Source organism: Indicator indicator, chromosome 17, assembly GCF_027791375.1.
Source record: "Indicator indicator isolate 239-I01 chromosome 17, UM_Iind_1.1, whole genome shotgun sequence".
NCBI lineage: Eukaryota > Metazoa > Chordata > Aves > Piciformes > Indicatoridae > Indicator > Indicator indicator.
Window position 1 is genome coordinate 12,768,195 of NC_072026.1, and position 137,981 is coordinate 12,906,175.

Genomic DNA, 137,981 nt, shown 5'->3' on the forward strand with positions numbered 1-137,981 from the left:
CTGTCTGTTCCACCTCTAAATTACAAAGGAAAAAAAAAAAAAAAACCAAAACCCGCAACATGACTATTGGAAGCAAAAGGTTCCTACGCTATCAGAGGAAATCACTGTTGTCCACTTTTTTTACTCATGTAAAAGTCCTCTAGGTCAGAAGTACCTACCTGGCCTTTCTAGAGAAAAGCAGAACCAAACAGATGCCAAAAAATTTCCTGACATTTGAAACTAGCAGTGTAAAATAGACTCCAATAGTCCTCCTACATTTGACTATTGTGTTTACATCTGAGACAAACAGGATTAGTCTCAGTGACAGATTAATTTGCTTTTTGTTACAGAAGTGCTCTGCAGGATGAGCACAAACACTCCTCAGGCTCCAGAGCATTGCAACAGTGCATTTCACTTCCAAGTCACTGGTTCAACTTCCATCTAGGGGTAGAGATTGAAAATTGTTTAATGTCTAATGGTTGTTCAATGGTCCATGTGAAATGAGTTGGGTGGTTGTACCTTCACTCCAAGTAACACTACTAAGCCTTGAGGCCAAGGACTGGGCAACTATAGCAAGCAGCAAACTCCTATGCTTCTGAGAGCTTCCTTTCCATAAAGGAAAGTCTGCTCTTGAGCCATCTGTAACACAGTTGTTCAGTAACAAAATAGAGGATTTCATGGCAGTAGGGCTTCTCAGCCCACTATTGTCACCAGAATTGTTTTCTGAGCGTTCAAGGCAGTGTTTATAACCACACAGCTCTTGTTACAAACCAAGATCTGACTTGGTGGTGAATAGCCTGTTCTTCTCTGGAAGTTTCTCCTTTTTTCCCGTTTGCAGACATTTGGGTTTCTCTACAGAAATACCTGTGGTCCCAAAGCTCTGGAAATAGAAGTTCTGGAGCATTTCCAGGTGTACCAGATGAAGCACATTGCACCTGGAAAGGTCAGCTCTGGGCAGATGGAAATAAGCAATAAGCCATTCTTCCTTTATGCAGGCCCACACCACCAGTAACGCTGCCCAGAGGCTTCCTCTGATACCCGGTATGCATATTAAGTTACTTTTCCTCCTGTGAGATAATACAGGAGAAATCCTGTGTTTTAAAGGCAGAAGGCTACTTGAGAGTTTCCAGACTGGAAAACTGTTCTTAAGGCCAAGGCTTCAGACACTTTGTCTTAGGGAGAAGGCTACCGGTCTCACAAAGGCTGCTCTGAGAAGCTCAGCAGGATCCCAGCATTATAAAAACATTGCAGCAGCCACCCAGAAGAGCTGTGCTGAGCGTGGTGCTCTGAGGGGAAGGTAAGGTGCTGGACAGCGAGTGCAGGGGCTGCAGCTCAGTGCAGTGCCCAGCTTCAAGATCTCCTAAACACAAGCTGCAGATACCAACATGATCTTCAAAGAGCTAAGAGCTGCTCTGAGGTTGTCCTGATCATTGTCTCCTACCAAGTGCTTCCTTTCAGGATAGCTCCAGCCATACCTCTTCCCTGAATCTATGCACATATAAGAAAGCAAGAGAAAGGCAATATTTTGCCTGCAATGAGAAAGAAAAAAAATCAACTCAGATGTTTGCCAGATCTTGCCATAATGCCATGTAAAACTGACAGCAGGTGGTGGAAAGGTTCTTGCCCCAGCAACCTACCCATAACAATTTATAGCACCTGATTTGAGGGCATTAACCTGCACACACAAAATGTATCAGTTCTTATTATTCACTGTAAACATGCCACAAGCATGGAAATACGCCCTGCAAGGCTCCTGAGGCTGGTACTGAAATTATAAATAGCCCATTAAACAAGAAACAATAAGTACTCCAGAGCACTGTAGATCTTGGTCAGTTAAAAAGCACTGGACAGATTTTAAACCTGACAAGAATACCTGGCTTCATCTAAATCCCCTTCTTGCAATCCAACCTAACTCTGCAATGCCAGAAATTGAGGGGAAAAACAACCAAGTAAAATCCACACAAGGGCAGCAAATACACCAGTACTGCAATATCTGCTGGCTTCCAGAGGAAACATTGAGTCAGCATGAAAAACAGGCTCTAATAAAAGACTAGAGAGGGATGGCACACAGGCAGGAGACACGAGCACACATCCTTGTTCAGAACAAAGGTGTATCCAAGTCAGCTAAGGGAGCTGAAACACTGAACAGAAGGCTCCACTGGTGGTAACTGGTGATTTTGCACTGGAACACAGCCCTACGTAGGAGGCAGAAACAAAAACATGCCAGTGAGATAGTGAGAAAGGAAGGGCAAAAGCCCAACAGATATAGAAATAGCATCAGATGATCCTGAGTAAAGAACCAGAAACAGAGCAAGAACTTTTAGAGAGCTTCTGGGCTGCCAGAAGGAGGCTCAGCACAGCAACTACAAAACTCTGCATTGTTTGTTCCAACACATACTTCCCATTTGAATGGATATAAACACATGAAACACTGATTTCTTTTGTTATCAAAAGGAGTAAGAACATTGCTTGTGTCTCATAGGTATTGTGCTCAGAAGAGGTGCAAACCAGAGCTGCAAACCTACTATAAATGCAAAGAGCACATCTGATCCCTCCCGTGCGTATCCAGAGCACTAACAAGGAGCTGATGGACCTCTATACAGACATAGCTGCCACAAAAAGCCCCAGAAAAAGTATAAATGGGACTCTTTAATTAGGTCATGTCTGTGCCCCTACATTATGCCAAGTGCTTCAGACCTATGTTTAGCTGTAAATGACTTCCTTTAAGGGCAGGTACACTCAAGCCCTTTCCCTCTTCATTCACTGCTTGTATTTTGCAGCCACAGAAAAGCTACCTCGACTTACAATTTATTTCCTTAGAATAATTCTTTTACTATCACAGAAGTAATAATGGAAAGAGTCCACATGGAAAGAGTCCAATGGAAAGAGTCCAGTGGAAAGCCTTGATAGCACACCAAGCCTAGTAGATCAGGAAAACTACTCTGCAGCCTCTTCAGTACCAGTGCACAGCTGGCACTACCACAATAGTCCTGGGGCATTTGCTGGTGCAAGGATCAGTATGGCCAGTCCAAAACCAACCCATTTTCATTTTAACAGCAACACTACAGAATCTAAGACTTCATAGATGTGTGCACTGTTTTTAACTCCTGTATAACTAGTGAAAAGATAGTTCACTTGAATTTTGAGTAATAGGCTTCAATTCCAGCCTATAAGAATGACCTCAAGTGGAGTAACTGAGATACAACACCACTTTGGGCTGCTTCAGCCTGACTTAAGCACACCTTTGATTTTGTGAGATTGGGATGTATGCTGAATCTGCCATACAGACCTGAGAAATTCATGTTCCCTCTCTCAAGACTCCCCATCTGACAGAAACAGCTTCTAAGGATTTGCCATCTAGTTCACAGCAATATTTTTACTGATAAGAGAAGGTACAAACATGCAATGCAGCTGCCCCTGTGTAAACAGTCCATGAACCAGTGCAGATGCTGGGATGGGGTTGGGACAGGATTATGCCTTACTACCACAGAGGAAATACCTGAACTGATTTTTGCAGGGCCGAAACTCAGCTGTGTCCTCACGGTAATTTACGCTGCTATCACAGACAGCAACCACATGCTTCTTTGTCTACCAAAGACCACAAAAGCTTATTTACTCCCCTGATTGCATTAGCCAATATGAAACAAAGCAATTTTTAATAAAGTGTGCCATGGCAGAGAAAAATTGATACAATCACAGAGCCGGTATAATAGGATTTAATTCTGCTTCAGATGTGCTAGTTTTAATAAAAAAGGATTGAGCAAATCTAAAATAAATTACACTGAAAGGTCAGGCTTATTGCTTGTACAGTTATGTTAACTCTTCCACAGACATTTTTACAGACTGTATTTATGAGACCTTTTGATTTTCAGAAGAGGTATAAAGTACATCTGCAATTTTCCCATTATTTGCAGCAGTGTTTCCTCTATGAGTGTCATTTCTCAGCACTTCAGTACAAATTTCTTTAACGGACATTTATAAAAAGTGATGACTTATTTATGTGGCAGTTTGTGTTAAATTAGTGAAACTGTAATTCCCAATGGAAAGTTAAACCCAACCAGGAAAAAATTTGTTGAAGGAATGATGATTCCCATTTGTGTGCCAGTGACTCTCATGATTTCTTATTCATTAATCATTCCACCAGCATATCATTTATTCAATAAGAAGCAAACCAATTACTTATTTTATATCTAGCTGAGACACAGATACCATGAACTCCTCAGAATGGACACAAATTGGGAAGAACTGTAAGCACTGAATCTTATTGCAAGGCTCTTACTAATGCTACAGCAGCACCCAGAGACCCTACCCAAAATTGTAGCCCACCTCAGTGCTACCGTATTGAGATAAATATCCCCCCTAGCCCTAAGGGAAATACACAGCATCAACAGACCTTGGCAGAGGAGAGAAAAGGCAGAGTCTGCAGTGGCAGGAGCTTGTTGCGATAAAAGAGAGACAGAAATGTACAGCAGTGTCCCACTCTGCTGTTCAAAGGACCATACTACTGCCCTCCAGCCTTGCCTGGTCATAAAGGCCACACTAATCCTGCAGGAACAACCAGGGACCTTGCTAGCACTCCAACAAGTTGCAATTACAATGATTTCTACCTTCCCTTTTGTGCCATGACTGCACAAGTCTACCACATCTGAACACAAATTGTCTCTTTGTGTGTACTTACCCAGCTCAGGTGTATGTGAGACCTCACACCTGGAAAAGGGAACTAACAGCTCTACATCAATCTTAAGATTATATCTAGGCAACACAAGCTCAGTTCTCCATAACCACCACCAGAGAAATTCTGCTGAATTTGATTAAAGGAACTACTGGAAAGAACAGAAAATCCAATGTACTGTTGGTATCTGTACCTACACTTTCAAGGAATCTAGGTACAAGTTCATCAGCACTGAGTGTCAGCAAAGCAGGCTGGAGTGTGCCATCATATCTAAAAGTAAGATTAAGTTCTGGGTGCACTGTGGAGTTCTGCTCAGTGCTCGAGTCAGTTACGTGTAGCTCCAGTGGCAGAAGACCACATGCAAGCACCAGCAGCAGCCAGAGGATAATAAAGACCTGCCACAGTGTCTAAGGACTTCCCCGAAGGATTTTAATAATCACTTTAATTCCAAAACAATGATATTTTTGTTTCATTCTGATGACATAAACAAGAAAAGATTGCCAGCCACAACTCTCAAGGGACAGAGGCGATACCCACATAGCACAGAATTCAACCAGCAATCGGAATTCAACCAGCCCCATAACTAGGAGCATAAGCAGCTCTTGTTTGACATTAAAAAGGGCACAGCTTTATGCCCTGGGCTACAACAATTCTGTTTCTGTGGGCTGGCAAAGGAGATTCTTCAAAAACACACATGTCGAAGAGCTGCACAGGCATAAACATCAGCTTCTTTGCATAGTTTTAATCCTATGAATATGCAAAATGAAGACATCCTGGGAACACCTGTGAAGGCCCTTGACAAACTCTAATTTTATCAACATTTCTGCTTCTGACAGCCTAAAAAGTGTTGAAGTAGAGTGGTATCCAGAGTACAAAATTCTGTGTTCAACAAATACAAACGAACAGAACATATCCATTAAAAGAGCAGTGTCTGTATACAGAAGAACTGTTTAGCTTTTGGGGCTTTCTAAAATACAGTGAAGTAACAAGACCAGATCCTGGCCAAGGACAATAGACACTGCACAGAAGGAGCAAAAGACACCCCCAGCCACAAAACAGCAGAGTGAAGGAGATGAAGTGGATCAAGTAGTACCAAAAGCCTTCAAGAGAAGGCCGACAGTTCCTTCAGAAAGGCCAACCAAGTAAACAGACAAAGGTCATAGTTCCAGCACAAACTCATACAAGGAAAAAATATTCCATTTTTCCAAACATGTATAGCAAATTCCTCAACTTTGCTTCAAAAGTAAAACATCCACCAAACTTTTATACATCCAATTCATACACTTTTACTTCTGATACCACTGACTCTTTGACAACCTATCTGTATCTATTTCTAGCCATGTAAGACAGATACAAACTACCCTTCACATGGGTCCTACCAAGTACAACCTGCAGTTACTGCTGCTGTGATTCATGTGACTCCTTTCATCTCCAAGAGGAATATGGTCCCTATCTGACAAAACTGACTCTCTTGTCTTTTATTTTAATAGGTTTCCTGCCAGCTGGACTCTGCCTTCATTTGAGCAAGAGTATCATGTCCTCAATCAGCTCTCCTCCTTGGTTATTTCTTTTTCACCCTCTATTCTTAAAAGTGGCCCAAATCCATGAAAGCAGTAAGAACACTGTATTTTCTCATCATTAATTACAATAGCTAATTCCCAATGAGAACAATAATTTCTATAGCAACCTTCAAATGAAGGTCTTGAAGCTCTGTAAATCAAAGATAAATTACGTGTGTGGAGCTTGGCAAATCTGCTGATTTCAGGTTGTAGGCACCTTCCTACACCCAAAACCAACTTAAGAAACACAGGTACATAATCCACTAAGCCTTAGCAAAGCTGGACTTTAACACAAACTCATCCTGCTGCATTAACTGCTAAGCAGCCTCTCTTCTCATCTCACCTACACTCTGTCACACACAGGCAGGCTCTGAACAACAAGTCATTCATGTTGCTTTGTCTAGGCCAGACCATGAACATCTGCATTAGAGTAGTGTAATAACATGCATATTTTATATATTTTATAATTAATATTTCCTGGCAGTGGTATCTTCAAACACCAAGGTAACTTTTTTACGAAGTGTATTTACAGGTTCAATTATTCAGTTATGGATATTACATTCCACGTATAAAGACAGTTAAATGATTCAAGCACAGATCTAACATTTCCAATAAAGCAATTCAAATTGGAAATACAGGTGCTGTGACCTGTGGTTTTCCCACAAATGGAATGCTGTGGCAGATTAGCTGGGTACTCAAGATTTGCTCCTCTCTCCAGTATCTTCCTGGATGCTGTGGCTATAATTCGAGCAGTCCTTGGCTTAGAGAAGGATAGGGGACCTCTCTCTTGTGTGCTCCATTGTTGGGCTGGAACCTCTTTTGGTATTTAGTTCTCTTGGAGCTTTTCCCCTTTCCGCCTTGACCCAGGTGCAAGGCATGGGTGTAATCGTTGCCTGTTAGTGCAGGCCCTTCACCTGCTCTTCACCATTTGGCTCTTGTCTCTTTGTAGTAAGAACAAGGCCCAGGTGTAGTTGATCTGCTAGTGTAAGCCCTTCAGCTGCTACTAGGTCAGCATTTGGCTCTTATTGCTGTCTGGGTGAGAACAAGGCAAGTTGCCTAACTTCTTGGCTGGTTTAAATACTGGCCCAAGATCATTAATGCCCTTTGGTAACACAGAACCCTGATAACTGGACCTATGGGATGGGGCATATCCAAACATGACCGGGGCACACACAGTTCACAGCTGTGTCACAAAGTTAATTACACATGGTACATGTTTATCTGGACCCCAGGAACTGTCCAGGTTAGCACATTTGCAGGTGCTTAGCCCATTGTCTGGGCTATGGCATGTGTTGGGGTTTGACCCTTCAGGACAAATACTGAATACAACACGTACTCAGAACTCCTGGAATAACTTTGAGTGCAGTAGTTCAATTCCAATCCAGGAGAAATATAGGACTAATATCTATGTGGTGTGTAAATCGATGTTATTAGATTCATATTACTTTGTTTCCTCTACTGATGAAAACTTTGACCACGATTGAACCCTGCATTGTGCCATTTGTTCAGAAAAGATGTTTCTCTCTGAAGAGTAATGCAGTCAATCTAGGCATAAAATTCACAAAGCAGATATAGGAAGCAAGCTAAAGGTAAGCATGAAGTAGATCAGGTGGACTTCAGGCCATTTGAACACTACACATAATCTTCTGAAGAGCTTTGTATGTCAGAAAACAGATCAGGTGGACCTTGGGCTACTTGAATATCACCATATGCAATTTCCTGAAGAGCTCTGTACCTCAGAAAACAGCTATGCAGAAGATGCTATTTACTAATTCATTTTTTTCCACCTATAACTCAGTAGGACTGTGCTCCTGTTCCCAGGGAATTATTGCCCAGAACCCCTGTCTTTTGATTCTGCTCCTAGGATTAAGGCCAGCTTCAAACACTTTGCACACAAAGGCTCATAAGGCTCTGGAAATGGTAAAAATGAAATGGTGGGCAACATGCAGCAAAGCATCTGATGAAGAACTACAGGAATCAGCATTAAAATAGAGCCAGCAACACCCTGCTTTGGGGTAACATGTGACTCCAGAGAGTCCTTAGTAGACATTTAGTAGAAACATTATCAGAGAAGTAGAGCCAGCACTGTTAAACACAAAGCAACTAGCACTGTTAAACACAAAGCAACTGTGGCAATTGGTCAGTACAGAAGGACCATTACAGATGGACACAGATCTGCAGTAGGAAAAAAAAAAAAAAAAAAAAAAAAACCCACAACACACAACCACTGCACAGAATACCACAAACCACTTCACAGCAATCAAATCAATGTCTGTGTTCTACCTCCTGCCAGAGATTTAGTCTCGTCATAAAACCAACATACCTGTCTCCTCAGTTCAAATCAGCTTTGGTACTTAAATTAACCATTATCAAAGGAAAACAAGCTCTGCCACAATGTACAGAACTTGGTGCTTTGCATCAGAAAAAAGGAAAAAAAAGATTATACAGTCATGTTCTGGGTTTTGTTGGTTTTGTCTGATTTCTTACACAACTACCAAGCCATTCTTTGCAAGGATCCATTGAAAAAAATAGCTATGCTTATCCTTTAGGCATATAAGGATCATCCCTTCTACCTGGAAGGAGCCCCAGGTGATGGTAGGATACCCTTTACAATTCTGATGGGCATTTAGTTGCTCTCCAACATGATCAGCAAAATGCAGTGATGTCACAGATGTCACAGATCACAGTGGTGAGAGCTGGATGTGATCTCCAGAGATGATCTAGTCTAATCCCCCACTAGAGCAGGGGCACCCAGAGCAGGTTGCCCAGGATCATAATGTGACAGGTTTGGAAAGTCTCCAGAGAAGGAGACTCCACAAACTCTTTGGGCAGCCTGATCCAGTGCTCCAGCACCCTCACAGAAAAGTTTTCCCTTACCTTTAAGTGAAACCTTCTTTGAAACCTCAATGGCTTACCTTCAACAGTCTCTGCTGCTACTTGACTTTCCTAGTCTTAATGCTATGGCATTTCAAGGAATTGTGGGAATAAGACATCCCCTTCAGCCAGTATGAAGTTGAGATATCATTGTCCATGTCATCCAGGCTTAGTGAGAGCCTGAAACCAGCTCTGAACTACTGAATTGGCACAGCATGGTCATGGCTCTACCAGCATCTGTAACTGAGCAAATTTACACAACCAAAAGGACTGGAGACCAGCTAAGTTCCCATTTTCCAATCAGAAGACCAGATGGCCATCAGGACCTGTAACCAGATAGCAAACACTTATGCTTCAGATTTCTAGATAAATTTCTAAAACGGAACACTTGTCAACATTTTAAGAAAATCCCACCAGCATCATAAAAAAAAAGACTAACATAATATTCTTGTGTTTGAGTTTGTGCCCCAGGTTCACTACAAACTATCTTGCAGCTCAATAAACTTTGACATGTTTTCATGTTATAAAAACAAAGACAAAACTTACTCACTTTTTTACCTCATACATCCCAAATCAATAATTGCACCTATTGATCGATGACATAAATTCAAAACATTAATTTCCATGCAGTACTGTAACCTAATAAGAAGGCAACAACTGAATTTGTTGAAATTGATTTTCCTCTTGTTTCCAACAGAAAATCTTTGGGCCCATAGAATAATAAGATGCAGTACATGGGGCAGTTAATTATCAATGAGTACCACAAAAAAGCAAAAATTACATTTCTTTTTGAATATAGAAAGAAAAATGTTGAATTGCCAGGACTGATGTTTAAGCAAAAGAGATTTCTGTTGCCTCTATGTGTGCATTCAAGCAACATGAATCATGGAAAAGTGAATTTCAGCCTGTAAAAATCACTTTATAATGTAAAGAAGTAAAATTATTTCAGAGATCTGTACCTACAGAAGCTATAAAGTGACACTGAAACATTTTGTTTTGAAAGGGCATCATTGATATACTTATTTCAAATTCCAGCAATAGAATTTTAATAGTAAGTCGCAGAAGGAGAATGATATGACACAATTGCCATCACAGAAATGTGGTGGGAAGACTGTCATGACTGGAGTACTTCACGGAATGGCCATAAGCTCTTCATAACAGATAGGCAAGGAAGGAGAGGTGGTGAAGTGGCACTGTATGTTATTGAGTTTCGAATGTATAGAACTCAACAAATGTGATGGTAAGAATTAGGGGCCAGCCTGTTGGGACACCCAACCAGGATGAGGAGGCTGATGAGGTATTCTACAGGTGATTAGCAGAAGTTCCCAAACTGTCAGTCCTTGTTCTCATGGGGACTTCACTTTACTGGGTATCTGCTGGAAACAGAACACAGCAGAGATTGGAAATTAGGTAAAACTTCTTTACTGAAGGGTGAGGCACTGCAACAGGCTGACTAGGGAGGTGGTGGAGTTGCCATCGCTGGAGATGTTCAAGAGCATGTAGATGTGCAGTTCAGGATATGGTGATTGGGTTATGATTGGACTCAATGATCTTTTCCAACCTTAATGATTCTATGCGTCCCAGATTTAGCTCCAAAATACACACCATATGCATGCAACAACAGAAAAACTGTAATATACTCTAACACAGGAGGAACATACTTTGTATCATGCTGTATTAAGACACAACGCAGGCAAGGCTGTCACAAAAACACAGGTTCTACAAGTATTTTATTTTAGATACAAGAAATTATGAAGTTTGAAAGCAGATATGGAACCAGCACACCCACAGCCTTCATGTTGTGAGCACAGAAGAGCAATAAAACATACCAAAATCTTCTAAACAGTATTCAAGTGCATGGGACCACCTGTGCCAGAAACAGAATTACCAACAGACATCAGGTTTGTATTAATTTTTATTTTCATGTATGTACAACTTAAGAAACAAATCTCAGTCTGAAAAAGTTCAGAAGTAATCTTTTAACAACACAATGTAGACATACCTTTGAGGCAGCAAATAATTACTGCAATTAAGGCTCCTATGAAAGGATGGCTATCATGCAAATGCAATTAAAGAGTACAATACATTTCAAAATATGCAAACCAAGTTCAACTCTTTCAGAAAAAGAGCATAACAAACATTGTAACTATGACCCACCAAAGCATTTACATACATGCTTGAAGCTAAGTACACAGACTAGATAAACATTAACTGTCAACCTGTCTTAACCAGATCAGAACTACAGTCAGTGACCAGTCCCTTCCCACAAGCACCAAGTGCCAGCATCTGCACCAAACATGTCACTGTACATTCATATAAACTGCTGCTGACTGCAAAAAAAAAAAAAAAAAAGAAAAAAATCTGTGATTTCTGACCTGTAAGGCCCATATTTTTTAGCTTTGGCATTAATTTGTGATCACTGAAAGTACTTAAACCCTCCACTGACCCTGGGAAAAAGGTACACAGAGACTGCCTGTATCTTTGCAGTGCACAGCAGATGCTGCATGAGCTACATACCCAAAGTTACTTCCATCAGACACTTAAAGATTCTGATTCATTTCCACATACTGTACTTCTTGCTTATGATCTCAGGGTAAAAGCTGAATTATTATTTTTTAAACCATAATCAGCACTTGCACTAAATCAAACAAGCAATGCTCATCTGCAAGAAGAATTTCTTAATATTTAGTGTAGTAATGCTACTTGTGCACAACAGCAGGGAGAAAGCTTCTTTCCTTCTGTCATTATAATAAATTGAAATAAAACATAATGAAGATAGTCAGCTGTGTGACTTTTTTCTACTGTCATATAACTCAAAAAGTAAAATGACTGATAAATTCAAAACAATGACTATAAGAAAAGGAAAAAACACAACCATTGTGACCTCTCCCAGGATGTTAGATGCACTGCCTGATGTGTGTAAGCTGCTAGATGGCTTTTTCTTTCTTCAAGCCTAAAGCTAACACAATCAAATTTTAGTTGTCTACTTAAAAGGAAACAAGTCACTTCAAAATTTTATATAATGCATCTTTTTTGGCAACTATCAAATCACCTGAAGGCCCTAACTTCTCAGAAGTTTTAGAATCCCTCATGGTGAAGAGCTTCTTCCATCCAATCTGAATCTACCCACTTCTAGTTTTGCTCCATTCCCCCTATCACAGAATTGTTAGGGTTGGAAGGGACCTCAAGGATCATCTAGTTCCAGACCCCGTGCCACGCAGTCCCTCACCACATTACATTCGGTGTTTACAAACTTCTTGCTAAGAATATTCCTCACCTAAGAAAGTAGTTCCAGGAACATTCCTTTGTTTCTCTCCATCTAGTTCTGAGTCACAGCAGCATATCAATTACATACTGCTAGGCATATACTATATGCAACTAGAACTAAAAAGGAAAAGAAAGATCCATTTTACTTTAATCCTGACCAGCAGCTGTTAGCAATTTTCTTTAGTTATCACTGTGGGATGTGATGGATGGAAAAACTCAATATGCTGAGGAGTATAGAGTGTACAAGCGTTGTGCTCTCAAGGACTGTTGTTCAACAGCACATTCAGTTTGGCTAGGAACTACAAACTCTAAGAGATAACAGATAGTTCCTGGGAGTATTTATTACCCTTCAGAAAAGCTACCTGATCAAGAGGACAGTATCTGAAAGAACAATTGCATGATTTTTTGCTATATAGCTGGTATACTATGTCATTGAAGGAGGAGAAAATTGAGCATTAACTCAAGTGGTAATTGAAACCAAGAAATCTGCATAGAAGAACAAGCTGAGATATTACCATTTTAAGACTTTCCATACACTTTGCAACACAGTGAAGCTGAATACACAAAAACATGCAAGTCAAACAAAGCTAATCTACAATAAACAAAACCAGGATACACTTAATCCAAGACTTAAAACATTAAGTATTCACCTGATGCTAAACAGGAGCAATGGAAAAAGGTCTAGATCTAGCTACGTAATTCAATACAGATGTGATTGACTCTTCCATACTTTATTCTCTCTTCTTTTTACATGTTTTTATAATTTCATAAACTGATTGACACAGGAGCCAAAAAGCAAATGTAAATAAGGCATTTTCCTCTCTATTAATAGCAATGCTCCAGGGATTTGTGATTATATATGTATGTAGCTGCACAGCCTTTTTCCAGCCCATAATTACACAGGATGTCCTTCTCCCAAGGACAAAGCAGAATGTCAGCTACTCCAATACCAAAAATAGTGCTTGAAAAGTCATCTCCTTTCTTCTGAGCAGACCTATCCCACAGGGGTTGAATACTCATTTAAAAGCATGTTTTGACACCCATCACTAACCTCCTGTCTGAAAGTTGTGCCCCATCATTATCAGCTGTAGCTCTCATCAGATGAATATTTTTTTTCTCCAAACACAAATCTTACAAATAAAAGGCCAGCTCAATAATTAACAACTTGGTCCCCAAACAAAAGCTCCATTCCAAAATACAAAATCAAATCTTTCATCTTTCGAAATGCTCAACCAAGCCACAAACTCATTTTGTCTCAAACCTTAAACACAGACTATCAAAAAAGGCTGGAAATTACTCATCAAGGTTACAGAGATTAGTCCTAGAAAGCTTCAAAGACATTCCAATATAAATTACATAAAAGATTATGGACAAAACTCTGTCCTAAGACTCAAGAACTTTAAGAAGTCCTGAATTTTACAAGTACAGAAGAAAGCAGCCAATGCAAAGCATGAAATACAAAGTTTAAAGAGGTTTTTTTTCATCTCCAAACACCTCTAAACACAGAAGGAAGCAAACTGCACTAGAAGAAATTTACAAGTAGTCTTCAAGGGAAGTACCATGTAAAGCACACTGCATTAATCTAGACTTGACATTATGAGGGCATGTCTCACTGTAACAAGGTCCATACTAAACACTAGATCAGAGACTGAAGATTAAAGTAAAACATGAGATGTCACAGTCACTGTTCTACTGAGCCAGGAAAAAGGCAGAGACTCCAAGGTGAGCAGAAACTATGAACCTGCTTAATAAAGGCCATTCTTGCAAAGTCAAAAAAGTCATACATCCAACACTTTCATCCCTTCATTAAAATAAAAATACTAAAAAAGGAGCACTCCATAATATATCCCCATTGCTTCTGACTGACATGTTGAATCAAAGGTACAAGCAGAAAGTTTGCAGAGAATTAGAGCAACAAAGCTCTTTTAGCACAAAGCAGCACAGCTGAGCAGCCTACCAACAAGAAGATTAATTATTGTTTGTTACTTGAAAAAGAAGCTGTTAGTTGACTACTTCAGTTTATTAGGCATAGAAAAGTTTTCACCTAGAGGTCATTCTGATAAACACCCTGTGTTTAAGCATATATGAAACCTAGCAGAAACCAGTAATAAAGAAAAAAAACAGTGTATTTGCTGGCTTGCTTTCTGAACCTTTCAGAGAAAAACATCAATTTAACACTGACAGCAAACAAGGATGTCAGTCTCAGATTTTTTTTGTTGTTGTTCTGTCATGCTCCTGATCCTGTCTAAGTACTCCTCTGAAAAAAAAAAAAAAAAGAAACTGATCGATGATGAAGGCACAATTATACAAACCTTAACATTCACTCTAAATGTATCTATGCAAAAAAGGGAGAGAGGACAGGGAAAATAAAAGTAAGTATATTTCTCTTCAAATAATTAAGTCAGTTTATTTTCCAACAGCCATATAAATTTAAAATATGAAACAACAATAATACAGCTATAGAATCTAGGTTTTCTTTCAAAGCAGCAGCATATAAAACATATAAAAGCTAAAACCTCAGCACAAGCTTCAAAAAAAACAAGGACTGAGTGAATTTTGCCAAAGACATGAAACTCACAAAATACAGTACACAAAAATACTGGAATGCGTAAGAAAACTACACATTTTAGGTAGAGAAAAACATCATAATGTATACAAAATTTGCAAAATTAAACCATAGGATCTAGGGGAGAGTACCATGAATACAAACACGTTGGCAATTAATACTTGTAGATGGAGAGAAGAAAGTGGCAGTTTTACATTTAACATTCAGTTTTCAGATTCATGACTTCACTTTCTTAGCATCTTTTTTTCCAGAGTTGTCTGCAGCCAAATCTGCTTTTCTCTTCTGTGACTGAAAAAGGGGAAAATAATTATAAATTCAATGAAATAGTGGCATTACAAAAAAATAAAAATATTAAAGTATATCTTCAAAAATGAGTTGCCCTAACATATTATATATTTCAATTCAACTTTGGAAGCTATAGTGGAAGGGCAAAAAATATACAAAATCTTCATATTAGATACTTAATTCTGCTTTTTATCTTTTGGAGACCATTACATGTTTTCAATGGTACAGGAACCACACATACCATGAATTGGATGGGGAAAAAAAAAAATCATGATCTTGACTTATAAACAATTCTGTTTAAAAGATGACATGAAAATAAAAGAACCACTTTTCTTCTTCCAGAAAATACTAAGCAGGGAAAGAATAACAATCTGAAATTAAAGCAGACATGTGGTGTAAATATGCAGGTAGGAGGGCAGTCCTACATCTTCTTAAAGACTCTTCCCCTGCTACTTAAAAGACTCTTCTCAAAAAAAGTCTCAAAATCCTATGAATTAGGAATAACTACATAAAAATCTAAGAGCTGTGAACAGACAAATATTTCAAAAGTTAATCTCTCAACTAATGTTTTATTCTAAAACGATCAGTGGCTACAATTATCTTTTTCATTTTCTCTGAAAATGTAATTGAATTCTGCCCCATTACAAGTACAGTAAATACTGCTAAACATACTGTTGTAGCTTTTGCTCCTCTTTTCTTCTTTTCAGCTCTTTCTTTTTCCTCAATTTCCATATTTTCTTTTTCTATTAAGGATATGAGCGTATTGCAGCGTCTCTGGAACTCCTAAGGAAGCAGAAAACATTAGATTCTCTAAATGACACAAATCCTCTCATTTACATAAATGTTCAAAATTCATGTCCTAATTATACTAGCTCAGTTATTGTTCATCAATGTCTACCTTATTGTACCCTTCTGTATAAACACAGACAGATTTACTGAAATGCTCGACTTCCCAGCATGGATTTTTCCAGGATTGGCTGTATCTTCCAAACTGACACCCCTCAAAAGACTGATCTGATCTTTCATCTTGTTTAGATGAGGCAAATTAGAGCCTGCCAACACACTATGTCAGATGTTAGAAAAAGAGAGATCATCAAGTGTGTCTTTTAAAGCAGAGGGAAAAGATAACAAAGCCATCTTAAGCAATACTTTTCTGTGGCAAAACGTTTGTGGTGAGATGCTCTGGAGCTCCAAATTGGCAAAAGCTATGCCATCTTAAATCATGAACTCTCAGTTGTATTTTTAGCCAAACAGCACCCTAAAGGTAGCAGGCCTTAAATGCTTTTAGCATCCAGCCTTCCAAGTCTGAAAGTGATCAAGATTAAATGCTGTACAATCATTTATGCACGGAAAAAAAATATTTCCAATGAAACTCTACAAGTATCTGCATTGCAGTTAACCATTGGCTTGGTTAAGACAACTTACTGACTTGTACAGTTTCTTGTATCTTATCTCAAAAAGTTTTCTTACTAAACACTTAACAGTACTTGTTTTAATTAGAATTATTCAGTATCTTCTGCATATGAGAACAGCAATTGCATAGGTTTTTCTGTCCAACTCACCTCCTAATAAGGGGGAAAAAAAGCCAGAAAAACGTGTCTTATCTCTACTAAATTCAACGAAGCAATTTTTGAACCACAAGATATCCTAGAATTACCTAGTAGCATAAATCTTAACCTACAACCAATCTACTTGCAATGAAGAGAACGAGTGACCTTTTTGCCCAGGAATTAGTTTGTTTTGTCAGAATCTGTAACCTGTGTATTGCCTCAGCCATCATGTTACACAATGGAAAATGACACAGCCTGAACACTTTTTTGATTCTCAGTGTTTTGAAGCAGTCAAGGAGATGACTCATCTTTGAGTCATTAATACCCTAAAGTTTAACCATATTCCCTAAGTTCTCTAGTTTCCACAGATTCTTCTATGAAGGGTGCTCCACAGCCTTGGGTGAAAGCTCTGTAATTCTGAATGGACACAATGGATCCTGCCACCAAGTGAATTTTTTTTAGCAACAACAACAAAAAGTTGTCAGGCATTTTCCTTCACAACTCCATAGTAGAAATGTTCCAGGCTCACATAAGCAGGTTTCCACACAGAGTATTAAAGTGAGCCATTTCTACCAAAATCATGTAAAGGTTAACTCCGCACTCCCCAGTGCAAGCTCAACCGCAAATCAGGGTTCCACAGAATGCAACAGTCCTGCTAGAGTTAGAATACTCTCTCTTCATCCAATAAAAATTCCAACCACAGTTTTTAGATAAAAAGGCAACCAGTCTGAGAAAACTTCAGTGCAAGCCATCCCAACATACATTGCAACCCCAAAGAAAGAGCAAAACAGAGCCTCTGTCTCAAAAACCTGTATTCTGCAGATGAATACAGATGATAAAAAGACAGAAGTAGAAAGATGATTGTCAATATGCCAGAAGCATTTTACATTTAAGTCTGTGTATACTGCACTCAGATTTAGGAGCTGTAGGTAAACAATGATGACAATGTGCTCCTTAGTAACAATCAGCTAGATCATGTCTAGTATATGACACACTGGTTTGTGTTAAATTCAAGACAAGCAATTCATCAGAAAGAACTTAAAAAAATAACCTTCACCTATTTGCTTAAGGCACAAAGAAAAGTTCTCCTCTTTCCTGAGGAAAAATGCTTGCATAAATATACATCTTAAAGTGTACAGGTTCATGGTTACTTTCCAGAGGAACCACTAGTTCAGAACAACATGATATGGACAGAAGATGGATTCAAAACCAATTTTCTCTGGAAAATCTCAGAAGCAGTTGACAGATGTGACATGTACACAAGTTTTTCAATATCTACCATCAGAAAGAATCTACATGATAAATTCTGCACTGACATACTGAAATTTCAATATGGACTGATCCTAAAAATGCACTTAAGAGTTTAAAATGGCTGGCACCTTTAGAGGTGAGACTTTATTCAGTGTGGCCTCACCTTCCTCTTTAGGACAGTAAGAGGCAAGACATAATTTGCTTACCCCTTCATTGCTATGAAGACTAATATTGCAATAAATAACATGGGAGCACTGAACCATCACCTTCCACGAGTGAAGGCAGAGAAGCTGACTTGGGAGTAAAAGTAGTCCTAAACTGTGTCAACAGGTCCATGTATTCCTGTATTCACAGAAGAGTCATTTGTCTTGTGCTGAGCAGGGTTTGAAGAGAAGTAAAAGAAAGCATGCATAATTTATGGTTTCAGAAAACAGATACATGATTCACTAATTTCATGATATTTTACATTCTTCCTGCATGGACAGAAAAAAAAAAAAGTAATAACAACTATAATTAATAATTTAAACCTCTGTGCTCAGTTGAAAAAAAACAAACACAACCAATTTTAGGCACTCTCAGTCTTTTTAAAACTTACATTTTGGGTAAACTATTTGGTTTTGGAATAAATGAAGCAGAATTTTTGTTTTCCAAAGAGAAATCTTCAGAGGGAGAAGAAACAGAAACAAGAAGATGGAAAATAAATTAGCTATTTATGTGGAATTCAAGAGACATCTAGTGGTTAGCAGAACAAAGTTTTCCCAAAGAGCCTGTTAAGTCCTTTTCAGACTCGTACTGCCCTTTCTCATCTTGTTTCTGAGCAGTTTGAATGTAACAAACGGCAATTTTAAGATCACATGTGAATTTTGGTATTCCAAGAGGTTTTACCCACTACCAGCACTGTTCTTCCTAAAAATTACCTAGCTAGTACAAAAGGGACTCACGGAAGTATTCAGATATCCTGACCTTTTTGGATGTCTTATCAGTGATGGGCAGTTATAAACTATCAATCCACATGTATCCATTAAACATTAAAGAAAATTAAATGTACAGTGAAAGTGAAAGATTATGTTATCTTTGTATTTTCATAATACGCTTTTTAAACGGTGTAAAAGCAGAAACCCTAACATTATTATTGTTAATGGGTAGAGTTTTAAAGAGAAAACAGAAAACAAAATATTTACTATATTCCCAGAGCCTCAGTTTCAGCATTAGACATCACAGAAGGTATTTCCATACTTCAGCAAATGATTCCTATCCACTTCAAAAAGAAAATTATATGGGACATAAGGATCTGCAAGATGATTTAAATGGAATATTGAACTCTACTCCTGACTTAACTACGTATGAAATAATATTAAATGTCAAGCTACATTTTTAATTTCTAGTACCCATTTCTATGATTTACTTAAATGGATTCCTCCACAGACATCTTAGAAGTAACTTCATAACTAAATACTGGAGGTTTCTCTCCTTATGGACTTCATTTTAAAATTCGGTATTTCTTCAAACAGTCATTTTAGCAAGTAAGGCCTGTAATTCTTTTTAATTAGGGGCTAACGGCTGCACTATCCAGACACTTTAATTGCTGAAATATCACGCAGAAAATGTACTGCATAATTATAAGACACTGGGAAAAGCAAATATTCCCACCTATTCAAATACACATTTTAAATATTTTATTTTATGTTCTATTTGTTCTTAGCACAGTACCCACAACTCTGAAAGAACATTTTATAAACAAATCCTGAGGCCAGGAAACAAAGACAGTAAATAATAATGCACAAGTGGTTCTGCAATTGCTAAACTGAACTACTAAAAAAAGCCACATTTGTATACAAAATGACATTTAAGGTACATGACTGCAGCATAGTATTTAACTAGGAATTTTCTTACAAAACAATGGGGAGAATTCTGTGACAGCTGTGTAAGGGACAGTGTGCTCCACTCTTACCAGCCATGACAAATCAAGTACACAATAAAAATGTTCTGTTTCTCACTCATTGCAAATGAGTAAAGTTATTTAAAAAAAATTGTAGAAGTACATTTTTTCCCACATAAATATGTTCACATGAAAATACACCTGTGTTTCTTACATAAGGTGCATGGACTTACAAATTTTAGTCGTAAGAAAAACAGTCAGTCAGGGGATATCTGAGCAAAATCTTCAGGGCAAAGCCAAAGGCTTTTTTATCATTACAACACCCATATTCCGAAGCTGGTACCTACATAACTGACTTTTTGAAATCAAAGCTTCTCTTAGTGTTATCACTTCCCACTTAATCACTGAATTAAAAAAGAATGGCTCTGCTCTTCAGATAGAGGGACAAATATATAGCTAAAATTCAGAATATTAGACTACTTGCTATCAAACTTGTATTATATTCTCTTAGTATGAAACAAATCTTCAGGAAAAAAAAATAAGCACTTGCACGTGATAATCCTTCTTGACAACTGAAGCGCATTTTAAGCCTTGATTCTTATATCAACAACTATATTTCCTCCTGGTTTTACAAGTAAAGTACAAATATTAGAAAAGCTGTTCTCCCAGTATATAATCAGATGTTTTCAATATTGTCCAATGGCTGTGAAAAGCAGTCATATTTTAAGAGACATTGCTTAGTAATACTTTCGGTTTGTGATAGAAGTAACAAGGATATTTGTAAAGATAGTCTACTTCTGCATTAATCCCTCAGGGTAACATGGGATTTCACATTGGCAGGTTTTCTAATCTCTTTCAGCTCTACTGTGTTGTTTTCAGTACTAAGGAAAAACGTTAATTTATTAAAAACTAGAAGTGAGAATAAAAATCTAAGTTATTTGTTCAGCACTTCTCTCCTAGACATCAACATTCTGGCAAAAAATCAAGTTTTCTTTTAAGCACCATCACATAAAAAGATACTTCACAGAGTGACTTAAGTCCACATAACTGATACCTACCATTGCAGTTCTAGATTTGATAAACCAGTCAAATCTGAACTGAGGAGCATTGCGCACACACTGCCTCAGTTCCTCATACACATTTTCCTTGTCAAAACCCATCTTGTGTAACATGCATATCAAAAATCTGTCTTCCTCTTCTGTGTAATTTTTCCCTTTGTTTGTTCCATACTGAATACGCAGCTGATGAAAAGGTGCTTTATACCTTGCAATCTGAATGCAAAACAAAAATAAGTACCAATAAGCATAGACAATTGATTATACATTTTTGTAGATTGATACATGGTATAGTATATATGCTATATAAAAAGGCAGAAACTCCCAGCCCCAATTATTCCTTTTCTGAAGGAATTTGAGAGAAGTCAGCTGCAGAAAACAAAAAACCTGCACTGATTACTTTAGCATCGAGGGCCTTCTTGATACTGATCCTCCGCTGAATTCTTGCCTCTCCTCGTTCAATCTGAGCCATGATCCTCTCAATGTCCTGTAGTTCATTACAGCGTTCCCAGAAAACAGCTAAAAACACAAAATATAAATTGTAAAATTAAGTATTTTCCTATACTCTTACTACTTTACTCAGCTGAGGCACTCCAGCAAAGAGTAACACAGTTTGTGGTTCCATTAAATCCAGAAAGATGTACTAAAACTCTCCCTTTTACTATACAGGCAAGAAAAAAAACCTACATAGACCCTTTATTTTTAAGTATAAGTATTTTTTTAAGTATTTTTAAGTATAAGCAAAGGCTTAGTAACAACTGTAACAAAGTTTACATTCAACATAGTTACTTGTTGTCATATAAAACTCAGAGAAAGTTACTTTTAAGGATACTTTTTGTAATAATGGTGAACCAGGTAAGGGCTGCTCTAATAGTGAAATGTTGCTATTTCAGTGCTCTCTACCGTCAGAGCCTATTTGTTTTATCAGTCATATAAGACAGCAATTTGTGACTCCTCCATAACATCATCTAGCCAACCCAAAATAAATTCAACACTCTGAAGGGAACCATTGCAGAGCTCTTCCTTTTTAAGCCATAGGAAGAACACTACAGTTAAAATTTTATGAAGGCACTTAGTGAAATTAAATCCAAAGATGAAAGAGGAAAAATTCTGTACAGAGGTAAAAGCACAGCGTAAAGAGCAGTGTGCTAGCTGCAACAGCACATGTACTCACAGCATAAAGAGCCACAGTGCCACTGTAATGCAACCTTGTGATTCCACAAGACCATGCTGTCAACATGAATTAATCATCCCAGGTTTTCAATTTTCAAAGAGGGATAAAGGAAAGCCGAAGACTTACCTATGCTGCAAATTCAACCTTTTTAACAGAGTTAGGTCTTCTACAATAACCATCATGTACTTTCAAAAATACAACATTATTCTTCTACGCATCCAAATTCCACACCTTGGAATTTTAAAAGAATGTAAAGCAAAAATGATGGTGATACCATGAGATTGAGAAATATATTTCAAAATGTCACAAACCTGAATACTCAATGACCTCCTCAGGTGACTTTCCCTCCACCTCACGGGCAATGTTGTCTATATCATCACGACCGTATTTCTCATTAGCTTTAATAAACTGATTGAAATCCCTTTTATTCCAGTTTGTAAAACCCTGTAAGCAGCAAGAGAGCAAGAAGGCCTTACTAGGCAGAAGGGAAACATTTGGCATTTTGTCTTAGGTATGTATCATTTGCTCCAATGGGCAGTGCCTCTGTGCTATCACATAATTACAGTGGTTAATGATCTTTCAGGATTTCCATAAACTTGTATTTCCCAGGGTTTACTACTGAATCATTAAAAGTCTAACGAGTTATTTTTGTGCATGACTCCACAGGCATTAGTAGGAGCTTTTTACTCTTCTTTCTTTTGAAACTTTTTATGTGGTATTTCTCCAACGAAACAAATTCAATGACAGGTTGCTGTCATTTTAAGTCATCCTTTAGCAGGTAAAACATTTGTCACTTTTAGGAGTACAGAGTGTACCAATGCCAGTGTCATTACAAGTTCTAGAGGAGTGCAGACAAGAGCTTCAGCTTTGGACATGTACCAACCTTGAACCAGACAAATCAGACTAGAGACCATTTAATGTCAAGAAATGATCTCTAGTCCAAGAAGATGTAATTAAATGGAAACTCCATAGCACTAACTGAAAATTTGTTGTGTTCCAAAGAAATGGATCCAAAACTGAACAGTTAAGTGAGATGCAATGCACAAACATCATCCAAGAATGAGACATTACAGTTTAAAGACAGGGAAAGGAGAAAACATTAAGAAGAAACAAACAAGAAAATCACACCTGAAGAGCAATCTGTAGTACACTGACTTTCTTTCATCACAGAAATACATTTACAAGGAACCCTGTCAGTTCTCCAGCTGAATAAACTCACTCCACAATTAGAGAGCATCTTTACAAGAAGTCTATTATACACAATACAAACACTTATTTTGAATCATTAACAGCAGTACTGACATGCATAGCAACACCAGCTAAAGTAATTTCACCTCTTCATAGCAGAGAAAATAACAGTCAAATTGTGCCCTTGTAAATTTCTTCTTGGGGTACACTATGCCCACTTCCTTCACTGAAAATTTTCCTAATCAAAATATCCTGTTGCTTTTTGACACATACCTTCCTCCTTAACAGGTAGCTTTTAGCAAGCCTACTTAGCAGGGTAACAGTGCAAAAAGTCAAAAAACTTGCCAGCAACAGGGATTCAGTCCCAGTATAAAAGGAACATGCCTAACAACCCAACTGGGACAAAATTAATGGATGTGGCATGTCTTATACAGTATTTACACAGATGTATATGTTGATAGAGGCTTGTCCTCTCTGATTCGAACCCTTTTGGATTAAAAAACAAACAAGCAAGCAAGGTAGATGCATACACAAACTCACCAACTGGATTTTTGCATGTATTGCTACTATTCTTGCCTCAACAATCTTGCAGACATTGAAGGACATAGTGACTAAGACACAAACTTGTCACAGGACAAGAAAGGTCCCTCAACGCAAAGCCACGCAAAACCACTGCATTTTGCATGCTTTCCTGTGCACGTTTTATCATTTTAGTATTTATATTCCACACTTGTAAAAAAAAATTAAATACTTCACCTGTTTTTATTTTACCTGTGTTAGAAGCTTTTCCTTCTCTTCAGTTTCCTCAGTATTCAGAGGCATAGATTCATCTATTTTCTTTTGCTCCTCTTTTTGTACTTGAGCTGCGTTTGGGAGCTCAGGATTCCTAGGGACCTAAAAACAGGGGTATCAATAAGTAGTAATGCAGCCATGTTTTTAAAGAGACTGCTCACTTCTCCATCAATCTTGGCTTGCAATTTATGTAAGTTCTGCCAGGTTTACTATGAAGCTACGCGCACTGTCAAAATAAGGACTAGACAGACATGACGTATACAAGGTCTAGCAACGTTTTACCTGTTCCTCTCCATACCAACACCAATTTAATGTTTGTGACCTTTAAACTGTGTATTGCAATTCCCTATCACACAACAGCAAACAAGTCATAATACAGCATCCAGTAAAGACTTTGTAGACTTTAAAGGTTTCTGCAGCAAAAGGCAAAGAAGTTAAGAGATAATTTCAACATCTTTGCTTTGGTGGTTTAAGACTGGCACATAAAGCATGGTCTTTAGCTATTTGATTCCTTCTGATACTGCTTCTGACAGTCTTCAGTTTCAATAACAAACTCCAGATAGTTACACTTCCATTACAAAGCAGAACAAAATCTTATCATAATCACTTTCACCCCTAGCAAAGAGTCATACTAAGTCTTTAAGATAAGAAGCGTTCCTGTTTGACCTATCCAGTGTGACAAATTTCATTAGGACTGAAACACCTCTCTTTCTACATGAATATTGTCAACATCAGTAATTCTCTCATCCTTACTTGTTGGAGCATTAACTGAATAGTTTCTTTCCCTAAGCTAACTATACTTTCATGAATTATTACCTTAATTCTATCTCACCATAAACAAAATTCTTTTTGCTTCAAACTAGGTCCTAAGACGCCTTCCTGCTTTTTCTTAAAAACACTTTGTTACTATGAATTCTACTCTTGCAACACCAATTTCCTATCCATTGCTTTGTATGACAAGTTTATGTTCTCCAACACATTTTATATGTTATTTCTTCTTGCTGCAATCTGCCATGGAAACATGGGGCTTTTTAAAATAAGGTACATGTCTGAAAGTAGGGGATCTATTTGATTTACTCAGTCAATATTGGCACAAGTAATGAAAATCAGCATCAAAATAGAATCTGTGTTTCCTGCTCAGCCTGTAATGTCGTCAGGGAGAGGGAGAAATTCAACTAAGGCATCGCAGAGAAAAAAAAAAAAAAAAAAAAAACAGTCTGTTGTCTGGTTTTCTTTCTGTAGTAGTAATACAGTCAGACTTCTCCACAGCTTTAAACACTTTATATCCTGCAAAGTGTGAGGAAAATTGATGTCACTTTATTTACCCTACATATTAACACAAAGTCAAATTACATATTACCCTAAGTTACTTTCTGCACAGGATACACAAAAAGCTATAATGAAAAAATCCTACCCTGGCAGGTGTTTGTTTTCTCACCTTAGAGCACATATCACGCTTCTGGTTTTGAGAAATATATATGAAGCATCTGTACCGTACCCACCACAAAACACAGCTACAGATATGAAATTTTTAATGAAGGAAGGAATTACAGATTACTTCTCTGTTCTGCAATGGAATAGAAACAAGGAAATAGAGGATCTAAGACGTTTCCTTCACAATGAGAAGCATTTTGCCGAAAACAAGACTAGAATGATATTTCCAGTTGCTGTCTCATTTAATTCATTTAGCTACTGTCAGGGCTGCCATACATCTGCAAACAGGAATACAAACACATTTTACTAAATCAAGGAGGAAAACCTCATTACCTTATATCCTATAGTCTTACGATAATACAGAATTTCTTTTTCCAGAAGTTCAAACAACCGTGGTGGGAAAAACTGGAAATCTTGAATATTGGGTTGTTTTGGAGGTCGTGGAGCCTTCAAAAATACACAGATACATTATATAAGATCACTTTCTGTGCAACTAACCTGCCATAATTCAGCAGCCGTGGCAACCTATCACTCTGTAAATGCATTCATTTTATTACCAGTATAGAGTGAGAGCAGGGGATGCAATATGGGAGAGAAGAGCAAAAGAAAAACCTAAACTCCCCTACATACTTCCCAGCATATTACCTTTGGGACTTTTGGTTCGCTAACACGTAGTGCTTCTCTGAAGTAAGCATCAACTGCATAATTAGCTTTGCGTTCTCGTTTTGGAGGCTCTATCCATTCCATCATGCTCAGCTACACACAGAACAGAAAAGATATTGAAGTAACTGCATGCTTCCTAAAGTCACACAAATAATGACTAATGCAGTACTGCAAAATTCCAATGTATTTTTGCATAGCAAATCTGATGGTTCTGCTCAACAATTTGGATTGTACAACAGAGCTCAAAAATAAGCTAGAAATGCTAACTGATTATAGCACTTAAAAACATAAAAGACAATTCACAGGTAGGGCAGTGCAGTGACACAGATAGATTCTTTTAGACACCTAAGTATGGTTATGAGTCCATCTACTAAAACACAGTAGAAGGAATGGGGACTTGGGGTCTAGATTCTATAGCATTTTATGATATAAATGAATTGCTTCTGCTGTAAGTAACAAAACAAATAACCTCTACAAAGGCTATAATATTGGCAAAAAAAAAACAACATTAGATTAGAAACTAATCTTAACAAAGTTACCTGAAGTAAAGTTACTAAAGCATGTTACAAGCCTGTGCCATATCTTGCCAGCTTCTTATAATTCGATTATCAACATAAAAAAAGGATCTTGAGTATACACACACGCCCTACACTCTATTCTCATTAACTGTTGTGTTTTCCTAAATGCATTTTCAAAATCTGTAAAAAACCTGAGTTAGAAGGGCATTCTGTAGTTACCAGAATCACCTGATTCCAGGTGTCCCATGCAAAATAGATTCAGTGATAACATTGTAGGACCCCAAGTAATACTTCTTTGTTTGGATGATCCTTCTGTAATTGGGTAAACAATTGACATTAATGCTTTTGAGTAAAAACTCCACTGCAAAAAAAAAAAAAAAAAAAGGCATAAATCCCAGTTCTACACATCCTTATCAGGTCTGGTTTTCCTTCTCAGTTGGCAGTAAAATAATACTGACTGCAGCACTATAGTAGGATGCTACATCATACTTTGCTGCAGAAATTATAAAATTTGAGCAGTATTATTAGATTTTTAGAGTGGGGCTGAAAGTTAACGTAAAAAAAATAAAATCAGAATATTGATGTTTCTGTGGAGCTAAGTGAATTTTTCAGTAGATCTTTACTTCTCCAGAATAACCTTTATAGCTGTAACATTTCTAGTATGGCCTTTATGCTTGTATCCATAAACTAAAGTCTTAAAAGTCTAAGAAAAATTACCTTTTGTTTTTCTCTGTAATCTTCACCTTCAAAGTTGTATAAGCTCATCTCTGTGTCCATAGTGAAATTTCGTAAGGAGCTCTCCCCCATTTTCTGCAATCTTTCATTCATTTCAGCTGTCTGAAAATACAGAAAGATACTTTTAGGCTCACTCAAGATGCCTTATCTTTACTGAAATAAAACCAGCTTTCATCATCATTAGAACATCGTCTTTTTCCGCTTTAAGCTTTTACTTGCATTTCTCTGGTAAGGAGCAACACCCACACTGCTTTTCAATTTCAAACAGAATGACATGAGCTTTTCCATTAAAATAAATGTATTATGCTGGGATGTAGCCCTACAACTGTATGATTGAACTTTTAAATTTAACTGAAATTTATACCAAACTCTTTGGAGCTGAAATGGTAGTTCATTTTTCCACAAAGCTACCTATTTCCTAAAAAAGTTCCATAAAGGTTTTGTGTCTATTACAAAAGTGAACATGAAGTTTACATCCTTCTATATGTCCACAAAATAAACAGTGCTTAAGATCTGCTGCACAATGTCTAAATTTTGAAGATTTTAACTCACAATTTCAACTTCTTCAAATCTTTCCTTAGCTTTAAAATGCTTATGAAGAGTAAAGTAATAATCGGGGATAGATTCACACAATGAGACTTCATTCTATTTTGAGCATACACATTTAATATTGGACACATTTCAAATACCATACAAAAAAAACTATTCTCTAACCTTCTTTTCACCTCTTTCTAAAATCGTGGTTATATCTTCTTCTGTTAGCTCACTATCTTTGGAAGCAAAAACATGCGTAGCTCCATGTCGGATCATCTGCAGCATTTCATCTTTTGCCAGTTTGTTAGACTGCTGGTCTATGAGCCTTCCTAAAATTAGCAGAAACACGTTGGAATTTAAAACACAATAGTTCTAGCAGGACCATGCAAACAGGTGTTTTTAGTTCACGTCAGAACAAGAAAAGAAAAACAGAAGAACCATATAGAATAAATTTCATTTTACTTGAGCTGAAAATAAAGAGAAATTGGGAAGCAATACAACAACTTTGGACCAAGCCATAACAAAAAATGTTTCAAAATTTGGATTATCCAAGTGTATGTTAAAAACTGAACTGATCAAAATCTTATTTCAAGATGAAAAACAAAGTATTCTGTAATAGCTCTTAAGAAGTACTTAAGATTTTTGACACTCACTTGACTAATTTCAACCTACATCTCTGAATACTCTTCCCAAAATCCTAAGTTCTGTCTCATCTCTTCAGAGTCCATCACAATTGTGACCACGGTCCTTTCAGTAGCCCATCCTTTTGAAAATACAACCAACCTTCAAAACTTAGCTGGAGAACCTTACTTTTTGACAAACTATTCCAGACAAAGCCACACAAAGCAGTTTCAGTATTCAGTATATTCATGTGGTAAGAAGCACACCTATATAATTACTTTTATCTGTCATTGAATATTTCACTTTTTTCTTCTTTTCAACATATGACAACAACAGGTAGCATCTAGTCAGCTACAGTTTGCTTTCCTGACTTAGAGTCTTAGTATAAGCCTTTGCCCACATTTTTTAGGAATATAGATTTTAATATTTTAAGTTTCAGCTGAAAAAGTGAGCAACTTAGACTTTCTTAGGTCGATTTAGTGTACTGCTATTATACACAAGGCCTGCTTTCTCTCATACTGTTCATCTGTAGTTATTAAACCTATACTGTAAGGGACTGAACAATTCTGTTGCAGACAAAAGTATAACAGTCGATACCTTGTTGTATAACTATAGAGTCCAGTCTCAGTTTTATTTCAGCTCTTTCTACAATCCTCTCTTCAACAGTATTATCAGTGATTAGTCGAAACACCCGTACTGGTTTCTTTTGACCAATACGATGCGCACGATCCTAACAAACATAAATCAGTAAGCGTTCAGCCACAAAAACTCACAAGCAATAGACAGCTTGCAAAAACAGCAGACAAACTAGCTTATATTTCTTGGTTCTTTGTTTATTCAAGGGTATACAAAAAAATAAACCAAATGGAGTCACATTTACTCATACCTGGCTATTACACCTTTTAATACTGGGTCACTATATAGTAAATGCATCTATGTTAATGTAACGAAGATAACTGAATGCCTGTCTAGGCTGCAGTTGCGAAATGGAGATACAGCAGTATATGCATGTACACACCCACCTATACTGCTTTCAAATTAACTCTCTCACTTAACAGAAGTATTGAAACTTTGGCATCCCTGGACTGAGCACATTAATTTCATGGCCAAAATACATGCAGCCAGAGCTTCAATACTGTAGTTGTCCCAAGCTAGATAAATTAAAGTATCAATATGTAGCCCACAAGCTGTGCAGGTGCAATACACAGTAAATGAGGTTATATAACTAACATTTTGCACTTATTTGTAACAAAACTTGAGTTTATTCCTTCTGAATAAAAAAGTTGTCTTAAATAAAAACAATGAAACAACTGGCCTTTAAGTTGTTAGAACCAGGATTTTCTCACTGTCCTTTAAGAGTCATTAAAGCTTTTGCTCTCCTGCATACTAATTACTTCCTGAAAATACTATAAAAATTCACAAAATCACTCATCTTCCAGTTATTAGCATGCACATCACTGTAAATATTTCATGTGTTTAAGTGTAAACCCCCAAAACAAAAAAATACAAACCACAGAACAAATGAGTGTGTATAAGAGAAGTAACTCACCATGGCTTGCAGATCTACTTGAGGGTTCCAATCTGAATCATAGAGAATAACCACATCAGCAGTTGCTAAATTAATTCCAAGACCTCCAGCTCTGGTACTCAACATGAAAATGAATTTACTGCTGTTGGGAGCATTAAATGTGTCTATTGCTTCCTAAAATGAAAAAAAAAAAAAAAAAAAAAAAAAAAGAGATTTCAAACAAGCTCCCAGTATATTGGTGGCTTTTTAATGAAATTTGAAATTCCCAGCATGCAAAAAACTCAATTTCTTTAAACAAATTAGAAACTGTAGGTTTGCACAGGTAGAAAAATCCACTCTAAGTCCACAAAAGACTGTATTTTTCATTCAGCTGACAAACAAATGAAACCTACTTTGCTGTGGACTTTGGTTAGGAAAAACCATATACTCTTAGCTATCCTACCCTTTTCAGTTGCAGTGTTTTTCCTTTACTTCAAACAATGAAGCAGCTACGTATAATAACTCCTTAATAATCTAGTATGTAAACCAAAGACATTTCTCACTTATATACAACTTTCTGACCTCTCTTTCTTCATGTGGTGTCTGTCCATCAAGTCGGCAGTACTCATACCCACGCCACATGCAATAGTCTTCCAAAATATCCAGCAAGCGAGTCATCTGACTGAAAAGTAGGACTCTGGAACCTGAGAGAACACAGGAGGTTTTGGTGGTGGTTTTGTTTTCATGTTGATTTTATCACAGAGCCTGTTATAGAGCATGAGTAGAATTCATGTAAAATATTCTGTAGTGTGTCTAACTTACTATATTAAATAATCCTTTCTTCTGAAGTTATTTTTCCTGTACTTATTTAGCTACTCCTAAAGACAGTTTATGTGATAATCTATACAGGAGAAACACAGCTATAGAAACAGAACACCTAAAACCATAAGAGAATTGGCTGACAAATGATGTGCATAAAGAAACTAATCTCAAATTTTCTTAGCAAAAGGGAGGCTCTGCTCTTCCTTTCCTTCTACTTTGCCACATTATTAGTCTTCCTCATCACCTGTCAGACTTTCTTCCCTCTGCGTTAAGATTTAGAAAAACAATGTCAAAACCCTCACTGAACATAATGAATACATTCACTGGAGGCAAGACAAGAAGCAATCTATTCAATTTGTGAAAAGCAGTTTTACTTACTAACTGTTCATGAACTGTACTCACCTTGCTCTCTGAGTTTTGCCAGCAGTTTATCTAGAACTAACATTTTACCACTGTTGGTGATGAGATGAGTGTCAGTGGTGTAAGGAGGGCCAGGCTCAGCACCATCAAACAGGTATGGATGGTTACAGCATTTCCGCAGCTGCATCAGAATATTCAGCAGACGCATCTTATCCATTTTCCCAGCTGAATTCAGGATATCAATATCTTTCATCAAGATCCTTGTATACCTGAAGTTTTACAGGAAATTTTGAACAACTCTGTTTTCATTTGGTATTTTGAAAACATAAACGAAACCCTGAAATATGCAGTTATTTATTTCTGGATGCAGGAGTTTACTGTTTACATAATAATGAGCTATGTTATTATGAAAACATGGTGAAGACATCTGGCTGATAATAAGGAGTTATAAATTCATACCTAAACATGAAATGCAATTTGTCTGTGAGTGACAGTGATCTGTCATTTACTGGGTTATCTTACACTTTCATTTTAGGACTATGAAGTGGATTAAATGTATTTATTTGACTGAAGCTGCTATACTGCCTCAGCTCTTCTTGTCACATCTCCTCTGGGGATGTGACTCCTCAGTTTTATTTTAATTTCAGCCCAGATTTTTACTGTGCATGCATACTTGAATCAAAGGAATAAACTTAAAGAATAAAATTAAGGAAGGGAAAGAAATATCTGTGTTTTCCTCCCAACCCATTTCATTAGCCTTCCTGAGAAATTTAACTTGGACACCTTTAAAAAAAAAAGCCTCAAAGACAGCTATAAATAGGCTTCTCCGTCTGACTCTTAACATGCAGCTAGAAGAAATAAAATGTGAAGAGCTCTATTGCTCTTTATCAGAAAAGAATCTTACTTTGACGTAAAACACTCACCATTCCCTCTGCATTTTGCTGAGCCCAAGATAAATTTTTACTTCCTTCTTCGGAGGCAAACTCTTTTCTACTTCAGCTTTTATGCGACGTAATAAAAATGGCTTCAAAACCTACATAAATTAAGATGTTTTCCACAGATAAATTTATAGCACTGGTTACCTCAAATGCAAAATTAAGTTTTATTCAGAATTAATCAATATGTTGCTACCATGATGATTCCTTCAGAAAAACTTTGCTGAAGTCTGCAAAATGAAGTTATCCACTAATAGGCTAAGTTCAAACATAAATAGGAAACACTACATAAAGACTGCCATACTCATCCCCATTGTTATACTAAGCAAGGGCCAAACTTACAATCTTATAAACTATTTATTACTTTAACATAAGCTCTGTTTCATTTTAACTAGTAGCATATACAAAAGATACTAACAGCTCAAAGATAAGCAATTTATGTTGTACTTCCTTCTGATTTGTTTTGTTACTGTATGATGAAAAATGTCTTCTCATGCACAGCAAAACAAAGGTAAAGGTATGCGCAGACTAGCGCAACATATGTACACTCTTCACAGTAACAAGTGGTTTCCAAAAATCTCAAAATTCTTCATTTTCACGTTTTATGCACAGATGCTTCAAACACAAAAAGCAGTATCTCTAATAGTAAGTTCCAACATTTCATTAATGAAAATTCTGCTGCGTATTTCTGTAAATACCTTCATGTTCATCTCAGTTTCAAGATGAAGAGTAATCTTGGGTTTGGGTTTTGTTTTGTTTTTTTTTCCACACTGTATGCTAGCAACAACACATGATTACTTTACTTACAGCATGAAGTCTTTCTACAAGTTTCTGATCACCAAGACAATTTTTAGTGTCAAACCATGAGTCAAAATCCTGTAGTGAAAAAACAGCACCATCAGTATGAACAGTTTATCATCTCCAGTTTTAACAGACACATATTGACTCTCTTTCACTCCAGCTGAGAGCTGCATAAATCTTGAGACAGATTACTTCTCTAAGTGAAAGGAGAAAAACAAAACAAAACAAAAAATCAGTTGCAACTCTGTGCCAGCTCCCCAGCACATTGTAGCACTCAAGTCAACTGAGTAACTCTGCAGAGAGGATATTATTACTCTGCTTAATTTACAATTGTTTTCCATGATCATCACTGCAGTGTCCAAGTTCTTGCCCTCAGTGCTTATGTTAGGACAACAAAAAAAAAAAAAACCAGAAAAAGAAACCAAAACCTTTAAGAAAATGAGATGGGCAACAGAGCAAAAACCACAGAACGAAGCAATTCAAGTACAAGGAAACAGTAAAGTAAGAGAAAGATGACTAAAATTCTAAATTAAAAAAGGGTTTATACCTATTTGGATGCTTCGTATTCATTTTGCATGGCTCTCCAAAATTTTGTTCCACTTTACATAATTCTTGAACTATTTCAAGTATTAGATTTGCTATTACTGCCCTGAGGCCCTATCTGCACTAACAGAATGCACAGGTTTAGCAGAGCTAAAGCCACAGAGCTCCTACATCCTATGTCTCTTACTAGGCCGGTCATTCTTCTGCAGACAGCAGCTTAGGAATCAAAACAACAGGAAAAAGACTACTTTCAAACTTGAACTTACATCTGCAGAATTAAAGACATCTGGTAAAAGAAAATTGAGTAAAGCCCACAGCTCATGGAGGTTGTTCTGTAAAGGAGTTCCTGTAAGCAGCAATCGATTTGTTGTCTTGAACTCACGTACAATCTCTGACAGCTATAAACACAACAAATAGTTCGCATTAGCATATACATGCAAGCATAATGAATTTTCATCAGCTTCTGAAACCTGGAACAATGTCAACTAAATTTCAAGACAGTGAGCTGCTTATGAAATTTATATTTACCACCCAGGAGTCCACAGGTTGTATTTTAAAAAACACACATTAAATACTTAAAATCTGCTAAAATCAGATGGAATCTTTTGTCTCAAACTATGTGCAAAACAAAGAATTTTAAGTTTACCTTAGACTTCTCATTCTTTATTCTGTGAGCTTCATCAATTACCAGGTACCGCCAGTTAAACTTTTTGAAGACTGATTTCTCTTTAATTACCATTTCGTATGATGTAACACAAACATCCCACTCACCAGGCATCATGACATCACGGATAAAAGCAGCCTAAATCAGAACAACTGCATTAATAAACATTTATAAACACAAACAATTTATATGGAATTGAGTGAAATCTGTCTCTACCAACATCACTGGTGTGCTAAGCTAGCATGCATAAGAAGACTCTGAAACATCTTTTCAGTAACTGAAAGGTATTGTAACAAAAGTCTTCAATCCTTTCTGCTTTAGGCACAGACAGGTCATTGTCTGGGGTTAAGCGAAACAAGTTTTCTCCTATTCAGAATTAAATAATTACAGCATAATCTTTCTGTAATTTACATAGTCTGTACTATCAATATGAAAAAAATCAAGACACAACTCTAAGCTAACTAGTCTAAAGACAATACACAAAAAAAGGTGTTTTAAAACAACTCACATAGCCCACCCCATCTTCTCTCTTTCCTAAAGATTTCCCTCCTCTGACCCATCTCTATCTCCTAAGGGATACATATCTAGGCATATAAATCATTTCACATGAAATAAATCACGCTAAGAATAGGCCACACATGTAGGTCTCCAGTAACTTACTTAGCAGGGTACACAGCTAGTAGGATTGACAGCACTGCTTGTCAACAGCCTCAGAGAGCTACCTAATACAGGACTGCTCTGTACAATACTATGCACTGCCTTACAAATGCAAATGCAAACTCAGAAGTACATTAGACACCACAGAACAGAGATGGAGTTGAAAACAAGGAAATGAGAAGTTGTGACAATACAAACCTAAGACTCTGAAAGTAAGTAAAGGATAAAGGGAGGGTGCACATCTCCCATCAATACAATCAATTTTGCTACACAGAATTAGCAATAAACACTCTGTGGTACAAACATTATCAGACTTCAAATGAAAATCTGCACAGAGCGGTGCAGACAAATCCATGAGTATAGCAGTGGAAGGATCTGGCCAACTCACTGGTAGAGCCAGATTCCTCTTACAGAACCATTTAGGTTGAAAAAGACCCTTAAGATCATCAAATCCAACCGTTAACCTATCAAGTCCACCACTAAAACATGTCTCTAAGCACTGTCCCTACACATCTGTTAAATCCCTTCAAAGATGGCAACTCAACTACTTCACTGGGCAGCTTGTTCTGACACTCCAACAACCCTTTCATTGCCCCGGTGCAATTGAGGACACTTCCTCTTGTCCCACAGCCACTCCACATTGCACTTGTTCTCTAGACCCTCTGCCACCTTCACTGCTCTTCTTCAGACACTCTCCAGCACTTCAATGTCTTTCCCTCTAGTAAGGGGCCCAAAACTCAACACAGTATTCAAGGTGTGGTATCACTGAGTACGGGCACATAATCACTGCAGCCCACGCTACTCCTGTTACAGTCCAGGATGTTGTTGGTCTTCTCATCCATGCCACACTGCTGACCCATGTTCAGTGAGCTGTCAAACAATACTTCCAGGTCCTTTTCTGCTGGGCAGTTTCCAGCCACGCTTTCCAAGCTTTGGGTTGTTGTGACCCAAGTGCAGGGCCCAGCACTTGGTTTTGTTGAGTCTCATATAATTGGTGTTGGCCATCCTTCAGGTCTGTCCAGATCCCTCTGTAGAACCTTTCAAGCAGTAACATGCAGCCATGCAATCCATATGAGGAAACACAGAATCCACAGGAACATCCAGCTCATTGATCCCCTTCAGGTTAGAAAACAACTCTATATCTATTTTTAAGGCCTTCATTACAAAAGATGTAAAGTCCTACAATAGAATGCTAGTAACAAGGCATGGCACAGAAATAAGACAAAAGAAAACAGTGGGAGAAGTCACCTAAAAAGGTGAAGAAAGAGGTGAAAAAGTGACGTCAATAAAGAAAAAATAATACTCACAATAAAAAGAGAAGAGAAAAAAAAGGGTGCAAATACCCAAGAGGAAAACAAGAGAAAAAGCAGTAAGTCAGACACCTATACCTTGATCCCAGTCTATAGTTTCACTGAATTGCTTTTTCTTCTTAGTTACAAACACAGTATTTTATCTTCTCAGTACTAACATAGTTAAGATAACTAACAAAAATACTGTAATTAAGGAAGTAGCTTAAGGAGAATTCTGCATGTCCAATGCTAGTTTTTGACAAATGCGTAAAATGCAGAGCACTTACCCTGGCATCTTTATCCCCAATGAGGCAAACAGCACGTAAGGATGGAACCCAGCGTTTGAATTCATTCATCCAGTTGTGCAAAGTTGATTTGGGAACCAGGACCATGTGTGGCCCAGGAATGTTTCGGTAATGCTTCAGATAGCCTAATAATGCTATTGTTTGCAGTGTCTTACCAAGACCCTGCATTGACAAAGAGGGGGGAGAAAGAAACCTGCTGAGATGAAACACCATACAGAACAAGTTTTAAACAATTCTCCTACTACATAATTCTGTCATTTAAGTGTTTAAAACAAACTACACAGGAAATGTTTGCAATACAATTTCTCTCATTACAGTTCCAGTTATGAAAATTCCACCTGCTGTAGAATGATGACTACTGAATACACATTAAATACTACAGGCACTTTAACGTTGAATTTGGCTCAATAATTACCACAAAAATTCCAAAAGATTACTGCTTACCATTTCATCTGCCAGAATGCCATTAACACCATTTTCATACAATGAGATCATCCAGTTCAAACCTCTAACCTGATAATCTCTTAGTGTTCCTCCTTTCACATCTGTAAATGTAAGATTCCTCTAAGTAGAAAAATACTAATTCTAAGTAGAAAAAAATTAATTGCAGTTTGCTAAGATTTTAATGACATCAGACAACAATACTTACATGAAGGAGACTCCTCAAATCGAATACACACATTGGATGTTTTCCGACTCTCTGACAACAGCTCTTCATCTTCTTCCTGCTCCGTGCGCCTGTGACGATAACTAAAGAAAGAAGCCAAGATTCATGTTTATATGAAATAATTTCAAAACACTATCAAAGGAGACAAATTCACACAGAAACAATCATAGATCTACAATGTGTGTATTCTAGTACACTGACCAAAATCATATCCTTCTAGTAAATTATTCCATATGATCCATTCCAGCTCGAATTTGAAAGGCTGATATGACACCCTCTCCTCCAGAACCTTAACTATACTCAGACAAGTATGAGTACTGTAAGGTATTTTTTGATAAGCAACACCAAAATGCAACACACACCCCCATGATGGCCTTAGAATCGATTATTTGATAACTATATCAATAAGAAGAATCACATATTGAATTTTTTTTAAATAATTAAAAATTAGAAAATAGAAAAATGCCATTTTGCAGATGTTCTAGAAATTACTTGCTTGCTATTGTAAGAACCCTCAGAAACACTACCAGACTGATAGAGCAAGACTGGTGCCGAGGACCCAACATCACATTGTCTTGTTTTAACTTGGCCTAGCTCCACTCTGCTCCCCCTGACACATCAACTAGCAGCTAGCGCACAACACGTTCATTTCTGGAGCACATCTGGTTTGGCATCATGCAAAAGAAATTCAGTTCATGTGCTCCAAAACCACTCCACAAGATGGAGCAGAGCGTGGTAAGTGACAAGAATCGCTGAATTTACTTTAAAAGTGCATTCCTGATTCAAGGTCATACAAATGTTGATGGGTCAGTATGCATATACCAACCAGCTTTTAAAAGAAATAATAATACACCATTAACAACAAAAGCTATGGACTTACTTAAAGCACAATCTCTATGCTACTAACCAAACAGATATGTTAAAATGCAAAATTTGTTTGAAAGTGTAGTACATCAGAGATATAACATACTCCCCAGCAGAAATCAAACTCTGTTTTTCATCCTTCTTCATCCGTGGCCGTCCCAGCTTGACTTTCAATGGAGATGTTGGTGATTTTTGTGCTGCAGGCTGAATAAAATGTGCAAAAAGTTCTGTCTGCTTCAGGAGGAATTCAAATCTCTTAGCTCGATCTGCTTTCTAGTTTACAAAGTGGAGAGAGAATTGTAAAAAAGGAAAATCAGTAACTTTTCTTCAGGAAAAAAAACAAAAACAAAAAACTCTCGACATTTTAAGTAAGAAACACTATTCAGGCACTTGTGAGTACAACTTACGAGAAAAGACTGCCAAACCATCTGCCCACTATTAGCCAACTCAGCATCATGAAATAGCTCTTGAGTTGCTTCAGCTAACAGCTAAGCATGAATCACTTTAGAGCACCTGGTAGCATCTGGTAGATCAAACGATCTTTCATAAACACCACAGTAATCTGGTAGACATGGCTCATCCCAGCAAGTCATGCCCATTCAAAACCCAAAGCCTAGTAAAACCACGCAAAACCAGTTTACTTGTATAGACTGTTTGTATGGCACACCAGCAACTGTGAAAGGATGCTGTAAAGGACTGCCTACAAAAGCTGAAGACCAAGGTTCTGACTGACAATAAGAGATGAAACCCCCAATCTTGCTGACATTAGTCACAAAACTTCCACCAGCTTCAGGACTATCAGGATTTGATCCAAGACAACAACATGATAGCTCTGATTTTAGAAGGGTTTAGAAAGTAATGTATATACCAGCTCAATACTGCTTTCACTGAAGTTGGTGAATTTTGTTGCCAGATTTCAAATTCAATTGTTTCAGTTTTGTCATACCAATGAGACATGCACTCCACAATAAACACAGCAAAACATATGCCTTGCTCTTACATACCTAAGTTTTAAGACAAATACAATAAAAAAATCAAAATTCTATCTGACAGAATGCAATTTTAGCAGCTTCTATGACATTTCTAAGCATCAGGTAACACTGTACCACTTAAGAGAATTTTCATGTGATCTAATTTATATATCTTGAGATGAACTACAAAAGCAAAATAGTAGCTCTGTACCATAGCCTAAGAAATACACACAGAAAAGAATGCTTTTCTGCAGATAACTTATATGCAAGTAAAAGTGCTCTAACAGTTAAGAAAAGAGTGACAAAAATGGAGCTCATCTACAATGCACGATCTGGCCACATGAGGGCAGTGTATTTCATTTATTAGTGCAGAATTTGTCAGAAAATGAACATCTTTACAAAGACCTCCTGAAATAAACAACTATTATTTTTCCCTTGCATTCGTTATTGAACCATTTGTGTAAATAACTTGAAAACGGAATACACTAAGTATCAAGTAGAAGTCTCAAGGGAAAAAAAAATCCAAAAGAGGAAGTAAAGACATGGATATTTTTGCTCTTACAGGATAAGAACAAATCCATTCGGAGGATTTATATTAAACTAGTAGTACATGGTGGGTTTGGCCAGCTAAAAAGTTCTATACTAAATGGTACAATGTAGGTTTATCCCTGTAAGTTTTACTGGCTGAGCGTAAATAGAATGTCTTGAGTAATGATCACAGCCTAACTCATGCCAGCACAACTGATGAAAGGTAGATTTTTTGAAGACTATTACTTTTGCCTCTTACAACAGCTGAACTAACATACTCATTTAGGAAAGAAATAAACATGAGTTAAGGCGTCATCAAACAAAACTAGCAAAGACAGATTCAAAACTGAAAGGCAAGAGTTCTACATATAAAACGCAGACAAAAACACTTGCTAGAGTGGAACAGTACTTAACAGAACTACCGCTATCTGCTTCCTACATTCTTCTCTAAATACCTACTGTTAGCCACTGTGAAAAACACCACACTGAATCGGACATTTCTTTTCTAACACATCCAGCCTGTGTTGATCTAGCACAAGCAAACAAGTGTCATTAAAACTGCAGTATGTTCTGTTGTGAAAATACTCACCATCTTTTCTTCATATTCCGGGTCAACTTCTTTTTCAGGTCTAGCTGCCTTTGGAAGAAGTTTGAGTTGAAACGGGGGATCATTTTTCTGGAATTCAAATTTTAAACACTTTATAAACATGAGCTTCTTTACCTACTAAAGCAAAAAGATATCCAACTGAACTAATCTAAACACTACAAGGATTCTGCTTCTAAAAAAAATAGTTATTTCCCCAAAGCAGAACCTGATATTCAGGAGGAAACTAATGAGAATATATGACCAGATAAACATCTAAGTTGAAGATTTGTCTTAGCCTCATGTTTATCTCTACAAATCTGATGCAAGTTAAAAACAACAAAAGAAAGTACTGAAAGAAGATGAAGTTCAATTTTTCATAGAGATCTTGCTGTAAGAGTATGGTCTCCTCTTAAGACAGTTAAAGAGCTACCTTACTTGCTATAAATGAAAGAAATTTAAGAAAACAACAAAAATGGCTGACTTTTGTAGTCTATGAGATTCATTTCTGTCTTCAATTGGGAAGCTCAAAGGAGGTTTCTACAACTTCAACTCTGACATTGCTGTTTAAAAAAAAAAAAAAAAGAAAAAAAACCACACACACAGCTAGCCAAACCCACAACACTTGCAAAATATATTTTTTTAAGAGACTCATGGAAGAAACATTTGTTGGATTATTTTTCTAATTAAGTCTTTGAAGAATGTCTTTTTATGCATCTCCTGAAAATAAATTAAAAATAAGGTTTTTTTTCTTTTTGAGATGCACTGAATAATCTGAAAGGAACTGCCCAAGTGCATGTCTGTACAAAATGTAATAGAACAGAGTCTTAACCACTTCAACTATCAGCCTACTCTACTATAAATATGATAAAAGCAAATAAATAAATTATTCTGGATCAAGCAGCAAATTGGACTAAATATGCAAAACTGTCAAGCAACATTATACTTAAATTTCAGAACTCTTACTAAGAAGTAATATGCCAACTTACTGTAACTTCAAGCACAATCGTACAAATGAGAGGATTATTCTCTAAAGGCACAGATCACCTTGTCAAGTTTTGGCCCAAAGGCATAACTCTCTGCAAAGGTGAACAGTCCTGAGTGTGTAATGAAGCTGTTTGATTTGTTTGTTTGAAGCAAGTTCAGATTTGCATGGCCAAATGGTTATGTTGCCCATAGACAGATCAGAAATGTTCTATTTGCTTACAACTTCTTCAATCACATAGGTAATCAGCTCAGAAAGCAGTGTTAGGAAAGGTAGATTACACCAACATGCCAGACAGCAGGGTCACATGTATGTGTATATTCACACTTCCACTGTGTTACTATATAACATTCACTCCAGTAAAACAGACTGTCAGCACTAGTATCAGGCCCAATCCTTTTTATTATAGTGACAAAATACTCCTCCTTAGAGAAAAATAAAATTGACAGTAGACCATTTCAGATGTCTCCCTCACTTCCCCTAGAAATAAGTGACACATATACGGGCTACTGGAAAAAAGCTGTGTACCTCAGGTAAGTGAGCAAAGCAGAACTCAATATAATGAGAGTCCCTTTTAACTGCAAGTTTTCCAAGTAAAATGCAATGCATTACCTTTCTAAGCCCCAAAGCAGATGGCTCTACTGTAAGTTCTGCTGTTACTCAGATGTCCCCGAAAGAAAGCTTCAGGTATCAAATTTATTCAGAAATAAGTATTTGTGAGTAACACAAACTGAGATAAAGTAAATGAACTATGTAAAGTTACTGCAGCCATAGCACTATAAAATCACTACCTACACCTTACCTTTCAAGACAAAACAAAGCATCACACACACACTCTTCAACCTCATCCTCTGTGAAAGACTGATGACTCCAAAATATAACAAAACAAGACTGTCAAAAGCTGATGAAAGAGACAAACTTAAGACACATGTTCCAATACACTTTCTCACAACTTAGAAAAGAAGTTTCCATAGTTTCACCAAAATACTATTCTGTGCTGGAGGAGCTAGATAGGTAGTACAGACAAACATCATCCAAGCTTGCTTCTGCATATTTTTGAGCTATTAAAATCTAGACCTTGTCAACTATTAGATTTTGATGAGTAAGAACATTTTGCTCTTACTAGCACCTGGTTCATATACCTAATAAGACAGAGAACCACAAAATATCTCATGAAGTTCTGAGAGATTTACCCCAGAAACAATGCACCTTCATTACTTAGAGGGCTGACTTAACAGTAAGCAGGAGGATCAAGCAGAAGTACAATTATCAACCAGCAAAACCAGTACTTTCATTCTTAACTCACGGAGCTAGCTGGTAACAATGGCAGCTGGTTTCCTCTACCCTGGAAAAGTTTTCCATCAAAACTTAAATTCTAGATAAAACAACGCCCTGCAAACTAGTGTCATTTAAACACCTTACAAGAAACATGACCATGCAGCAGCAAAAATAACAGACCCCGAGTATTCTAAGGACCCAAAACCCTTTGAAAGCTCTACTAACTAGCCCAAACAGAGCTACTAACTTCAGGCTGACAGAGATTTCTGCCCAGTAAGAGCAACAGTTAGTTCTAAATTGGGTAGCTCACATGAACACCTAAATAAATGACTGGTAATAAGAACTGCTGCTGTTTAAGTTGGCTTTACTCTTCTGTTACGGACAAGTTCAAACAGATGCATTAACAATTAGAAGGACTCCTTTTGTGTTTAACTCATATATACAAAGTAGAATACATTCCAAATAGCCATTAAGACACTGTTTTATTACTACAACAAGAAAGGCTATTTATAGTGAAGCAAAACAATGAGAACACAACAGGTTGTATTATATACCATTACTATGCAGACCATATATCTAATTGTATAGCTATGTAACAGGCCACCCGTGGCCAAGTAAGAAGTATAATTCTAGCATGAATAAAAAAAGGAAACGGCAAAATCTTTTTTTTTTTCTTTTAAGTAATACACTGACCAGCAGCACAATGTTAATAATATTTGAAATAATTCACTGGTTTAAATCACTGTTCCAGGCAGGCACTCTCTAAACATTTAGCAACAAGTTTTTATCAGCTGACATGTACAAAATGCTGCAGATTAAGTTGTACCCAAGACCAAAACAAACCCTTAAACTCTTCCCCCTGAACAATCAGGTAATGTTTAGAATCACACTGTACTGTACCTTGTAGCTGCCTGTGTACATAAGTAATGAAATAACCCATTAAGCAATCTCTTCTGGCAAAAATGAACTTTCATCAACTGGAATTAAAATTCTAACTGCACTAGTATCACTATTTCTGCAATTTTATCAATATCATAAATATATGAAACACTGCTGTCATTCTGGCAAAGTTTTTGTAAGATTTATTCTTCAGGTTAAATCTTGTTCAGTTTCCAAGGATACCCGAATACATCACTTTTTACATTTCTTGTGCCTTAGCCAGCAGGGTTGTTCTTAAAAAAAAAAAAAAAAAACAGGAGGCTGGTATCCACACATGCTCTTTCGAGGAGTTTATTCTACTCCCTGGCAAAGCAAGAAAGCTGAAGCCCGAGGGCTGGGACTGACCGGTTCAGCTGTCAAATGTTCGAGTTGCCACCGTGACCTTTTCCACCCCAGGGCCCTCGCCCCCGCAGAGCACCCTAGCTCCCGCCGACCCCATCCCATTCCAGGACAGCTTCACCTCAGGACAGAGAAAGCGAAACAAGAGAACGGGAATTGCTGCAGGATGGGGTCCTGAAGGCTGCGGGGCTGGCGTGGGATCGATACGGGGCACGGTCGACTGCTGGCGCGGGAAAACGTGATAGATCGCCACGGTGTGCCCGGGCTGCACAGCTGGTAGGGGGGCACCATAGGGCTGCCCGGGCCCGTACAGGTGGCGGCAGCTGTCACGGTGATGCTCAAGGACAGACCAGCAAGGCTGGCCTGCACGGCGGGGCCGCGGGTGGAGGTGTGTCCGGACGGGGGTCGGCCTGCCGGGCCCGCACCGCTGCTCCAGCACAACCAGGTCCTTACGGACTTAGGTAGAGGGCCCAGCGCAATGCCAGCGACTGGGCTGACTTCAAAGCTGGAGCGGCGCGGCCCGAGGTGCGAGTGGAAGAGGGAAAAACAGGGGCAGGCGCGCCCGACCTCAGCGGCTCCACCGCCCGCAGGGCCCCCCCACGCCCGCCCCGGGTGCGGTACCTCCTCGGCGCCAGACTCCTGAGCAGAGGCCGCTGCGGCAGAGGTGGAAGGCACCTCACCGTCCACCCGAGCGGCGCCACCAGGACTGCTGCCGGTGTCCATTTTGTGCGCGGCAGGTGCCGGAGCCACCGGGAGGAGGGGGACGGCCCCACCACCCCAAACACCGTGCGGCTCCGCCCCTGCCTCGGCCCGCCCCGCGCAGAGCTCGCGATACTTCCGCGAGAGGCGGCGGGGGGCTCCTGTGTTTCCCGCCGAGCGCGGGCGGGGTGAGGCGGGCGCGGCTTTGAGCTGAGGCGGGCAGGGGCGCAAAGCCGTCCGCTGAGGGCGCTCCTGGGAGCTAATCTTGGCCTTTTCATGCTGTCCGGCGCCCGCAGAGCCTTTGGTGCTTCTGATCTTCTCTCGTGGTACCATAGCTTACGGAGTAGAAAACGGTCAGAGCGGCTGCATACATAAGCAATAGCTCTGGACATGCCCAAGGGCAGTGCTACGATGCACTGTGCTGTCTCATGCTTCTCCTGTCCACTGTATTTCAAAGACAATGCTGGTTTCTAGTGGCACGAACAGGCTCAGCCATTGCTGAGGTCCTTTCCGTGTTCCACCTGCCACCTTCGTCATCTCCACAGGGCTGCCAGGGGTGGAATGCACGGTTCTTTCCATGTCTTCCCACACAGGAGTTCCTGTGGCCTTGGAACAGGCATGCACAGCACATAGGCTGTAGACTTGTGGAAGGAAGAGTCATACTTTTGTGGAAGAAGGCGGCATGGGTGCTGACATGGCGAGCTGAAAACAAGGATAAGGTGCTACAAAAGCCAGACAGTAAACCAGAATGGTATGAGACAGAAAACTTATTACTTGCACTTCCATTTTCCTTGGTTCCAAACCCTGTTGCAAATGGCAAATGTCTTCTCCTAAATGCCCAGACCATATTTGAGAGAAAAAAATTCTCAACATCTGCAGGAGTAAGGGGTGCCAGTGTAACTCCAAAAGCATGAGTGACCTATGGAAAAATTTACTGTTTTCTTAGGCCATTTCAAATTCAGCAGTTTGTGAATTTCATATTGAAAATTGCATTCATGAGGCCACTCCATGTAGTTACTGTCAATGTAAGATGTTGAGATTCTCAGCTGCTGAGTTGTAACTTTGTTCTTGCTGCTAATACGTTCCACAACAACCCTTGAAATGACAGACTTAAAAAAACTGAGAGCTCCAAATTTGCCATTTTACCTGGTGATTATGTACAAGGGCAATATTGTGAGCGTTTTTGTCCAGAGAAATAGATTAAACCATAGCCCAGTATGCAAAAGAGCAATAAAAGCTTTTTCTTTCCAGTAAAAAGCTCAGTAGCTGTTATCAAGACCTTTTTGCATAACTCAACAATTAAGCTGAGCAAATGGGTTCTTGCAGCTCACATACACTGCATTTAGAAAGACCTCTGAGATTCTTTCCATCTGTACATTGACTTCAATAAGGTGCCATTTTATGAAACATAACTACGTCTGAACTGTTTCCATGACTGCCTGATTGTGCTGAAATTCAGTCTAAATTATGATCCAACATAGAAGATTTAGGCTCTAGACTCCCTGTATTGTGAAATAGCTACACAGCAGTAACATGTTCCAAATTATTTAGTACCTTATTGCCTTCTGCATCTGTTGCATGGTTTGCAACAAAGCAAGGCCCACAGTGTCTGCATCTTCCACGTGGTTTATTTTTAAAAGCTTTGGAAAGTACATTTTTCATAGCACAATTGAGAAGAGTGACGTGACTGGTTTTGATAATGTGTTCCAAATAGCTTTTCCAAGCAGGGCTTTCTAGAAAATGAAGGTTACCGTTAGCTATGCAGAAAGTCTCTCAGGTGGGGAAATTCCAGTCTATGACATGTTTGTTCTTAACCTTTACAGAAAATAGATCACTAACCATTTTTAATATTTGACTCTTCTACTCAAATTTCAAATGCTTGTAGCTTCTGTTTATGCAAAACACTCTCAAGTGTTTGTCACAGTTTGCTTTTTACTTGAAATTCACAGGAACATCGCATGTTGTACAAAACAAGCTGCTGCTTCCATGAAAAATCCCCTTTGGATATTTTTTGCTTGTGTTCTTAACTTTTGCATATGACTCTGCTTAAATGCTCTTAGTTGCTTCTGCTAGATCATATTAGTATCTTCAACATATTTATTTAATACCTTTATCAATGACATGGTCAGTGGGATCCAGTGCACCATCAGCAAGTTTACTGATGACACTAAGCTGTGTGGTGCAGTTGCATGCTGGAGGGAAGGGAGGTCATCCACAGGTTCCTTGACAGGCTGGAGAGGTGAACCAATGACAACCTCATGAAGTTCAGTGAAGCCAAGTTCAAAGTCCTTGTCCCTGGACTGGGACAATCCCAGGCACAGATACAGGATGGGCAGAGAATGTGTAGAGAGCAGTCCTGAGGAGAAGGACTTGGAAGTGCTGGCTGATGAGAAGTTCAGTGGGAGCCAGCAATGTGCACTTGCAGCCCAAAAAGCTAACCGTATCCTGGGTTGCATCCCAAGCAGCATGGCCAGCAGGTCAAGGGAAGTGATTCTTCCCCTGTACTCCACTCTTGTGAGCCCCCACCTGTGTCCAGCTCTGGAGCCTCCAACACAAGGACAAGAAACATTAGAGTGGGTTCAAGGCCAGGTTGGATGGGACTTTGAACAATGTGGTCTAGTGGAAGGTTTCCCTGCCCATCTCAGAGTGGTTGAAACTAGATGATCATTAAGGTCCGTAACAGCCCAAAGCATTCTGTAATTCAGTGTTTCTACAGTTTGGCCTCCCAACTGCTGCACAGACCAAGTAACTTAGTGTGTGCATGCATAATTGAGTCATGTGAATGACTGTGTGGATAGTTATCTAAAGTTATCAGTAAAAACCTGATTCTATGGATAAGAGCATCGAAAACAATAAACGATGGTTGTGATTTGTTTCTTCCCTGACTGAAGATCCAATGTACGAGTGATAGTACCGCTGTTAGGTGCCACTAGGTGGCAACACCGACCTGCGCCGCCTGAGTCCAGCTGCAGGAATCCTGACTTCAAGGTGATCCAGCAGCCTATGTACTGCTTAATATGAGTGCTGCTCAGTCTTAAGACTGATTTGATCAGGAATAGGAAAAAAATGTATCAATTAAATTCGTAAACCATCTTTCATCTGCTCTTTAATTACTCCTAGAACTGTATCGTGTATACTGAGTACCTTCCCCCAGAACAGCAAAGTGTCCTGTTAAGAAGGGCCTTGGGTAGGTAGAATCCTCGGCCTTTGGGATCTGTTCACTCCTTTGTGCACATTCAGGAAGCTCTCCATTAAATGCCACAGCCCAAAATCTGCATTCCTACTCTAGTCTTTTCTAGTGTAAATGTACTAATGATGAACTTAAACCATGTTTGTGTAAAAACGTGTTTAGCTGTTACCAGTAAACAGCTTTGCAGCTCAGAAACAAACAGGATCTGGGAGTAACAGATGTGCTATCTCTGAGGTGTTTGTGAGTTGACTTGCAGAGTTGCCGCCTTTATCTCTGTACCTACATGAGCCCAAGTGTGAGCAACCACAGTGCCACCAACCACAGTACTCTGACTGCCGTGTTATGTTCTTCCTTAAAATGCTTATATCAAGTGTTGCTATTTAAGTATCACTTATGATAAATGCTTCTCTTTTCATTTCATTTTTTACTGGTTCAGTTTTACGGTTGTCTTGGTTAAAAGGACATTGGTTACCTCATTAAGGTTTATAAATATGCGAAGGATGAGTGTCAGGAGGATGGATCCAGGCTCTTCTCAGTGATGTCCAATGATAGGACAAGGGGCAAAGGGTGCAAGCTGAAGCATAGGTGGTTCCACATAAACATAAGGAAAACCCTTTTCGCTGTGTCACAGAGCACTAGAACAGGCTGCCCAGAGAGGTTGTGGAGTCTTCTCCTCACTGGAGACATTCAAAACCCACCTGGACGTGTTCCTGTGTGACCTGCTCTAGGTGGTCCTGCTCTAGCAGAGGGTTTGGACTAGATGGTCCCTTCCAATCCCTAGCATTCTGTGATTCTGTGTTAGGGCTGAAGAATCAAGTGCTCAGGGCCCAGAGATACTAATAGACTCTAAGCCACCCTCCCTGCCTACAGGGGCCAGGAGCCCCCTTTAAGTTCAGGCCTGGGCCTCCAGAGCCTGTCTGAAGTAACTCTCAGGGCACGGCAAGGGCCAGCTTCTCCCCGAAGGACAATAAAAAAAAAGTAGGCCTTTTTCTTTAGAGCTTACACTGTAGAAACTACCTCTAAAATGACCTCTTGGTTATGTGCCTCTCATTTCTAATCATTTTGGTGAGATGTCATTTCCAAGGATGTCCATTGATGCAGAGCTTTGTGGCAGTTAAGCAGATAAGAGCAGTCCAGCTCCTGCATAATGGAGCTACAAACAACAGGTGATTACCTGATTCTGCCTTGGTTACAGGTACAAGCACATCCAAGGCTTGATCTTAAGTATTCTTATAGAAAGGAGATCTTTTTCTTTTTTTTTTTTTCTAGTGGTGCAGGCTTCATATTCACGCATCAGTCTCTGGAGTTGCCAATAGTGTTTACATATCCAAGACCTCATTCAACATTGAAAAATACAACAAAATAGCAAATGCGTCCTTTACATCTGGTTCAGAGAGCTACTAGATGTAAAAATACTCATTGTTCTTTCACATTTTATACACAATATTGCATTTTTAACTCCAGTTTTTAGCAACAAAAGCTTGACTGTGATCCTGCAAAGCTCCTAATATGGATGTATTTCCCTACCATAGTTTTTTTGCTAAATATTTTTTTCACTTGATATCCACTTTTTTTGGCTGTGTGTTCCTTTTCTCAGAGGGAGAGCCAGGAACTCTCACAGTTTGGTAAATTATGAAAGTGAGAAGACTGTCATCTCTTCATGGATGTGATGAGCCAGGTTTCTGTGATCACATTAGAATGTGTTAATTTACTGAGCCTCATCAGAAGCTTATTGCAGATACGTCAACTGCCTATGTGAATGCCTTTAGTCCTTCATATCTCTGAAATGAAACATAATGGCTCCTTCCCCCCACATCGTGTTTCTGAGTTCCTGACCCTTTGCACTGTTACTGGTATTTCTGCAGGTAAGCAGCAGTTTAGCTCAAGGATCTGAGAAGAGAAGCTGAGCCCAGCAAAGAGAGTTACTGTTTTTTCTCAGATCAGCCCAGCAAAACAACTCAACTGCCCACGCACACAAGGGCCAGTGCCAATACAGCAGGGAAACAGATACATGGCAAGATGGAGGGTGGGATTGCAGCCACACTAATTTGTATCAGTTTAATCTACCATAAACCAGACTTTAATAAACAACATTACTATTGTGTGTTCTGTCCCAAATGCCAGATTTTGCCCACCTACAAACAATGATGTCATGAAGATTTAACAATGAGCAGGGATTCCTTTGGAGGTCATACAATAATTCCTGATGTGATAAGATCTGACTTTGCCAAAACCTGGAGTGTTGTGTCAGGAAAGCCCTTGTGCAGGAGAGACTAGTTTTGTTGAAAGTGAAAGGCATTTTGAGAATGGTTTTAGATCGAAACAAAAGCTGCCAAAAGAGGTTTCTCCAACTGAAATAAATCTGAAACATATGCAATGACATCTTCTTCTTCCCTAACCTATGCAGTGGTCTTGCGGTATTGAAACCTGTAAATAATGTGTCCATAACAGAGACAGAGTCTTACAAAATTTTGAACATTCATGAGTACCCAGGAAACAAGCCAGGGCAGTAACACCTTTAATTCTCTCTAATGATGTTTGAAATTCTTTCCTCACAGATTCTCTGCCCCAAATACATTATCTCTTTCTTGAGCAAAAGCCTGTTTCTCTGGGTTTGGTTTCACGCTGTTATTCCAAAACTGCTCACAGGCTATTTGGAAATGTAGCGGTTCTTGTTCAAAGGTTTTCACATGCTCCAGGATTTCCTTTAAATACAGGAAGTGCTCAGAAGGATGCTGTAAAGAACCACCTCCATTAGCCTTGCAAACATGGCAGATGCATTGCATAAACCGAAAGTTATCACTTCAGTTGCTTTATCCTCCTCTGAAATTACTTCTAATCCTGTCCTTTTTATCCATTTTTACTTGCCAATATGTATTCACTGTGAAAAACTAGATTGCATTTGTTATGTTTTCCCAAGTACTATCCATTTCTGCTGAAGGATTTTGAACCAGAGTAGCTGTTTTTAGTTTATCCTAGTCCACATAGCATCTGTTTCTGCCTTTCTCCTCTCTTGCCTTTTTTTTTTTTTTTTTTTTTTTTTTTTTTTTTTTTTTTTTAATATATTTTGCTTCCTTGACTGCCTGGGCCTTCTTTCTTCCTGATCCTGTAATGATTCTTCCTTTTCTATAACAGTCTCAAGCACACAACTGCCATCAAAACAATTCTTCCTTTCCTGCATTTACTCTCTTCACACAGGGCAACATTTTACACACATGGTTCAGAAATTTGGTTTGCTTGCTGTAATACCCTCTACTCAACCATAATTAAATGAAGTAATACTTTGTTTTACCTTCAGCTGCCTAGAAGGGGAAGGAATCTTGTTTCATGAAAATTTTTTACAAATTACAATGTAACTCTCAGTAACATGTGTTTTTGGCAGCACAGAGGTGTAGACAGTGTCCCACATTAATTTTCCTATGTGCATTCTCACATCCCTCTGGAGTGTTCTCTGGTCTCAGAATATTTTGAGGAAGCCAAGACCCCTCCTGCACTTTATGATGAGCCTTCCACATTTGTGAGTCTGAAAAGAGCTAGATAGATTTTTTTCTTTTTCACATAAACATAAAAGTACAGACTTCTTTTTCCATTCATTTCTGCAGATTTTCCTGAGACATTTCTTTAAGCTTCACATCTAAACTTCAGGCTGCTCTGGATAGTTTGGAGTAAACTGGTCTCAGCAAATCCTTGCTTAAAAATTAATTATTTGCTATTTCTGATCTGGAAGAGGCATGTTATAATCTTGATGTCAAATAGATTATTTTAGATTTCTATATGCTACAGATTTGACTATTGTCATGTCACCAGAATCCATCAGGTGTGCACAGGTGGATTCCTTCAAATCGCCATAGGTTTACCAGTAGACTCCCTCAGATGTGGGCTGAGGAGTATTCAGCATTCTTGTATATTAAAAAGGTGGATTCTTCTTAGCTTCTAAAAGTAACTAAAACAATTAGGGAAAAAATCACTCTTTAAAGAAGCCATCTTCTCTACTTCTGTATCTCCTCTCTCAGCAGCAAGAATTATTTGCTACCCTTGAAGTGTCATTGATAAAATGACCTTTCCTTTCCCACAAGGAAACCCTGAGAAAAGGATTGATACTGAGGAGAGAGGAGCAGCAATGACTTGCTTGTGCATCCATGTAGACATCATAAGATCATTTAGTAGTCCACAAAGAGAAGGTGAATAGTAGCAAAAGCATGGTTTTTAATGTGTGTTTCCATGGATGACAGAGAAACACACACTTCTGCCAGGCCAGAGGTTTGTAACAAAGTGGGACTCCACTTGCTACCACCCCTGCTTCAAAAAAAGGCAGCTGTACATTTGCGAATAGATACACTGTTCAGAAGGACACCAGCTCTTCCACCAGTGACTTCCCTGAACAGAAGTCTTTCCAAGGAGATGCTGGATATCTGCTGCTGCTTCACAGAGGACATCAGTGCCAGAGGGCGTTGGTCTGTTTTCTGAGACAGATTGACAGAGATCTCCCTGTGTGTCATGAGAGCTTGGGGTAAAATTAGATTCTGCCCTATCTATAACAATAAAGGCCATACCCACATGCAGCTTACATAGTTCATATACTTCCTGGAGCAAAACCACAGCAACATTCAACCATCTGTTTTCTTATTTTCATAATGGCTCCTGCTTTGATAGAAGCTATCTGGTTGTTGGGTCCTGCTGCCACCAAGAGCCGAGTGTGACCAAGTAGGCAGCATGGTTTGGGTGAAATGTGTTTGTCAGTTAAGCAGCATGGTACAGACATGGGTGACATCATTCTGTGCCAGTGGTCAGGCTCCAATTTTTGTAGTTAATTGTTTAAATAGTAGCAACAAATCATGTTGCTCTGATGATCTGTGTGTGCTTTGCTGTTAGACCTGATTTGTGTGGTGAGGACAGTCTACTGAAAGAAGGGGAAGAGAAGAGAAGGGGCTGAATTATCCCTGGTGACTTTGCTGAATTTGTCCTTCTGAATGACAAGAGAGTGAAATATTTGTCTGCAGGGGGGAGCAGAATGGTAACTGTCAGGAACAGCTGGAACATATATACTGTGTCATGTCTTTTGTGGTACTGGGCTTTTCTGCTTGCTGTGAGAATGCTGCAGAGGCATGTTAGAATTTTGCTGAGTAAGTGTGGTGTGAGCTCCATATGTAAACAGGGATCAGTCACTAGATGAGAGAAAAGGGCTGTTCTCCCAGGGTTATGGCTGCCTCTTGCATGAATCTCAACCTTCACAACCTTTGCAGGGTTTTGTAAATTAAATATGGGGCTAGATTATGGGGAAAATATATATGCTTGTGGGAATGTCAGTCTGGATAACTCGAGTGTCTCTTCATGCTTTGATACACATAAATTTGTGAATTAAATAAGTCCTCATTCTTCCCATCCTCTCCATCCTGATTATTCTTCTGTGCACAGGGGACCAAGGTCTTTGCCTGTTCTTAATAACACCACCAGTTGCTCTGTAACATGGAAATGGACAAGCTTAAGTAGCACACTTACTTCTTTAAATCAGTTGCCTGTTGGGTCAGGAAGGAACTTCCCATCAAATGCAACTAGCCAATTTACTCTCTTTTGGTTTATTAGTAACAAGGGTTGTTTTTCTTTGAAGCATCACTAGCCTGAGCTAGGAAAGGAGAGGAGTAGACCAGTATTTTCATGACAAGCAGAGAATTCTTCTTAGGTATCTGGCTAATGTGAATTGCTCGTGCATCAGGGTTGAACTGATCATGCTTACTCTGATCTTTGCTAGTGGAACATCAAGTTAGTCAGGTGAGAATGAACACTCTGATATGATCCAAGCAAAGACAGATTGTTGACATTTGATTGAGACATCAGAACACAAGTGACCTGTACAGTTTGTGTAGAATAAGGAATGATTTTATCTTCTGGGCTTTCAGGTTTGGTTTACATTTTATTTACTTTGACTTACTCTGTAATCACATCTACAGTTCATATCTATGAAGGCTTCTCAGCTTATGACTATTCTAGGAAATGTTGTAGCAAGAAAAAACATCTCTCTTGTCAGACTTTGAAGATTTGCTACATCTGGCTCTGATCTCATATAGAAAGAAAGAAAGAGAATTTTATCCTAACTGCAAGTCATTTTGGTTTGATTTTTTTCAATGGTCAGTCATTTTTGAGAACATTCCTGTAGCTCTGCCTATAGGACATTTGGAGAGGCAGGTACCACTGGCTGGTGTTGTTGCTGGGCAAAACCTCATCTCCTTCAAGGTAACTGTGCGATATGTATAAAATAAAAGCTTTAAAAAGCAAGAAAAATAAGCCTAATCAAGAATATGTTGTGCTACACTTTCAAACCTTTTGCCACTGCAATATTTTAATTTTTTTTAATTGGGTTTTGCCAGCAGTTCCAGCATATATATTGAAAACATACTTGAAGTCCAAAACTAAATGCTAATGGGTAAATTGCAAAAGCTGGAACTAAAATAGAACACCCCAAAGGTTTTGCAGAAATGCTCCACCAAAATCAGTTTTTCGTTGCTCTTCTTTCCCTTTATTTTCTGTTCTGTTTCCAGCCTCAGGTCAGTCTCTACATCTGTCTTCAACTTTTGAAACAAAGACCCTGTCATTCACCATCATGATGAAAAATATAAGTAAATTTTGTAATTTTAAAATAGTTGAAAAATGTATACATGGAGCAGGACAAAAGTTCAGTCCCACTTCTTCCATCAGGGATAGATATTGTTCATTTTTAAGCCTGCTATGCTGAAACACATACACATTATCAGCACAATGAAAATCATTAGGGTAAAAAAATAACTTCATTTGCTCTTTTAGTGTTTGGAGCACAAATACCAAAACGGCACAGCAGCTTTCATAACAAACATGTTAACCCCCACATGCTCTGCTTAATTATGATTTCTGGCTTCCTGTATTTCCCCTCAGGGTACTGGCACCATAAGTAAACTGGCACAGATTTTATTTGTTCTGAATATGCTGAGCTGCAACGTGCAAGTAGTTTGGCAGGTGCTTCACAAGCAGCTGAGCCATTCCAGCAGTGAGGTCAGGAGCCGTCTGACAGAAGAGAGACACATCTAGCTGGGAACAGAATCCCAGTACCACTCCCTGTCACTATGGCTACCAGTCAGCACACAGTTTTGGGGCAGAAATTACAATTTAAGAAACTGCTCATTTCTTATTACTGCCCCTGCGTCACCCCCTCCATTGGTCAGGTGTGTGTAGTAGGCCACAGCATTTATCGGGTCAGGAAACGAGCCCAGATCCATCTGGAAATTAATCTTTTTTTCTTTGACTCATTCTTTTGCAGTCAGTTTTCTGATTAGTTCATCATGTAGACAAACAAATACCATGTGCCTGGGTAATGGAGGAGATGGCAGAAGGACAGAGAGAAGTGGCTTAAGTGATGAGGACTGCTAGTGATTTAAGCAGCATTATCACTGAGCGCAAGCAGAGCTCTCTTCAAGCCTGTGGTTTTCTGTTCTGTGTTTAGATCTCTCTGGCTGTCCAGGTTCCTCACCTCCCTGTCCTGCCCCCTCCCCACCTCCTCTGCTGCCTTGTTGCAAGCGGTTATGTAGCTGCACAAGGAACCTGACAGAGGAACACATCTATCTGAAGAATGATTCAGTGAAACATGGGTATTGTTATGACACTGTGGGGATAACACATGAAATATATCATAATTTATTTTATTTTGGCAGGCTAATGTTTCAAAGGCTTCAGGTTTGAGGCTATCATATCCATCCTATCAGAGTGTCACAGTCAAGTCACATGTGGAAGGAAAGTCACACTTTCCTTCCCTAAATAAGTTCCATGGCTGGATGTGTCTCATTACAAAGCTTTTGTTCACAAGCCTGCTATTAAACATGTGAAGTTGTTAAATCATCACTGTGGATGAAGGACAAATGGAGCTGAGTGAAGGCGGTAGTAGAATATGAGGTTGGGAATATTGCAAGGCAGTATGAAAGTCACTCTCAAGCAAAAACCTATCTAGAGAAGTCAGAGCACATGTGAAATAAAGTGGTCACAGTTTATCCACGACAGTATTCATTTATGGTAAGATTGCTTAACAGCAGAGATAAAGTATCATCAACAGGGATGCTATGAGTTTATACAGATTTATTTATATAAATGTACATAGGGCATATATTTATATATTAAATTCATTTAGAGTACATATTACATAAAATAAACAGATATTGCCACAACACTTTTACCTACAATCTTCAAAAAAACCAAGCATGGGTTACAGTTTGTCAGATTCCAGCAGAGACACTGCAAGCCTTGCCAGCCTGCCCTGCCAAAGAACGCCAGCACAGCTGGGGAAAAAAAAAAAAGAAAATCTGGGAAATAATCTGTGCAAATGTTAAACTCTGAGCCAGGCCCGATGCCTCTAACCGCACCTTGCAGAGTCTGGTTCCACTGTCTCTATGCCTGAGCAGGGGTGTATGAGACTCCTCAGAAATTACAGCCTAGTGAAAACCAGGGAAGAATCACTGCGTCCATTTTAATTCAAAGCCAGAAGTAACTTCTTGAAAGTGAACACAAGCTGCCCTGTCCTTGAAAAGCTGAGAGTTTGCCATCCTGGAGAGAGGCACTAATTCCAAGGATATCAGCAATGTTATGCACTCTTGGGTCGTCTTTTTAGTAGAGACAGTGGAATGGCAACCTGCCTCCCTGGAGTAATTTCTGAAAAAATCTATTTCTAAATAATCCACAATTATGTGACCAGAAAACTCGATTTTTTTCATAGTAAATTCATACACCAAACCAAATGCCACTGAAAAACCTTTAAATCTACAAACCAAGGAAGTTTGGAAATAGGGGACTAGGCAGGTGGTGGAAGCTGAAGTGGACATTTTGGTGCAGACAGAGCACAGCAGATGTGCAGGCTGTCACCACAACCGCGCCACTGGTGCCAGTCCTGCCTTCATCGCCAGGCCAAAGCCCTAACCCTGCCTGAGGCAACCACGCCTAGGACACCAGTACTTCTCTGGGGCCACCGCTCTTCCCGCAGCTCCCAGAGCTCAACTGGGACGTTCGTTCACCCTGCTTCTGCGGGCAGAGGGCTGGCAGCATCCGCGGAACACCGGCTTCCTCCTGGGGCTGCTCCCGGGACCTGGAGCCGGGGTGTTCCCGGGTCTCTAAGCCGAGCAGCTCCCGGGGCGCGGAGCCGGGCTCACGGAGTGATGTGGCGGGCGAGGGTCCGGTGGTGAGGGCCGGCCGGTGGCGGTGCCGGTGACCGTGGCGGTGGGTGTCGCAGTCGCTGGCTGCGTGGCGGCGAGCCCCGGGCGCCCATCACGTGCTCGGTGTGTTACATTGTGTTTGCGGCGGAGGGAGGGCTGGCTGTGTCAGTGATCAATGTCATGACTTCCTCCTCGGGCTGGAGCAGTATCAGAACACAGCTGAAGGAAGCTGATTACTGCTGGTTTCAAATTGGCTGGGAACAATACACGCAGAGACGCACACGCGTACACACACGCACAGACACACACAGCACACACAACACAGCACACAATACACACGCAACACACACACAATACACACACCCCACACACACGCACACGCAGCCCGCACCCTGGCTCCCGCGTCGCCGCTCCGCGCCGGGGGGGAAGATGAGCTCAGGGGACGTCGTTTGCACTGGATGGCTCATTAAATCACCCCCCGAGAAGAAACTCAAGAGATACGTAAGTGCAGAGGATCTGCTGATATATTTTTTTCTCGCTAAGCGGGTTTCGGCATGTGCTCGGTGCCGTACTCTTCCTTTGAAATGTCTCTCGCCCGTTTCAGCTTCTCCTTGGACCAAAACAAAAAGATTTCCAAGTCCATGCGCTGAGGGAGTATTTTAGTTTTCACCGATATTCTTGTGCCCTTTGGAATTAACCTTTCCCGTCTGTTAAGATTATAATACTTCAGTTGTTATGCAACATATCTTAGGTTAAAAACCACATTTCGGTTTCAGTTAATGTTGCTGTAACAGAATTGTAACAGAATTTCAGATGTTACTTTTCCAGGGAAGGGCAAGAATCTCCTTTAAAAAAAAACCAAAAGCCGGATACTTTAAATTGTGAGGCTCTGCTTTGTTAAGATGCTCTGTAATGTCTATGACACTTGCTAAAGGCAACATCTGCAATAGTTCTATTTGCCAGTTTATTATGCCAGACGAAGCTGCTAGCAGAAAGCTTTACTTTTTGTCTGTGATAAAGAGGTGCTGGAAGATGCCGAGCTGCAAAGTTGCCGGTAGCTGAAAGGTGCAGGGGCTGGTGAGAAGCTGCGAACGCTGCCTGCATGGAGACTGCAACTGCATTATGTGCAAAGGGGGCCCCTTGGTTCGTTCTGTATCTGCCTGCCTGGTCTTCGGGGGGGGGGGGAGGGCGGGGGGGAGGTGAGGGGGAAGGGGGGGTGTTGCAAACATAGGGAACTACCATTGCGGGGCTGCAAGGAAGGCGCTCCGGGTAGGAATAAATGACCCTTTAGAAAATTGCTTGGGACACCATTAAAAATGTAAAGCCCCTTGTGGGCCATTTTGCATCTTCATGTGTGATGATTCTTTATCAGGCGCGTTGTTACTGTTGTTACACTTTTGGAATCGGTAACGATGATTTGAGTCATGCACTTCTAACCTAACTCAGTCCAGAGCACTGCGCTGTACTCGAAAGATGCCACCATATGTGTCTGTCGCGTTCCCGAGCCATACACGTAGCTTGCATCATTTGTCGTATTCACTTTTGTTTATCAGCATTTTTTCTGGACTGCTTATGTTAGCTTTTTTTGTAGTAATATGAGGAATAACTGTCTGGTGGAGAATGTGGCAGGTATTTGGTAGTGTGTTCCCTCTTTTCTCTAAAAACTAGGAGAAAGGATAATTTGCTGATGTTAGAAATTACTTTTAATTTAATTCTAATCCAGAATTTCTTCTTTTATATCACAGTATTGCATTGAAATGGCTGAATATTTGCTTTGTTCAGTTAGCATTTTCCAGATCTAAAATAACCACTATGATGTGTCTCAAGGGAGCTGCAGATAAAATATGAATATGTAATTTTTGTTGTATTTTGTAAGGGGTGCACTAATAGCACTGTGTAGCAGGCACTAGACAATGTAAGAGCCACTGATTCACCCAGCTGGTATCATTAGTAACTCTGCCAATGGAGCTGTTTTTGATGACTCAATATTCATAAAAGGGCAAAGTAGAGAAAACAGAATGTGATAAAGATGGGATTTGAAAGCCCCCATTATACAGTTCAGATAGTAGTCACAACAGGAGCTCTGATCAGCTCACAAGACTAGTTGTAGCCTGCTCTGTTCAGATTTTGCACTACAAAAGCTAGGAAAATTTGGTCTATGTTATCCTTCAAACATCAACTGCTAGATTAGCCAGATCTCTGCAGATTAGGCTTTGTTTTCTGGTTAGGAGGATAAACTACTTCTTTGTCCATAATGAAGCAGAAAGAAATCTGCTGCAAGTACAGCAAAGATTAATGTCCTTTCTCATATGACTGGTTGCACAGTTGATACTACAAACCAAATGGAAATTGTCAGTTACTCACTGTAAACTACTTTTTTCCCCACTTTTCATACAGTTTCATCAGCATGGAAGCTTGTGGTAGATAGCTCTGGCTGAACCACAGCAACTGCTTAAAAACAACACAAGTTTTAAAACAATGACTGTTAGTTAACTGACTTCAGTAGGTGTCAAGTGTCAGCCGCTTACAGGAGAATGGTGTTGGCTCTGGTTCTGAACTGACAACATACATAAATCCCCAAGCTTTACACCACCCTTTGTGTTCAGCTGGCAAAACCCATGGTCTGAGCTGAAGCTTCCAGGGAGCTTCAAATGCAGGCTTGGTCTGCTGCCCACTGGGATCTCTCTTACACTGGAGTTGCTCTCACAGGGTTGTCTCCCAGTTTACATTTTCCTGAGTTCAGCATCCGGCCTTTGTAAGGTCTGGCCTGAGGGTCTCTTGTTTTACACACAGATAAATTCTTAATCCTCAGTCTGTTACAATTACTAAGAAAATGCAAATAATTTCAGTGGAATCTGTAGTTAAGAGACCAGACAAAGTGATGAGTTCAGGTTTTGAGACTAGGAACTGCAATAGTCCCACTGAGGGCAGTGGGAACATTTACAGTATTTATAAAATTAAATACATCTCTGTGAGCGTGGAGCCTAAAGACCAAAGTATACCTTCATATATGCTTTTTCTCTGATGAAAGCAATTAGGCTTTTTACACCTAAACAAGTCAGAATTTGGCTCTAGGTAAGCAGAATGTTACTTCCCAAGCTTTGAAAAGCAAAATGCAGGTGTCGAGAGTCTCTGTTTTCCCTGTAATGTCTTACAAAGCTGATGCTCTTAGTAGCACTATTCTTAGAAGTGTCTTATCATTCCCTAACAAAAGCTGCTCTCTTACATGTGCAGGAAACGAACATGAGATTAATTGCCCAAGTGTAACTTTCTGTAAAAACAGAGAGCTTAATGCTAAATGCAAAGAATTCATTAGAAAGCATGGGGAGCTTCACTTCAGCTAGCAAATACTCTAATAGCAGTTTAATAGCACATGCAGTGCTTTTTCCTCTGTCTGGTACTCGAACCATGAGTCCACCACGTCAGCCTATCTAAAGAGGCAATAGTGCAAGGAACCTCCTGGGAGAGCATTTGGTCTGTGTTGCAGTTTTTTGTCCCCTAAGTGTGACCTGAAAGCTGTGCTGCTCTCATTTTCCCACTTGGTTCAAGTTTTCCTCACCAGCTGGGGCTATGCAGACCTGAGAGGTGCTAAGGCTTCAGGGTAGCAAGAGATCTGGGAGAACTGTGTATGGGGCAAGGGCAAGAGAGGAATAAGCTGCTATGACAAATTAGACAGTAGAGTTGAAATCCCTCATGCTCCAGACACAAAATGCTAATTTCAACCCATCCCCAACTGGCTGTCTGGTAGTTTGTCACATCAGTGGGGAGGAGCAACAGCCTGCCCACCAGCTCCAGTGAATGTCATGCCACCATGTGCTTACCAACAGTTATGTGGCTTGCTATAGTAAAGGGCTATGTACAGATGCTTGCTGCTTGTGAGTCAGTGCAGCTCCATTTAAGTCAATGCTGCACAGCTGTACCCCAGCTGAAGAGCTATTTTTAATCTTCAGTACTATACAAATTGATGAGGGAAGACCACTTGATCAAAAAAAGGCAAGTTTCCCACTTTACTTGAGTGACTGGTTTCTTCAAACACTGTTGAGAATCAAAATTCCTTGTCAGGGTCACTAGAACAAGAGTCCAAAATGGACTCCCTGTTAGGAAAGTTAGCCTTGCATTTCTTACTGGAGTGTCTGGTCTGGGAAGACAAATGGAGGTGTAATGTACCAGATGCAAAAAAAAAAAAAAAGTTAAGCAGGTTTGTTCCTGCTGTCTCTGCATGAAGGGCAGTAGGTGCTGTCAGAAGTGCCACAGCATCCAGTAGCTGCAGACACACCTCTCTGACTGCTGCGGAGATCTCCTAGAACTTGACCACAGCACTCCATTGCTAGGGTTTTACAAGATAGAAGAATCTAGACACTTCTCCATTTGTAGCTGAACTTCTGGTATTTATCAGGAGAACAAACGGGAAGTTACTGGCCACTCTGAAGAAAAAGTAAAGTAGAATTATGGAAGAATTTGCTCAAGTAATAGGAACAGGATTCCCACAGCACTGCTGAGGGTGTGTGGGATACGGAGAGTCTGCTCTCTGATCTAGTGTTGGGCCGGTGTCAGCAGAGGACATTGCCACCTTTGCCTAAAAGAAATCCCCAAGTACTATGTGAGGTCAAGTACTTCTGATGGTTTGGGATTTGGGCAAAGTTTCCAAAAAATAACTATCAAAGAGAAATCTGAATTGAATTTTTGCCCATAAACTTTTTTTATTTCCAAATGCTTCCTACAGAGCCTTACCTCTTGAGTTCTCTCCCCCTTGAACAGAGAGTTACGGCCATCTTTCATACCCTGCAGGACCCAACATCATTGAGTTTATTTAGCCAATGTGTGCAGGTTTTGTAACTCTAATTTACAGTCTGAGTGGGAAAGAGGAATCCCATATGTTGAAGAAGGCTGACAGAGCCTTTTAGCTGGTTCTAGTTGTAAGTTTTATACATGTGCTTTTCATGTTGTTACTTCATTTTAAAATCCGGTGTATATTCTGTCTGGTTTGAACTCAATTTTGAGAAAACGAAGACTTTCATACAGAAGTTCCTGTGCTGCAGGCTACATGCTTCTTTCTCTGTGAAATCCTGAATAAGTTGATCTCACAGGTAAAATAACAGCAGAAAATTTATGTTAGGGAGGAGTTTCCATCAATGGAATTAAGCATTTGTAATTAGCTAAGTGCCAATCAGACCATTTTCCACCACTTACCCTTGTTTTGGGTGGTTAAGTGCAATGTTTATTCTAGAGGATTTTCATCTATTTTAACCATGTTTTGGTGGTTTAAATGCAGTGTTTAATGAGATAGGCTGACTTCTAAGAAAAAAGGAATTTCTAACAAACACTGCTGTTGTTGGCACTCTGTATATCAGAATGTTAAGCAGAATAATTTCCCTTGAACTATTTGCTTGGGTGGAGCCGTAATAGCCCCGAAGCCCCAGTTTAATCTTTGACTACATGTTTTCAGTGCACAGGAATGTCCAGCTATTGGTTTCTATTCCAAACAGAAATACACAAGTTATCAGGTGCTGGCATTCAAAATTAGAGACTTACAAAAAAAAAAAAAAAAAAAAAGGCTAGTTTGAAATACCGAAGGAAATGTTAACTTGAGTGGATTAAAATAGTGATGCAATCAAACATGTCTTAGAGGAAAAAGCATTGCAAGTAGTGTTTTGGTGAACTCTTTGTTGTTACATGAAAAACATATTATGGATAAATATGTTGCTTCTACCAGTAATGAATTAAAATGCTAAGAGGTTTTTAGGGGAAGGGGCAAGTTTATTCCTATACCATGACTCAGTAGAAAAAGACATGTTTTGTTTGTTTTCTTGTCCTTCTCGTTCAAATTGGAAATTAATTAGTATTGTGATAAGACAAGGAAAAAAATGCCATCTTTGAAATGAAATTTGCATGTCAAAACATTCCATCCAGCCAGATAAAATAGATTGTCCTCTCTCTCATGTCATTGTTGAATAAAATGCAGTGCTTCAACTTTTTTTTTACCTTGACTTGTTTCAGTTTGTGTTGCATCCGAAAAAAAGAAACAAACACAACGACAACCATATAGCAATGCAAAATTCAGTTTTAAAATCTGCTGCAACTTGGTATTTGTTAAAAATAACCCAAAACTGATGCTTAATCTTCACGGCAGAAGAATACTTCCTGAGGCTAACTCATTTGTGGGTTTGTAATTGTTAGAATGAGACAACTGTTCATGGAGATTTTGTTGTTCTTTTTCCTTAGGATGACAGAAACCCCTCCTGACCCCAGCAGTCAAAATTGGCTTGTAGTTTTCCTCAAAAGCCTTGAACAGAGTCTTTCCCTCATTCAATATCCTTTCTCATAGAACATTTTACAGAAAAGCAGTAAAATGTCATTATTACTACAAATTTTAAATTACTTTATTGAAGGTGTTAATATATACCGAACTTAGATGGTCATCTGGAAGTTTTTGACTCATTTTTGACAATGCTTTTCACAAGACAGTTGTTTCTGTGAGCCCTGTAATATTCTTCATCCTGTGACTTCCCAGTCTTAGGGACCACGGGTTATATGTTTGTATTTCTGTTGGACAGAATAATGGCCATAACGGCACCCTATCCAAATCTGCAACTGTGTAATCCCAGCAGAGTGCATAGTTTGTGAACAATCTGTTTTTACATACCAGACTTGCAAACTGTAGAAGTTCAAGGATTTTACAATTGTGGAGCCATTTTTTTCAAGCTGACATGAACTGGTCGTGCCAAGGAGAAGCCAATAGTTTGGAGCAAGCATGAACTATGTTTTGCTTGCAGACTTTACGAACTGTGCAATAAAGCCACTAAGTTTACAGAAGTATTGAGTTTATAAACACTGGGAAAGCTGAACGGGTATGCCTGCTGTAAAGCTGTGCTTCCAAGATCTGCTGCCAATTCTACAGAAAAGCCACCAGCATTCAGAGGTGACTGTGTACTGATAAAATCACTACGAGATGAGAAAGCATCTGAAGAGCTGCCAGCTGAGTTTATAGTAGCAAAGAAAAAAGAGTTTCATGAGAAGTCATACCCTGCTTCATGCTCACTGCTGTTCCAGCTATTGCATCTATGTTGTTTACTAACATTTATAGTGGAAGCTTTGCAAGCTTAATAAGTTTTATTTTTAATAAGTTCAACATTTTGAACCCATCCTAAGAAAATTATTGAGTTTTCACTAAGACTTTAAGTTTGAAATTAAGAAGGGCTTAAGTAGCTCAGGGAATTGCTTTATTAATATATTTAGGTGCTTTGCTCCCACTGAAACAGGACTCCTCTGACTCCAGGACTGTTTTTCCAGGTCTTCACTGGCTAACTTCCCATCTAAAACAGTGACATTTGGACTGTTAGCTGAAAAAGGCTGCTGCTCCAACTTCCTTTTGTGCTTTTTAAATATTCCTTTTTGACAGAAAACTCTGAATGTCATATCAGCCTTGAGCTATGGGTTATAAATAAGGGTGCACTGTTTTTGAAAAATGAGAGAAAAACACCAGATACTATTTCAGTATCCACCCCAAACTCCTGCTTTTGTCCATGCAGAGCCTGAGAAATACTCAAGCTTAGACATCATTAAGAGAAACAAACAAAAAGGTTAGGGGACAGTTTGATTGGCATAGGAAGAACAAACTCTGCCACAATGACACTGCTTTGGTTCCCCCATGCATCCCTCTACACTGGATTTGCAGACTGGAATCCTAATAATACTTTGCAAAAGCATTTATTGAAGTGTTACTAGACTGCAATGCTTTAACAGTTTTCTTATGAAAAATATGTTCTTTTTTTCTTTTATTTTTTTTTCTTATTCCAAATTCACAACTGAAAGTACTGTTGCTATGTTACTGTAATGGTGTGTAGGCTGCTAAATAAATACAGGGAGTTTAGTCCATGCCAGAAATAGAAAGCCAGGTCAGAGGTGACATTTGGGACATGTTGAGAAAAAAGAGAATATATAATTATTTCTTTCCTTCCTATCATTCTCTTTGGTCTCATTAACCTCAGACTACTTAGATGGAAATTACAATAGAATTTCTGGACATGTGAGAGTACTAAAAACTGACACCTCTGGAGTTCTCCTAAGTCTTTTGGCTTTGTTTTTCGCAAGAAACATTTTGCAAGGGAAACTGGAAAACCATGGCATCACACACACTTGTGAATTAAACAGCTACTCTGAGGTATCCTAGGGCATGGGGAACTGTTGAAAATTCAGTATGTAAAAGTGTGCTCAGAAGGGAAAGTCTGAGAGAGGGAAGAAGCTTTGAGAAATTATGCTCCTGTGTAGCTAGAAACAGGAAATTTGAATTCATTGTCCTTTTTCGGGTAGTCTGGCAGGTTACCAAGGACCAGATACATAAAAACATGCTTATGCTTTTGTGGGAGCAGCCCTAGGTACATGCTTGCACCTTCAGCTGCCTAAGCATCTTTATAAGCCTGGCTTGTCCACGTGCAGAAGAGTCTTCTTCATACAGAGGGTCATTTTTATCCCTCTTCTGCTGCCTGGATGTGCTCCTCATGCACAGACCTTAGCACAATGAGCTCTCCTTTAAGCTACAGTGACTGATTCAGTAAATGTTGGAAACTGCAAGCCACTGAAGTGAAAACTAGAGTCTAGTCCTCCCTCCATGCATGTCAGTCAGAGCAGAAGCAGCCCTTATCCTAGGAACAATCACCACAAGCTTGATAATTGCAGACACCAACCTCTGATTTGATTTTCAAAATGTTGTCACAGATGTACGATGCTCTGGGCTGTGTTTCAGAGACCACAAAGCTCCTCAGCTCCAAACCAGCTCCTTGCAGTCACCTCTTTGGGTGTGCACAGCTCAGTCTTGCATTGCCCTTGGCCCAGCTGCTCTCACATGAGCATTGACAGCCCTGGGCCCACAGCAGAGCAAGAGCAGCTGGGAGCTGTCAGACCTTTCTGCTAGCAGGAGGTGGGACACAGAAACAGACTGAGCTCACTCATGCGTGAGTTAGTTTAGAAGATTTGTACTTAATCTGGAAGATCATCTCTTTAAATTTTGTGTTTACTTCTAAACAAATTAACATCACATGATATGATATAATATGATATGAGGCATCTCATTTCTTTGTGAATAAGGGACGATGCTCACAGCTGTAACTTAAACCAGTTCAGTGCATGCAATCCCATCAGAGATGTCTGTGGTATTTTTTCAGTTCCATGAATCTGTTTCTTTCCTACAAAGAAACCGAATCTGTTTCTTTCCTACAAAGAAACAATGTAAATATGCCCCATATCCAAGGGACCCTTCGATGTGAGACATTCCAGAAAATCCCTCTTTTACCATAAAACTTATAGTGGAGGGTTAAATTAGAGCGTATAACAAGAGACAATGATGCTAAGTACAATTATTCTTGTTCCTAAATTGCAGAGGGTTTTAAATTTTCTTTTTATTTGTTAACACTCTGTGAATGGAGGACTGGAATTTGAATGGCTAGCAGTTATTTCCTAACACAATGGATGCCAATAGCTGGTTTAATATGAAACTTTCCTAATTTTTGGCCACAAGCGAACCCATAATGCCTTAGACATTGAGACACGTGCATAGAATTCACAGAATGTCTGAGGTTCTGTGTCAGAAAATGAGCGAGTAGTTTAGGATCCATCATGGTTCTTTATTTACTTACATTAGGAGTTTGCTGCTGTTGCAATTGGAGACATTTCTTGTTTTTTAGCACAGCCAGTTTTCAGCCTCAGACTGAAGGAGAGGGTGTTAGAGGCTTTCTTGTCTCCCTTGGAGTTCAAACCCTCATTTGGGCTCTTGTCAAATCTTTTACCCTTGCCAAAAACTGCATTTATTTCAGACCCTAAAGAGCAATTATTATGATTTATCTGCCTAGATTTTACTGGGCATTTTCTACACAGAAATCTCCAGCCAGGAGAAGTGCACCCCATAGCCTGTCCTTCCCAGGGCTTTGTTGGCCATGATCATCAAATTGCTCAGTTTTAATTGCAATTTAGCAGCAGCAGCAGCATTGCTAAATGGGGAGAAGGATGAATTATACCCTCTGCAGTTCTGTTATCTTCCTAAAGGACCTATTTGTCTTTCATTATATTTCTAGGTCCTTTGTGCTTGAAATGATCTTCTAAAGTTTATAAGTAAACTTGGTTTGATGGCTGATAAATTAAAGCTGATTACCCAAGTGGGCTGCAATGATGTTTGCCTCTGCTCTTTGTTGGGGTGAGCAGCTTATTTGTTGGAATTGAATGAAATTATGACAAGGCAGAAGATGGCAGATATAGCCAGGTTTCAAAAAAGCTATTGTTAGCTAGGTGGAGATTAAATATCTTTACACTGCTGCACTAAATCCCTAAGGACTCCCCTCACCATGGCACTTACCTTGTCGTGAGTTCGGAGATGCTTTAGTGAAACTTGACATTCAAGAATAGGCAGCACAGGTTTGGGAGGTGAAGAGCCAGAGTGAGCTTGCAAGAAGCAGTAGCTGTGCAGTCCTTTCCAGAACACAGTGATGGAGGGGAATAGTCACAGAGATGCACCCTCGTGATTGTCTCAGGCACATTTCCAAGCAAATAGTTTGTGTGTAGTTGAGCAACCTGAGCTTTGTGAAGATTTCAGCAGCAGCAGCAACTCTGATTCTCATATGTTCAGAGCTTACCGTGCAGCCACAGGAAGGTGTTTCAGTTTGACTTGTTCCTCAAGTTGACTAGATTTGGAAATGGAACTGGGATCTCTATGAGTGTATCATTATAGGTTTTACTTAAGAGATCAGTATTTTTAAAGAAAGCAGAAGTTTTATGTGCCATTTATGTGTAGGAGGAAAGGATAAGGAGCAGAAGAATGCACTCAAATGTCAGACCTTGTACTCTTAATGGTCATAGGATTCATCCCAGAATCTTTGCTGCAGGGCAGCTGATCACCTCTGAGTTGTGCTTGGGGTTGCAGTGTCAAGGTACCAGCTCTAAGTGGAAACATGGTCATGCAGAATCACTCATGATCTAGTTCATGGTGCCAGTTTAGGGCAGGATCTTTATGGTTCCTTGCTGGGACTGATGAGAAAAGGCATATGACTGCACAGCAAGAGCAGCAATTAAGTATGGTGGTGGAGCAACAAATGAGTCTATACCACTAAGCAGGAAACTTTTTTCTTCCAAAAGTAAATGCTCCTATAATGGACAGAAAGGCCAAGTAAACATAGGCTTTAATAAAATGCTGGAATTGGGCAGGTGTGCATTCAAACTGGAAGGTCAAATCTGAAGCTTTCACTTGCATTTATCAGTTTGCACAAATCCTCTTGGAATACCTTCTTGTCCTCTCTGAAAGGATTTCAGAAATAAAGTGCTTAGATTCATCAGGAAAAAAATGTCTATCCTGAAATAGAAATGGCATCTCATGTTCTCTAGCAATATAGGATCTTAAGGAGAAATCAAAAGCAAAGGGTTAAAAAAAGGCAATCTCCAATTCTAACACATTATGACCATATTTATGGGCAACATTTAAATAATCCTAGCAGTTTCCCCTCCATATTCTTTACTAACAACAGTACCTTATGACTGGTGATGTCTTTTCTTAAACACTGAACCTGAATATTAGCATTGAGATTCAGGCTTTTCTTTTCAATGTTTGCATCAATTAGCTGGATACAGATCAAGCACAGAACATGGTGGAAGAGGTGATATGTGGTACAGGAAATGCATTTACCAGCTTGTAACTGGAAACTGAAGACAATGAATGGATAAAAATATGTTAGAATATACAATTTCACATTATTTTGTGTTGCATCTTTCATACAAAACTTTCCACTCAAAGAGATTATAGCCAAATAGAATTATGGTGAAAAATAAAAGCAGAGTTGCAGAGAAATTGGTAACTTCTTAAAAAGAGTTAACTGTCACTGAAAAATCTCACTTTCTAGTTGAGAGATAAAATCTATACATGGTGCAGCCATTTTTGCATTGCCTGGCATAAGATCTGCATGATTCAGAGCCAGCAGCGTGCTGAGGACCTGCAAATACGTAATACAAAAGCAGATGCTGACTGCTAGCCACTGGCTGGGGAATTCCTGTACCATCTTTGAAATGGTGATCCTGTTTGATGGGGCAACACACTAGAGTGTGAGTCAAGTGCATATGATGTTCCTCCCTTAGGTGAGGTTATTAATCTGAAGGGTGAGAGACAGTGTGAAGGCTGCTAAACACCTACTATCATAGCAGTCAGTCCTAGCTGGTGGGAATGGGTGATGTAATGGAGCAAGCAGGAGGAGAAAGTTTTCAAATGGGAGGGTGTAAAATTTGAAGGGCTGCGTGTAGGAATGAAGAGTTGCAGTCCTAATTTGAGTGTGCTGGCAGCTCAGCAGATGGCCCAGCAGATGAGTTGCTATGCACCACATTATGTGTGAGAACATGAGAGTAATGGAGAGGCTCCACACAGAAACATAGCCCTGTCCTCTGCATGGTGTGGGGTAGCATTAGGTGCCATGTTCCTTGGCCCAACAAGTCCTTTCATCTTCCATCAGGGTACTTTGTTGGCTTGCACACCGAGCTTTCCACAACTGCATTTTGTATTGTAGTCCCATGTTACAGCAATTTTCTCCCCCATGCTTTGCCTTCCCTCTCCAGATGGAGCAAGCGCCATCCCAAGAAGCACAGGCCCTCACCAGCGACACTTAACACCAACCACTAACTTCACCTGCCTCAGGCTACAGCTCTCAGGCTGAGCTGGCACACCTCTCAGGGTAGAAAACGTCCTGCTTTGGGCCACAGAACAGCTTCATTATGATGTTTTAAGTTTATTTCCTACAATTGCAGTTCCTCCAGCAGTGAAGTCCAGCAGCCAGAGAGGTCTCGTATGCATCCTGTGTGATTTCCACCTTCTCTAATAGCTGCAGTTCTTTATGAATTTTAGGAAAAAGTTTCAGAAAATCTTTAAAAATCCATTCTTAAGAACAAACCAATTTGCATCTGACTTTCTCCAGGGGACCTGTTTTGCTGCTTACAGTTTGTGAGAGTTTTGGGTTCCACTTGCAAACCACCTATGCATTTACAGCTGGAAAAGGCATCTTTACCACTACTAGCTTAGAGCAACCATTGCCACCTCAGAGTCACATTGTGCTGGAGCTCAGCAAAATGGTGTTAGAAGCTTTGTGGTTTTCCACTCATTTTCTGACAAACCAGAGTAATGTATTCATGTGGGAAATTCCAGTAACCCATATTTTCTGATACAGGATAACCAGTTTACATGTAACATTGATGAAATGACTCCTGATAAGCTGTTTCAAGAAGCTCTATTTGTAATGCAATCTACAGGAAATTCAATAGTAGAATAATGATGCATGAGTTCAAACCACTATAATTACGCTGCTAAGCATCTCAGATGTTCTGAGGATGAGTTACATATTTTTTCCTTTGTCTTAAACCACTTCTTAAGTGATATAAACTAAACTGGAAACACTGTTCTTTTTTTTTCCAGTATCAGAGTGTTCCCATGGCATAGTTATGCCAGCAGATCCATGGCAGCTCAGCCATGCTAGTAAATCTGCAGGCAAGCGCTTCAATTCAAGCAGCAACAACACAATCAGTGATAACCACTGCTTTCCCACATGCCATCCTGTCAGATGCCTTTTATCATCTTGCAAGTCTTAAGAACACAGTTAAGGTTTTGTATCTCTTTTGTCCTTGGTATATTTACTTGAAATGCAAACAAAGAGATTTCTTTAATCTCTCCTATTTTTGTTATGGTCTCCTGGAGCTGACACTAAGACCAAACACACTGAACTTGTCCAAGGGTAGACTGTCACTTCCAGCATAGGTTGGCCAGTCATCAGGACAATGGTAATTTTGTGAGCTCCCCATGAAGGCTGTTCAGACAATGTGGTGGGCTAGGATATGTGGTTGAGGAAATTTCATTATTGGACCTTAAAGTGTGTTTAAGAAGGAGTATGTTCTGATTCTCCGTAATGAAATTCTGTATGTAGAGCAGCCAGACAACAACAAAACCTCCAGGTCTGTATTCACTATTTGTAAAATCAAACTCTCTGAAATGTGTCTCAGTGTAAAGACTGTGAGTCAAAGTGGAAGATTTCATGTTAGTCAAGGAAAAATTAAACATCATCATCTGTCTTATTGTAAAGAAGCAGAAGGATGTTAAAAACTCTGGCTCACGTTTTTTCTACATAAATGATTTTTTAAGACATTGTACATACTTACAGTAAAACAGTTAAATAGGAAATAGTGAAATCCACTATGATTTTTACATAACTCTTTCTTTCATAATATACTTGTGCAACAGAGTAGTCAGAATGTAATAACCAAGTTGTGTTTTTTCCACGCTTAAACATGAGTGGCCTTCTGGAAAATTGCATGCTACCAATATTTAGTGAATTGGCTGAACATGGAAATCACCTCCAAGGAAACTAAAATCAGTTTTGTGTGTTTCAGTTAGTTGACTTCTGCCAGGAAGAAACAAAGAGGACCAAAACATTCTTGTTTGCCCATTCCTCCTTGGATATGGTGTCAGCATCAGAGCACTAACACTGCTCACAGATACAAGTCCACAGCATCCTGACTTGTCCAGGGACCATCCTCACGTAGGAATGGGGGTAACGGGCCTGCCGTGTTTCTGGTAAAAGCACTGAAGAACCTCCAGAGCAGCAAAGAGAAATGCACAACTGCTGGAAAAAACCTTAACCTTTCGTAGGAAGATCTGGTAGGAACCACTGACCGCTTCTGACACAGGTTCTGCCATTGTCCTTTTTGCCTGTAGCACTTATAATTGTAGTGTGGCATCTGCTTTGAAAAATTTTGGCTGAAACAGCCAGTTATCACTCTGCTAGGGCAGGGTGTTGCCTCTTCTCTTCACTGTAAAAACACTGAGCCACAGACAGGGTCTGTTCTGGGAGTGAGCTACAAACACCAGGGCCCCAGGGCAGGGGTTCTACAACAAGGAGCAGGGGCAAGTCCAATGCCTGTTGGAATCCAGTTATTAAAAATAAATGTTGACTTGATGAACTCTGATGAAAAACTTGTTACATCAGAAGGGGACTCTTCTAATGCAGAAGTATAACTCTAATGAGGCTGGGGATATGTGAGCTGGGTGGAAAGAAGTGTTGAGTTATTCAGATGGTTATCTAACTGCATGAGGCCTTGGCAGCTTTGACCCTTGTTCTTTTGAAACCCATGTCTGACTATGCCATATATCTAGCTTACTATTATTCCCGGATTTGCTCAACTTTTTGATGACAATGTTATTAATTACTAATTTAGTTCAGTGGAAGAAGCAGAAGTCCAACTATGTATGTGTAGCACATTTAGTTGTTTTGATCTTTGCCTTTAATTGCTCTTTCCTGAGTGTGATGCAGTTTCATTTTCAAGCCATTAATTAGTCAAGGACCAAACCAGAAACAGAGTGCTCTGGAGAAGATTCTTAGCTATCAAAAGTCACTGATAGTAGGCATCTGTGTAAATGGTGGCTGGCTGCAGCTGAGGAACTTGCCTTCCAGTTACTCATTGCCCTGGCTGCAACTGCAGTGCTGCTATATGCCCTGCACAAAGACAAGGCTTTGTCTGGCACATCAGACTCTGGAGTGGGACAGAGGCAGCAGCTCCATGGTGTGAGAATGCAAGACACACACACACAAAATAATCATATGCTCAGTGCAGCCCAAGACTTTCAGGTTTCTTTACAGGCCTTTAGTTTTTCTGCATTTGACTACATCCATCTAGACCCAACTCTCCTGCATTCTTCCCTCTGGTGGTTTTCATGGCTAACCCTCAACATCCATACAAGCATCTTCCTGGCCTCCTTGGGTGTCTGTGTCAGATGCTAGCCCACAGAAAAGCAAAGCAACAAACAGAAAGATCTCTCATTGCTGTTTCACTCCCACGAACAGCAGCTTCTTTAATCAGTTGCAAAACAGATTATGGAGGGAGGTCATTTTACTACAGTCCTGGAGCTCTGGGGCAGCAGAGCTGCTTCTCTCAGAAGGTGTTTCTGATGCAAAGCATGTGACAGATGTCACATAAAGCCATGACAAAATGGTATTTCTAACACAGAGCTGAAGCAGTTTGTGAAGTGAAATTAATCATAGGTATATGTCATGAGTTTTGATTTAAATGTGAATTAACAAATTGAAAGACCTAATCCAGACCTCTTTCAACACATTTGGATTATTTTCTTGATTTTAGAAGGAATTTAAATAAACTGTAAGAAAGAGGAGAATCAGATTACAGGAGCAAAATTAGGATTCAAAGAGTTGGACACAGCTATGCTATAGCATTTTGAAAATGCTAACAGGATAGCCTTCTACTGGATTTATTGAAAGATGAGTACCCAAATATCCCCAAATTCCTAGATAGTCTTAAAATTCTGTCTTGATTTTATTTTCAGTAAATCATCATGCAAATTATATATATTGTAACTTCATGACAGTAGTAGTGCAATAAAATTATTAAGTATTGTAATTCTCAACTTTTAAGTAATAAGAAAGTTGCAGAATAAAATATGAACATATGTGATGGGTTGAAAAAAATTAAGTCAAACAATCAGTAAGACCAGAAGCTCTGTAAGTGCCAAATGATTGTTGCAGAAGTATTCTTTTTATCTATGGGTCATGATTTCCAAGAAATGAGTGAAAAATGTAAACAATTCCAAGCATTTGTCCCTCTGGCCACAGTGGTGTTAAATAACAACAACAAAAACAACTTCATGGTCAGAAAAGAATTGTTGGCCAGGGAATTTCAGACAGAAGTCAATAGTGCCTAACTTGGTGAACAAAAAAGAAAAAACTTGAAAATGGTTTTATCACCTGAAGTTCTTCATTCACCTGAGTTTAAAAATCAAGTCTCCTTTAAATTTAAAGAAACAAACTGGAAGGCTTTTTCTTTTGTAGAACTCAAAGCAGGAGATAGTTGTGGTAATTACTGGCAAGAAAATAGTAAATACTCTTAGAGGTGAAAACCACAAAGCTGGAAATCATGCTGCTGCTGAGCTGGATCAGATTCTGTGCTTGATTACACTGCATGAATAAATTATTGAACAACAGATTTCAAGCTCTTTTTTCAGAAGTGAAAAAATAATCCAAATTCTTTTGCAACCATTAGTTTGCTGCATTATTGGTTTAGAGGTACCCTTTTAAGCAATATTGGTACAAATATCCCATTGCTCCCAGGCTAGATTGTTAGATTTCTAAGATTGTGTAAGTTATTTAATCATCTAAATCCATTTTATGTTAGCAATTTGATCTTGGTTTGATCCCACAATAAAAAGTTAATCGTTACATCAAATATAAGCTGAGAGTGTGCTGATAGGGTGAATGAAATTTGGCAGCACTCAGTATTTTGTTGATATGAATGTTAAATAATGGCACTAGGACTGTTCCATCTAAACAAGAAGCACACTGGAATGCCATATAAATCAGTAAGATTATTTTGTCTTTAAAATCTTCTGGAACCCAGCAGAGCAAATACAGTAACTTTTGGAGCTTCTGGCAGGCAATAGTAATGCTTCATGTTTCACCTCGTCTTCGTATGTCCAACTTCTTCTCTGGCTGCACACAAAAATAGCTATGGCAATGCCACAGGAAGGATCAAAGTCAGAACAAAATTCTTTGAGTTGTACCTGGAATAGACCAATACATCAGAAACTACAAATTTCAGGCAGTGTTAAGTGCAAAATCAGCAACTGTGTGAGGCTTTTCTGTCTGTTGCCATTGTTGAAATTCCCCCCCCCCTAAAATACACTTTGCTGGGCAAGGAGTTGTTTTGTAAATTCTCCCTTGCTTTCTTTGGAAGCTTGTTCAGTTTCCCTCTACATCTAACAGTCAATCAGTCAGCTTTCTGGAAAGACTATTTTTCAGCATACTTAAGTAGTTTGAGACATTACATTGTATCACTTACCACACACAGTACGCATGGGTTTTGTACATGTCTGGTTATCCTTGTAACCTGCTGAAAACAGAAATGGAATTTTCACCCTTGTTTCACTAGGGCCCAGTATGCCATTCATTAGCTTCCACTGGGATACAGTTTTCTCCCTCTATGGTCTTCCCTCTAAATCAGCCTTTGGGACCTGAAAAGGCATACCCTTGGGAAGCAGCTCCCTGGTATTTTGCAATAATTCCTAACACAAACATCAAGACTTATGATTCTTCCTGGACTTTGTAACCTATTAAAAATATATATTTTCTACTTACAAAAAGCTTTTCTGTCCTTCAACTTTCTCTCAAGTTCACATGTATGCTTGTCTTCTACTGTCTTTCTACGCCTGTCTTTTAAAAGCCTCCTAAAGCACTCTGCTAATGTCCTCTGAAGGGCCTGCATCTATGCCACAGCCACACTTTGGCTAAAAAACATCCAAATCCTTATGTTTTAGAATCCCTCTGGCTGATTTAGCAGCATATGCTTTTTATAACACAAATTTTAGTCCTGACCAGGGAATATTTTACCTCCCAGTTGGCTTTATTTGAATCTAGCAGTTAAATCCAACATTTTAGTAACCAGAGCAGCAATACTCAACCTGGTTGGGTTCCTGACTGTGGCATACATGTTACATTTTACACTGCATCCTGACAAGTCACATTTACAAACTGTTTCTCTGGAAAACAAGGCAAGCAAAGAGTCATAAGTGAAGGAGAAGAGTAGGAGTAATTCCGCATTCAGATCTAAATTTGTTTCAAGTGTGGGATGAAGTTTAAAATAAGAAAAGATAATAGTTGGGGTTCTGTTGTTTCTTTCCACTTCTTTGAAAAGTCATTTTTTATTGTACTCTTCACCTCTTCAAAATTGCTATTTTAAGTGAAGGACCTTTGCTGAAGTGTTTCATGAGTTAAAATTAACCTTGAAAGTTAGCAGGAGGTGTTCCTTGCTCTGCATTTATTTCTACTTTTTTTTTTTTCTTTTTTTTTTTCTTTTTTGGTATCTGACCAGAAGTGGGTAGCATGCAAATGTCTCTTTGTGGTTTAAACAAATAAGCCATGGAGTCTAAAAAAGGAAAGCAGTTACTGGTCTCTGTGTGCAACCATTGCTTACGGATATCACTGTTGTATCTGCTAGTGCTTGTCACTATGGCTCCATTTTTATTCAAAACTGTTCTGTGTTGTTAGGGTAGGAGGAATCAGGAAGGGATTTGACTAGTTTCGTTTTCTCCTTGAAGGACACTCCTGCAGTATCCTTCCCCTGAAAATCGGAAAGGACGTCTGGAATGGTGTGAGGACTAACCTTGTGTTTCCATACAGAATGCAAAAGATTTGTAATTAAAAATGTCAGTGAATGCACAGAGGAAATGTTCCAAACATAGTGCCTATCCCCAAACGCCATGGTTTTACAGGCATCCTTTCTATGTCCTGTTCTCTGCACTGTTGCTGTGTGCAACACCCAAACAGAAAGGGTAACATCTTAATAGAAAATCTCTCTTCTCATTCAGGACCACCCTTCTGGGATATCATGTGCAAGAATTATCTCAGCCTTTGTAGGACAGAATTCTCTTCTCTGTGCAACTCTGGCTTCAAGTCTTTAGACAGCACTTTGCATCGGTATATTTTAATGCAAGCCAAAAGAAAACAATAACTTCGTTATATTTTTCCTTTTCCTCTTTAGTGTATTAGTATATTTTTGCCCACTTTGAGCTTTTGGATTTAGTTTAGCTTAGATAATTTTCAGTTAAGATTAAGCTCATGGCTTTAACAAACTGTGAGCTCTCGCCACATTAGCTTTGGTGCTCCTGTTAGACATTTTCTTGGTCCTTACTCTGCTGGAAGGTTTGATGCTTCCAGGCTGATAGTTTTCTCTCATGATTTATCAGTAAATCACAAAGGTGCATTCTGATCTAATGTATTTACTGGTGGTATATACTTCATGGCCCTCTAGTTTTGCAAAATGTGTTTTATCAGGAATAAATAAAATAGAAACACAAGTAAAGGAGCAATGGCCCTTGTCTTGTTTAAAATATATATTACTCTCTATATTCAGAGCTGTTAGGCATTCTTCGCACTTTTACAGGTCACCTGAGATTGGGTCAGACATATCATTAAAACTTACACATGAAGTTCAAAACACTTTGTTCTACTTTTGTGATTAATCTGGCTTCTCACATTGCACTTTAGGCTTTGGTTTACATGCTTTAAAATTGTTTGGCTACTGAGCTGCCTTTCTTTATACCATAGGAAATCAAAATATATGGTAAATTTTGACCTTTTTTTAGAGAACAGTTGAAGGAAACCATTGTGCTGAAGCAGCAACACATTGCAGTCTTGCTTAAGCAAATATATTTTGATTAAAAATAAAATAGAATATTTTTGAGACACAAAGTAATTAATTTGTCTGCATACTGGCTTCTTGCAGAAAGCCTCCCCCTTCTTGACTTGAAGTTTCTAATTACTGGCACAGCTGATAGTGCAGTAACCACTACTGAAGTCATAGGAAGACTGAAAGTGCAAAAGAGGTCTTGAATAAATTCTTTCTCATAACCTGCTCTGTGAAATATGGTTTATGAATACATAGAAGAAGATCAGCTCACAGTATTCATACAGTCCATTAGCCTGAAGTGGATTTACAAAGCATGTCTGATGATCTTCTGGTTGGGGGCTGCCTGCTGCTCAAGGGAGCTGTGGAAAATCCACCCCTCAGATGGCATCTCCTGTGGAAGGGTTGAGCATCTGACCACATCTTCACTGGGTTTGTCTGGCTGAGCATCTTCTAGGTAGCTGGGAGATGTACTGCTGTGTTGTCCAGACTTAAATTCCTTTTCATGACTATAGGTAAAAAATAAGTGTGATTCAGAGTTTGGCTTCAGCTGACCCATGGGTCGAGCTGCTATTGTTTGTTGTTGTAATTTCTATAGTTACATTGGAAGCACTCTGGGCATTTAAGTATTTTGACTGCTGAAATCCAGAAATAACTAGTTGGAATAAAAGTGTTAATAGTCTGATGGCTGTGTGTGAGTCATAGCCACAGTGGCTTTTGAGACAAAAGAGAGATTGCTCTGAGTACAGCAGTGAGGAAAGCCCTTCCTCTGTGCAGCCTTGCACACTCATTGCAGGTCAAGTTTAAATCTCCCTACTCAGAGCACAAACAACTATTCTATTTATGCAATCCACGCTCCTATATACCGAGAGTTAGAAAAGAGCTTTAAGATCACCAAGTCCAACCATTAACCTAGCACTGCCAAGTCCACCACTAAACCATGTCACTGAGCACTGTGTCTGTTAAATAATTCTGGGGATGATGACTCAGCTGATTCCAAGGAGCTACCTAGGGGATCATTGCAAAGCCTGTAGAAGGAAAACTTGCTTCTCTCTTGCTGCTGATCCTTCTTCCCTGCAGCTCTTGTATAAGGAGAGGTTAATTGTGTCCACTAGTTTTGCATGGCCCACTTGCAAATCACAATTAGTGGATATGCAAAGTCCAATACCCAGGAAGATTTCTGTGTACTCCTTACACACACATTCATGTATGATGCTTACTTGCCTCTCTACAGTGCATGCATGGCTTTGGCATTAGAAGAGGAGCTGTCCTCTCAGTGAATGTTTCAAATGTATAGTATGAAAATAGCATTTTTCAGAAAGAAAAACTTCACTGTCTTTGAGGTGAGAAGATGGTTAAATAGGAGCACATCATTTATTTGGAGTCAAGTTTCTTGCTTCATCTTGCCAGGCACTGCTCAGACTTTGGGCAGCGAAAACAGCAGGAAAAACTTGGACTATAGCCCAAAAATCTGCAGGCTCAATTCCTTAAAATATTTTAGTTTAAATGAGGTCAAAGACTATTCCTGATCTTCTTGTGAAGCATAGGCTCAATTACTTTCAGGAACTGGGATCTAAACTTGAAGGGTAAATGATTTGGTTATAAATTATTTGGCTTTTTTAGGTACTCTCATGAAACAATCTAAAACAGAAGAGTTTCTGTCAGGTTGAATTTGGGTGTTTGAATACTGCACTTACCCTTTTGGACTTTAGAGAAAGTCTTTTCTAATGGTGCTAACCATGCTGAAGTTTCAGGATCAAAATGCTCTAGGGTGTTTGCTCTTACCTCACATCACTTTTTGTGGGATCCACTTAGCAAAACCATCGACTATGAACTTCACGCTTCTGCTTATAGCTCCTGGCATGATCACTGCTCTATAAGACAGAGCAGATTGTGTTGAGTTTCATTGTCAATGTGAAGACACAGTACCAAGGACTGTGGCATTACAGCAGTTCAGCTTCCTGCTCTGTGGGCAAACCTGGAAATAGGTTAAAGAAGAAAAGCAAGTAATTGTTGGAACTATGAGAAAATGTGTGTCTTCAGGAATAGTGCAGGCGACTTTCAGCTCTGTAGCCAACCTGCAGACCAATTTTTTTGCAAAGAATTCTGGGAACTTCATGAGAATGAATATAGAAATTCAGGATAATCTGACATTTTTGCTGACATGAAATTTCTCTGTTAGCATGAGAAAGCGTCTCGATGGAGATAGAATGCACAGGGATATGGTGTGGGATGCCTACCGAGGTGTCAGAGGCCTAAAAGCTCTGGAAGGAAAATAAACAAACGCTGGGATGCTTCATGATGAGGAGTGAAACTGAACAGGAAAAGTGATGAAATCTGAAGCAAGTCTAAAGAAAAAGCTCTTTCTTCTGGAGCTTTGTTTGTCTGGTATAGTAGAAAAACAACCTAGAGAAACAGCCTAGAGCTGAGATGCAGTGTTTTGCATCTTTTTTTGTGTTGTTTATTCTGGGGATTTGTTGTTGGTTTTGGTGTGGTGAGATTGCTTTAACACCTACATACTTACTGATGTTATGCCTGGGTACACACCGTTGTCACTGGCCTACTTTACACTTGCTCACCAAGGTGTGAACTATCACATACAGACCACAACCTGGCCTTTTTTGTGATAAAGTGATATCAGTGGGAAAACCCACGCATGTGAGCATGTGAGAAGCTCAGGAGAATCTGTTAACATGCATTATTCTTATAGGCCTTGCGAAGATGTATTTTGGCTTATTATGTAGAGCAAGCAAAATTACTGCGTTGAGTTATTGAAACTAGGGTGTGGTGAGAAAGACTTAGCCCTCAGACATCTTTGAAGCAGTGGGTGAATAGATGCCCCATGCTGTGAGGATCTGTCACTGCATTTTTGACATATGTGATTGAGGGTGGAAAAAGTATCAAATGCAATATGTTAATCACAGGCTACAAGTTTTTTCAGTCTGGAAGTACTGTAGTTTTATTTCGAATTTCAGCAGCCTCCCTCATGATACTTCTTCAAATCAGTCCAGTCACATTGAGGAAGTTTTCCAATATAGAACATCAATTCACAAAGAGCAGTGATAGCACTGATTTTTGTAATAATTTAAATCATAAGGTAGAAATATTTGAATTACGTTATAATTTCTTGACCTTTTTTTTCTCACTGGTACTTTTTAATTTATTTCCTTGAAATACATTTCCATTAGTTGTTGTATAATGGAACTTTTAGATTAAATGGAATTCAGTATAAATACACAAACTAATTAAAAACATTTTTAAAGGTTTTTGAATTAATTAGTGATGTGAAATTACATACAAATAAGATATGTGGGTTTTTTTCTGTGAAATCTTTTACCCTGTTTTGGTTGCAGTTGTTTGGGTTTTTTTGCATGGAAAATATATTCAAATGCAAAATTCCCGTGTGTTTGACGCTACGTATTTAGAAAGCAGTGAGGGAAATAGAGGTGGGACTCAGAACTCCAATGCAGCCTGATAAACTGCACAGTCCAGTATCACATTCTTTTGCTCTTTAAGAGAACTGCTGTGCAGTGAAGCTCAAAGGCATGACATCACCCTTCTTACCATATCATACAGTTCTATTATAAATCATATGTGATGTATGTTGATAACAGACCTGAATTCTCTTGAAGCTGAAAACAGTCACCAGTCAATGGTGACTGTGCGTAAAAGTATTAAATATGTTGAACTTGGGTATTAGTGCTTATTAACAATAGAAATGTGCCTTGGCTTTGGGACAGTTCTGCCTTTGCTGGGAAGGAAGAGAAAATTGTGTACTTCTTACCTGCTACAAAAGACACTGATGATCAGAAACAGCACAGATGAAACCATCAACTGCAGAGGTGGGGAGACCCATTGTCCCAATCCTGTCCAAGCAGTGCCAAGGAGAGAGATCTTATGCCAGCAGTAAATATCCTCCCAGCCCAGAAGGAGACAGGGCTTATAGCTGGGGCTAGCCTGGATACGGCCTCAGTATTCCCCAGTGTCAGGGGTTCTCCAGCTGGCACTACTTGGAGTTTGTGACCAGGCCAATATAAAATTGCCTTTTCCAGACAAGGATCCTGCCCACCTGGTAGATTATGTATGTTCAGTTGTTCAAAGAAATATCAATAAAGGGCCAAAGTCATTCCTACTCCAAATTTTAAGAAAACAGAGCCAGAAGCAGCCAGTCAGGTGAGTCACAGAGAAAAACAGTAGCACATATGACTTGTATGTAGTGATTTTGGTTACGGAACTGATGAGTTAAATACAAGAAACAACTAAAAGCTTACTTTGAAAAGCCTTTGTTTGAAGTACACTTGTCCTTAATTCTTTGGGAGCTCCAAACAGATCTGCCCAACAACAGGTTGGTCCAATCTTGCCTTCAGCAGCAGTGGCACCATGTGTCAGAGCTGGTGTGTGAAAGATGTTAATAGCAGCTCAAGTTATGTGAAAGCTTTATATAGGGCATGTCCTGGTTGTGCAGGCTGGCTTTTATTTACCTGGGAGCAGCTGGAGCTCTGGCAAGTGCCAATACAAATTCTAGTGTACTGGTTGTGATTGTGAATTCCTTGAATCAAACCTCATCTTTTTTGGTTTTAATATTTTTGTCTGTTACATTAGGGTCATGGATGCAGACCGTCAGGGAGTATTTCAATACCATGTCTGCATTTAGCCCTTTATTGTATTTCCAGGGATGCACAACTTTGTCAGACTGCAGGTATTAGCTTCTTTCATGGTCAGCAAGAGAGTGGTCCAGTGCCTTTCTCCAGGTGTCCCCATACACCAGCCAGTGCCAAAGCCATCAGCCTAGCAAAGGTTACTGATGCACCTCCTCTTCCTCTTCAGCCAAACAGTTGGCTGAAAACACCAGACCTGGCAATGTCACTTTTAAAGGTTGCTAAAAGTAGCTAAAGATGTAACAACAAAGATGCAGGAGACTGTTAAAAGACAACGAGAGCAGAGCACCTTATTTCAGCCTCGGTGTCTGCCCAGAGTCACTGACTATGCTGGCTAGGAGACAGAGGAAAGCAGGAGGAGGTGGGCGGGGGGGAAGCTTGGACAACTATTACTTGCTCTTATTATCCCAAAGGATCAATTTTCAGGCCATTACCTACTTTCCCACATATGCAGACTCACATACTTCACTGTCCTGGAGAGGATTTATAAGTTTGCATTGGAGGAATAAGTATCAATATACAGACACCATTTGCTTTAGGGGTTTTTAGTGGGTCTCCAGTAATGGCTACTGCCAAAACCCAGAAGCAGCTCAGGCTCCGTTTGTCCTACTGCAAACAATGTACAGTGCTATCAGCTTATTTTTCTCTAAGGCACATGTGGTGTCTTTGAGATCTTTTAAATCTGTCTTCAGCTTAGTCACAGAGCGGAGGCTTTCTCCATTCCTAAGCCAGCCCGACAGACACAGCTATCTAGCAAGCCAGACTAGCCCTCTCCAGCACAATCACAGGAAGTTATTCCAAGCCTCAGACAAATCCCATTTCTATCTCTGGAAGAGTAAAAGGTCAAAAAACACCAGGCTGTAGCTGTGCCAGCAATAGCAGCCCTGGCTGTCGCAGCGGAGGGAGTGCGAGCCCAGTGCCTGTGTCCTGCCGAGGCTCTGCCCTCCTGGCAGGCCTAGAGACTCCTGCCCACATGTCTCCAGGAGGAGGTGAAGGTCTGTGGGGCTCTGAAAGGGCTTCACAGGCTGTATCCATCCACAAGCAACCCCAGGAGGGGAAAGAAAGAAAACGTAGCTAGCAGGTTAGCAAATCAGACTTCTCTGGGAGTTAGCAAAGCCCTCTGACCCCGCCTACCATATTACTGTTGGCATTCAGCCACATCCCTATCCTCTCCCAGCAATAGACAGCCTAATTAGCACAAGCCCTGATTAGCTCTTGCCCTCTGCTTGTGGTGTGCTAGCAAAACAGGAGATTTCTAGGACTCCCTGCAGTGCTTTAGTGGCAGCCAGGTGCTCCAGAGCCAGCTCTGTGAGCTGCTCTGGCCTGACCAGGCCTGCCGTGCCGTGGCTTGGACGCTTAGCTGTGGCAGTGGCTGCTGCTGCAATCAGAGCAGGGACGTGAGGAACAGTCCTTTGTCATCCCTAACCGTTCTCATACCGTCTCAGTAACAGCCTCTTCCCTCCTGTTGCTTTGCTGGCTTTTCTGCTTGGCACTAGGAGAGAAGATACCTCATAACAATGCACACAATCGCCAGCCCGCAGCCTGATGATTCAGAGAGCAATGGGGCTACTCCACCCATAGTAAAAACTGGCGTGTGATTTTGAGAAACCCTTGCCCGAGAAGCTGGGAGCACTGTCATGCTGGCCCTGCCTCCCTCATCCCCAAGGCAGGGGTTTGCTGTCAGTGCCCTGTGGGTTCTGGTGATGAGAACCTCTGGGGATGGAGCTGTGCCTCACTGAGGTTCTTGCTAATGAGCTGAAGAGCCCAGGCCTTTCTCTGCATCATCCCCACAATTCGTTTTTTATTTGTCCTTTTTCCTTTAGCTTTCCTGCTCCTCCCATTCCTGTCCTTCCAATTTTCATGTCCATTTGGGGCTCCTCTGCTCTCCCTTTAGTAGCTTCAGTTTAACTTTCTCTTTGAAAAGGCTTGTTATTGCTCTGCTTTTGCTTTGCTCCTAGGACAGAAACACACTTGAAATGACCCATGTTTAAACACAGCCCTCATCCCTTCTCCTGTCATTTCCTGCAAGCATCAATAGCCTGTGATACCCACACACTGTCACTCCTAAATGCACCAGACAGGAGTTTAAAAAGCAGAACCAGGCGGCAAAACATTGCCTGCCAAAACAGAAGTGGATTTGAGATCTTTTAAAAAAAAAGATCTGTAACAACCTATAACTCCTGTGCAGAGCTACAGAGAACAATATTTAAACCCAGTGGTGGCTAAGGCTTGCACTGGTGCCAACAGAGCTATGGGCTGCTCTGTCCTTGCTGCTGGGACACACACACTGGCACCTCCTGACACCCAGGTACCTCATTTGGCATGGAAATGTGTTTTAGCCACTTACTGAAAAGCCTTTCTAAGCTCTAGCCTCAGCAGTGCCAGACAGCATACCCTCCTCCAGGATACTGTATTCCTTATGAATGGGGCCGAACTGATCCACACAGCTCCAAACACCACATTTCAAGTGAGGGCAGCAACAGGGAAAGGCTTATTTATTTTTGTCTAATAGACTGAACGTTGTGTTCAGCACAGAGCCAAGGATGTTTCATACAGTTTCTTTGTTGTAAATTTGTCTGTCTCCACACCCTCCCTAAGACAAATGCTTTGAGCAGTGTTTTTTCTCCAGTGCAGGCACAGTGCAGTAAGGGATCAGCAGTCTCTGAAGCAAGCTGAAAGCAAATTTTTGGGCATGAAGCTTCAGTTATTTAACCATTCTGTGGCTGGGGCATCGGTGGTGAGAGGAGGAGCTGAATTCAGTGTTGCCTGGGAAAGGAGTGCAGTGCCCTCCACACAAACAGGAGAGCCCTGTGGATTAATTCTGGTTGCACATGCAGCTGATCAGGAAATGGTTATATCTGTGGAGATTTTTCAAGTTTTTATGTGTCTGCTTTGTGGTTTGAACGGATCTTGGTCTATAAGGTCTTCATGGACCTCTCCCATCAGGTTATAAGCAATAAATTCCACTTAAAAACTGAAAAAGAGGTTGTACGATTTCAAAAATCATCAGAGGAACTCCAAGCAAGCCTGAATTTCACTTCAGATCCTGTTTTGCAGTTTAAGTTGATAGCATCATGTTCACATTAGCATCAGCCACACTTATATTCGCTTCCCTCTGAAGCATATACAAGTGCTGCAGACTGTGCAGACAACTGTACACTTTTGGTTTTGAAGATTTTAGGGATGGGTGAGTTATGGTTTTAAGACTAACTGACGAACTCTTCCCATCAGAGGAAAGCAGAACACAGACTTCATGGTCATTACCAAGGTCAAGAGGAGGCCTTTCACCTCAGCACAGCGTGTGGTCTCACCAGCTGGTTGCATTGCCCTGGGGAGCTCTGCAGACTCATCAGGACTGGAGCCAGATGTGCTTCAGATGCTCCCTCCATTTCAGGGCACAGAGGAAGCAAATGTACAGTTATATACACCAAGACAGAAGGTGTGTAGGTGACCACAGCACAGAGATGGTGGCACTGACCAGCTACAAGGTGCTGCCCAAGATGCAGGGGACTGTGAAGGCATCGTCAGTCACAGTCACTCAGGTGAGGCAGGGCAATGGTGAGGAGAGGGGATGGCCAAGGAGCTCTTTGTATTCCTGACTTTCTTGCAGTTTTGACATAGGAGAGGGTGGCCAGGTGGAGACATGACAGACCCTTCCAGCCTCATTCTTGTAGGACACAGCAGCCTGAAGGTCCCTCATTTTTTTAGCTGCAGACACTAAGAAGGTGTGGAAATGCTCTCTGCAGCAGTATCATGTTTACCACTGAGGAACACCATGCCATGTGTCTCTCCAGTGCTGGTTCATCAAGCAGCAGAAAGGATGGGACATCTCCACACAACAGCAGTCTGGTCATGACACCTTTTCTCCTCCCCGGTCCTTTCTCTTACTACTTCCAGAGGGCCCTGGTGCTCCTGCATGCAGATGGGAGGCAGGCAGCAGCGCAGGCACAGAAAATGATGCAGTCACAAATTGCATCCATGTCCTCGCTGCTCCTTGGTGACTTCATTTTCTGGGTGTAGCTCAGAGCACAAAAAGAAACCACACAAAAAAAAACCCAAACAAAAAACCATAACCAAACAGGGATAGGGAAGGGAGGAGAAGAGATTGAGAAGAAGTTGCAGAAAAGCAGAAATAAATGCTGTAGTTTTGAAAATGACTGTGGAAAAACCCAGCTGGCTCATTATCCTCACTTTTGTAACAGTAACATTGATCCCATTTCACCATCACACAAGCACACGCTGCTGAGAGCCGTATGGTTTAAAAAAGATGAAGATCCGGATAAACTGCACAACAGCACTGCCTTCAACTGCATTTACCAATTTACATTTACTAAGAATCTGGCTTTTGGAGTTTTCACAGATTAGTGTGCTGACAGGTTGAAAAATGATGGAAAGGGAGCTATTACCCTTCTCCCACATTGCTCACATTTAAGATATTGCTGAGCACATTAATTGCACGTTGTTCCCAATAGATCAAGCTGAACTTTCATTTTTTAAATCTGTTTCTACTCCCAAACTGTTCCACTATTTGTGGAGTTTGGCAGAGAGTTTTACTCCTGCTGTACTCGCAAAAAATCTGCATTACAAAATACTGGCAAGTGGCCGAATGTAACCCCAAAGAGAAGGCACCTGCTCAGGAAAGCCAGCCCATCCCTTTTCCAAGCTGCAGCTTCAGAGAGGAACCGGTGCATTTTGGCTGTGCCTGAGGAGCCAGGCAGCATTTGAGGGCAGGCTTGCCAGATCCCTCTTGCCTGGGCTACTTTGGGGCAAGCCACACCACTCCATTCTGTCATAATAGTGATATTATAGAAGTGTCATCGTGCCATCAGTCATGTCACAGCAATGAACCACTCTGGATGTGAAATCCATGGGATTCTGCAGAAAAAAGTGCTTTTTTCTTTCTCTATTGCCCTACATGGTACCCAGCAGCCTTCCCAAGATTTTATGAGTGTGGGACCTGGCTGTCACAGCACAGGGGGGACTGTGGCCAACTGGTGAGAAGGGCTCTTGCCTTGTCCCTTTCTCCCCAGCCAGAGTGAGAACATTCAGACACTGGCACTGGCACAGAGTTGGGGTGGACAGTGAAGTGGAAGTGGCAGACGCACAGCCAGGCAGGTAGGAAGCTGGTTTGAGGCATTCTGAACTTGCTGCTTGGATTATACAGTGCAGTGGCCACCTGAAACCCAAGATGCCTAGGCAAAGCTGGTGTTTGGCAAATCACTCTGGGATCAGAGTGCAAACCTGTAAGTATGAAGGGATACCAGAATTTGGACTATTAAGCATAAAGTGTGCAATGTGCCAAATGTAAATGTTTTCCTTTTCAGCCCATTATATTCAGATGCTGAGGAAATGATTTAATATTTCTGAACATGTTGTGATTTCATCATTTAGTTCAGCAAGGGAAGTTTGAGAAGTCATGCAAATTAAGATAAACGTTAAACATGCTGATAGTACTTTATTTGCCATGCTGAGTTTTCCATAGTAGTGCTATAAGGGTATGCCAGCCCAGGGCACACAGATGGCTTCACATCAAGAAAAAAGTTGCAGGAGTAACAAAGGACTGAAAAAGCTTAACCTGTATGTGACTCTCAATTGAAAGGACCAGTCTCAGGAGGTGAAAAGAGAAAGGACTTAGGAAGTTCTTTATAACGAGGGTACTGAAATAGTGGCCCGGGTTGCCCAGAGAGCTGATGAAGGCCCCATCCCTGGGACATTTAAAGTCAAACCTGATGGGACCCCAAGCAGCCTGATCTAGTTAAAGACATCCATGCTCACTGCAGGGGGGTTGGACAAGACGATCTTCCAGGGTTCCTTCCAAGCCAATCCGTTCTGTTGAGTGATACAGCTCAGAACTTGGGCACACAGTCCTGAGCCTGTGCCAGAGACCACTTGTTTTGTGCCCTGGTGCTTGTTCCTAGCTCCATCAGACCATTGCACTCCATGAGCCAGCGTGAAGCAGGCAGAGCATGAAAGGATATACTGACAAAACAAGCGCAGGTCTGCAGAGTTTCATGGGCAGCACTGCCTTCCCACAGCAGAGTTAGCTCCTAAGCATGGGAAGTTTACATGATGAATGTTTGGATACTCAAGCTGACTTTAACCAGCTGACTTTGTGAAATGCACCTAAAACATAAAGGACAGCGGAGCTCACAGGGTGTTGTTTCCTCAAACCCTTATCCCTGAACCCCCTGTTTTCTTGGATGATATGCAGGGTGCAACAGCATTAAAAAAAAATCAACAACTCAGAGAGAATTCTTGAACAAGAGAAAACTTGGCACAGGGAACATTGTTTATATTTTTCCTAACGTTTATGTATTTTAAAATAAAAAATGGGAAGCAGTGGATGCTGTGTATTATAAGCCATATGAGTGATGACCACTTTTCCACAAACTAAGGAGAATGAAAAAAAAACTCTAAACATGTTTTAAAAATCAACTCAGTCTCCTGTAAAGTGTAAAGCAGAGGTTAATATAAGACAGCTTTTAAGGAAGATGAAAACCCAGTTCTGGAAATGTAACATTGCCTAGCAGAATTCTTAAGGGCGAAACAACACAATTAATTGATAAGAAGACAGCTGAAAACAGCAGAACTGCAATCAAAACAGATTTTTAAATTCCTTATCGTAGCTGCTTTTTCAATATTGTACTTTTAAATGAGCAGATGGGTGTAAAACCAGCTATTGAGCACTTCCAGCCCCCTACACTGTTGTTGAAGTTCTGCTCAACCCTCTCTAGCCCTAGTAGTGTGGGCCACCTAATATACTCACCAGTAATATGCATTCATACTTACATGTAGTATAGGAACAGGCGTCATCCAATGCATTTCACCATGTGTTTTGCACTCTGTCTTACCCACACTCTTACTGCACTCTTTAATGCAGTTATGGTATTTACTGAACAGGTCTGACAAATAACTCTTACTTTATAATCTGGTTTGTTTTCTGTAAATATTCAATGAGGGAATCTGGCCAGTGATGACTGGCTTCGTCTTAACATCTGAATCACACAGCACTGTTTCCAGTTTGAGACTGGGAAGGCCCAATTTTTTGAATTCTGTTTCTGTGACAAATACAAACCTTTACAAATTCCATCTTATTTCATTATCATTCCTTTGTTTTCTGGTCAAGTTCTGACAGCCATCACAACATGCCAGACACTTTCTGCTCCTTCAGGAGACCTGGCGGCCTGCCTGTAGCACCCAGCCTCATGGGGTGCATGTCTGCTGAAGATGAAGTCTCCCACCGGCTCTGTCCCATGTTGACGGAAGAGCCGGTTGCTGTTTGTGCTGTGTGCTGCATGCTGCATACGCTGGCCAGGCATGGCCTGGTTAACAGCTATGGGAGCAGCCTGCCTTCCCCCAACACAGGGTTTTTTACCATGCCTGAAGACACCAGTAGAAGATTGCCCTCCGGCTGTAGAACATTCAGTGTTGGAGGCAGCCTATGTGTAACACAAAAATCAGGCTAGACCCATGAAGGGAGTTCATCCTCTGATATGGTTGATAGAAAGGTTCCTTGTCAATCCAGGGCCAGATTTTCTTTATTCTGACAATTCCTCAGCATTTCTGAGCTTCCTGTCAAGAGGAGGACCTGGCCCCCTCAGAGCAAATGGGAACTTTGCCATTTGTATCAGTGGAGTTTAAATGTCACCGCAAAGGCCGAGTGGTTCCCGTGGGACTGATTTCAAGCCAATATATAAATCCCAGTAGAGATCTTTAGAGTCTGTACAGCTAAGAACATGCAGTGAAATCTGTGCACCCCTCCACATGCCTAAATCCAGAGCTCATCTGGATACTAGATAGTTACTGTTGTGCTATTGGACCTGTTTCTATTTTTCCTTCTATCTTTGTACATATGTCCAGAAAGATTGGTTCTTATTTTCAACACACGTGACCTGCTCTCCGAGACAAGTCCTCCCACATGTGTTCCTCCTCTCTGTTTTTCTGCTTGCCTCCTGCACACTTCCTTTCTCCAGGCAGTTTTAGGAGTGAAATGAAGTGCAAAGGTCAAAGCCTTTGCATCATGTAGCTGTGAATTCAATAGGGTGTACAAAAGAGCAGTCCGGATTTGGCCCAACATGGATGTGAAGGATAGAGTTCTTTACTGCCATAGGCATCAAGCCGGTCCATCAGCTGAGCAAAACCCTGCACAGTGCTTGGTTTCCCTGCGTGGACCCACATTGTTATGATCAGGCAGAAGTGTTACAGCATAAACATTTGTGGCTTTTATTCTGATCCTGCTGGCTACTCTGGTTTTCTTCACTGGGTCTGACAGTGTGTTGTTGGAGGGTTTAGTTTTAAAACAAAACAAAACAAAAGAGCGGTGTTGTGGTCCCCTACTAAAAGAGTCACTTTGCCCAATTTCCTGTTTATGTTCCTTCTCTTCAGAGCTGTCGCATCATGTGAGCACAGACAGTTATAGATAGGCTGTGTGACTGTTGCTGACCTCACACCACATGTTCAGTTAACAAGGTGAAACAGCAAAATTTGCTCTGTTTGTGTAAAGAATACTGAGAAAACTGCCAGTTCCAAGTAAAATAGAGGGAGAGGGACTCCCGATAGCCCGAGGCAGGGTGCAATCTCCAGGCAGCTCTTTCTGGTCTTTAACTGCTTTGCACATCTGTATTTACATTGTGTTTGTGACTTACAAGAAAGGGGATTAGCCCCAACTCTTTCTTTCCTTAGTGGAGCAGGTTTGGAGTCCTTCCATAAAAGCTATTAGTTTAGCAAATTTGCTCAAAATTTGTCCAGACTTTAGTCCCATTGGTGTATATTTTTTTTCTATACTGGCTTCCAAAAATGACTGAAAACTCCTGTGACTTAGCTCAGTTATCCAACAGATGACTATACCCAGCATTTTTGTTTCAGAACTATTGTTTCTTAAACAACCTAAAGCCGCCTAAAAATCCTTTTAGAACATGCAAGACTTTTGGATTAAAGCCTTCCTAGGAAATCAAAATCTACCTAAGTTTGTACTTTATTACTCTGTTAGTATTAAAGAATTTATTGTGAACAAGTCAAAGAGATATTAAGGGTTTCCAGGCCATTTTACATAGGGAGTTTTCATGTGATATTATGAATTCCTACTGTGTGGCATGAGGTTTTAGCAGCACTTTTCCCACTAATGAAGTTATGTTGTTAAATCCAGGAAGAACTCTGTCAGTGCGTTAGTTTCTACTTTCTCCCTGTTTTCAACTTGTTTCTGTAAAAAGCCCAATCCTACATCCTAAGAAATCAAAGTTGTGTTTCCTAAATGACCAGAGGAGTGACACTAAGCCAGACCAGTAGTTTTCTGTCCCATCAACTTCTGCCACCTTAAACAGAAAACAAGAATTTCAGATGGAAAAGTCACAACATAGATTGGTTGAAGCCAAACCCACAGATGTAAGAGCCTACCTTTGGGTACATGGAGAAACCTCCTGATTATCAGGAATACAGGATCACTTCAGAGGCAGGTGTATTCCCATGACAGGTGACCAAACCACAACATATGCAGCGTGTAATGATCACGTACCAGCTGTCAAGTGCTTTAGGATTTAAAGGTGAAAAAACATGCTCCAGAAATTTAAGCTGCATTCAGGATGATAATAATATCATTTTAGATACTACATGTAAACGTACTGTGAGGGAATATGGAAGTAAAACTCTTGGCTAGCTGGTGCAGGTGTAAACATCCTCATGTAAAGAGTCCTGCCTGTAAGTCTTCACTGTCAGGGAGCCTAAATGCCTGAAAAACTGTAGCAGCAGTCTGAAAGTGTCATTTAGGGGGCAGCTTAGAGAAATTAATGTTTCACTGTGCCTGCCCTCAGGAAGGAAAAAATGTGTCAGAGGAGAGGAAGGCTCTGGGTGGGAGTAGAAACTTGAATGGCTTTAATCACTTTAGTGCTGTCTTCTTCTGCTGAAACCTCTGCTCTGAGCTGTGACCTATTTCACATCCCTATTAAAAGTGAAAAAGACAGACAAAATGAAACAGAGAGCATGAGGATGCTCAGGGTGTGAGTGGATGTTCGCCCTTGGCTGCTCCAGCAGTTTGATTCCTCACAGCTGGGTGTCACAGCTTCTTGGGCTGCAGCATGCAGGATTCCAGGTGAGATGGGATCCACTTGCCTGTCCCAGGCAGGGGAAAGTCCAGCTGGCCAAAATCAGCTTCCCTCCACCTGGGGCTTTTGCTTGCCCATTGAACCATCATTGTGATGAGAGCTGGTGGCCCAGTGACAGCACAGGCAGCCCAGGTGGTGGGTGGCTGTACTAAGAGTCTTGTGGCTTCCCAGACTTGTGTGGATCTCACACCACAGCTGGCTTGCTTTGCCTTAGCTTCGTTTTCCATTGCTTCTCCAGATCCTTTTGGGCACTGCTTTATAATGATGCCGAGCCATAAACATTTCAGCTCCTTCCTGAAAGCCTGTGGGAATGTCTTTGCTGTCCTGTTAGTCCCAGTAAAACACAGCCAAGCACACTGGGGAGTTACATTATGTATTAATACCAACTGTGTCTTTTTACTGGCACCATGCAGATGCTGTCAAGCTCACTGGCCAGCGCTGGTCACTTGGTGCTCCTGACAAATCCCACTCAGCCACAAGCCTCTCCTTGGGAGGTGCAGCCCTCCAGGGCACAGCTGGGTTTCTGCCCTGTGGTGGAAATTCACTGTAATTTCATGTTGACTGATCCTTATGCTTTCGATAAAGGAGCTCAAAGGGCCCTGCACATATTTGCAGGGCAGCTATTGGAAAGAAAAGCTCCAAGCTTTCAGCACCAGCACTCTCAAAATAGAAGAAATAATAGAGAAGTCATGCCCTGGGCTGACAGTGGGAAGCATAGCTTATTAACTTCACACCTAGAGTTCACTGTTAAATGAATCCATTGCAACAGGATTGCCATCCTGCTGTCTCTTCTTTGGTATTTTGTTGCAGTGGATTTCACAGGTAAGGCTTTACTGGCTGGAGGGATTTTGGTAGGCATGGGACACTAGGAACCAGTGAGTTCTGTGGAGATTGGTGGGGACAGTCAGGTCCTGCTTGCACCATGTTCGTTGGGGTAGGCAGTGCTGTGAAGCCATTTGACACATTGCAATCCTCAGAGGTGACAGGGAGCCTTGGTCTTTTCCTGGTGTGGTAGACTTTGTTGTAGTCAGGGAATTTTTCCCTGCAGCAAGATCTTGTGGCATGAGATGCCCTGTCAGCATCTTCCCCTGCAAAGCTCAGGGACCTATCCAGGGCCCATTACCACAGCATCAGCATTTCTTTTGTGTAGAAGAGCCCCTTGAGACCCACCTGCTGGGACCCATGGGGAAAGGAGGAGAGGACACAGTTCTGCACCCCTTCAGCCAGCAGCAGCTTGTGCAGCAGTTTCTACTCACATGAGAAGGAAGGGGATGCTCTGTCAGCTTGCCAGTATCCTCAGAAGAAACCTCTAACCAAAATGTTTGTGAGAAGCACAGTTCTTGTTTCTTTACAGCTCTTACTAAATGACAGAGGACATGAGTGAAATGCCATTTCTTCATCCAAGTATCTACCTCCTTCCTCCCTCCCCAAAATGCAGTGGTGGTGTTATTAGTTTTACTTTCAGAATTTGTTTAAGTTTTTTAAGAATGTAGAACTCCCAAGTTTTTGGTCACTATGGCTTTGACCCTTCATGCCCAAATGAACCCAGTAGCTTTACAAAGAGTCTGCATATTTATTAAATAGCAGTGACTCATTCTGTTGCAGATGTTTGTATATGCAAAGCACCATAAATATTATGGATTAGGATGTAGACCAGGCAATGGGAATGTGTGGAGATTAGCAGGCAATATATGACTCTGGGACTTTTTATCCTATTTTGTAGTATGCATCATTTTTTCTTCACAAACCGCAGGTTTCTTTTTGTAAGAAACAGAAACAAAGGAAACCTCGCTGCTTCTACAGGACGTCATCTTAGATGCTTTATGACAAAGCTTTCATTACACTTACAGGGCAGGAATTTTTTTGGTTAGTGTTTTTAGTCATTTAATGTGTCTGTGTCACCTTGAAAAGAAGGTGTTTCCCCTTCCACTACACACCCATTTTATCTCCTCTTGAGGAAGACTCATGCTGACTTTCTTGAAACAAGATTCATCTAGAGTCATACTGAAACTACCACAATCAGAAAGACAAATGACTCAATAAAGTATTCATGTCTTATCAGATGGAAATACAGTGTTAGACTGTAGTCTGTCTGGAACTCATTGTGTGTTGGTCCTTTGCATTGGATGAGCCAGACCATTTCATAGAATCATAGAATGTTTTGGCTTGGAAGGGACCTTCCAAGGTCATCTAGTTCAACCCCCACTGCGGTGAGCAGGGATATCTTTGACTAGATAAGTGTTAATCTCTACTGAAAGCTGCTCTATATGGAAACGTTGGTTAGCTCAGAACTTTGCTCACAATAGCTGAGCCCTAACCTTCAGAAAACAGCTGTAGTGAGCATGAACAGGTACAAGAAAGGAGAGCTGATGCCTTTCCAACACCCATGGGAATTCAGCTCAGCTTCCAGGCACCCAAGCAAAGGGAGAAAAGCTGCTGCAGAAAATGTATCCTTCTATTTTCTTGGTTAAACAGAATTACATGCCTGTGGAGGCAGAGGAAGGCCCTCAGGGAGGAGTATTCCTCTCTGAAATCGAATATTTATTGATTTTTCTTTCCCATCCATAAACCATGAGTTTCAGCCTCTCACTGCTGAAGAAGTTTGTCTGAGTAAACAATAAAGGAAACCAAACAGTAAAGGAGACAAAATCTTAGAGAAGCATTAAACCAGTGGGTGATGGGCAATGAGCTCAACAGCTCCCAGAGTGCTGCACGGGGACACACTGGAAGGGACAAGCAGGCAGCCTCATTAGGGACAGATTTATTACTCAGAGCTGACAGGAGCTGCAGACTAACAGCCACAACCGAAATAGCAAAACCGTAACTCCAGCTGGGGGACGGGCTGGGTGGTTTAAGAGGTCTTTTTCATCTCAGATTTCTGCAAGTGAGTTAATTGAGTGCTATTACTGAGCAATGCAGGCTACTGAGCAGAAGGTGTGAGCCCTTCAGCAAGGGTCTTGCAGTCTGAGGAGTGCAATCTGAATGGGGCTGGCCCTTTTCTCTTGAAAGAGTGACATAAAGAACTCCCAACAATGTCCTCAGCTCTTTGAACATGTGGATGCTTGTTGGGAGCACTGCTTTACTCCTTCCCAATGCACATGTCTCTCTTGCAGGGACCATATTATGCAGTCCCAACGCCTCCTGCTTTGTGCAGACAGAGAAAACTTTCTTAACTTACATGGTCTTAATGGATTTAGACATCAGCTGCTTACAAACCTGTCTACATATGAATTTTAACTTCCTCTTCTAAGTCATTTACAGGAAATGCTATAAAGTTCCACCTAATGTTTAAAAATTATTCCTTGAAAAGAAGACAGGCTTTGAACACTGGTGCCTCAAGCGCAGGCACTCCTGCATGACTATTACCCTGCAGCTCTGCTAGTTCTCTTGCCTCAAGTATACCTTGTGGCTCAAGGCAGCAGAGCCACAGCAAGAAGCAGGAGAAGCATTGTGCACACAGGTACTCCCAATCCTCAGCCATCAACAGGAGGGTATCTGGGCCAGACGGTTTTTTGGTGAGATTTGTTGCTTTCGCTTTCTAAGGGAGTTTGAGGGATGAAAGCAATCCCAAATGTTCAAACCTTCACAGTCCCCCCTGTCACTGAGTTCTCGAACTCTTCTGTGAGCGTTAGACTTCCCCATGGCAGGCCTGGGGGTGAGCATATGTCCTCTGCCCAGAAGCATGGCTTCAAGGCCACCAGGCAGGCAAGGAATCAACACAGCCACACTTCCTTCTGCTTTCCACTACAATCCCCCTTACTGCATTCTGTAAACTGAAGATTATCCTCAGACGGGAGTTGTGAGCATTACTTTGGCAGGTGAAGCATTTCAGATTTGTTGGGTATTCCGTGTTTTGTTATTAAATCCAGAAATTAAAAAAAAAAATCAAAATCCCACATATTCAGGCCAATTTACCTCACTTGGTTTGTATGTGCTCTAATTAATTATTTAGATCTCAGATACTGGGTATTTTGTACATAGAAATGAAAACATGGTCCTCAGACAGAAGGTAAGCAATGAAGGTCCTTAGCTAAATCTTTCCCACACAGGTACTCAGCTCCATTCTGGCCTTGTATAACACCTAGCTTCTTTTCCAGCACAGTCTGGTTTTATTGGACGTGCTGGGGTGGAGTAAATGTTCACATGTAGTATCATTCCTCTTTAAACTTCACTTATTCAGCAGAAGCAGAGATGTCAGATTGTGGAAGTAGTGATCGCTTTCTTAGAAACCCTACTGAAATGAAAACAGAGCTATTCCTCTTCCCTTCAGAAGTGGCTCTGAGATTCCCGAAGTAAAAAATTCAGGAGCAAGACGAAAACACTGATAGCTTGTGTTGCACAAAGCAATGTGCTGGCATCTGACCAATGCTGCTGCAAATTCTTTCTTCCTTTTGGCACCAAACTATTCTACTTACCAAGGACAGATGAAAATTGTTCTGAATTTATGTTGTCTCTTGTCTGATCTTTCTGATAAAGCCTTCTCTCTAATGTAAGCAAAGCTTTGCAGGACGTGTAAACGTATCATCATTGTATCATTTCTTCATCAAGAAGGAACTAATTTAAAGAGGCCCCTAAGTAAATGCAGTATTTCCTATAAAAGTGCATATTCTTTCCATAGTGTCAGTGAGTAGTTTATATTGAATCCCAGGAATCAGTTCCTATTTAAATCTGTAGGTTACTCCATCTCAGCCATGGGAGCACAATCTTTCACGCTTAAATTGATCCAGATTCTTTTGTAAACTTGGCAGCATGTGCAGCTCCAGACTAAATCCTGTCAGATATTGTTGGCTCTACTCAGCTGCAATAAATCCCTCCTTGCCACAGCCCCACCACTCCAGTACTGCTGGCTCCTCAGATGTCCCCACCAGCCTTGAGGCTTACAGCCCACGAGGAGGAAGGTATTGAAGCAGCACAAACCTGCAGGTTGATAGTGCACACTGTGCTGTCTGGGACTGGAGGGAGCAGGGAGTGGCTTCTTGCTGTATCACAAGGTTTTGGCACTGCACATCCTTCCCCAGCAAGGCTTCTGCAAGCTGTGGAGAGCCCCTGCTGGCCCCATGATCAGCACTTTGTTTCATGGTGCTGGCTCAGGCACAGCTTCTGCTTTGGGTGAGTGATGAGGAAAGGGAGGAAGGCACACACTGTGTCCTGGTCTGTGGGTGAAGGTCATGCTGCAAAGACAGAATACCAGGGATGGTAACAGGGGAAGGAGGAGGCAGCCTCAGGACTGGTAAATGGTAAAAAGTACTGTAAGCATACAACTGTAAAACCCCACCATGCTCTGCTGATGGACTGGAGAGGAGTTGCCGTGGTGCATGACTGCCTGCCTTGCAAGACAGGGGTTGGGAGGTGCCAGACAGATTCTGCACTCTGACCCAGGGCTGAGGAGCACCAGCTCCTGTTCCAGCAAAGTAGACTGCACAGTCCATGAGCTGCCTGGGTCTCTGTGAGCTAAAAGCTGCTGCCAACATCTTGTCTGGCCAAGGTCTGCCACAGCTGGACTCCCAGTGACTCCAGGGTGCAGCAACCCCTTCCCCTGAGGAAAGGAGACAAGTAGCTCATTACAGGCAAATGCCAGGAAAATGAGAGAGGATATTTGACTCTTGGGGACAAAAAAACATCATGCCGAAAGGTGTGCCAAACCCCTGCTTTGCCTATGCCGTGGAGCAGGGCGAGTCCTGTCTATTTGCAATGACAATTCGTGTCCAGTTGCAGGCAAGCTGTGACTGTCTCAAAAACTCGGTGCATTGTACACTCAGCATTGTAGGATAAGGAAAAATGTTTTGGAGTACAACGTTTTGCAAGTACAGGCACACATCTGTTAAAGTTTCCGTTCAGAATGGAAATGAGCCACTGGGATGGAACAATGATAAGTCTGGATATGAGAGGTATCCAGAGAAAAGGTGCAAAAAATGGTCTTTCAACCCCACCTACACAGGTAGCTTTTTCAATAGCTGGTGCCTTTCCTCCTAGAGAGTGGAGGGAATTAAAAGGAGCCCAAAGAGGAAAGGTGCAAGTGCACTCTGTGTGTGTGTATGCAGTTTGATGGTGCAATGAAGCTGAGATTAAGAGCAAACACCCAGGAGAGATCTGTTCCTGTCCCTTCCCACTCTCTTTCCCTGTTTCTGGTGCTGGCCGGCCTGTGCTCAGGCAAGGCTAGGTCCTGGGGCAGTGGACTGGCTGCGCTCCCCATTTCCCAAAGTGGGATGAGGCTGTTTCCTCTGATGTTGCTCCCTGAGACATCTCCCTTTGGCAGGAGGCAAGGAGCAGCCCTGTCTTGGGGCAGCAGGCGAGATCTCTGGACAGTGCCAGCAAGCTGCCCATCTGCCAGGCTGCACCACCACTCTGGATGGCTGCCATGCTGCTGTGGCACTTGCACTGATTTCAAGGGATGTTGAGTGCTCAAACATCTTTGAAGGTCTGAGCCTGGGAGTGCTGATTCACTCATGCTGCTGACTAAGGCTGTGCATATTTATAAGCTGCTGTCCCTCAGTGCCTCTCCCTCCCCTTGTGTCCAGGTCCAGTGGCCTGTCAGCAGCATGGGCAGGGTATTTGCTCTGGTCCCTGCAGCTCACATCGAAACACCACCATGGGTTTCAGAGCACATTAATCTTTGGGGCAATCAACGGCTGCAGTCAAGGGCTGTTAGTTTTGTCCAAGCTTGCGGTATCACCAAAGGGTGATTTCTCAGTCCCTCTCCACCCCCCACCTTCCTGCATGTTTCTTACAGCTCATGTGTTACTCCCACAAGGAAAAGCTTCTCTGTTGTTGGCCAGATGGGTGCTGGCTGGCTGCACAAGCCCTGCTGCAGAGGCTGCGAGGGTAGCCATGAGGGGAGTGAAGAAGGGAAGCCCACCCTTCCAAGAGCAGTGCAGATCTGGGCAGCTGGCTGGCATTATTTCCTCTTAGCCCTGTTTTCATGGCCAGTCGGCTGACAGCCGCTGTTTTCTCACACAGCCTTAGCCCTGCTCTTCTCATCCATCACATACTGCACTGCTCAGGCACCTCTCCATCTTCAGCCACACAGCACCAGCCAGACGATAAGCCTGATCACATTGTGTGTCTGCAGGGAAACAGGTTATCAGGCAGCTTCTCGGCCAGTACAAAACAAAAGCCAGCAGAGCTACAGCCACCCCACACCACTCCAAAGCCAGCCTTCACCTCTCCATGGAGGGATTATCACCCTCTCTGCAAAGCACAGCAGCGTTTTTTTTTTCTCATAAGTGGCCCAGGTTGTGCTGAAACTACAAATCCATTTAGCTTCGTGTAAATTAACACAATAAGGAAATGTGGACAGGTACTGGACCATTCTGACTAACATGGTTGTACTGACCACTGGTAGGTAGCCCTAAGCTGGTCCCAGGGGATTGCAGGGGGCAGAGATGTGGACTTTTTCTGCAGTCATACATATGAGATACTGGCTGGGCTGTATTCCAATGCTGAGGCTTGTTAGCCAGGAAAGTGTCTTCTTCATTAAAACATTTTTCCTTTGTTCCTATTTACTTTGAGGGGTATATATATTTTTTTCCTGGATCCCACAAAATCAGAATTGTATGTGATATGTCAGTAATCTGTTATCTCTAGCTACTTTCAGCAAAGACCAAATCACTTTCAAACTTCAAGAGATCATGAGGGCAAGACTTAATTTTCTTTGTGCAATGCACTTTGCACCTCACCTCTGGTTCTTGATGTGACACCCCACCCTGAAAACCCCTCTTTTACAGAGGCTGTTATGTGCTTATTTGTCCTTGCAAGAGTTCCCTCTATGATATTTCAGTCTCTGGTCCTTGTCATGGGTTGTTTTTGAAGAATCTTTTTTTTTTTTTTTTTAATAGGTTTAGGTGCTGCCAGGATGAACAGACTTACTTCTAGATAAATTTTTGGATTAGTATTGATAGACTGTGAAAAACTTGCTTCACTGAAAGGAAACCTCTTGAGAAGAAGAAAGAAAAAATAAAAGAAAAAAAAGCTTTTTCTTAATAACTGATTGCTATAATTTTTTGTTGACTGTTTTGACAGTCACCATGCCTATGGGAACTCAGTGTCAGCAAAATCTGTAGTGCCTGTATTGATCCTCAGCTCTGTCAGTAAGGACTCTCAGATCTTAGTGGAAATATCCTTAGCTTGGTTATTTTGCCTTAAGCCTGTCTTTAAACAGATCCATTCTTTACGAAATAAGATTTGGATAGGGAGTTTGTTGTTGTTCAGATGTTTCATTAATGACCTTTAACTCTAATGAAAGTAATTAAAACAGCCAGTGGCTGTATAGCTATTGCAGGTACCTGGGCAGTGTGTGACCCCTGGCACCTTTCCCAACTTCAGCCTCAGATTTATTTGCTCCCTGGTAGCCACCCAGGCCTTGCTGGTTTAGGCATAATTTTATCCAACACAGTTTTTGTGGACATTGGTAAGGGGAAACTCCTAATGTTCTATTTCAGCTTTTCTCTGTGAAACAGGGCTCAGGATGGCTTTCTTCTGGCTCTCAAAGTAATTGTGCTGATGACAGCTGTAATCAACAGTCACTTATACTGTTGATGAAGTAAAACAACTGCTGGAAAAATGGGAAAATATGTTATTTGGTTACTAGAAACTTGCCTATACCTTTATAAAGTATTGCTGTATCTTAGCTCTGCCAGGACTTGATTTAAGCCAGTATGGGACCCATACCTTCTGTTAATAGGTTCTAAAACACATCAGTGTTTACCAGATTGGTTTGGGTTGACAGTCACTGGAAGCAGGGTGTGTGTGTAAATAGACATTCTTCTGTAAGGTTTGTAAGTTTCCTGTTTAATTTCTTAGCACTGCACTTCCCTTAAGATGTGTTCTGGTCTTCCAGAAGTAACTGGTGGCATATTAACAGCTTCTTATTAGCACTGGAAACCATGGAAGGGTGACTGCACAGGTCATCTGGAGGCCTTGTCTTTTCTGGGTAAGAGGTGTTTGTTGACAGTAACTTGTGTACTGCAACACAGAGTGCAGCTTTTGGTGTTTTCATCTCACAAGGAAAACTGTAGTATAACCTCTTCTAAAGGTGAGTTGGTGAAGCGTCAGAACAATTTGATTGCACCATGCTGGCAGGGTGAGGGGGAGAGGAGGGGAGAAGCTTGCTCCCCTTGACCTGCACAGGGACAACCCTTCACGTTTTTTCCTATCAAACTTCAAGCTGATAGCAAGCACTTCAAACCAAAGCCACAATTTGGCCATCTTATGAAAAAAACCTATAAAACCTTAAGGAAAATATGGGTTTGTGGGCTGATTGATAAATTCTGTGGCTGGCACTAAAAGGGTCCTGTTTGTACCATTTGCAGGCATGGCGGAAGCGCTGGTTCGTGCTGCGCAGGGGCCGCATGAGCGGCAACCCAGATGTGCTGGAGTACTACAGGAACAACCACTCCAAAAAGCCTATTCGGATCATCGACCTCAACGAGTGTGAAGTGCTGAAGCACTCAGGGCCCAACTTCATCAAGAAGGAGTTTCAGAACAACTTCGTCTTTATTGTGAGAACCACCTACCGCACCTTCTACCTGGTAGCCAAAACTGAGGAGGAGATGCAGATCTGGGTGCACAACATCAGCCAGATCTGTAATTTTGGACATCTAGAAGATGGTACAGGTAGGATCATTCTCATGTTTGTCCTGGGGGTTGGGAGGATGGGCTTCTCCATAGCCTTGGGATGAGGGGACTCATGGACTTTGCTGGCTGGCTGGCTGAGCTGAGCAGGTGCTGTGGAACTCTATTTCCTATAGCTCCACACAGCACTGAGATGCTGCCAAATCCCAATTTGAAAGTGATCTCACTTTTGTTGGATAGAAGTAATAGCTGGCTGCTTGGTCTCACTTTGATGAAGTAACTCCTGCTAGAATAAACAGCAAGTCCTTAGTAAGAAAGGTACAGTTCATGTGGGAAGCTGACTGACTGTTATCTTCTGGGGCCATTTATTTCATTACGTGTTTCATATTTATTTAGTTATTTTAGACACCTGTTCTAGGAAAGTGCCTGCAAAACTTGAATTTTTCTCAGGCTGTGCTGGATGTGGAATGTGCACAGACCTGGCTATATGTGTGCATACATAAATCAATGTAAAAACACTGAGCTGTCTTAGTCTACTAATGAGAAGAAAAATAAAGAAAAGGCAGAGGACAGGAGAGTTAAAATTGTGTGTCTAGACTTGAGAGATGGCCCTGCCAGTGAAGCAGAAAGTCATCCTGTTTCGCCAGGACCTACACCTGTATACTCAGTAGGGTGAATGTCTTGGAAATCCTCCAAGAAATAACCACTCCAAGATGGATGTAGCCAGTAATTAAAGTTGGGACCTGTATCATCATTAACTTACCTTTCAAATGAGACACTGGGGCTCAGATAACAGCAATCTGTCTTTCCCTTGACATTTCCAAGGGGCAGATACAGCAGCAATTTGAGAGCTTCGTAGGAAGTGAGTCAGAACAAAATCCTTCCCCTGATAAAAGGTAGTGCAAGAGCAGATGGGAGTGGTGATGGAGGGGCTTGATCCCAAGGGCAGTAATATGTTTGGGGGTATCAAGGTATGGCTAAGCAGATTATCTTGAGATGGTCTATGTGCTGTTGTGCTCAGACTGCTACTGGTGTCTTCAACAGCCTCATAGATGTACGATTGCCTTCTAAATGAAAGGAAACAAAAGGCCATGGTGAGATGCTTTATTTTAATCTTTAATCTTCTCTTCAGTATTTTTTTTCTGAGGGGAAATGGGCATGGAGAGAGCACTGGAATGGTCCTGTTATAAAGCAGACGTCTACTCTCTTCTCATTCACTTTAGACATCACCAGGAAAACGCTGACATATTTTAATGTGCCAGTACAAGTTTCCCATGTATGCAACTTGCAAACTAGAGCTGGTAGGTTTGACGGATTGGAGTCAATATCCCTTTGGAATTTGGATGTAATTAGGGGTATTTAGTAACCACCACTGATCTGCCCTTGTTGGTACTGAGATGTTGGTCTTGCATTACTTCTGCTTGTGAAGTATTTGTTTAGTTTTACTGGTAACTCTGAAATGAAGGTACATTTTTCCATGCAAAGCAGAAAAGAGAAAAATGGTTTTTCTCTCTCAAATATTTATGCAGACTTCTGCTGGCACTGTGAGGATGTGCACAGGGAGGTGTGATCTGTGCCAGAGGAGCTAAGGCAGCAGCTGTCCCTGGGATGGATGCATTTATGCTGGGAGATGTCTGTTCAGCATTGCTTGTGAGACTGACACATGGGCAGTACTTAATATTACACAGTGGTATTTCTCTCCCAGCAAAGACTGCTAGCATAGAGGCTGATGGATGAGACATGACTACTCTTGGTGTGGCAGTTGGCAAAGCTGACATTCCAGCTTTCCGCTCCATGCAAGGCAGATTATTATCCCCCAAGAGGTTCAGCAGTGCAGAGCATTTGCCTTGGTTCAATATAAAGTCTGGCACCTGAACTTAGTCATCATTACAGACCACGTAAGCTAAGCTTCCAGACGTGCACTTAACCATATCTGTGATGGCAAATAGCTCCTAAGATCTTCTATTTATCCTGCAGCTTATGCCAGTGAGGTCAGATCTGGAGTGTGTTTCAGACAGGCTGCAGGTCATGTTCAAATCCTCTGATGTAAATCTCCACAGTTCCACAGGTTGCACATCACATTTCAAGAAGCTGCTTATTGCTTCAGCTTCTTGAAAGCACCTAAATCCCCCAAACGCCCGTAGGTTGAAACAAATTAGCCTTAAAAATTAACATAAGAAGGGGAAAGCTCTATTAAATGCCATATGCTTTTTTAACTTGAATGCTACAATGTTGAAAAAAAATAATAGTCCCCAAAATGAATCATCAAAAGAAAGACACATCAGTTGCAGGAGATTTTAGTAAGCTGTTCTTTGTATTAAAATTAATCTCAGTGCTGATAGAATGTTGAGAAATCACTCACTCTTAATCTTCACATCTCTGAAACCTTGCTGTGATTTTGAGGCCTGAACCCAATCTGCTGATTTCTCTGCTTAACACACAGAAAGTCAGCTACAGGTTTGTGCAGTGACTCAGCTGTAAACACCATCCCATCATTCCCAGTTAGTCCCTTCCAGTAGCAAATAAGCTGGACAAACAACCAGGTCCCAGTCATCAGAGGCCTCTGGTCACCCATGTGAGCAGCCAGATGCAGACGAAAGTTAGCAAAGTGGCAGCTGGCCCTTCAAGGACAGCTTTGGAGTCAACAAGAGAGAGGATGGCTGAGAGATGGAGGCAAAATGCAAGCTGCAGGCAGATGTCAGGAAGCACCTGGTAGGGTGGCTGTGGGAAAGGACTTGCCAGCAGCAATCATCATGCTGCAGCTCTCGGCTGCCACAAGAAACTGTGTTGCTGTCTGTGCAGAAAATGGCAGGGGAGCTGGCACCTTCAGGGGAGTCAGCTGGAGCAGAAAGGAAGAAGCCTGCCTCCCTTTTCTCCTACCCTTTTGATGTAAATTCTTACTTTCAGCTCTGGTGAAGGCTCCCACTAGACCATGTTTTTCCCAACACCACGGGGACCCTTGGCCATGTAGAGGTCTGAGAAGACATTCAGACCAAGTGGCTGGGGAGGGGATGAATGAGGTGGCTACAGGACACTGTGGGCACACTCGCTCCCACATGCAATCCAAAACAATGTCATATAGCAGCTGCTCATTGGAGAAACTGCTGTGAAGGTTGTTTAGCCTTTTTCATTAGGAAGCCTTAGTTCTAAAGATTGTGGCTGTGCATCAAATGTTCCCCAGGCTGTGCCTTGGCAGGCAACTTCTCAGCCTTGGGTTTTCCCTTCACTGCTTTGACAGGATGCCAGCATTGTTCCACAGCTCAGGTAAATGCCTGAAGGTCAGTGCTGGTCTCCATTACTCCCATTTCTCTGCTTTCTCTCATAGCACCCAGGGCCACAGTGGAGCCCAATATCCCTGGGGAAGCCCCTTACTGACGCCCTCCCTGCACTCTGGACCAGGATGTTGGCAGGGTCACCCTAAATGGGAAGTTAGCTTTGAGCCTCTCTTGGATGCTGGCAGTTGGATTAGATCATTACTACTCATCCACCTCTCCTTCACCACTGGTTGCTCTGTTGTGCACACCCGTCCTTGCCATCTGCTGGGACCCTCTCCCTTTCTGCCTCCTCCTCTGGTGGCTTCTTTGCCTCCTTAAATGTCTCTTTCTTTATGTTTTTTTTTCCTTTCCCTTTAGCTAATGTGCACAGGTCCTGCCTCTTGTGGCATGAGGATGATTTGATGCCCCAGGACTTTCCTGCAGCCACAATAGGGAGCAGCTCTGCCAGCCAGGGCAGCATGTTGGGAGCAAGGGGATCCAGGACATTTGCATTGAGGGGCTGTCTGGAGGGACTGTGCTCTCCTTGCAGAGATGCTTTCTCCTGAGTGTCTTCCTTTGTTTCCCCACTCTATTCCCTTACACAGTGGGGCAGGCAGCATCCCAGAAGGCTTGCTCGCAACAGCACTTGGCCCACACACAGGGGTTCAGGGAAGGTGTGACAGTTCTTCCCAGCCCATGCTGGAGGACAGGCACTCAGGATACTCCTTCCACACTCAGCTCTCAGTAGGAGGAAATCCCTTCTTGCTGCACTGACTCAAGGCTGCTTCTTAGTGTCAGCCTCTGGCCCCTGGCCAGGAACCGCGGGTGGCATTTCCAACTCCTCAGTGCGGCCATGCAGCCTGGTGGTGGATTGCTGTGAGCAGGACCTTCCAGTGTCCAGTTTCACTATGTCTCTGCACCTCTGCTACACCATAACAATTTCTGTGGAGTGGGGTAGGGTCTGTAGTAGGAGAGAGAAGCGCTGTTTCTCCAAGGAGTGGCCTTATATAGATGGGGAAACTCACTGCAGAAGACATGAAGCATCCTCAGATCAGCAGATGTGACTTTCCCCAGATCTTTTGTGTTAGTACCCTTCAGAGCAGTTATTTTGGCTGCCAAAGCCTCCCACTGTCTCTGACAAAGGGGAGGACAGGCACCAAACCTTTTCTCTGCCTTCTCACTGTTGCAAGTGGCCATGCATAATTTATTCCACCCAGCTGCTGTTGTGGTACAACTTTAATGCACACCATTTCAGTTACCACCAGAGCTGGCAGGGACAGGACAGTCTTTTAGAAGCTGGCTACAGGTCCCTGAGCACCTGAAGATTAGAAGGCGGCAGGTCTGCTGTGCCTCATCCCTCCCTCCTCCTGCTCACAATGGTTGCCATGTGGTCTGCAGCTCACAGCCTTTCCTGATGGGATAATCCATGGCTAAACCTTGTGAGTACCAGATGGAGTTCAGGCCTGTTCATTCTCTGTGTTAATAATCCAGAATGTCATTAATTTCTCTCTTATGCATTGTGGCAGCTTTTAGTTGATTTATTTTTTAAAAAATGTGGTGAGATGGTGATGTGAACAGGCTTTTCTGAGATCCCTATGGAGTTAGCCCGGAGCATATTTGATCATCTTAAGCTTGCAAGACAGCTTTCCAAGTCCAAGATCCAAAAGCAGAGTTACTGTCTGAGCCAGCATAATGAGAAAGAGCAGAGTTATTTTTCAGATGGGAAGGCTGCAGCCCTCAGGTCTGCTTCGCAAATGTGAAAACCCATAAAAGCCCTTCCTACCAGATGCTCACTGCTGAAATCCCACTGCTATAAGCACCTGCCCAACATTAAGCAAATGCTTTGCTTAAGCTCAGATTTAAGCACGTGCTTATGTGCTTTGCTGCCCTGGGGTCCATCACTGCCCCAGACCTGCAGAGCTAACAGGAGGAACCAGCCCTGAGTCAATATTGGTAGACAGGAGGGAAAGAGGCAGCTGCCTCACCAGTTTAAAGAGATGAGGTGCGGGGAAGTGCAGGGAGAGACCATCATCTGGTTTGCTTCTGACTGAGATCAGAAAGATGATGGGGCGTGGAAGACTGGGTCACTAAAGGGTTTCGTTTGTGTTCAGTGAGGTTGCTGTCTAACCACCCAAGTTTGGCAGCCTTCTCCATCCCACCTGACCTGGCTGCATATCAACCTAGCACATCCAGGGCTGAGAAATTACTACAGTGATCCAGTCAAGTGCCAAGGCTTTTTGCTATGTGCAGCTGAGGACTAGGTAGACTCTAAGGACCTCAACACACAATGCAGGATCTGGCCTGCAGAATACATGCAGATGGTCAGGGCTAGTTCCCAGCATTTCAAGCAAATTCTGGATATCATCATTAAAGAAGTGTGTCATCTTGCTACACTTTGAAGGCATGTCTATGCTTGGTTTGGCTTCATCAACAGTAGCTGGTTTCTTGTGTTTGTTTTTGCGGCAGTGTTTTTCATTTTGAAGAATAGTTTTGCAGTTTTGGCTCAGGTGGTGTCTGTGCTTTAGCCAGAGATATGGGTACCCACTGCTGAGCCCCACAGGTGCTGGGAGCAGCTCGGGCACCTAGCAACCCCACTGCCTGGTCCCCACACAGCCCTGGTGACAGAACTTGCATGCAGCAACTTCAAGCTTCATTAGAAAAATCATATTTTTTAACTGAGGGTTTGTGCTCCTGGTGCTGCTGTCTGAGCTTGCTACTGGGAGCAGGTGCCTTGGGGGAGCTGCTCTGCAAAGACTGCTCAGACCCTTCCCACTCCACAGCTGTCCAGGACAGAAGGTCCAGCTTGCACTAAGGAGTCAATTTTTGAGTTGAAATGCCCCAAAAGCAGGGCTAAAGGCTGTACTTAGCCTTAACCCTGTGTGGCTCAATCATCACTCCTTCATCCCTCCTGCCTACATCTGCCAGGTCTCTAGCAGGGATGGAGGCTGGGAGAGCAACAGAGCCAGCCTTGTGCCTGCTGTCTGGCAGATAGTTACAAGTGTTAGGCCATATGCTAACAATGAAGAGTGGCTTTGGTGGTTAAGGTGAACATGGACCTGAGCAAGTGGCCAGCCCTGCACAACATGGGCGAGCCCTGCTGCCTGCAGCCCAAGCCTGCTTCTCTCCCCATTCTCTGTGCTACAAGGGACTGGACTGTTATGCCTAAGGGAGGAGGGGCCAGGGAAGGTGTCACTGAGCCTCTGTGCCTTGTGGCCTTCAGCATCCCTTTCCTCAGTAGAGTCAACATACTTCTAGCTGGGCAATAACAACTCTCGTGGCTTTGATGTCCATCCCAGAGTCCAGCATAAGGAATATGAAGATAAAGTCTGAGGTGCAACAAATCTGGCTACTCCATGAGCAGCAAAGCTCAGTTTTATCCACTGAGATCTAGAAAGTGGGAAGAAATCAATCCCTTTGCATGTCACCATTCATTTGAAGTGCTGGAGATTAATAATTAATTATTTGCCTCAGGTCCTAAAAAAATATGTGATAAAACAGACAGCTCTGCCTCAGCACTTTCCTTAGCAGAGGCTGTCTTCCTGCCTGCCTGCAGGAGGGAGGCTACAGCCCTGCAGGAGTTGGGGACCCCAGAGCAAATGAGTTCTGCACCCTCAGTTTGGCTGCTGGCTTATCCAGCCTGGGATAGGAAGCAGGTCCAAAATCAGGCTCCCCTCTCCCCAAAATCCCACTGCTGCTCTGGGCTAAAACATCCCTTGTGCAAAAGCAACATATTGATGGCCAGGAGAGGCAGTGAGCTATGGTGAATCAAAGCCGTCCTTCAGCCAGGGCCATACTTTCCCTTTGCAGGTTCAGTGGAGAGCCTGTCCCACACGACCTCATCCCCGCAGCCATCACCAGCCGCCTCCACCCACGCCTCGCACATCGCCGATCCCTCCTTCTCTGTAGACCACGCTGCTGCTGATGCTTCTGCTGCAGAGGAGACCCCCAGCGAGTCGGAGTCAGTCTTCCTCCCTGACTACCTCTTCCTCTCCAACTGCGAGTCGGGCAAGCTCAGCCACAACAGGTACGTCTGGGGTCTGTCAGATGGATTGGCCTGGAACCACCCTCTGCCAGCCCAGTGGTACCCTGGGAAGCTGGGGCAAACTGGTCCTAGAGCCCTGCTGCTCAGGGTAGCATTCTGAGCAGACCAGGGGACCGTCAGCCTAATCCAATTTACAGGGGGCTTTTCATAGCACAGATAGCAGTTGATCATCATATGTTGGTCCTGTCCCTTTCCATGGTGGGGACCACACATATGGTCTCACTCCAGACACTGTTTCTGCCTGTTGCTGCCCGAGGTGGTCTAAAAAGTGCCCCATCCCACAGCCCAGCTTAGTGGGGAGCTCCCACAGCAATAGGGAAGGGACAGATTTTGTCCTGAACTGTTTATTTTCTTTGCTGTACACTTGCTCAACTGCAACCAGGAGAAAAGGAAAGCACAATTCTTGACCTCTGTCTCTATGCAGGTGTGACAGCTGGTCGAATTCAGACAGATCTCTGGAGCAAACCTCTTCAGATGATGTTTTTGTCGACTCCTTGCAGTCCCAGCCCTCCTTGCACCTTGTACAGCCATCCAGCACTAGCACTGTGCACCAGGATGGGGCCCCGTTGGCAACTCCTAACACTGTGTCCAGGAATGTAGATATTAGTGGGCCACCCAGTGACTTTTCCTCCTCTTCTTCACTGCTGGGGACACCACTGACACCAACCTTACAGATTGACAAGAGCCAAAATGCACTGCCCTATGGTGTAACCCAGCTGGATGTCCTGTCCAACACACCCCCACCGCGGCCACCCAAGCCAACCCACTTCTCAGACAGAAGAGGTGATGAGGTGGGTGGTGGCACCTTCCAGAACGGGCACACGATCTGCCGGGCTCAGGTTGCTCTGGTGCCCAGGAGGATCTCCTTATCCAGCTTAGACAACATGAGGAACTGGAAAGGTGAGTGCACTTCCAAAGCAAGACTGGTATGAGGGAGGGGGCTGCCCATGAGCACAGTGGCTGCCCACCTCCAGTTGTTCCTCCCTTCCCTACCCCCTGCAAACTCACACACTGCTCAGAGCAACTTGAAATGCTTGTTTCAAATTAGTTAACAAGCAGGGTTCAGACCTGTTGCTCACATTCAGCTCCTGCTCTGTAAAAGCCCCTCAATGCATACACATGGGCAGCTCTTTGGCTGTGTCCCTTCAGGGTGCTTCATGACTTGATAATTTAACATGCCTCCTCCCTCCTCAAAGCAAAAAGTAGTAGAAAAAAAAAGAAGAGTCAGCCACTGAACCAGGCAGTGTCACGCTCTCTATTTATGCAGGTCAAAATGTGGGCTTGCACATGGGAAATGCCTCTGTAGCTGCTTTGCTACATCCAGTCCTTTTCCTAACAACAGCTGGTCTCTTCACAGCTTATGGTAATGGATGGGAAGCCAGGGAGACACTGGGGATGGGATGTAATCCTGGTTAAACTGGAGACTCTGTGTCCTTGAGCAAATCCTGCTCTGTCTTTACACTTCAGTCAGGGAAGCCTGAAAACCTGATGAAGAGAAATGTTCTGCTGCAAAGCAAGTTCTGCTGTAAGCTGAGGTGACTTTTCCACTTCTTGAAACACCATCCTTGCAAACAGGAATAGCAGTCAAAAGCCCAGAACATCAAGGTATCAAAAACCAGCATATTCAGTATAAGAAAGTTTAATTTCACAGAGCCATAGAACAGAGGGAGGCAGCTGGAATACCTGGCTGGAAATCATCAAGGATTTTGCAGTAGTGTCATTTTTTGTTTAGAAGAAAATGTAGGGGGTTTAGGAAAAGTGTCCTTTAGACCCCTGTAGTTTGAATGAACAACCAGTGTTTGGGGCCATTAGATCTTGCTCTGAAAGCTCAGAAGCTAAAGCAAGGAGACCTCTGTCCAGCTTGTTTATCAGTGTGCAAACAAGTCTTGGAAGGTTTCTAGAGAAACGCTCATCAGTGGAATTGGTTTCCTTAATTATCAGGTACATTTGGGTGCTCCCTGACAGGTGCAGCTCCTGTTTCTGTATGTGTGCCACTCCAGCACCACCAGTGTGCTTGAAAAAGTGTTCCTCCAACCTAATTCATGCCAAAGTGTTTTCTAAGAGGATTAAGTGGCCAAATGTCATGTTCTGCTGCTGTGCTGCAAGGTTATCCCTGCCTGACAGGGGGCAGCAATGAATTAATAAGTGCTGCTATTTTTTCTTACCCTAAGTGCAGCTGAAACTATTTGAAAGGTTAAACTCTGAATTAAAATGTGTTTAACAAAAAAATATCAGGAAAAGAAGCAAGGGGGAAAGCAGCTGTTCCTCACCAACTCACAGAGTGAGCCCACTCAAGTTATTCATTTTTTTTTGTCCTTGGCAACCTGTAAAAGCTAAACAGATGCAATTAACCCAGTGCAAAGGCAGGGTATGCTGACTGCAGTGCCAGGAAGGGGAACAAGCTGTACACATGTAAGGCACCTGTACCCTGGCATCTGCCAGAGCTTGTGCCTGAATGTCTTGATGCCAAAAAATAAATGTAGATGTCCCAGGACAGTGACTGCATCAATCTGAACATATATCTACACTTAACATTATTGCTTTGCTCTTGTTCAGCACTTTAACCTTTTATGCCAATACTGCCACGAAGACTCCCATTTGCAGTGCAGTACTGGCATCTCCATCATTAAGTGCAGGGACTGGATTAACAAGGTAGAATAGTTTTAAGGCATTCCCATACAAAAGCCATTTTCTTGCCAGGAAATAATTTTCCAGAAAATGTTGGTAATTGTAAGCATCTCCCACTGCTGATCTTCTGTGCACTGAATGCTGGGTTTCAGTTTTCTTGCTTTTTGCTTCAAAAATAAAATTGATCTACACTAAGACAAAGGTCAGCCTGCACAAGAGGATGCTGACTGTTTGTTCCCCATGAGCTTGAGTCACTTGTTCCATATCAGCATTTTTGGACGAGAGAGAGAATTTCTCTCCTACCATTAAGCTCCCTCATGCACCCTCTGTACCATAACACATGCTTCCCTGCACCTTACATGGGACTCCTAAATAACTCTCCAAATAATAATGAATTAACATTCCCTACAGTTCCTTTTCCTATAATTTCCCCAATTTCACAGATGGGAAAACAGAGGAGGACTAGAGCAAGAGCCAGGTTTGTATTTTCACTTGGTTGGTCACACTCCACACCATACCAGCTTTCTTCCAGCTGCTTGTGTTAGAGGAAGCATGTTACAGCTGGATTATACATGAGCATGTTCCTTGGTTTCATCATACCTAAAATAGATGTAATAGCTCTTGAAATGCTACTGAGTTGTTTTGGTCTTAAGTGTCATTCGATTTTCTCCTTTAGGATAAATACAAGGAATTATGGAACCTTTATAAGTCTTTAATTATTTTAGAACCATATGTTTTCCTCCAGAGTTGGTTGTACTCCCTTATCACATTTTTAATCAGTTTTTTTTCTTGCAGCAGACATGGAAGGCAGTTCCTTAAGAAGTCGAGATAAGAGGCTTAGCTTGAATTTGGTAAGTACTCTGCCTGCATAAATTTAAAATGCCAGCACACAGTGAATCATTGCACATCCTGATATTCAATCATTCCTCTCCTGTGTTCATCAGAAGAAGAAAAAAATGGAAGAAGCACCTGACTTTGGGCAGCTTCTGTGGCAACTTCATGGCCTCAGGAAGCCTTTGAGATAGGCGGGAGGGGAGACCACAACACGAAGCTTTCTCTAAACCAGGGTCTGTTGTGTGAAAAAGAATACCAGTAGCCTTGAAAATTAAACTGTTGACCAAAAGCACTTGAGAAACTACTCATGTCTTGAGAAAGGGTCTGAAGAAGCCTATTGCTTCATGATTCTGAGGAATATCTCCTTTTTAGAACATAGAAAAGTTTCTGCTCTCAAAGTGCCTGTGATTCAGGGCTCTGTCAATCCAAAGCTTCCTGACTCAGCCTTTGACAGGCAAGGTTATATGTTGGTACCATCACACATCACCAGTCTTCTCTCTGGTGCTGGATACTGTCTTTTGTATGGGAGAGCCATTGCTGCTTGTATGTAAGCTCTGGTGCCTGGCAGCTTGTGCTTTCTCCCCTTTGAAAGCTTGCAAGTTTTGCAGTCAATGCCTCTCACCACTCAGCCAACACTGACCTGCATTGAAATTAATTTCTGGTGTTGATCTGCAGTAATCAGAAGCAACTTGTAGGTCTGCTCTCTTGGCTTCCACATTTGCAAAAATCTCATTCATCAGATGTTTTCCTTTCATTTTTTTTTTTGTGTATGTGAAGGAGCCTCCTTCCTTTTATAAGTCAGAATTGCTGCTGGGAGAGGAAAATGCAGCCTTGGAGGATTTAACCTACTTAAGGCACCAATAAGTTTGGTCCAAGTTTCTGGCAGTGACTTGCAAAGCTCAGAATTGTACTTCTCCAGATCTGGAGTGTGCATCTGAACTCACGCGTTTTTCTTATGTCTCTCCAGCTTGTGCGTCTCAGAAAGGTCATGTCAGGACTCTCCTGGGCCTGGGGCTTGGCACAGATCTGTTGCCAGCTCAGGCACCTCCTGGATTGCAAGCAGTTAGCTATTCATTTATTGACCTGTTTCTCTTTCTTTCCCTCCTTTGCTTCTGAAGCCCTGTCGGTTCTCCCCGCTCTACTCGACTGCTTCGGACAGCACAGAAGACAGCTACGTGCTCATGCGCCCCAGCAACTCTCCCTCTGCGCCTGGCTCCGACTGTTCACCCGATGGCTACATCCCCATGAGCCCTGGCTCGGCCACATTTACATTCTCTGTTGGCAGCACTGAAAAGCTCACCAGTCCCTTACCTGACCTGCCCTCAGACCTGGAGCCCCCTCCAGTGAATCGAGACCTCAAGCCTCGTAGGAAACGTAAGCCCAGCCTCAGATGCAATTGCCAGCTGGGGGTCCTGATAGGGATACAGGTGACCTCCTTTGATAGTGTCCTTGGCACATTTTAAAGTGCTTCGTGCTCTAGAAGAGGGATTGAATTGCTGTGGAAGTGGCTTATAGTACTATAAGGGTTGTTTGTGAGCAGAGGAAGAGCATCCACAGCTACTCTTGCAGTCAAAGAGGACTCTTGCAGTCAAAGGACTCTTGTCCGCATTAGGCAGATCCACTCTGACTGTAAATGACCAAATGGATGCAGCCTTGGACAGAGCAGACTAAATCCTGCAGCTCTGAAGTACTTGTACTGCTACCTCACCAGTTCCCTGACCTTCCAGGAACAGGACATCCAAACACTCAAATACTCAAACTTTATGTGTGGGCTGTTGGTTAAACCTCTATTGGGTAGGTGCAGCTGTCTTGGTTTAATTAGGAATTTCCTGCAGATGCTTTTACTGATGGTAATTTTCCACTCCTGCTTTTCATGGCATCTCCAAAACCTTAGTTGCACTTCCCGAATATATACTGGGGACAAAGTTCAGCTTTTCTGTGGAGAAATTGCCTAAGCCTGGCCTATGTAAAAGATCTTTGGGTTGCAGGATCACAGGGCTGCTCAGAAAATGGTTCAGGAAATGCTACTGTGAAGTGGGTCCTTTCTTAGAGGGTTTTGAGAACGGAGTGGAAACATGGACTGGTGAGAGGAATGATCTTGATCTCAATGGGTAGGACTTTTGTTTAGAAGAGAGCCCCAAATCTGATTTAACCTGTAGGCTGAACTGGCCTCTCCCCTGGAAGGCAGTGTACGCAGCACAGATATGAGGAAAGCACATGGATCTTATGTGGCATTTGCTCTCTTTATGCTCATTGTATTTATTCTGTTATTTTAGGATAACTGAAGGATTTTGCTTTCCAGCCCTAACTGAAGTGGTCATTTGTACTGATTTCTATCTTGGTTATATAAGTTATGTTCTGTGAAATACTCTGCTAGTTTCTTGATATTAATATAAAACTCCATTTTTCTAAACAAGAGGTACTTTTCATTAGCTCTGCTATTGGAAATTTAGTTTCCTTTTGTTTTCACTTGCAGCACGGCCACCTCCTCTGGATCTGAGGAACCTCTCCACAATCCGGGAGCATGCTACTGTGACCAGGATGTGGACTGTGCCTTAGTGAGTCATCAAGAAACCTCCCATTGAAATCTTTTAAGCCTTAATATTGTGGAATAGAGTTAAAAATAACTTATCACATCCCACAACAAACAGTTTCCTGGCAAAGTCCACAAACAAATTCCCTAGGGTTCCTTTCAGCATCCCTGAAGCTTTTGTTGCCTCTAGAAAGCAAGGCTCCTTTCATGACAAGCAGTTCCAGTGCCTTCAGCATCATGGTGAGATGCTCAGTCTGTTTCAAAGGTCCCTTTTAAAAAGACTGGAGCTGGTTTGCAATGGTGTGGCTGCTGCAATGGCTAAAAGCTTTGCGTGTCTTAATTGTTATTTTTTTCAAAGTGATACAGGCATTTTTGTTCCTGGAAATTCATACAGCAAGTGAAAAACAGATAAAATAAACATCTACCTGACTTGTATCCTGGGTGTAGACTTCTGCTCTGCCACACAATAATTCAGTTGGAGTGACTTTTTTTCACCAAAAATTAGTTATGGGGTAAACCAAATGCTTTTGGTCCAAAAGCCCAGGTAGTAGGAAGAGATGATACTGTTGGGCTCTGAAGGCAATGAAAGACTGATCTTAGGGAACTCGTGAGCAGGGGAGGACTGCAGCCTGCTGGTTAGAGGGATCTTGGTGCTATGGGGGAAGGCTGACAGGAGAGCCATCTGTGCTGAGGTGTGCCTGCAAAAGCCAGGAATTCCCACAAAGCTCCAGAAAATGTGGGGTTTCATTAGCGTGAGTACCAAACAGGGCATTTCCACTCCCTCACATCAGGTAGTCATTTGGAGGGCAAAAGGGACATGTGATGGGCAGACACTTCTCTCAGCCCTACAGGTCAAAGCCCATGAAGCCCTTTGGCACTGCCTGCCACGTGATGCCTGTTAGGGAAACCCAACAGCCTGGCTCCTGAGCATCCCTGCCAGAGCACTGTGGTTAATTAGTGCTGACACAGTGCAGAGTCCTGAAGGACAATGAGCTCAGAGGGAGTTTGCATGTTTTAGATTAACAAAACTAGAAGACAAGTATGCCCAAAACTAATAAAGCAAAAGGAATGACACTGTTCATGCTGCACAATGTGGCCATCTCATTTCCTAGTTACTAACTCTGTGGTACTAGCCTGCAATAATTTACTCACAATGTACCTCTGACAGTTATCTTAGTGGAGAAGATTTCCTTGTGCAAAGGCTGAGTCACAGCCATACCCATAGCAAAGATAGCATGTGTCTGCACTGTGTTCAAAGCCAGACAAGTTCCTCTATGTGCACCTCCAGTAGCCAACTGGTTCACATCAACCTCCAAAACATGGATACCCACACAACCTAAGTAACTGCCCCAACAGCACTTATTACCCAGATGAACAACACCTGTCTCTGTGCCCCTTCTTGGAGAATGGCTCCAATGTTTTATGCTTTCTGTCATACCAGAGATGCCAAATTTTCATAAATCCCAGGAAAAAACAAAACCACAACTAAACCAAAACAAACCAAACAACACCCCCCCCCCAACTTGCTCATAGCAATATAGCACATTTTTTTCTAGAACTAAGGAGTGGTTTTGGACATCCTCTTCATACAGGCTGCAGCATTAATGTGAGTTTATTCACCATATGGACTGTGTCAGGCTTTGGCTTCATTTCAGAGCATCTGTAAGATGCTTCCTTAACCTCTCCTGTGTTTTTCTTCATAGCAATCGAATGAGCTTTATCTCACCAGAAAGAGACGGTATTAATTCAGCAAGAATATTTGCCAATTCAGTTTCCGGAGAAGAGGAAGAAAGTTACATTCATATGGTAATCTTCATTTTCACACAGCCATCCTTTGCTTTATTCTGCTCTGTCACATTGATGGAGAATGCAGAAGTTTATTTTCTAAGAAAAAATGTTGAAGAGGTTCATCCTTTGCCTTCTGTTTTTAAAAAAAACGATGAAATGTTTTTAAAGCAAAGACAGTGAGACCAATTTACAGAGAGATAAGGGAAGCCCTTCTTCTGCTCTGCACAACTCAGCTGTTTGCCCACGAATGTTGCTGAGCAGTTCCAAGGGATCACAGGGATCAGCCATATTTACATGAGAACTTGTTAAGGCAAAGGAAAATTAAATCTTTTCACCTTTTAAAAGTGTCCTGCAAAATCTCCTAGGAAATGACAGAAAGCCGTTAGTGCACTTCCTAAAGAACACACCAAATATTGTGCAGAAACAGAACTCCCATTAAAGTCTCTTATTGCTTCTGCTTTGGCTGGTGGCACTAACCCCACTTCCCATCCCATGAAAGAAGAACATCTGGCTTGGTGGCTTCCTTTTCTTCATTCACTTTTTAGCCATGTCTTGCAAAAGACCAGAATCTGAGTTTCTTTTGAATTTTAGGTGCAATGGATCTCAAATCCCTTAATCTGAGCCCATGTCTACGGGTTGGGCACAAAGACAAAGCCCAGTGGCAATGTCTGTAGAAATAATTTGCAAAACTGAGCACAATCTCCATGAATCATAGTCTCCCAATTTTAACCCACACTGCTATTAGGTCAAAATCTGCTCAGAAGGGCTGTTCCAGTCCTAACTACTTCCAATTTGATTTTCCTAGTCAGATAAAACCCTACATACAGTCGTGGTCATCTGTGATTTTCCTGAGATTAATTTTCAGTTGCTAGATTTGAACAGAATTATCACCATTTCTCCAAATTCAGAGAAAGATGGTGGTTAAGAGGGCACCCCTGCAAATCTGAACTTTCCAAGGGTTTGGGTTGAGAAGCTGGACACAAGTCCTTCCTGATAACATTGGATGAAAGTCAGCCTGGTTTGCTTGTTTTGCCATAATTACCAGGAGAAAAAAAAACTTCCCGATCTCTTTATGCCATCCCACAATTAATTGGCATCACCCTGTGATTAGTCACCAAATGCACCCTTGGCCCAGAAAATTAGATGGGTGCTGACCCTCCTCCTCCCTCCTGTCCTGCCACATGAGTTTCCCATCTCACAGTTGGAGTCCTGCTTCCTTTCAGAATCCTGTTTTAAGAGCATTAAAAGTCTCTCTTCTTTCCCAACAGGAACACAGACAGGCAACATCTCCATACAGTGGTGCTTTTCCATGGACAAGGAAATCTAACCTTGATTACTTAGCATTGGATTTTAATTCTGCTTCCCCATCACCTGTACAGAAGGTATGAGTCATCTCAAAAACCCCACAGCCTCCTATCTTTATGTCTGCCGGGAGGAAAACAAGATTAAGAGTTACGCTCTGCCAGGTGCCCTAAGTATCACAATGGAGCCATTCATGTTTCCAACTGACTGCACTGGTGGCAGGCTCAAGAGGAATACAATAAAATAGCTCTTAGGGTGTCTACAGGGTGCCCTTAGCATGACTCATGGGTGCCATTAACACAAGCTCTGCAGAGGGCACGAGACTGCGCTGGGAAGTTCAGCCATGAGGGCTTGTGGGCAGGTTTGTTGGTGCTTGCAGGATCTCTGCATGCTCTTTCATTTTCATCAAGTTTCCACAAACCCATTCCTGCTAGTTTCCCCCCCAGATCTCTTTACAGTAACAAGTTTACAGCCCATGATAAACGCACTGGGTAAAACTATATCATCTCTTATAGCATGGCAAAACGTGCGGCTTTATTCTTGCATCACCAAAAAAGCACTTCAATTTCCTTAGCAGTGCTGAGAAAATAAATTCCTTGTTCCAAAGAGCTTATAACCTGCCCAGATGTGTAGGCACCACTACAAAGTAATGAAATGTCGGTTTGGGCCATTTTATGCCCTGTGTATCATTTCCCCCATCATCTAATACTCCTGGATGCAAAAAGCTCAAGACTCCTAAGCTTTCTCATTGAAACCCTCCCTGTAGTTAGAATCCAGTGAGGTTCTGCCCACAACAGGATCACTGGAAGGAGAAGAGAATGATTATATCTGCATGGAAGTGGCCAGAACACTACGTTTATCTCACTCACTCTGCTGGGCTGAGTGACAGGGTGACAGATGGATAATTATAGTTAAAGCAGGCTGTAAAGCAATGCTTTTGTCAGCTGGTGTCACTGTGAGCTTCAAGGTGAAGTGAAGCAATCAAGGAACAAGGGAAAGGGAAAAAAGAAAATCAAGCCAAGTTTCACTAGCATCTATTTTCAACCCTTGAATTAATATGGCAGTTTTTTCCTCTCTCTCCCACAGAAACCTTTTCTCTCTGAAGAACAGAGAGTGGACTATGTCCAGGTAGATGAACAGAAGACTCAAGCTTTACAGAACACTAAGCAGGAATGGACAGATGAGAGGCAATCAAAAGTTTAAAGAAAGATTTGGAATCTGGAGGATTGTGTTTTGCACTGGAACCACACTGTAAATGAAGCAGCTATCACAGTAGAGTTCAAAGGCAGAGAGAGTTGTAAGATGCTTACAGCCATAGAGGAATGTCATTTTTAATGGAAACCTTTGATTTCAGCTGGAAATAGTATGTTGAATGAGTGAGTGGTTCACTGATGACGTGATGCATTACCCTTTTTACTGCCCTTACCAGTAAGCTACATGGTACCATTTTCTGGCATGATTCTGCAATGAGTCATACACTTCATGTTAACAATCCACTACATGGTGCATTAATCTAGTTAGTCTTGCCTTCTCCCTCTGTTGCATAATTCCTAGTTGCTAGAACTATTTTTTTTATATTCCTACAAATACTGCAGGTGCTCAGAGTGCTTTTATGGCAGTGGGCATCTGACCGGTGTTGGTGACTAATCAACTAAGGGCTAAAATACTGAAACAATAAAAATAACTTTTTGCATATATAGTGCTTAAGCAAAGAAAATTTTGGAAAATACTTTTCCCCTAGGTTTAAAAGGTCTGACTCTGAGCTGATGCTGTCAGAAACTCAAAACAGGACTATGTACCAATGGGACTGGAATGCATGGTCTTTGACCCTCTGGATGATGGTCATCATATTAAGCTGCTTCTTTCCATTGTGGTTCATACTTGTCACCTTTCTGCCCAATTTCTGCTGATGTTTTCTCCTCTATCTTGAGGAGTGTCTTCAGCAGAGCACAGCACAGCTGCTCCTCTAGCAGGAGGCTGCAGGCACACAGCTCTTGGCTGGCTAAAAAATAGAAAGAGAAGCTGTGAGCCTGTTTCTGCAAGTCTTGGGAGAATTGGCAGAGGATCAAGAATGCTTTCATCTGAGCTGCAGAAGAAATGCCATTGGAATTGCTGGTAGCAGCCATCAAACTGATTGTTTCACAAGACCTATCCCCCCTCCCTGCCGCCCCCCCCCCCCCCAAAAAAAAAGAGAATTAGGAAGTGCAGCATGCTCTGAGAGAAGCTAGCAGGCCTGCCAAAACAAAACAACAATGCACTTGTGCCACGTGAGGACCTCTGGGTTCAGGAAGCTTATCTACCTTGAGACTTATTGCAGGCACTATCTCAGGATCACATATGTGTATAGTTCATAGCATATTTAACTTTAAAAGCTTGGCTGCAATCTTTATTTTAAGGTGGTAGTTAGCCACTTGAATCATGGATGTATGGCAGTACCACTGAGTGACCCACACTGGATTTCATCTTGCAGGCTTTGCTCATGCAGGTAAGTCTCAGCCATAAGAGGTCTGGTCCTGTCTGCAAGGACAGCCAGCCAGTACCCTTAGGAAAGATTTCCTCTTTGACAGTGTCAAGTCACTGGCCTCTCTTCATGTGCCTGTTGCTACCACATTGTACTACTGTAATCTGACATCCCAAAAATGCTGATTTACCAAACAGAGTTTATAGAAATGTGGTTGCATAAACCACTGGCATTTTAGGGCTCCTACTTACTGTCCTCCATGCACCCGTTTTGCTTCACCCATTTGGGCACTTTGGGAGATTGGGAGATGCAGCCAAGTCCTATGTCTTGCTGGGAGAGGCAGCATAGCTAACAGAAACACCATTTCTCTCCTACCTCAAGAGAGCTGAAGTGTTTGCAAATATCTCTGCAAATACAAATCTGGGCATCCATGGTGACCAGTCTCTTATTAGCTTGCCCTGTGAGAACAATGAGACTCACCAGTGCCTTTGTTGACTCTGGGGCAAACTGGGCACTCAGGCCTGTGGGCATAAAATGTCTTGGACAAGAGCTGCCTGGAAAACTGGGGCTGATACTGCAGATAGCTGACCTGCTGTTTCCTCCCACTCTGCTCCTCTGCTCCCCAACAAAGCTCTAAAGTGAAAGTTAATGTTCATAAAAGTTTTGAAAAGAGTTCAGACTTTTCATTTAAATTTTGTCTGCCTGGTGCAAATTTAATTTGTTAAAACCCAGGGTTTTTGTCCTGAAACTAATTTAAGAGAGCTCTGAGTAACCATGCCCTGGGTGTGGTATTGCTAGAGGGGAAGTGGATATGGGGAGACCTGCAACTCCACAGAGATGTTAGGGAGACAGTTACAGAAATGTTTGCCTCTCTGCTCAAAAGAATTGTCTTTCTCTCAAGGTGTACAGAAAACACACTTCACTGAAAACTTGTAGTGTAAGCTGCAATACTGAAAGAGTTATCAGGCCAACTAAGATGTGTAACAGTAGAGGATGTAAAATTCTGCTCTGCTACTGCAGCTCCCACGTTGCAGAGTGATGGCATGGCAGCCTCCCATGTGGATTGCAGGCACGTACAAATCAGCTTCTGTTTGACTGGAGCGTTTCTGCTCATGCTGTCAGAAAATCTTCTGAAGTGGAAAAACACCAAGTGACTGGAGACAACTGACTTGCTTGTTATTCTAGTTTATTGTAAAACTATTTAAGCTGTGACGAACCTGGCTAATGGAGCACTCAGAAGTTTAGAAAAGGAGCTCCTTTGATTTGTTGTTTGGTTTTCCCCCTAAAAGGACATGAACATGAGCTTGATGGGGATTGTCCTTAGATCAGAACTGACCCCCTTTCAACTTCTGCATGTCCCCTCCTTGCCCTCACCTGTTCTTTTATCTTGATCAAGTTCTACTCACTGTTTTCTAACTTTCACTTTTTAACTAAAAGCTAAGTTTGGGGGGTTATTCAGATTTTTTCATTTAAAGTCTGGTTTTCCTAGCTGCTCCAGGGTCCATGAAATGCATTCTTGTGTAAGCACAACACACAAACGAGGAGCAATTAAAAAATAGCAAGAAAGAAGTTTTAAAAGCAGAGTAATCCTCATCTAAAGCTTTTCTTGTTTTAGTCAGATTCGACAATACTCCAAGGAGGGTGTAAAAAGGATGGTGAGAGGACAGCAAAGGCCAGATCTGCTGTGGCCACCCCAGGATTAAGGATTTTGGCATGAATGCAACCAGAGCAGCTCCCTCTGACATACCTAGGGGTATGTCATGCTGCCCACCACAGCAGCCCAGGGTCAGTAACCATACAGCCTGCTGCTGGGAGAGGAGGAATGTTACAGAGCAAACAGGAGTCACTGCTTAATTAAGTCTGTTCTTGAATACTGGTCCCTCAGCCAGAGAGGAAAGAAAACCTGTGAAAGCACCTTAAATAGAGTCAGCTTTTGACAGCATCATGTCAGAAAACCTAGCCCAGGCAGGAGCCTGTGGTTAGCATTCGCTCTGGGGCAGCCAGGCATACTCCTGGTAGTGTTGTCTTCTTGCTGTGGGTCCCTTACATGGTTATTTGTGTGTATTTCTTTAGAAAGTTTCATGATTGCTCATGCAGAGAGAGGCTCTGCACCTAAGTGAGCACAGGGCGACCAGCTGTCCCTTAGGAAACTCTTGTCTCCTGGGGAAACTGGCATTGCCTGGCTCAGGACTTGTAGTGCCTTCTCCAGCACTGCTGGGGTTTCTGTTTTCAAATGGAGAGGAGTGCTGAGCTGGCAGAATAGCTTTTGCTTAACTGGAAGTTGCTCTGTGGTGTTGCCAGATGAAGCTCAGTTGCAGGATGAGATGGAAAACAAACAAGCTAAATGGTTTCAGTCCTGTGGTTATTGTCAGGGCAATCTGCTTGATTTCCCCCACTGTTGGCACAGACAGTGAGGGGGCTGGTGTGCCAGTGCCCAGGTAGGGGAGGGAGGAGATCAGAGATAGGATGGATCTCTTCTACTGAAATTGTCTGTGGCCACTGAATACAAAAATGGCCTGCATCAAGCACCTGCTTGAAATATACATCCTAAAGAATCAAAAAGAAATCAATCTGATCTGAACTTCTTTCCTGGAGTGAGTAGGAATTTAGTACTTTCTGGGAGTTACACACATTCCCAAGGTCTTCATTCAGTTTGGGTTGAGTATGACCTTATTCTGCAGTCTTTCAATGAACACACATTTGAGCAAGGCATGGAAGGACCCAAGACTCATTTGCTTTTTGAATTAAACTGTTTTTTTCCGTTTTATAATTCCTTTATTGCAGGAGGCAGCAATAAGTTCCTTACTGGCAGATAGGAATACTTGATCTAAGAAATCTCAACAGCCACTTTGCTCAAACCAGGTGTTCTTGACTGGCTCAATTTTGCCAACAACAGCACCTGCTCTCTTCCATGTCATTAGTTGCATCATAGATGTAGATTTTGGGATTGAATTTACTTGAACTGATTCAGTGGTTTAGTAATTCAAAGACCATCAGATGCTGTGATGAGAATGAAGCACAGGGCAATGCCTTTCCTTTGTTCCCCTGTTCTGTGGAACTTGCTCAGGTTTAAAAAAAAAAAAAGAAAAGAAAAAAGCCACCAAAATAGCAGACTTTTGCCAGAATATTTTTTGTTCAGATGAAAATAAACTTTTGTCTTGTGCAAATGAAGCATTATAATTGTTTTTTTTTTTTTGGTATTTGTAAATCTGTGGGGAAGCATTAAACAGTCATCTCTGTTATGGAGTAAGTCACTGATAGAGGGAAGGGACTCCCCTTCCTGATGTTTCATTGTAATGTTGGTTGTATATATTTGCACATTAAACTGTGTATCTTTTTTTCTAATAAATTAATATAAAATGTAACTGTGATCTTTAATTATTTTGATAAGCAAAGGTGCTCTTGGGGAAAACTTGCTGGATTTTCATTTCATGTTTTTTTCCATTTTTAAAATCTCTTACTAGGTTGTGACTGTTCTTGGAAATTATTTGGATGCAAATTCAAACAAATTTGCAAACAAATTCCATACACCTGCCTTTCAGGAAGATTATTTGCAAGTGACTTGAGAAACAAAGAACAATGAAGTTGTGTGACCTGGGCTGATATCTGCATCTTCCTGGGGCTGGGTGAGTCACAGACCCCAGCTCCAGCTCCTGCACTGCCATAGCCAAGGGGCAGGCTACATATTTGGCTTACAGACCAAGTCTGTAGACCACAAGGACAAATTTGTTCAGCATATGCTGTGGGCTTGGATACAAAGAGCAGTTGTTATTTAACCTGATCCCTTAATTGCTCTGTGCTGAGGAGCGTTGTTGCTGTTAATGTGATTTCCACATGCAGCGAGCTGGGAATGTGGGATCCTTTCAATGTGCCCACCTTGGGATTTGGAAGATGAAAGGCGGCAGTCCATGGGAACTGGGAGCAGAGCTGCGCAAGCCTAACTGCTAACCAGCGAGGTACTTTGGGAAATAGTTTATTTATTCCTTCAGGCAACTGTCACTTTCAGATCTGAGTGCTTTGTAATTCTGGCTGGATACCTGATGTGGTGAATCCAGGGACTTGTAGTGCTTAGAGAGCTGGTGATGGAAACTTGGCTCCGCCACTCAAGAAGTACAGACACGTGTGATTTAGATAAGCCTACGCCTGGGGCCTGATACAAGGGAACTGTGTGACATTTTATGTTCACTCCTACAGGGAGGGCAGGTCAGATAAATAAAAGGTCAGATAAAGTTTGACTGCTGGTTCACAGGCTGCTTCCATGTCCTCTCTCCAGTGAGAAGGGAATGGCCCTTTCAGCAGGGAGTACTCTCCAAAAAAGTTACTTCCCTCTCTTGCACCAGCTCCCACACCCTCAGAGGGAAGTAAGCCATGTTGAGGATCATGATGGCAGGGGTGCCACCATGATCCTTCATGTCCCTTCTATGTGGTACTTTTAGAGGTGGTTGTCACAGGGGTTCCAGCACCCGGAGCATCCCCACAGGCAGGGACAGCCTAGCTGTGGGGCCCAACACTCTCTGATCTGCAATCAAGAATTTGAGCTCTGCGAGTAAACAGTGCTTTATTTCTCATTTTTCATGTCTGTTCCAAGGGACAGTGGCAGTAACAGAGATGACACCTGGGTCTGTGGAGTCTTAGTCCTGGCCTGCTGCCAGCAATGAATGCAGACTGCATGCTGGGTTTTGACAGGTCTTAAGATCTGCATTTCCCCATCAATCATCATCCAGATCTTCTCTTCCAGTTGTTTTGGGCAGAGTGCAGGGGGACTTGGCTCTACTGGTTATACATATTCATAGGATTCTCTGGGTGCCAGCAACAGCACATCCAGTGCTTAAATACAAAGGATGCCCTGGTGAAGGCTCAGCCTATCCCCACCTGGAGAGCTGATCCCTGGCCCTGTTGTAATGCAGAGAGCCCCCCAACCTTTCATTGTCCTGTTTTGTTCTGCTTTGATATTTGATTTTCCTTTCACGTTCAATTTTAGCATCAGGTCATTGTTATCCAGCCCCAAATGTCTACTCTGACAGCTTGGGGATATCAGCCTTGGCAGACCCATGACTGTAAGAACCTGAAGAGCCCTTGCTCTGCTGGTGGGCTCCTATTGAGGGCTTTAAAGCTTAACACAGTTTGGGGGTGTTTTCGATGCATGTGTTCATGGAAGTCATTGTTGCAGTTGTTGTCTCTTTATTCAAAACTGCTCAGTGCTTCGTCCAGCAACTCAGCCTTTTGGAAGCACCTCTGACAGTGCCACTATCTAGAGACACCAGAGTTTGCTACTACTGCTCTTATTTCTTAGCTTCCTTCTCCACACGAATAGCACAGAGCAGTGGGGAAGACGTACTCTGTATTTTTGACCCACAAGATAAAACCCACAGACTCCACATGAAAGCAGCACCTCTGCCACCCACCCCAGCAGGACACCACTCTGCAAGTGCCTTGGCTTTCTCTGAGAAGCCATGGAGACTTTTGTAGAGTAATGGGATGATGGAAAAGGCAAAACATCAAATGAAGGCAGCACTGGCGGGTGTCTGCTAGCACTGGAGGAGATGCCAGAAGGCAAACATAGCTCTTGCCTTTGGGTTTTCAGATCAAAGATCAGGATGAGTTTTCAGTGCAACCTTTTGTACAGCCTGAGAGAGAAAATTCCTCTACAGAGAGAGATGGAGAATTGAGCACAAAGGGGATTCGTAAAACCTCCGAGGTCTCAGTAACTCTTTAGTCTCTCTGGTTTGTATTAACATAGCTTTTGGCTTGCCAGGCAAAGGGAGACAAGGTTTCAAACAGGAGGCCTGGTGGGGTTCAGATGCCCCCACCACTGGGGCATCCAGCTGAGATCTCCTTCAACAGCTGGGGTTTTAGGGACACTGAACTGTTCCCCTTCAAAACTAAAGTGTCTTAGGACACGTTCAGCCAGGGGATGCATGATCCCACCACAGCTGCATGGACAGACTGACCTTCTCCCACCTCCTTCCACTGCTGCTTCTGCTGAGCAGCCTCACACCCCAGCAAAACCCAATGGGCTGCATCCATGCAGCTTGGGGCCCCAAAATCCAGACTAGCGGAGGCTGAGAGCTTTGCCTTTGGCCATGGGAACAGAGAGCCCTCCCTCAGGCTCTGTTCTTTTGGATTATGAGTTATTTATTTTGAAGCACTGAGCAAGCCCAGCATACTGACACTGGCAAATGAAGCTCCCCAAAAAGGGAGGGTCTTCCCAGCAGAAAATGTCCCTGGCCTTTGGTGTATATTTTATCCTTGAAGATGAGGTGGTCAGCAGGGTACTGGGCAGGCTGTTTACAATTCCAAAATAAGAGATGTCCCTTTTAGATTTTTTTTTTTTAATAAAAAGTGGAAGAGTCATCATTTCTTTGGTTTGACTTCCTTCACAGTTAGTCAGAAATCATTAGGAAATGCTACAGAAGGAAATCAGTCCTGTTCTGCCTGGTCAGCAGAAGGAATGTGTGCATGCAGAGGAGGACGGCGAGGGGGGGCTGTGGCTCTTCCCGGGCAGAGCTGAGTGACGCAGCGGAGACAGCGGAGCTTACTTGCATGACATATAAAGTGAAAATGGTAGGGAGACAAGATAAAGATGGATTTCCACAATCACCACATCCAGAATCTAACTTTTGCACAAAATGAAAAATTGGAATAACTCCACAAATGTCAATAATTTCCCCCATGTTTATATTATAACAAGAAAGCATCTTTTACCATCCACACACCTCTTCAGACTTTGCTTTTATCTAAACAGACTCAAATGACACCCAAGGCTCATCAAAGAGCTTATTCCTATTGCAGCCTTGCCTGTGTCTTGGGAGACCTTATTGTGGCCTTTCAGTACACAAAGGGGGGGCTAGAAGAAAGATGGTGACAATCTTTTTAGCAGGGCCTGTTGCAGCAGACAGAGGTTGATGGTTTTAAACTAAAAGTGTGAAGATTAGGCTAGATCTAAGGAAGAAATTTTTTACACTGAGAGTGGTGAAGCACTGGCCCAGATTTCCCAGAGTGGTACTGCCTCATCCCTGGAAACATTCAACCAGGTTGGACAGGGTTCTTAGCAAACTCATCTAGTTGAAGATGTGCCTGCTTACTTAAGTGTGGTTGCACTAGATAACCTTTAAAGGTCCTTTCCAACTCAAACCACTCTATGATTCTGTGATTTTCCTGCTTACTTTTCTTGTACCCCTCTCACCAGTGACCATACCATCGCTTCCCACAGCTGGGCTGGCCCAAAAAGCACTTGAATGTTATTTACCTCCAGCCTCTCCAGATCAAGTGGGGGAAAAGAGATGTTTAGGGTGTGATTCCACCAAGTATAGCAGCCTATACATGTATGGTTGCAGAAATGGAGACATCTAAGTGAAAGGACCATTTTTCCCCATTTAAAGTGTCATGTTAATTCTCCTGATGAGCTCTTCCTAACTCTTATGACCACAGTTGTTCATTGCAAAAGCAGAGGGAGGAGCTAGAATGGCTGGTATATAATGGAAGGAGGTAAGAAAGATGTGCATCTGTAAAGAAGACCAAGGCACAACCTCAGGGACTCTAGAATCCCAGGGAACATTGCCCAACCTGTCCCCAAGGTGCTGCAAGAGAGGTGAGGAAAATAACCTTTACAGGCAGGAAAGCAGGTATGTCCCACCCTGCAGACGGATCCAAAGTATCCACAAGCAGAAAGAGGAAATGGTTCTGAATTGTACTTTGTGTTCATCAGGGTTATTTTTCCTGTGGATGCCTTTCATCCCACTTTCCAGGGAAGCAACAGGTTCAAGGAGCAAAATGGCTTAAGAAAACAGCTGAGGTCCTTCTGCTGGGGAAGGGCAGGGTAGGTCCAGCCAAGCAGCAGCACACTCACACCTGGCCATGGGGACAGCTCTGTGTCCCTGATGGCTCTTGGAATGGGGACATTGACTTTGCTTAACAAACACATAAGATGTCACTTTAGCTTGAAAGCCCTGTGAGAGCTCCTCTTGCTGCAAGGAACAAGAAAGATTTAGATTGGACATTAGGAAGAGGTTCTTTGCTATGAGGGTGGTGGAATACGAAAACAGGTTGCCCAGGCAGGTGGTGGAGGCCCCATCCCTGAAGACATTCAAGGTCAGGCTTGATGGGGCTCTGAGCAACCTGATCTAGTTGGGGATGTCCTTGCTTACTGCAGGAGGGGTTGGATTAGATGACCTCTAGAGGTCCCTTCCAACAAGTACGTTCTGTTGTACTATGAAACACAGCCAGCTGTTGTTACTTCTCCCTTCCTAAGCATCCAGGGGAGAGTCTCAGCCTTTGTACTTGGGAGAGGGAAATCTGCAGCCTCAGGAAGAGACAGCAAAAGTCATGATCATCTGGAAGTCTTGCCTACAAATGCTGTATTTTAACAGCAAATTCTCAGTATTCCTCACATTAAGTCAGAAAAGACTTAAAAATCAGACTTCCCTGATAACCCTGACACTTGCACCACAGCCAAGTGCAGTCCTCTGCCTGGAGGAAAATGCTGATGCAAAGGCTTCAGTGCTGCAGGGCAGCAGTCAGTGTGAGATGGGAGCAGTAACTTGAACCCAGAGTTGAGCAACCTGTTTGTCAAACCGTGGTCTGGCCACTTCCCAGGGCAGTGCTCACTTCCCTCCACACCAGCCATCGCAGGACAAAGGGCCGAGGTCAGGGCTGATGAGAAGAAACCCAATGAGAAGAGCCACTATGTACAGGGTGACACTGTGCCAGGCAAAAGCAAACCCTATCCTGCCGGACCAAATACCCAGCTGCTGCTTCCACAGGGAAATGACAGCCCAGAAGCCTCTATCATGTTCAAGCACACTTTTGTAGGAGGTTGACAGAAGCTTTAGGATGACCACAGGGATAATACAACTTCCATGTCCCAAAACATTACTTACTGATTTTGGCTTGGAAAGCGTGCAAACAGCTGTCCTTCAAAAGGTCTGGAGTCTCTCCTTGCTGATGTTCATAGCATGAGGGGCCTTGTGGTCATCACCCCAAAGAGGAAGGGGGAAAAAAGGGAAATTACTTTGGTGAAAGAAGGCACTTGGTGCTAGTGAACAATCCCCATAAAGATTGTCACTTGTCATGGGTTCTGTTTGTGCTGTTATTGCTTTATTTTTTAATTCCCATCCTCAGGAAATACCACAAGGCACAGCTAAAGTGGAGAGTCAGTGCCAAGATCTGGTGGTAACCTCAAAAGGAATCTCTGTTGCTGTCAAGACAGAAGACGCATTGCCACCACTGCCTCCTTAAAGACTGATCTTCCATTCTGAAATTTTTGGGGGGAAGTGGTCAATCGCTAGCTGTTGTCTGGTGCCATTTTTGTGGAAGTCTCCAAATAGATGTTAATATCAGTGCTGAAGAGGGCAGTTCTTAGAAAAGTAAAGAAAATTGTTTTCCAAAGACCATGTTTTGTCAAGCACAGCACTGGCAGTGGGTGAAGCTCAGCAGTATTCCTCTCGCTCTCTTTCTGCTCAGAGGGAAAGGAGCCCTGAAGTACTTTGTGCAGCCCAGTTGAACTGGAGGGGAACTCCAGGACTTAGAGGACTTAGACCTCCAAGGAATTTCTTTTCACAAAAGGACGTAGTTTTCTATCAACTTGTTGGTAATGACAACAGTCCAAGTGCTGTTTTGGCTGACGCTAAAGTGACTGAAGAAGTAAGTGCCTGTGATTGCCCATTCCCAGCCCCTGCAGTGACCACTGCCAAGGCCCAAGAGGTCCAGCTCACTTCTGCCAACACCTAATGACCCGACTCTTTGATTTACCAAAGTAATCCTGGATTTCTTATATGGGTTGTTCTTCAGTAACTCTGAGTTTGACACACAGGAGAGTGCTCAAGGACAGTTGCCAAGCAGGGCTCACCTCCTCCTTCCCAGGATGCTGCCCCTAGCCTTGTGCTCCAGACACCTTCCCCATGTGCTTGTTCTTATCTTCAGAGCCTATCTGAGAAAGATCCAAACCCCAAGGGGCTGCCAATAAAATAGTATGTACTGGAATTAAAAAAATAGAAGCACACCTGTATCAACATGAAAACTGATTATATCTATAGTGCACACACACACACACACAGAGACATATATAGCTTGAGGATATGTACGTGTTCTTGAGAAGCAGAAGATATCTGTCTCTTGTGCTGGGACTCAGATATGTGTAGCATCCAGCCTGGAGACACTCCACAGGGAGATCAGAGTTTCTATTCTGGTTTCTACCTTGCTGCCTCCTGCTTCTTCTGCTGTCCTGTGCACACCAAAACCTGGGACACCATGTGCACAGCAGTAGCTCCCTATGACAGAACGGGCAAACTGGGGAAAGCGAGAGTTTTGAAAATGCCTGCTTTCCCTGTCACCTCCCATGTGTGTGCTGTGACAGGGATGGAAGCATAAAATCATTTAGCTGGAAAAGACCTTTAAGATTATTGAGCCCAACCATTAACCCAGCAGTGTGAAGTCACCACTAAACCATGTCTCTCAGCACCACATCTACACATCTTTTAAATTCCTCCAGGGATGGTGACTCCATCACTTCCCTGAGCAGGCTGTTCCAGAGCTTGACAACATTTTTGGTGAAGAAATTGTTCCTCATGTCCAGCCTAAACCTCCCCCGGCACAACTTGAGGCCATTTCTTTTTGTCCTATCTCTTGTTCCTTGAGAGAAGAGATCAGCCCCCACCTCAGTACAGCCACGTCTCAGTTGTAGAGAGTGAGAAGGTCTCCCCTCAGCCTTCTTTTCTCCAGGCTAAGCAACCCCTGTTCCCTCAGCTGCTCTAGACCCTTCACCAGCTTCATTATCCTTCTCTGGGCATGATCAAGCACTTCAATGTCCTTCTTGTAGTGAAGGACTCAAAACTAATCCCAGTATTCAAGATGTGGTCTCACTGGTGCCAAGTACAGGGGTACAGTTGCTGTCCTGGTCCTGCTGGCCACACTTTCTGCAAAGCACAGCTGTGGTGACTTTCAGCTGTGCAAGGTGGGACAGAAAACAACTCTTTTTTGATATTCTTATTTCACGGCTGTTGGAAACATGCTTTCTCATGCTCTCAAAGTCTTGCAAGTCTGAGCCCACATTGTAGCTCCTGGCTATTAAGACAAAGCTGGCAGCACAGCACCCTGCTGAAACCTCAGAGCTACAGGTGGGTCCCAAGGACAGAATTACCCCTGCTCTCTACATAGCCTTTGTCTAGACCAGTATCACTGCCTTCTTTGGAAGATTAAGGTGAGCTGTGGGTTACAGAAGTTAGAAGCCATGCCACCTGTAATGATTTTGCTTCTGCTCCCTGGTCAGCTCAGCAGATGACAGTGGCCAGACTTCGTTCTTGCCTGCTCATGTTGCCTATGGGATTTATTGCAATTATTGGCCGTTGATTCTGTTTTGCCAGAAGTGGGGACCAATGTATGAGCTGCTGCTGCTCTGTGATGGGAGTGGTGACACTGACCCTGCAGGTCCTCACAAGCAGTTCAGGTACTGCTGGCCAAGCATTTGGGTATGCAGCAGGACAGAGGTGTGAGAGCTGGATGAGCTAGAAACACAGATCAGCCAAGTTACAAACACCTTCCCTCCAGTGCCCCTAGCTTCTTGTCCCAAGGAGATAAGGCAGACAGTGGTATCTGGCTGTGCCCAGGCACAGGGTTACCAGCACCTAGCAGCTTTGGTGTGGAAAGGCTCTGACACACTGCAGTACTCCACTCTTGGACTCTGCTCCTAGCACTTTTAGTTCTGCATGCAAGAGGCCTCACAGCCCCTGTTCTTTTGTTTTTACCACTTTTTACCAACTGAAGCAGGCAGACAACTGTCCATGTTAACACAGCTGTTTTCACCCCATGGCACATGGGCTTTTGTGGTTGTTGGATAGCTGCCCAGACACCCTGTGGAGGGTGGTGTTCTTGGCACCAGGCACAGAGGTACTCGTCGCCCCAGGAACATGGTGCCCATAACAGCTAATCTTGGGCTGAGGTTGGTCTGTTGCCCCCTACTCCCAACCTGTGACCTGTTGTGTGCCAGCCCTTGACCTACCCCAGTCCACTGGCAATCAGCACCTCCACAAAGGATGGTTCAATTAATGATGCCCATGATAACCACCCACTACATCTGCCCAGCAGCCTCTGTGGCCCCACAGTGGGCTCAGCCTTGATCCTGCCTTGATGACATTTCCCTCGTGAGCTTCAAATCACACATAACTCTGGTGTGGGATGCCCATGCTGTCTGTTTTCCAGTGTTTTTTTTTCTGCTCCCCACACACAGGGACACTGCAACTTTCTTGAGGGTGAAAGAGTGGACTCAGGAACGGTGAGGCTGTGTTGTCTGGGCCAAATTGGCCAGAGTTTTACCCCACCATTTCTGGCACATCTTCTGCCAGCCACAGGGACACCTGCAAATGAGGACTCCTCTTGCACAGCACCACAGAGCCCAGTTCCATTCAGTGCCTACAAGAGTATCATTCTCTTACACCAACCCCACTGCTGTGTGAGGAGAAGAACCTTCATCCTTCAGTGAGACAGTCTGCGTGCTGGCACATTAAATCACATCTGCATTCAGCAGACAAAAACGCTGTCAGAAGTGGGATGCACAGGGGGTTGCCAGGACTCACTCTGTACTTTTGCTGATTAATTCTACAGACTGAAGGAGAACTCTTGCTAAAATAGAACTGCAGTTGTGGTGTGATGTTTAAGGGTACAGGGATTGTGAGACCAATAGTAATGGGTGATATTGCTGAAGAGGCACAATGGGGTAGCTGGATAAAACAGCATTTTTCAGGACATAAATGTCTCTGTTGCTGCCTGCATACTCCTTCAGCCTGTGCAACTTCCATAATTCAAAATAAGACAGGAACCAAAGCAACTGACTGTGATGGGGAAGCCAATCCATAACTGACCATAGTTAAAAGGTAAAGCAATAAATGTTGTGAACAGCTAATGCAAGCTTCAGTTTTAACCTGCCACAATGCAAGGTGAAATAAAGCCATGCTGGCTGAGAGTGAACATGGGCTTGAGCTGTTAACCTGTATATGTTTCATACTTCAGAAATGTGGACAAGAATCAGCCACAGGGCTTTCAGCAGCCCAATCAACCTTGTGCTGGCTCTCTATGGAGCCCAATCAACCTGTGCCCAAAATGTTATCGTCTGGTAGAAAAGAGCAGATGTGATGGAAGCAGCATTGCTCTGTGACCCCTTAAAAACACCTTACGGGGGAGTAAACAGTTCCTCTCTCCCCTGATAGAGGATATTTTATGAGAGAGCTGGTCCTGAAGCCAGCTAATTTGTTGTTGCTCTCCTTGGCTCTTCTCCAGTGCAATCAAAAGCAGGACCCAGCTTCCTGAGCCCAGGCCCACCCACAGCCGTTATCACCCAGCCAGCCGATGCTCTGAGGCTGACAGCACACGCCTTCCAGTGACCTCATCTCATCTCCAGCATGCAGACAAGTGCCAATACCCTTCTGGTCTGCAAGGCTATGCACCCCAGGGAGCCTTCATAGCCCTTCTGCAACAGGAGCCCCCCCAAAAAGCAGAACCCTGCAGGGTTTCTGCAGGTTGTGTGCCATTTTTTTCCTTCCAGGTAATGGAGTGGAGAGCAAAACATCACCTCTGTAGTGATGCTAATTAGTGAAACCAGCTTTGTACTGCTGATATTTTGTACACCTGTTCTGATGTCTGGGATGGTGATAGCTTGTGTAAAAAGGAGGCAAGAGCCCAGAAAGGAATGTGGTACTGTCTGCTTGGCCTGCTTTCTAAAAATACTGTGCATGGCTCTGTCATAGCAGCTTCTCCTGTCCCTGCTGGGCTGCTAGAATCTGATTTTTAACTTGTTTTCCTGGAAGGTCAGACTTTGCCACTCCCCTTCCCAGTAATTCTTGAACCCGCTGCCCACCTTACTATCAAAGAAGGGAATGTCTGGAAAAATATTGAGGTCTTGCAAATTTTGTGAGAACAGATAATCAGGCTGAAAAAAGAGACAGGCCACAGAATTAATTAAACTCTGAGAAAAACCTTAATGGGAGCCTGTGCCTCATTAGACACCAGAAAATCCACTCTTTAGTCAAGGTTTCTTTCTTATGTGGATTCATTGGTGTTTAATGAAGCAGGAACTCCCATTAAAGCTTTCCCTGTGGTTAGGAGATTTGCAATGTGTGGCTTCTCTGGTGTCTTATAAGCAACAGAGTTGTGCTGCAGCCTTGGAGAACCCAGTCTGTTCTTGGAGAACCCAGGCACAAACCCATAGGAGTTATTTACTAGTTTATTTGCTAGTTCTGTGGCACATGGAGCTGGCTATTAGATCCATCATTTTCCCATAAAAACAGACAAAAGGAGCAGAGGGAAAATCAGGCAGTGTACAGCAGGAACCATCCCATTTTATCCCATCCTGTCCTGTATTGTGACCTTCCCCAACTGTGACCAGCCCCTCATCTGTTTCTAGGTATTCTCAGCTACTCACACCCTGGTTTGGGTTAAATTCTCAGTGTTGCCAGTATCTCGACTGGGTTCATTTAAAAAAACCCCAAACATTCTTGTATGAAAAATTCCATCTCCTGGATGATTCTGAGCCCACTGAGTTTCAATGGCATTGACTTTGTGCTTGTTCCATCAACAACAACAGGTAATTCAAACAAGCATTTCAGTTTCAAAGCACCTGTAGCCCTACTGTTTCCACCTATTTTCATTTCTGCCTTTCAGGATCAGCTTTTCAGAGGTTTGTGAGCACCACTAGCACAGTGAGATACCTTGAGGCCATTTCACAAGTGCCTGGGCTGGTTTGTCCATGTCTATTTCTTTGGCTTTTTTACAAGTCTAGATAAAAGGTATGTGTTGGTTTGGCCTTATCTTCTATTTCCCTGATACACTAAAGGAATTTGCTATGTTTTGAGATGGAAGATTTTGCTTTACAGACTTCTGCAGCTTTGTCCCTATTTGTTCATGCTTAGCCAAATGTCTCAAATTTATCATCAGGTTTTGTTCCCGTTCATTTATTTGGTATAAAACTAATACCCACTGGACCGTAATTTCCAGGAGTGCTTTTAAGCTGATTTTAATACCAGATTATTTTTCATTGGCAGTGTTACATGTTTTTGGTGGCTGACTCCTTCCTCTGTTGCCATGGCACAGCCCAATCAGTGCAGTGCCCACACCTCAAATCCTTCTTCCCCAAACGTTCCTCTTCCTTGGAAACATTGCAGATCCTCTTCATTCCACAATCTGTATAATATTATCAGGATGATGATTTTAGCTTTTTTGATCTCCAGGGTTATTGAGTCTGTAGTTTAATTGACCAGTATCAGAGCAGTAAATAGCTCTCCTGGTCCTCCCATCCTCAAATACTATCTCTAAGCACCAGAATGCAGACAAGCACCCCAAATTCTGACATTGCTGGCCAAAATAACATCAGTAATTTCATTCCTGCCCCTTTCTTTCCTAGTCTGAGGGGCAATGTGGACTGCTCCTCTCTGAAAATTGGACTTTTACAAACCAGCAGTGGCCATGTTGTGGGTTGCCAAGAATGCTTCACAGCCCACAACAAACCATGCTCCGCTCTCTAGCTTGAATTGGTTTTCAAAACATTACCAGTTATGGCCAAATCAGCCCCAAGCACACGGCTCTGGCACCTGCATGACACCCTTGTCCGAGTGCCCCAGGTAGCCTCTTGCCCCCTGAAATGAGTGCCAAGGTGATAGAAACAGAATGGATTAACACATGGATCAGCTGTCAAATCCAAGCCCTGTGAAATGTCTGGAGCAGAGCTAGCCATGACTTTTTCTCAGATGACAGCTGTGTTTCAGTAGGTGCCTGCTAAAACCAGCAGCGACTGTCTACATCAAAACTACTTGCATGCGCCTAACACACACACATACACAGCGCTGGCAAAATACACAGGGTTTGTCCTGGCACAACCCCAAAGCCAAAACAGGGCTCTGTCCCCACCCCTTTAATCCAAGACTTCTTCCAAGCCTAAACTTCAGATCTTGAATTTGCACAAGATTCCTCACTCAGATCCAGCTTTTCAAAAGCTTTCTCATAAACCAACTCATAAACATCAAGCAGTGAAGTCAAAGGAAGGCTACTTTCATGAACCTTGGTTAAATGCTCAGCAGCAAGAGTCAGAACAGCTTCTTCACCAAACAGAGGCACTTCTACAGGGAAGTACTTTAGAAATAATACAGAAACCTTCTCAGCTATGGCAATATTGACAGCAGTACACCTGCAGGGAAAACCATTATTCTGTGGCAGGAGTGGCAGCCAGCTGCTTGCTGCGGGAGCTGTGGGGTTCTGCCTTTTTTGTCTCCCAGCATTTCTGCAACTGTGGCATAACTCCAGCTTGTTTTTTCCTTCCCCTTCTTTCTTTTCCTCTTTATTTTCTCCCTTCTCTTTACCAAGTCAGCAATTTCAAAGTTCAAATTTCACCAGCTGTCGGAGGGGCAGAAGTTGGAGCTGGCTGAGAGGCAGAGGGCTCCTGGCAACCAGCTCTGCCCCAAGCCACCCCCCTCAACAGAGACTGGATGGAAAGAAGGGACAGAGGAAATGTGACTTACTCTCATGTGACAGGGGATGAGAAAACCCTGTGACTTTCACCAGACATATACTGTTGAGCATGACTGCAGGACACTTGGAAAAGAGGCTTAAAAGCCTCAGGGATTGTGTCTGATTTCATGCACCTTGTGCATTCCAAAACCAGTAAACCTTATCACAACTCAAGAGTCCCCTGATGGTCCCGGAGGAAAGGGATTTATCTGGGACTGATACAGGATGAATCTGGCAGGGCTTACAGGGTCACAGGCCTTTCTGGAAGTAGAAATCTCCTCTCCTTTATTCCAGAAAACACATCAGATATCAAACTACGTGGAGAAAATATACCAAGAAAGTGCAGATAAAATTCACTACATTTTTTTAGTGCAGCCTCAAGACCCAGGAACCCCAGCTCTGCTGTCAGTATTACGTTTCCTCCCATTACAGGCAGTCATGGAAGCAAGGTGTTCCTCAGACACATCAGTCCTAAACTGTGTGAGAATCAGCTCTGCTTGTATCTCACCCTTTTGTGGAGACATCTTACTGTCCTCCAGGAGCAAAGCTAATGACACCACTTTAATTCTTCTAGGTTTAAATTGGAATGGAACAAGACAGATTAAATTTAGAGTTTCATAATTTTTAGATCACAATCACAGTATTTTACCCCCCCCCCCAAAAAAAAATTAGTATTTTTATCTCACCTCTCTCTAGCAAAACCACAGCCACAGGTAAGGTAGGTTCTGCACTATTTTGGACACAGTGCTGTTGAGCAGATGGCATTTATTGACAAACCTGCTGCTAAACTGTTTGCATTCCCAGGGCTGTAGGTGCAGCCAGCCTAAAGCACATTCACTACTCATTACCCAAACACTCATTTCCCTGAAAAAACATCTGTGTCAATCACTCATGGCAGAAACCCAGAAATGTCCCAATCCCTCTGCCACCCCCACCTCCCCTCCACTATTTATACATGTCCATGCCTGGAATATTTTTCCTGTCTCCTTTCTGAAGTCTTCATCACCCACCCTACAGTAAACACAGGGCAGCAAGTTGAGTAAGACATAAATTGTACATATAATTTTCCAGTTTTACATCCTTACAAACACAAACTGAAGTCCACAGGTGCAGAAGAGTGGCTAAGAACAAGACTTGCTAATGTAGCAGCCTTGAAAACATCCACACTTCCCTGTCTACTTGGGCCCAGAAATGTGTTTGGCACTGGGGAGCTGAGGGAGAGGTGGGTAAGGTATCCCTCCATCACTCCCTAGGAGCTGTTTATATATCTCTCAGTCAAATTTCTATGCAACAATTTGCGTAGCTAATTGAGCATCTTTCATGGTGTCATGGCACTACCCTCTGTAAATATATCTTTAATTTAGGATGATGAATGCACCTTGACACTCCACCCTAGGAGGTGGTAGCTTCTACTTCTTTATCTGATTCAGAAGGTGTAGAA

General features: G+C 41.9%; 2 protein-coding genes across 4 annotated transcripts; one reads left to right on the forward strand and one right to left on the reverse strand.

Annotated features, from left to right (window-relative positions):
• Positions 1-15,126: 15,126 nt before the first annotated feature.
• SMARCA1 (SWI/SNF related, matrix associated, actin dependent regulator of chromatin, subfamily a, member 1) lies at positions 15,127-44,356 on the reverse strand. The gene is made up of 24 exons (XM_054388805.1): positions 44,255-44,356; positions 40,099-40,185; positions 38,117-38,283; positions 37,129-37,229; positions 36,924-37,024; positions 36,462-36,641; positions 34,211-34,366; positions 33,831-33,962; positions 33,028-33,096; positions 32,209-32,318; positions 31,328-31,554; positions 30,686-30,807; positions 30,146-30,298; positions 29,194-29,326; positions 28,156-28,304; positions 27,424-27,543; positions 26,171-26,281; positions 25,859-25,972; positions 24,071-24,193; positions 22,423-22,555; positions 21,338-21,456; positions 20,941-21,153; positions 15,875-15,985; positions 15,127-15,205 (listed from the first exon to the last, which is right to left on the reverse strand). The coding sequence occupies exons 1-24, from the start codon at positions 44,354-44,356 to the stop codon at positions 15,134-15,136; spliced, it is 3,105 nt and encodes a 1,034-aa protein (XP_054244780.1). The 3' UTR covers positions 15,127-15,133.
• A 12,739-nt stretch (positions 44,357-57,095) lies between these two features.
• GAB3 (GRB2 associated binding protein 3) lies at positions 57,096-118,832 on the forward strand. Of its 3 annotated transcripts, XM_054388607.1 has the most exons (12): positions 57,096-57,187; positions 100,949-101,252; positions 102,119-102,127; positions 108,278-108,488; positions 108,931-109,406; positions 111,930-111,985; positions 113,087-113,227; positions 113,264-113,342; positions 114,445-114,526; positions 116,205-116,307; positions 117,558-117,671; positions 118,678-118,832. In XM_054388607.1, the coding sequence occupies exons 1-12, from the start codon at positions 57,116-57,118 to the stop codon at positions 118,792-118,794; spliced, it is 1,764 nt and encodes a 587-aa protein (XP_054244582.1). In that variant the 5' UTR covers positions 57,096-57,115; the 3' UTR covers positions 118,795-118,832. The 3 variants fall into 3 exon arrangements, with proteins under 3 accessions (XP_054244582.1, XP_054244583.1, XP_054244581.1); XM_054388608.1 differs by lacking the exon at positions 117,558-117,671; XM_054388606.1 differs by lacking the exon at positions 102,119-102,127 and having other exon boundaries at positions 108,272-108,488.
• Positions 118,833-137,981: the final 19,149 nt, after the last annotated feature.

Excerpts from the sequence above, each read along its gene's own strand:
- GAB3 (XM_054388607.1), top strand. The coding sequence starts at position 57,116 with ATGAGCTCAGGGGACGTCGTTTGCACTGGATGGCTCATTAAATCACCC. Across the intron at positions 111,986-113,086 it reads AGAGGCTTAGCTTGAATTTG|CCCTGTCGGTTCTCCCCGCT; the intron begins GTAAGTACTCTG and ends TTGCTTCTGAAG. Across the intron at positions 113,343-114,444 it reads CCTCAAGCCTCGTAGGAAAC|CACGGCCACCTCCTCTGGAT; the intron begins GTAAGCCCAGCC and ends TTTCACTTGCAG.
- SMARCA1 (XM_054388805.1), bottom strand. The coding sequence starts at position 44,356 with ATGGACACCGGCAGCAGTCCTGGTGGCGCCGCTCGGGTGGACGGTGAG. Across the intron at positions 21,154-21,337 it reads AGAAGGCCCTCGATGCTAAA|ATTGCAAGGTATAAAGCACC; the intron begins GTAATCAGTGCA and ends TTTTGCATTCAG. Across the intron at positions 15,986-20,940 it reads TCAAATCTAGAACTGCAATG|GAGTTCCAGAGACGCTGCAA; the intron begins GTAGGTATCAGT and ends CTGCTTCCTTAG.